This window comes from Lissotriton helveticus, chromosome 9 (genome assembly GCF_964261635.1).
Source record: "Lissotriton helveticus chromosome 9, aLisHel1.1, whole genome shotgun sequence".
NCBI lineage: Eukaryota > Metazoa > Chordata > Amphibia > Caudata > Salamandridae > Lissotriton > Lissotriton helveticus.
In genome coordinates this window covers 584,686,877-584,831,055 of record NC_136070.1, presented here as the reverse complement: position 1 = coordinate 584,831,055, position 144,179 = coordinate 584,686,877, and the positions used below count along the sequence as shown (strand labels likewise).

Below are 144,179 nucleotides of genomic sequence, written 5' to 3'. Positions count from 1 at the left end.
CACCTTATTTTAAAGGCAGTGTTAAGCCACTTAACGTGGCTTAATGCTGCCTTGTAAATAAGGCCCCCTTTCACGCTATACTTAGCATGAAAGGGGTGGGCAATGGGTGTTGCCATAGGCGTTCTGCCACAACACTCATTGATTTTGCCGCTGCCCTCTATTTACAAGGGTGGCGTAAATAGGAGGCAGCGCCAAAATTAAGACCCAGAAAATGGTGAAACGATGAGAAATGCTTTATTTCTCCTCATTTTTGATGTTTCTATGTGTGCTGTATTGTGCAGCACACGTAGAAACACCAAACCTCCATGCATGATTGTTTATGTGCAGGAAGGGGGATAAATCATTTAAAAAATGAAGAGTTGCAACATCTAAGTGTGCTGCACAAAGCAGCAAACATAGAAGTTACAAATCGCCATTTAAGGTTGTTTATTTGCAAGAATGGACACCTCCCTGCACATTAACAATCATTCCCCCCAACACTGGCACCCTTGCACTATGGTGCAATGGTGCCTGCGTTAGCGCTAGGCAGCTAAATTTAGCATCCGTGCAGGGGGAAACGCAGGGCTGCACCGTATCATTGTAAATAAGGTGAGCTCTGTCACTTCTTTGTAAATATGCCCCGAGGTGCCTACATTTCACCCACAAGAGAGTCACTCAGACCTCTAGGTTATGAGACTACTTTCTGGTATTCTTTGTCATCTGCTGTTGATATAATTTTTATATTTGCACCTTATAAAGAAACTGAAAAACCATTATTTTTCAATTGTAGCTGAATTAAGCCGGGTTTATACTGCTATCATCATTTGATAACAGTTCTGTTTTTTAGGGTCTCTTTTTCTGTGATTATATGGGTTCTGATGTTATTTATTGTTTAAAGCACCTCCATGCATAATAAATTTAAATAAATTATTAATGAAGCCTTTGGTCTTTTCGTTCAACTTGCGGTTGCCAACCTGCACATCCTTTCTGTCGCTGGCTTCTTACTGCATGCCAAGAGACCCAGATATTTAGGTAGGTTTCAGGGCTGAGCTCAATAGGCCCCAATATGACGATGTAAATAGTTCATGTGTGTTTGCCTGCTGTATATGTTCTTTTTAGGTCTCGGCTTAGAGACGCGCGAAGCGCGTTCTCGGCAGAGAATTATAGCAATCGTTTCAGCCGCCAAAGGGAGACAAGAGATGGGCACGCGCCCAGCATTCTGAATGGGAGAGGGAGCGACAAGAGCTGGCCATGCGCGGATTTGGTCGCGCGCACGCTCACGGCGTTTCGCCGCCGCCGCCGTGAAGATCCTCAGCCACTGCACACGCTCCCCATAGCTTCCTTGTCATCGCCGCCGCCATGAAGATCCTCAGCCACTGCACACGCTCCCCATGGCTTCCTCGTCATCGCCGCCGCCGTGAAGATCCTCAGCCACTGCACATACGGTCTGATATTTTTAGAAGTGCGTGTGCGCGTCTGCGTGCCGGAGCTTATGTGCTTGTCAGCGCGCGCCGCATGCAAATGCCCCCGCCTGCAACATGTCACTCATGTGCTCACCTTCCCCAGGATTTGTGTATTGCACTCATATCTCGCGGAAGTGCAGGATGCCTCGAGCTCGGCACTTGTTCATCCAGCACCTTTCGTTGCCTGTTTGCTTTGGCCACCGGCTCGAGGACGTGCTAAGTAAAACCGCAAAATAAATAAATAACACGCTGACCAGTGTCTAGCTCTGACATGCAAGGGGTGGTAAACAGCAGAAACTAGGGTGCCCTGCCTTGTGGAGGTGTTCAATGCATGGGCTGTGTGGTAGTGAAGTGATCCTAACAACCTTAACCTTAACCCACCGCGCTTTCAGTTTCGCCGCCGCCGTGAAGATCCTCAGCCACTGCACACGCTCCCCATGGCTTCCTCGTCATCGAGCCTCGCCACACTGCTCTCCGTCCTCACCCAGTCCCCCCCCAGCTGAAGAACGGGCTCCTGTATCCCCGAAAGGCTCCTTCGTCCAGTCCACACCCCAGCCTCGAGCCTGCTGCTCCCCCATGCAGAACCGACGACCTGTAGCAGCAGGACTCACATGACCCCCCCAACACACACATATCAACAACCCCCAGAGCCAAGAAACCACCGAGGCCCCTTCCCCTGGCAGAAACAAGAAAGGAACAGCCGAGGTGCCCCCCACACTTATAACAACACTGCCCCCCCCGCAGAACCAAGGAACAGCCGAGGTGCCCCCCACACTTATAACAGCACCCCCCTACACACATACTCACGCACACACACACATACAAATGCAAACATGCGCGCACACACACCCACACACAAACACCCAAGCATGAACACACACTCACGCAGGCACACACACGTGCGCACACGTGCATGCATATACTCATACACACACCTCCACAAATTAAGGCGGGAAGCTTCCAGCACGAATAGGCTGACAGCACTGCAGAAGGGTACGTTTTACCACCCGCGAGAGAGTATGTGTCTGTGTGCATACCCAGAGGCGCACACTGCACCAGTGCACGCGCCTCTCCTTTTATTTAAAAGCAGTCCCAGTTCGAGGCGCACATGCACTCCTGTGTTGTGAGTGCCTCCCGGGTTTTATGCGCTCTGACACTATGGAGTCTCAAGGCGAGAGCGGCATGTCCTGTGCCCTGCCCCAGCACAGTCAGTGTGTGTTTGTGTGTATGTGATGTGAGAGTGTGTGTGTATGGGTGTGTGAGAGAGCACGAGAGAGTATGTGTCTGTGTGCATACCCAGAGGCGCACACTGCACCAGTGAACGCGCCTCTCCTTTTAAATATCCCCGCACAGAGCGAGAGCAGAAACCACTGAACTGTATGCAAGTTTACTTCTATTCTGGTCATGCACTGACTGCTCCGTCAGCTTTGTTCTAAAAACGCATCTGTCAGAGCAAAAATGCTTACCTTAGCTTACAAGATCACGACCCGCGTTTGTTTTCGACATTTGCACATTTTAACGTGGTATTAAATTTAGAAGCAGATAGCTCCTTCCTTTCAACATACTGCTGCGTGATGCTGCTGGGTGCTAGGAGACGGCAGACAGGCGGTAAGTCTGAACAAATCATATGTAATTGCACACATCAATTGTTAACGCATCCACAAATAACTATTGTAGCAATCGCAGTATGGCGCACTTTACTTTTAAACATATTCATCTAAAGCGCAGCATGCCACCACTGAACATTTTTTTGGCCTACAATTTATGGACTTTTGGTGCAATTGGTGTTGCAATATTAAGCAATGCCAATAGCTCAAACTTAATTAACTCGAGACCTATTGCATTGTAATTGCTTGTTTAGATACAGGGAATAAAGAGATGTTTGTGTATAGTCCTTGATTCGCAGCAATATCATGATTCTACCAAGGGGCGGCTCATCCATTAGAGCGTGGGGGCATTGACTCCCTACTGCAAGCCGCTACGCCACAGACAGACTCCTTACACCCATTTGTTTGTTCCTTTAGGGTGGGGGCAGGGTTCATGAGCTCTCTCTCTCTCCTGGTAACGGATCACTGACAGAATATCACCATCAAAAATATCAAGCTACAAAAATATAGAAGCAAAAACATCGTTGTCCAGAATATCGAAGTCCTATCTACATAATGGTAAGTACTAAAATATCGAAAATGAAATATTGTTAACAATATCGTTTAAAAAAAAATCTTTTTATTAAACAATTCAAAGAAACGGTCATTGTCCACAAGAGGTCATTACCGATATCTACGTTACAGTCATGCATTCAGGCATAGATGTCATACATTGTAGTAGTGGGCAGTAATACGGCGGTCGTTTTGTATCTACATACATCAAGGCGTTAGTGGTTCGTCAAGGGAGGGGACATTTGGGGGGTCACACAAATTCCCACGATTAACGTTCCATTTTAGTCCAGAGCGCTATCCATTTCCGGGGACAGCCTTGGGCTACATACACTGTCCTCTCACGTATCATACACCAGTCCACATCTTCTTTCCAGGCGTTGAGTGTTGGTGGTGTCGCTGTTCCCCAGAGGCATGCGATATTTCGCTTAGCTACCATTTGCCCAAGCGTTACCAATGTTTTGCCCCTTGTGGTCAAATCCGTGGGTTCCCAAATGTTTAAAAGACATCTTTTGGCTTCAAGTCGAATTTCCACCCCCCCCATGCTATACTCATACATTCATGAACTTTTTTGCAGTAATTGTGGATTAGTGGACACTCCCAGAGTGTGTGTAGAAAGGACCCCTCCATGCACTCCTGCCCATCAACACCAATCTGTGTCCAGAGATATACACCCGATGTAGAATCTTTAATTGGATCAACCTTAGTTTCGCTGAGATGGAGACTTCCTAAGGGGAAGATAGTGCTTCCTGCCATTGCTCGTCACCTATTTCTAGACCATCCCTTCCCCATTTCTCCCTCAGTGACAGTAGGGGATCAGGAGTGTGGTTTACAAGCTTTTTATATGTGAGGGAGATAGATTTATCTGGTAGATAGCCATCCAGCAGTCTATCTTCGGGAGCGATGACCCTGCTGGGATGTTGGCCTGAAGGGAGTGTCTAACTTGTGCATATCTAAAGTATTCCGAGTCAGCAACCTCATGTGTCTGCTGCAGTGAGGCAAATGATGCCACTCTGTGTGGTCCCCAAAGGTCTACTATGCGGGACAGCCCTATTAGATCCCATTTATCAAACCCCTTAGTCTGACCCAGAGTACCCAGGCACTTGGAAAAAGGAGTAGCGAGCGTGAGTTTATTGGCCCACCCCAAGCTACGGTTTACCATGTGCCAGAGTTGGACCGAGTGTCTTGTAGGCCCTGTGAGAGGATACTTGTTTGATTTGGAATAAAGCGCCCTTGTGAAACTACCACCCGGGAGAATCCATCTGTCCATGCCATAGCCCTGATCGTCACCACTGCGATATGTGCATTGGTTGATGGCTGAAAGGTGTGCTGCCCAATAGTATTTTCTAATGTCAGGGAGTGATATACGTGGTTTCCCATCCCATAGTAGGTCTTTTTGGGTGGCTTCGATGTCTTTAAAAAATCCAGATGGGACTAGGTCCGGGGAATTCTGGAGGGCATTTAGGAAACGTGGCAGTGTCATCATTTTAAATAGTGCTGCCCATCCTAGTAGAGACAGCAGTGCCTTCCAGGTAGCGGTATCTCAATATTGTTTTTTTTTAATGTTTTAAAAATAATGTAAAATAAAGGAAATAATACATATAATTAAAAAAACATAGTTAGAATTATTAGAAAATGTTAAAAATTATAAGTACTACATATAATGTAAAAATAAATTAAACATACATATATATATAAAATATAATATATATTTAATTTATTATATTGATAAATAAAAATTTTAATAAATTATAATTTGTTAGAAAATTTTAAAAATTATAAATACATTATATACACATACACAAATGACATAAAAAATAAAAATAAAATATATATATAATAAATTAAAATATTAAAATATTTTAAATCTTTTTAAAATACATTTTACACTACATTAACTGAAACAGTAGACAAAATATTGGATAGCGGAGGAAATAAAATTACTATTCCCACTCCAGTGGGTGCAACAATAGGGAAAGTGTTGGATAGCGTAGGGGTAAAATTACTATTCCCACTCCAGAGAGTGCAACAGTAAGGAAAGTGCTGGATAGCGGAGGGGTAAAAAATACTATTCCCATTCCAGAGAGTGCAACAGTAGGGAAAGTGTTGGATAGCATAGGGAATAAAATTACTATTCCCACTCCAGTGAGTGCAACAGTAGGGAAAGTGTTGGATAGCGTAGGGGTAAAAATTACTATTCCCACTCCAGAGAGTGCATCAGTAGGGAAAGTGTTGGATAGTGGAGGGGTTAAAATTACCGTACTATTCCCACTCCAGTGAGTGCAACAGTAGGGAAAGTGTTGGATAGCGTAGGGGTAGAATGAATATTTCGCAAACATTTTAATAAAAAAAAGAAACAAAAAAAACCTACAATACAAGAATTGTTAATAACACAAAAATAAAAAACATATAAAAATATTAACAAATTCCAAAAGATAGAAAAATAATTTATTGTAAAAAAATACTTTAAATTAACTACAAACATACATTTATAAAGTTTAAAAACACATTTTACAAACAAATAACTATCTTTAAAATTAATTATATCAATAAAATATTTAATAATGATTTTTAAATAAATTACTTTACACCATATTCCCCTATAAACGCACAAACTCCTACAGATTAGATATAATTAACCTATTTACCAATTAAGTATTTATAAATTACAAACAATGAATAATTCATTATTAATAAATAAATTACCACAAACACTATAAAAACGAAATATAAATAATTACTAATAAATAACAAATGTTAATTACTTTATTTTAATTGAATTAACCCACAACCCACTCCTAAAACAAATAACACAATTCATGTAATGCTCAATTAATTTATAAAAGTTAATAACCAATTGATCATTAATAAATACATTAATTATAAATACTAATAAAACATTAATAATGACTTTATTATAATTAAATTACTTCCCACCCTATTCCCCTATAAACCCACAACCCACTCCTAAAAATAATTAACACAATTAATATAACTATCAATTAATTAATTACTATAAATTTAAAAACAATTAATTAATTCATGAGAAATTAATTATAAATACTAATAAACAAATATGATTAATTAATTTATTATAATTAAATTACTTCCCACCCTATTCCCCTATAAAACCACAACCTGCTACAGAACTAAAATACGCAAAAATTAATTCACATAAAATGAATTACTGCAAAAAATGTAACATATACATAAAAAATGATACTTATACAAAAAAAGTACATCACATACTTTTAACACCCATACTGAAATATACAACACTAATGTAAATATCAATATTAATAACAACAATATTTTTACAACCGATATTACTGTCTTTGATATTTAAAAAAACAATATTTCTTACCTTACTGTCGATATTCTGTACCACGATATTCTTGCAGTCGATATTCTTGTACCTCAATATTCAAAACTCGATATTATGGTACTTTGAAAAAAACAACTCGATATTCTGTCTGTTCGCCCCTGGTGACGATTAAATGGGAGGCTGTGTTAAGTGAACTGCGCATGTCAGATTGGCCGGCGTTTTTCATATGACCAATCCGACATTTGCAGTTCAGGCTCCCTTAATGAACATTACGTGGTAGCTGGAAGAGCAGAGACACAGCCCGATGGAGCATTGTCCCTCCCTGACCCAGCCAATCCTGGCACTAATTTAATACTGTTTGGTATTAAAAACAGCATGACAGCCGTGCTTGGATTGGCTGGGATGCCATTTCCCAGCATGCACATCTTTGCCAGGCTGTGCGAGGCGGGGGGATCATGTATACTGAAGGTAAGGTTACGTTTATTATGTTTATTTACTTTACAGCAATGTTTTCAATATGCCGCAATATTACATTTGTTTTGCAGAGATGATCGGGCACATTCTATTTGAATAGAATGCACCTTTAAATAGAATGTCCCCAATCACCTCTGCAATACAAATCTAATCATACCGTCGTTCATAAAACAGTTTTACGTGCCCCACCACTTTGGAAAGTCACCAACCACAGATGGATTCTGGGGTCTAGGTTTTGTAAAACTTTAAATGATGTAAATCCATTGACTCTCAAGACTTCAGGCACTATTTCTAAGTTTTTAGTGTGCTTAAACGTGACATGTCGTATGAAACAAAGAGTACCTGGTTTGTATATTTGACCGCTTTTTTATTTTTTGTGGAAAAAGTAACAATGACCATCAGGTTCATATGTTCAATGTCAACCATTTACATATTTTTCAAGACATATAGAAAGTACATTTGAAATTTTAGTCTGAGAATCAATACATCTAGCATCCACCAAAAGTGATTTTATGCAAATTACAATAACCTAAAAACTTTCCTCTACAGCTGCTAACTACCCCGATCCCAGCCTCCACTGCCCGAGCCCTAAAACTGCTCCCTGCCCTACAGACAACCCCGGCCCTCTTCTGAGTCCTAAAACCTCCCCCACCCTGGACAAATAAACCCCCAAGACCCGGCCTTAGCCCCACTTACCTCACCACGTCCTCTCCTGCTTCCCGATCAACCTTCCTCTTCCTTTCTTCTCTCCTGCCCATCCGCTCGGCAACAAGACCTCACATTCCCTTAACCATGCAAATGCTTTATTAAGGCATATGCGTGGTTACGGCACGCGTGGTTACGCTTGCGTATGTCGGACACGCGTGGCGGAGCCCATTTTGTTTTGACCGTTTCCCGCACATCATCTGCATACAGTGAGATTTTTTGGGGGTTCTCTCATCACCCCTCGGAACTCAGTGAACTTGACTCTGCACCGCACCCAGCTTACTAACGGCTCCAGGAACAACGTGAACAATAATAGGGACAGTGGACACCCCTGTCTTGCTCCCCTCCTCAGTTTGAACACAGTGGATGTTACCCTATTCACCCACACCACCGCCATGGGGGTTTTGTAAAGCAAGACCACACATTTGCAAAATGTAGGCCCAAGCCCAAACCTTCTCAGAGTCATATGGAAGTAGTTCTAATCTATTGAGTCAAATACCTTTTCAGCATCCGGTCCGAAAATTGCTCCGGGCGTCTCTATTCCATTTTGTCTTAACTAGCAGTACCTGCAGCCTTCAGAGGTTGAGGTGGTAGCACATTTGGGTATAAATCCCCTCTGATCTTCATGCACCAGAGAGGCAATTAGCCAGCCAACTTAGTGGCTAGTACCCTAGCTAGTATCTTGTTCTCTGTTTAAGCGGGCTTGTAAGAGGCACACCAATCCCTGGGTTTCCCAGGCTTGGGTATCCCCACTACATTTGCATGGTTCAAATCTGGTTGGAATTCCCCTCCTCTTTAGCCGCGTAGAATAATTTGTGTAGGTGCGACTTAACCACACCTCCCCTGGGTCTCGGCAGACGGAGGCCGACGTTTCCCTCAGAAAGGCAAGTCGGCTCTCTCTCTTGCAGCCAGATACACCTCATCTGCTCTAAGAGATTGCACTGACAACTCCCCTCCTTCTGAGCCACTTCTGAGGTCATGGTTTTGGGCCCAGTGCATCCTCAGTTACCTCTCCTAGTGCCACTTCCAATCTCGGCCACTCTTTGCTCTGCCACTATGTGCGGGCAATTCTCCATTTTAGAAGCTGGCCTGCTTGCTTCACAGTCTTCTACCAGAGGCTTTGCTCTCCTTTGGGGACACTACTCAGGCAGCAGGTGTCTCTTCCACCTCCTGGACATCCGTTCCACTACTTCCCAGGCTCGGGGCTCTCATTTCCCCACAGGATAATGTCAGATGTCGGATGCTGGTGCGGGGGGATGCTTAAGATTTGTGTCTGCCATATTGCGCTTCAACACCATGCACCCTTGCGCCCGGAGTCTTACCTCAGGCCAGTTCCTTGATGGCCCTCCAGATTTCAGATTCAGTGATAGGTGCCCCGAGTGCTTCCCGATCATCCTTAAATAGCTGCGGATTACACTGTCCTCCCCAGATGTATGGCCAAATATCCCATTGATTTCTTCATAGTGCCTTGTGAACACATCATATATGTTAGAATTGAAATGTTATTGTCCTATTGTTCATACTTCGTTCTGAATTAAGTTAGCATTCATGGCACCATTTTATTAGTTGCAAAAAACACAGTTGATGGACAGAATGTAGAGCAATGTCATACATTCACCCCAGTACAGAGATCTGGGCCTAAATCCATCGTTTTTTTGCACTCCACACCACCCTGGGTTAGACACTGGCTATATGCAAATCAGCTCTGACCCTGTGCCTCATGGGAACAGTCCAGTCCGAACTACCAAGCCATGTCTTTCCCAGACCGGAATCAAGCATCCAAGGACCGGTTTCTGGCTATCAGCCTTCATCAGCCTGGATAGCTTGACTCCAGTGGTGTGGAGAGCCTGGGACTCACGTCTGAGCATACCCAGCCCACTCGGGGTGAAAATTGCAAAAAACACAGTTGATGGACAGAATGTAGAACAATGTCATACATTCACCCCAGTAAAAGGATCTGGGCCTAAATCCATCGTTTTTTTGCACTCCACACCACCCTGGGTTAGTCACTGGCTATATGCAAATCACCTCTGACCCTGTGCCTCATGGGAACAGTCCAGTCCGAACTACCAAGCCATGTCTTTCCCAGACTGGAATCGAGCATCCAAGGACCGGTTTATGGCTATCAGCCTTCATCAGCCTGGATAGCTTGACTCCAGTGGTGTGGAGAGCCTGGGACTTACGTCTGAGCATACCCAGCCCACTCGGGGTGAAAATTGCAAAAAACACAGTTGATGGACAGAATGTAGATTAATGTCATACATTCACCCCAGTACAAGGATCTGGGCCTAAATCCATCGTTTTTTTGCACTCCACACCACCCTGGGTTAGACACTGGCTATATGCAAATCAGCTCTGACCCTGTGCCTCATGGGAACAGTCCAGTCCGAACTACCAAGCCATGTCTTTCCCAGACCGGAATCGAGCATCCAAGGACCGGTTTCTGGCTATCAGCCTTCATCAGCCTGGATAGCTTGACTCCAGTGGTGTGGAGAGCCTGGGACTTACGTCTGAGCATACCCAGCCCACTAGGGGTGAAAATTGCAAAAAACACAGTTGATGGACAGAATGTAGAACAATGTCATACATTCACCCCAGTACAAGGATCTGGGCCTAAATCCATCGTTTTTTTGCACTCCACACCACCCTGGGTTAGACACTGGCTATATGCAAATCAGCTCTGACCCTGTGCCTCATGGGAACAGTCCAGTCCGAACTACCAAGCCATGTCTTTCCCAGACCGGAATCGAGCATCCAAGGACCGGTTTCTGGCTATCAGCCTTCATCAGCCTGGATAGCTTGACTCCAGTGGTGTGGAGAGCCTGGGACTCACGTCTGAGCATACAGATAGCCAGAAACCGGTCCTTGGATGCTTGATGGAGGTAGGTGTCCAATTGCTAACAGATTTGTTACGAACCTGCTTAATTAGATCGTGCCTTGCATGCAGGCTTCGGAAAGCACTTGGACTACCTCCTCCCCATCAGTGATATTTAGTATGGCACAGTATTATGAGCATAGAGAACACGAAGAGGAGAAGGTGGAGAAGAAAAATAAGGAGTTGAAGACGAAGGTGTTGATGTAGCAGGTATCTCAAGGGAACAGGGGATGACGCGGCATTGGTCAGGCCCGACAGCTGCCCCACACTAGCAAAAATGCAGCGCCTGTGGGGCCGAATCAGTGTGCATATTGTAAGGAGGAGGGACACTGGTGCAGTGAGTGCCCAACGTTTTTGCAAAAGGTTGTGGCCCCTAGAGGAAGGGGTTCACATACGGGGTCGTGGAGCAGGTGGTCATGACGGAGGCCAGGAAAACGAGGAACAGCAGGGTCGCTCTGATTGGAACTATTTCGATGACCCTCGGGGGCGACAGTATGATCATGATGACTATGATTTGGATGAAGTGACTGGATTATCTCATGGTTAGGACAGCCAGGGACAGGGCGAGGGACCAGTTCAGATACCGGTAGATCAGCGCGGACGTTATGTTACTGCTGACTTGCAGGGCTCAGCTAAGCAATTCTTGGTGGATACAGGCGCAATGAACAGCTCTGTTTCTCATTCACTAGTCTCCCGAGCAGACCTGTCTGGCCATATTAATGTTTTTGTAGGCTTTTCTGGTGTACCGGTTGTGAGCCCCATATCCATGTGCCTTGCCCTGACCGTTGGTCCTTTTACTATTGATTTGCCATTTTTACTGACATCCAATTGCAGTGAAAATTGATGGGATTGGATTTGTTGCATTACTTGTACACCACGATTTATTGTTCCCCAACAGGTGTCTATATGACGATGGGTCCTAATGTGGTTAGTTCCAAGCAGTGTTTGTCCAAGGATGCGCCCCTCCCTGCTGAATTGAAAGATGTGCCGCTCACGTTGTGGGCTGCAGGCGATACAGACGTAGGGCTGTTACAGATACCCTCAGTCTCTATTAAGGTTAAGAACAACGCTGTTCTGCCTCGTATTCCCCAGTACAAAATACCGAAAGCAGGGGAGCGAGCTCTATTACAGATTATACAGGACTTGATCAAGTCTGGGGTTGTTGAGGAGACAACTGCGAACGTGTGTAACAGCCCCATTCTTCCCATTCATAAGGGGACACCCTTGGGTTCCTCTGCTGATCATCCTGATGTCTAGCGATTTGTGATTGATTTGCGTGAAGTTAATAAGATCATGGTCCCTCAGTTCCCAGTTGTCCTCAATATCACTACCCTTCTGACAATGATTCCTTCTGCTGTAAAGTTCTTTTCTGTGATTGATTTGAAAAATGTTTTCTTTAGTATTCCTATTCATCCAGAGAGCAGACACTTGTTCAGCTTCACCTTGGCCGACAGAAGCTTTAGATTCTGTTGAGCCCCTCAGGGCTATACTGAAAGTCCTAGTATATATAGTCAAGCTTTAAAAGGTCAATTAGATTCCCTCATACTTCCCCCAGATAATGTATTACTGCAGTATGTGGATGATCTCTTGAACGCTTCCGACACTGAAGACGGTTGCAAAGATGCAACAGTTAAATTGTTGCTACATTTGGCCCATCATGAACATAAAGGGGTCGATTCCGATTCGGGGAAAAAAACGTCCGTACGATTTGTTTCCGGAGCCCTCTCCGTACGAATCATACCCGTCCGTCCGAGTCGCGAAGTACGATCCCTATTCCGTGAATCCGTCAGAATCGTCGCGATCCGTACGTATTGCAAGGCTGAAACCGTGAACCGTACGACTCGTACACATACCGTACGACTCGTACACATGCCGTACGACCCGACGAGTACAATCCGGACCGGGGTATGAGGACGCGATTCGTACGGTCCACGTCAGGTAAGGGCGAGTCCTACGGAAAAGCACACAAACACATACACACCGTACGGTCCGTACCCCCCATAATCGCAAGGGTACGCACCGTACCCCTGCGATCATGGGGTGTACGAGCCGTACCCCCATTGTACGATCGGTGTACGAGCCGTACCCCCATTGTACGATCGGTGTACGAGCCATACCCCCATTGTACGATCGGTGTACGAGCCGTACCCCCATTGTACGATCGGTGTACGAGCTGTACCCCATGTACGATGGGTGTACGAGCCGTACCCCCATCGTACATGGGGTACGGCTCGTACACCGATCGTACATGGGGTACCGCTCGTACATCCCATGATCGCAGGGGTACGGTGTGTACCCCTGCGATCATGGGGGGTACGCACCATATCCGGGGGGGCCATTCCGTACCTGTTTTGGTACGAACTCTGCTTTTATGGCTGTTTTCAGCTCCTGTAGAAAAAGGGTTGTACGGTGCGTACCTGACACGTATCATACTTGCTGGGTCGTAAAAACCAGCCGCAAACTGTACAGATGTCGCATACAGCGGGTTCCGAGGGAGAATCGTACAGAGATTAGAGTCGTACGGTGTCTTGTACGACTCGTACGGAGTCCAGCTCCTGGTACGAATCGTACTTCGTCGTACGTACGGGGGACGTTGCAGGGTACGATTCGTACGGGAAAAACGCTCCGAACGGCTATTCGGAGCAGTTTTTCCCGATTCGGAATCGACCCCAAAGTGTCCCTTTCAAAATTCCAATATTGCTGACAGGAGGTCACCTGCTTAGGTCACCTACTGTCGAAGGAGGGTAGGAGACTAACGCCTGAACGCATTAGTGCTATTGTCAAAATTACCATCCCTAAGACTCAGCGGGATGTGCAAGCTTTCATAGGCATTACTTTGCATTGTCGGCACTGGATTTCTAACTTTTCTTTACTAACAAAGCTGTTGTTGCAACTAACAACTAAAGATGTGCATGAACCCTTGCTCTGGATGCCTGAATGTCAATATGCTTTTGAGCAATTAAAGGTTGCGCTTTGCTCTGCGCCTGTGCTTGGCACTCAAGATTACACTAAGCCGTTCATGTTGTACGTACACGAGACGGCTGGTTGTGCGCTTTCTGTCTTAACACAAGCCTTTGGAGGTCAGCAGAGGCTGTGTGCTTATTTTTCTGCCCTGCTTGACAACGTCGGGAGAGCCCTTCTCAGCTGTCTAAGAGCGATCGCGCGGGGCTGTCTTTATCCGACAATCGGCAGGGCTCGTCCTTGATACCGATCTCACAGTTATGGTACCTCATGCTGTAGCTACACTTTTGAATAGAACAAAGACACAGCACCTTGCCAGTGCACGTCTGACTGGTTACAAACTGACCCTTTTCGTGCCACACGTCACCATCAAAAGATGTACCACCCTCATTACTACCCCTCCCTTCTGAAAGTACGGAAATAGACGTACATGATTGTGTTTTTCGGACTGAGGAGGAGACGAAGGGACGGGTAGACCTGACTGATGTTCCCCTATCTGAACCCCAAGGGGAGCTATATGCCGATGGCTCTTGTTTTAAATTACCGGATGGCACAACAACTGCAGCATATGCCATAATTACCCTACACACAGTAGTCAAGACATCACAAGTTCCCCATCAATCGGCCCAAGCTGCAGAGTTAGTTGCCCTTCTTCGGGCTTGTAAATTGAGTGAGGGACTGACAGTCAGTACGCCTTTGGAGTTTCCCACAATTTTGGGTGGCTTTGGGCGGAGAGAGGATTCCTGACTTCACACGGGTTAAAGATCCAGAATGCCCATTGATACACATGCTTTTGTCAGCTGTGACACGCCCCAAGAAGGTAGCAATAGTGAAGTGCAGCGCCCAAATTGCAATTACTTTAGATGTGGGGAGGGGAAATACATTTGCAGATCAAACAGCTAAGGAGACAGCTCGAACAAAAAATGGAGAAAAAAAATTGTGGCAGGCCCTGCTAGATGGGTACCCGAAGTTACTATTGAGGAGTTATTCATGTGGCAGGAAAGCACAGCACGTTTAGATGAAAATGGGTGCTGGACGAATAAGTCAGGAAAGTGAAGGTGGATGTTGCCGGATGCCTATGTCCTCCCTATAGTCACTATGGCGCGCAGGCCAGCTCACATTAGCGCCAAGGGCATATGCAAGCTATTAGACCCCATGTGGCAGAATAATAACATCCCAAAAATGTCTGTTCATTTGGTTAAATATTGTATGGTGTGCATGATGTACAATCCTGGAAAAGGCACTCCTACACCCCATGGCAATTTTGCACCCCCTTCTTTCCCTTTTGAGGTCCTTCAGATGGACTATATTGAGATGGAGCGGGTCAACAATTTGAAATATGTGTTAGTGGTTGTTTGGGCATTCAGTAAATGGGTTGAGGCATACGCCACTAAGGAGAATACAGCCTTGGTGACGGCAAAGCCCTCCTGAAGGAGTTCTTTCCCCACTTCGGTTTGCCTCATTTGATTTGAAGTGACAATGGCAGTCACTTCAATCCAAAAGTCATCCAGTTGGTGTGTGATGGGTTACACATTTGGCAGCAGTTTCACGCTGCACACCACCCCCAGTCAGCAGGCTTGGTTGAGAAATACAATTGTACTCTCAAACTGAAACTGGCGAAAATTCAGGAAAGCACAGGATTGAAGTGGCCAGATGCTTTACTGTTTGTTGGCACTTCTGTCAAACAGAGCTATAGCTCACACTAGGACAGGATTGTCCCCATATGAGGCCGAGTTCGGCCGCCCAGCAAATGTTTGGGGCGTCTCGCGACCAAACACTTTTCAGACATTGAGTATCCTCTGTTAGTGGATTATCTTTATGAATTTACTAAAAATTTGCGTTTTATTCATCAACTGATACAAGAACGTTACCACCGCAAATTGAGAGGCCCGGGCATTACATCTGTCCTGGCGACTTTGTCCTTGTGCGGCACATCCAGAGACTGGGGAGCCTGGAGCCTCATTGGAAGGGGCCTCTGCAGATACTTCTTGCCCCCAGGAATGCTGTTAAAGTGACCGTCGGAAGAACTGGATCCACACCAATCATTGCCGCAAGGTGCCACTACCTCTCCCCTTTGACCAGTGGGTGATCAATGGCATAGGTGACCACGAGACAGAGAGAGTGCCACACTTCATCCCTTTTTTGGATGCCCGACTGACGTGGGTGCAAACAGAGGGGGAGAACGATGCAGTATTGAATGAGGCGGTCCCCCCAGAAGTAAGGGCCATCCAGGATCCTCCTCCACCTGATCCACAAGTGCTTGAGCCTAAGGCTCTTGGCCCCTGTTCACTGACCACTCTGTGCCCGGAGTGACTAGGTACAATTTGCACCCCAATGGAGGGACAGTGCACCAAAGGAAAAGTCAGATTAGTAGGGATGGACTGCATGGATGAAGAATAGGGTTATGTACCCTGTCCGCTGTATCAACGATAGCTTAGGGAAAGGGAGATTGGTGCATTGTCCAAGACACTGAACGGGATAAGCTGAGGGTTTCTTCTCGGAAGGGGGGGCCCTATCCTGGGCGACATGGGATTTCTTTCGCGGGCCACGATCGCGCTGCCCCATCGTAGATAAACAATAGGAGTCAGCCAGCGAGGCTCAGAAGGACGCTGGAAACTCTTTTCCCAGCCTACTATTTCCTTGTCATTGACACCATTGCATTGCGTGTTCCTCTTTTGTTCACTATGTATCGCTTTGACCGCCCAATTGTTGAGGAAGAACGGCCTTTTGCTGCACCACATTTGCAGAGGGATGGGAGTTGGTTGGCCCAGTTGGTCGAAAAAGGGTAAACTGGTTTTCCTGACAATTGTTCTGATTTCCCTGCTAGCAGTACTCGGAATAATGTGGTTTCTAGAAGAGAAATATCCTGTACACTCTTCAATTGGTACGACACCCGTTCCCCCCAAACACATATCTGTCACCCTGGCTCCTCACAAAGGTCACAGAAAGACATATGTGGATAATGTGTCCTCCAAATGTTACTCCAGGCCCATGGTACGTCCAACGTGACAAATTGTTGGATCTGCAGTCTGCTCCTTCTGGGACCCACAATTTGACGTGTTGTTGTCAATGCCTTTTTCTTACCTCAGATGTTGTGAAGGCTGATTTCAGATCTTCACTATGGTACATACTCATTATCACTCTGATACTTTGAATATGACGTTAGCTGACTATGAAACAGTCTTAGAGTATATACATGTACATCAAGGGTTTACACCAGGGGAACAAGGGACACCGGACACCTTGTCACCAACAGCTTGCATGAATGTTTACGAAAGAGAACAAAATGTACCATGGCATCAAAATGAAATGTCAGATTTTTGGGATTTTATTGTCACTGAATATTTTAGATCATTTCAGATGCGCAATATTACTCATGATGAGGCAATGCCAGTGCCGGTGGTTAATATGACAGCGAGTTTCTGTGTTAAGTGAAATGGGAAAATAGGGGTTGGGGTGAGTAATTGCAACTACAACTATGTTCTGAGCACTGCAAATAGCCCACATCTGCTGCCCCCTCACAATGTTTACTTTGTTTGTGGGTCCCAGGCCTATGTTTGGCTTCCTCAAGGATTGTCTGGAATATGCTATCTCTCCTTTCTCCTTCCCCCAGTGTATATAGCGCCATCCCACCGGGTACAACGCAAGGGTGTTCATCTGTCATGTGTTAGACGAGTTATTGACACTGCAGGCATATATCAGACAGATACCTCATTGCGGCAGGTCACAGATGCTATGAAAAGCAGTGTTCCCTTTTGGGGCCCAATATCCAATAGTCTCAATATTCAAAGACTCACCCTAGTGATAGAAGGAGTGATAAAGGCAACTGGTATTCTGACTAATATTATGGCTGAGCTCCAGGCTAAGAGACTTGTTGCCCTCCAGAACAGGATGGTGTTAGACTTCATCCTTGATGATCGGGGTGGGGCCTGTTGTGTCATCGAAAGTAGTTGCTGTGTATACATACCAGACCACGCTCTGTATGTATATGTTGCTATACAGAAGCTCCATAGGCTTGCCTCTGACATACATCAGGAGAATGGAATATGGTCTCTCACAGGGTGGTTTTGGGGCCTATTCGCATCATGGGGCTGGAAGATTATCATTTTCCTGGTTGCCATAGCTGGTATAATTTTAACATGTCTGTGCATATACTGCCTTCCTGCCTGTTGTGCCTGTTGTGTACAAATGTTGACACCTCGCCCCAAACACTTGGAACATGACTCTAAGGACAAGGCCATGATTATGCAAGATATCCAGGATACGATGTACATTGACAAGGGCATTTTTTAATATTAATGGTATGTCTAGCCTTGTAATATGTTTATTACATGTAGCAGAAGGTTTCAGCTTTCGTTGGTAGCCTAATGAGTTAGCAAATGCTGCCTGTGCTTGAGCATTTTCTTCTTCCTTTGGAATTGTAAGGTCCTTACCTGGTGGCAATAATACCATTTAGCAATGAATAAGGTATAATTGAAATGTTATTGTCCTATTGCTCATACTTCGTTCTGCATTAAGTTAGCATTCTTGGCACCATTTTATTAGTAGCAGCCATTTTATTCTATGATCGAAACTAAGCTTTTGCCTTATACTGCTGGCCTCAGCAGAAAGCTACCTCAACGCATCCTCAGTATGTATTTCTTGAAGGCCGAGTTTCGTAGCACTAATGAATGTACTTTATAATGGCATAACTTTGTTGTTAGATAGGCTCGTTCCCACCTTCCAGAATGGCGAGCACAGGCCGAGTTACCTTGGGGCAGTAATAGCCTGTACCCGGTCTCAGGACCGTATCTCATCCTTCCATGCCTCCTTTGTCTGCCAAGTGCCTGGACTGGAATTTTCCAGCCTGGGTGTGTTTTTAAGAGAATTGAAAATGTATAATATCTGATGTTATGTTGGGGGGAAGTTAGTCCCTCAGCAGCCATCTCAGGAGGCTGATCAGACTGGGCTCCGCTGCAGCGCAATACTAATAAATAATCTTGGTTTATATTCTATACTGTCTGACCGACTCTAAATTTGGTTTGGAAGGCCGAGAGGTGGTCACGAGCAACCTAGTGACCCTATTCGGGCACTTACTTCATATACGGCCTGTGTGAGTGGACCATCTTTTTCTTTTGCCCAGCTATCTGTGTAATGAGGCACCTCCTATCTTCTGGGCGAGTCAGCCACAGGAGCAGTCTGCCGGCCCTGCCCCCCTCTGCATATGCAGACATCAGGTATTCGTGTTTGTTTAGGGCCCAGAGGTTTTGGAGCTTGATCATATGTTTTTCCTGTTCCTTGCACAGGGCTGGCAAGATCTGGAAGCAGTCAGGGACTTCCCTCTCCAGGTGCCGGATGCTGTCCTCTATTGTAGAATGGTCTGACCGAAGTGCTCTCACAACCCCTACCAAATGGCTTAGTAAATGGCCTTGAGCCACTAACCTTAAAGGCATCCCATTCAATGTTGGTCTGTAATGCTCTTTTAGCGTTAGTACGGAAGTAGTCGCTATACATTCTGCTAAGAGATCTCTAAATGCGGATTCATGCAAATAATGTGTTGGAAGCCTCCAGGTGGGAATGGGCGACTCATGTCAGCCCCATCAAACTCCAATAATTAGTGGGTTATGGCCAAATAGCGTGCAGCTCAGGTACTTTTTTTTTACAGAGTTTTATATAGCACAAACTTGACCCAAAGGTATCAGAGCGCTTTACATGAGCACCAGTTGCTTACAGAAGGACACATCCATTTTTTTTGTTAGGCATGGGGAGATTCAGTGATTTGCCCAGAATCACAGAATATTGAGCGTCCCTGCTGAGACTCGAACCCGGTTCCTCAGTGCCGAGGTCGACCGCTCTAGCCGTAAGGCCACATCCTCTACCCCACTCTATGCACTCTATGTGTGCAATTAACATTGTGACAATCAAGGAACAGAGTAGTCTGTTCAAGCAAACAGGTAAATCATGAACTGGGCAGTAAAAAAGAATACTCCCTCCACCCCATATTCCACAGGTGCCACACGTCATTGAGGTCCCACTGTCCCAACCATTCCCTAAAGTCCTACTCCAGTCGAACCTTTGGAGACTGGCCAGACCTGTCGAGTGTAGTGTCAGCTTTTCAGATGTAGTCACCCTCTAAAACCAATGAGGCATAGGGGTAATGGGAGAGAATACGCATGAGAGTAAAGAAGAAATGTGCCTATCCCACGTCTGGGGCATAGATGCTCCTGATCATCATATGCAGCCCATTGATTCTCCCCCAAACTGCAACATAACGGCCTTCATTACCAACGCGCATCCTCTAAACCTCCCAGGGTATCCTGGGCCTCACCCATATTAGTGTCCCGCTGCAGTAGGACAAATATTCTGTAGCATAAATCTGTCCCTTCTCCCTGCCAGGTGCGTTTCTTGGAGGAGAGCAAAATCCACTCATGTCACCTCAAATATGTCTTTATTGTGTGTTGCTTACTAAGCGATCCCATCCCTTGAAAATTCCAGGTAAGGAAGGAGTATTTTGTCGCTCTCCCTCATAGCGGCTGTAGCCTCCATGTCTTCCCCCTACCCCCAGCTCTCATTAATAGCCCCGAGCACCGCCTCTCCAACTGTGGCCTAATCCATTGTGTCCCATCAGCCCCAGGGCATTCATGACAAAGCTTCAGGATGTTGTAGAGCCAAAACTAGTTGCTCATGAAGCAACTATCCCCAACTCCCCCACCCCGGGTCAGATAGGCAACTATACTGCATCAGGTTCAAGACTTTCAACTTCAAACATTAACTCAAACCACTCCCCTACTACCATACCCCAGGGAAGGGTAGGTTTGGAGGGTGGCCACTGAGACATAGCCCAAGCAAGAACTCCCACCTCCTGTCCCTCAGGATAGTGGTACAGCAAAATTGACCAACCTGATGTCCAAGCATGTCACAGAACTGTTACTAACCCCAGCCATCGATTGTGCTCTCCCTAGTCCAGGGAGTCTCTAGGGGGTCTCAAGGAAGGGTCTCTGTAGCTCCATTTACTTAGAAATGCCCTCCTCCCAAACCCCCACCTTACAAGTCATCAGCCATTCTGGGAGTTTTCTGTGGCCCCGAACCTTGTACCTCCCAGAGCACCTCAGAGTCTCTGCACCCTGAGGAAGACTTTGTAATGTGGTCACTGGAGGACGTGCACACCAGCACAGCAAAGGTGTTTGGTGTTTCGAGTGCAAAAGCTTGATCCCTCTCTACCTGGGTCTTAGAGGGGACTCTGGGACCAGCCATCATTGTGCTTATGTCTGCGGTGTCAGTGTGTGGGAGGGGGGTTGTTCCATTCCTGTGTCGGAGCCAACCTTGTAGTAACTTTGAAGCCAGTCCCAAGTGCTTGCACAATCATCAAAAAATAAAGCTTGGTCCTCAGTGATCACTTTCAATCAAGCGAGGAAAAGCAACATGTATTTCGATCTGGCTTCCTGGCGCTCCCTCATCGCGGCCTAGCACGATGCTCGCTGGTGCTGAACAGCGATGGTGTCATCAGGGAAGATTGCCACCGTGGCATTGTCCACCTGGAAACGGCCAGCTACGTGGGCACGTTGCAGAGTAAATTCCCTGTCTTGATGGTGGAGTAGTCTTGCCACCATGGGGCGAGTTGGGCCTCCCTGCTGGGGAGGCTACGCTGTTAATCTATGCACCCTTTTCTGTGTGAAGAATGGTGACCAGCACTGCGGGCCACTTCATTCAACAGCCAGTTCTCCATCTAGGCGACCATGGCCTTTCCTTTCAATTTTTGGGAAGACCCACAACTCTGATGTTGTTGCTGTAGCTACGTCCCTCCACGTCCTCTGCTGTTCGGGTTTGGGCCCAATTTCTCTGGTGAGCTCAGAGACCGGAGCCTGCAACACCTCCTGGGAAGACTTGACGGCAATGAGGATCTGATCTAGCTTACCGGCTGGGATCGCATCCTGTGTACATCTGGCAGGCGACCGAGCATCCCCGCAGCGTCCCCAGTTTGTGAGGGGGCACCATATGTGTGCGAATGTCCCCATGTCTGGGTGTCTTTCAAGGATCTTGTGTGTCCTACATACATTCCCATATGGCGTTTCAGCCAGGGGAGGGGGTTCAGGACCTCCAAGTGACCCCCAGTAGCTTCCATCCAGACCCCTCCTAACTAATGTCACTGCCGGTGATAGCAAAAGGGGGGAAGGGGCCTCCTGGGTGGTCATAAATTGTGGGGTGGGGAGGTCCACCTCTGTATGGCCGTTCTCAAAATGCCAGCCAGCTACCGAAGGCCATCCAGACATATTCGGCCATCTTTGGGTTCCCCTTCGGAGGTTACAACCCGCAAATATTCCAACCCTGCTCAGGGATCGCCAGGTGAAGGTCCGGGGTCCTTTCTCAAAAGGGCACCACCCTGAGCGCCTCTTGCCCTCTACTCCGTTGCTCCCATGGGCAAGGTCAGGGGGAGAGGACTTACTAAATGCAGGAGGGGAAGAGTCACTTGGGAGGTATGGCACTTGTCAACTTTCCGGCTGCTCCCCCGGCCTCAATAAGCATGGTGGCAGTGGGCTCTAGCCCCGCCTCCGAGTGGGAGGCTCGCAGCCTCTGTGATCATAATAACCCATCCTTCTGCCACTGGGCTTCTATGGTGCACCTCCCCTGGTCTCGGGTCTCATTCCTGGGTTCTGGAACCCTGGCAAAAGTCTTCAATCCCAGCAGGTAGCAAGCGCCATCTTGGATTCTGCAAGCAGAAAGCGGCATCGCTCATTGGTCCGCTGTTGTATTATCTGGCCCCTGATGCGCTCTCCCCAGTAGCTGCACACGCTCTGGAGATGCAGGGAGCCAAAGTGGAGCCGACTTAGGTTCCTGGGGAGGCTGCAGTATTTGCCGGATAGGGATGCAGTCAACAGAGCTGTTAGGGATGTGCAGCTATATCCTTGCCCAGCTAGCCATGCCCCCAAAGTGTCTAAAATAGTGGCAACACTCCCCTGCCTCCATTAGAGGAGCGAACCCAGGACATCTAATCAAATTCACAACTAAAATGCCTTGGTCAGCCAAGAAACTTCATATTCCCACAGCACTGAGAAATGAGTAAAAAACACTATTTACGATTTGCACACCATATCTACCAAGTGGATCCGTGTACGTGTGTGGCACCTCCAGCCAGTACTGACTTTTAGCTAATCCTTTCGTTCAGGGATTTTTAAGCCCATACATTAGTACGGTATAGACTGGGATGGTTCTTTCAACCCCAACTCACACTGTGTACATGATCTGTGTATAAGTGCATGTGAGGCGTCAGCATGCATTTACTTAGGAGTCTAGTAGGTACTGTCAGGTAGGAGCTGCGGGACACAAGTTATAAAGCATATCCCAGGCCCTACAATAACGGGCCATGGCCATCAGCTGAAGGAAAGTGTAGTGTGCATGTGGGTCAGGTCCGACAGAAGTCGTACAAGTGATGAAACCATTGAGCATCTGGAAGAAGCTGCCCACTGTAGCATTACTACAATGTATGCTCGATTAATAAAGTATGGATGTAAGAGTCAAGCTGTGGGTTTCACAGAGATATATCCGTAATCGCTCTAAGCACTCTGGGGCTGTTTTTACAAGCCCCCATGCGCCGCCAGAATATCACTTTTTTCCCATATTAAAAGAGACGCACTGGCGGCACAAGGGACTTGTGACTAAGCCCCTCTATTTCCAAAGAATTTACAACTGTGAGCCACTGCAGTACTTTACCTATCTGATTTGCTAACAACGGCCACTTTTATTTGAGTGCTCAGGCCTATTTTCTGTCCCAGTCCGACCTCGTCCTCAGCCAGTGTGGGCTCTTTCCATTCTGACTTCATCTCCCATCTTAGAATTCCAAGCTAGCCCTGTCTTCCAGATGAGAGGCCCCTCGTTACTTTTCCTTCCAGTGCTCTCTGCTGATTTGAACTAAATGGTTTATAATTCCTGCCTCAGACTTGAGGGAAGTGGGTAGGAAATGGGGGTCACAACAGTAGCTCTTATATGAGCTGTCCCCAAAAGCGGAAGGCCTCCCTAACGGCCGCCATGACACATTCCCCGGTACACCTCTGCCTCCCTGCGTGCAGCACGTGCACGCTGCCGCCCAGTCCATCACGCAGCACGCTCTGGGGGAGGACTTCCTTCACAACAAGCCATGTGGACAGCCTCATATTTGCTGCGAGGGGACAGTGGTCGAGTGCTTCTCCGGGGGAGGCTGGGTTCCTTCCAGAAGGGATGGAATGCAGGGCATGAGAGGGCAGCTCGGGCCCTGAAGGGTGAGGGCAGTGAGGTGACCTCAAGTTCCACCCCCAGGAAACAGAACATTTATTGAATATTTGCATATGCCTCGGGAGGCAATAAGCAGTAGTTCCTCTGGGTGTCCACCCACCTAGAAATGCCTATGCCATGCTCTGCAAGGGAGGAATGAACACCAGAGGCCTCAATGTACATCTCAAGCAGACCCCTATAACCTGCGCCAGCTGTACAATTTTGACTGCCCGCTCAACAGGGAATACACTGGAAATGCTTCCGCAGCACACACAATCAGTTCCTACCTCCTGCCATCCCCAAAACTGCGCGCGCTAGTGGCTACAGCAAGGCTGTCGATCAGGGCAGTACACAAATGCTTTCTTAAAACCTGCAGGGGTGCTTCTAAGTGTGTGCTATGTTATAAACATTTGTATAGCATACAACTACCATTTGCATGGCCCATAGCGCTTTCAAGCCCACATTTACTATAATTTTGCGCCAGGATTGCGTCACTTTTGTGGCGTGGCCCCAACGAAAAATCATTTTGCCATTTACTAAGTCATGCAAGTTTACATTGCGTGGTTTAGTAAATATAAGGTAATGCCACGCATTTCGCTCGTTTGCGTTACTCTACGTAGGGTAGGCATTACACAGGTGAAGTATGGGTGCTCCCATGCTTCCACCCATGTATTTTGATGCAAATCCAGATTTACAAAGACTTGAAAACCTGGGATTGCGCCAAAATGGTGCAACTACCTGACAGAGGCGTAACAATGAGGAATATCTTTATTTCTCCTCGTTACTTCCTCTTCCAATGAGTGCAGCATTCTGGAGCACACATTGATAAGGGGATATGCCTCTAGGAATTGTTTTTGGGCAGGAAGGTGTCCCTTAATGCAGGCACCCTTGAACTATGGTGAAACGGTACCTCCCTTGACACTAGGCAGCCCACAGTGCACCGCCACAAGGAGAGACCAGAAATGATCCAGGTCTTTGTAAATATGGAGCATTTCTAATGTCTCCCTTTCACGCAGCGCTGAAAGTTCCCTTGCTGCTCTGCATGAAATAATAGAACATGTGCCCCTCAGAGTCCTCCAAATTTCAGTTGCACCAGAATCATAAATACAATTAAGGGTCAAATTGTGCACACAGGGTTTCTTGCCCACGTGATTTTAACCACATAAAATCTTGCATTAACCATGCAGGCAAATAGTGCACATTTGTGCTGTTTATGAATCTCAGAATGAGCAATTACGGATGCTATTAGCGTGTTATTCCCCATTCCAAAGTGTCTAAATGAGAATGGAACACAAATAGTACACCAGGTAAATATCAGGAAGGTTTGGTAAAATTATTTAGTTAGTGAAGGTGGCTCTGTCACTCTTTTTTTGTGGTACTAATTGGTTACTGGCCACAATAAAGGATCTGATCCTATCAGGGATATCTAGGTATCGCCTCAGAGAGTTTTTAGCTTCCTGGTGTTGAAGACCTGTTGTGGTAAATTCCAACACTTACAGTGGGCTTTAGGTCTGCCCATTGCTTGGCTTTCTTGTCAATCTCACATGCTTGTTTCTTATTCGATGGCTTTCCTTCTGTAGGTCCGCCTGCAACAGCACATGTACTATCGCATGCTCTTTCGCTTGCAAAATATATTGTTTTCTACAAGGGACTTGGAGCCCACCCATTGATTACAATTTTCTGGGCTTCATTGTCATTCTTATTTGCTTCCTCCTAATTAGACAGCGCATGCGAGTCTCACTTCGTCTTCTTTTGTCTGGAGCATGGACCAAGTACTGATTGCTTCCTCTTGATTAGGGCCCTTTCACTGCTGGAGCTATGATTGAGGTTCTATTTTTCTTTCCAGCTGGCACATTCACCCATGTTGCTTCTTCTCTCCCATCCTACACCCCCTCTAGTCTGTGTTGCTTCTTCGACCCTACCTACTACCCCCCGTTCTTCCCTCCTATCCCCCACCTACCCCACTATCTGCATTGCTTACTCCCTACCACCTCAACCCTCGCTTCGTCCGTGTTTTTTCTTACCTCCCAATCCCCTCTCTCCCTCCTGTTGTCCATGGTACCTCTTCCCCCCAATCCCACCATCCCGATGTCTGTGTTGCCCCCCACCTGTCATAAGAAAAAAAGCACTATTATGTGGCCAGCGATGGCCGTGTCATAGCGCTTTCTTTTTAGCCGACCGGTCCCCCTTCATACCAATTTTCTAATAACTTTTAGCCACGCTGCTCTACTATATGGCTAAAAGATATTGGCAAGCCAGTGGCTCTCGCACAGAGACCTAATGTTTTTTTGTGTTTGTCCCACCCCTGGAGCAGAGCTTCTTTACCATCCATTTGATTGAATGACTTGCATTCTTCCACCACTTAAATTCGGAGACAACTTTTTTCTTTTAATTTCAGCACGACATGCCCTCTTCCTTGTGTGCTGCTTCCCTTCTCAAATCCATGCTGCCACAAAATGACCTTCTTTCTCCCCGCTTCCCCCCAACAAGCTCATCCATAGCTTCCCGTAGCCTTCCCTGGCTGGCTTTTTTTCCTTTTCCTTTTTATTGTTCTCCTGCTCCGAGCTCCTCTGTTGCTCCCTCACCTCTTAGCTCTTAGCTCCGCCATTGGCTTTCAGCCACCCCATGTGTTATCCATTGCTTGCCTGCCGCTCACCATTGCATCCTTTTTCAAAGTATATATATATTCATATTTCATTACTGTTGTGCCAGGGTGCTCCGGTCTTCGATTGAGCTACCCCTTTTGTTAATTAATGCACTTTCAGCCATTTTTAAGTTACCACTCTTAGGGCCAGATGTAGGAAGGCAAATACCGGTCGTTACCGACCGGTATTTGGAGTTTGGGATGTAGGGGCATGTCAAAATACAGATTCGGTAATTTACCGAATCGGTAAAATACCGAATTGGTATAATTACCGAATCTGTATTTTGACATGTAGGTAGCACTGTAATCAATGCTACAGGGGTTTAAGAATTCTTAATTTACCACCAACTAGAAGTTGGTGGTAAATTATGAAAACCCTTTAAAAAGCATTTCTTTTGCTTTTTAAACAGTGCCATGTTGCAGACATACATGCCCTAAGGGCATGTATTTCTGCAACATGTGCACCCATGCACAATTGAGGGGTGCAACAGGGTGTCAAAGTGACACCCTGCCACCCTTCAATGTTTCCCCCAATTACCGAATCGGTATTTACCGATTCGGTAATTGACATTCATTCCTATGGGCCTTCAGGCCCATAGGAATGAATGGCAAGGTAATTACCGAATCATACCGATTCGGTAATTAAATTGTTCAAATTACCTACATCCCGATTGCCAGTTCTTAAATACCGAATCGGTATGATTCGGTATTTAAGAATCGGTAATCTGGGATTACCTACATCTGGCCCTTAGACTGAAGTCCACCAACTTGGAAACTGCAAATTAAAAGCTAAAAAAAGGGGGGCAATGGTTGCAGAGTCATGACACCTATGTACGCATGCATGGAAATGCAGCACACACGTCATCAAGCTGCATCTGCTTGTTTTTAGTTTTGCTGATGCTGTTCCACATCAGCAAATCACTATTATTATTATTTTTTTGCCATTGTGGAAAGCATGGACAAAAACCACTGGCTGAGGTCAGGTAATGCTATTGATAGGCAAGTCCTTCTGACTTTGCTAATGTTTGTTTTAGTGAGCTATGCCTATTGGTGTGTTTGCTGACTTTTCCATATATTTTGCTTTACTGTGGTGCACTTTTGGCCCTTGCACAGTTGGATGAGACCATTCGGTTGAGCAGAAGTATATTGTTAGTCAAGTTTTTAACTTTGAACAATGGTGTGTTCGTCTGGATGGGGTTTGGTTAAAACATTGTGTTTCAAATGTTGTTGAGATGTGTATCTGTGTATGATAGGAACTTGTTGTTGAGGAAACTGCACTTTGTCACTTAAATGGCTCTACTGCTTCTTCTACTGTGGTTCCCTATGTGTCTGCATGAGGTTCCCTGAATGCCTACTGTGCTCTGTTGGGGTGACACAAATTATTGATATAGCTGGACAGAATGGAATGAGATACATTGTTGAATTGCAAAAGGTGAATGTTGAGTGTATCTGAGAGAGTGGTGCTAGCCGACCAAAGGGCAAGTGGAGCTGTGTTGAATGCATGTGAGATGGTGGCAGAACTACTTCCAGAGAGCCATGGGGCAAGCAGAAACTTCTGGGTCCAGCGGCAGGTTTGATGCCTTTTTGCTCATGAAGTCCCAGAGCCCGACCTACTATGGGTCCTGAGTAAGTAGTCTAAGTACTACCCCACCCCGCAGTTGGCTCTCAGTTGTAGAGCAGGTTGGTCAGTCAAAGGCTTTTCGGGGGGAGGTAGGTACTAGGCTCATAACTCAGCATACCAACAGTAGCAGCAATAAGATGATCGTTCAGTTAAATACTAACATTTATTAAAAAACGATTATTTAATGTAAACCAACAAAGCATGTACAACACATTCAGTAAGCCACACAGCCCTCCTAATGGTCAGCATGTTAGTGCTATCTGGGGCTGAGTCCCTCTGTTCCTTCTAGGGGGATGGTTATTCCCCATTCAAATAATGGATGCGATTCCCAGATGTGTCGCATACTAGACCCATGCACCCTAAAGTGTATACTTTGCCTTAAGAGTTCACAAGCGTATCAACGCTAAGTTCATGCAGAGACTCCAATTGTCCAGAACAGTCATATCTGACCCATTGGGAGTCAGCAGACCTGGGAGGATCAGGGCACTCATTTGTAAGCTCCAGTCTCCCTTCACTGAGGGCCTGAGACCTCTCACCAGGGGCGGCTCTAGGCTCATGCCGGCCCTGGGCAGGGAGCGTAGGTAGGGGGCCCCGGAACAGGGGTCCGGACGGGGACCCGGAAGAGGGGGGGTGGGGGTCAGGGTGTTTGGAAGTGGAACAGAGCCGGAGGCCGCCAAATCCCTGCCAGGGGCCGCCAGGCAAATATGTATCCATCCTCAGAGGATTATTATATTAAGGATATATATTATATTAAGGATATATATTGGCGTGGCGGCCCCTGGGGTTTGGCGGCCCTGTGCAGGTGCACAGCTTGCACATGCCTAAGGCCGCCCCTGCTCTCACTTTCTTTCCCCAATGATACGTCGTGCCTCCTCAGTCCCGGAAAGGCCCCCATTGTGTTTTTTCCTCATGGCTCCAGCAGCAATCTGTCATGCACGCACCTTCTTTGTCTCGGAAGTGTCCTGGATTCACGATGCTAAACACCCTGCCTCCCCCAGTCACCTTCCGGGGGTCAGGAATAGCACTAACACCCAAACGATAACCAGGGGGAAAACAGGGGAACAAAACAAGGGTAGGAAGGGGAAGAACAACAACACTCCACCGTCTTCTCCACCTCAGCGGATACTCGATCTTCTTTACATGTCACTGTAGTAAAATACAAGAAAAATAAGTGACAACAATCCCTCCCCTTAATGTTCCTAAATTAAGGATTGCGATGTGATGTACCTTTAGACAGTGGAGGGAGATGATACGGAAATAAAGCAGAATAACTTGAACTCCAATATCAGCCTTGATATGGTTCATCAAATTCAACAGAAATCTAAATGCAATGGGACACTATAAGTAAAGCGTAAGTCACAATTCAGCTAATGTATCTCTTCTATTCGTGAGACTCACCACAAATAATTGAGAATCCAATCTTGGAATAGCCTCAAAATACCGTAAACAAATACCTTCGTTAAGCTTACAAGGCACGGTAGGGCAATATACAAAAGAAACCCCACTCAGAACTGAGTGAATAGAAACGCGGTGTGCACACCTAGCAGTCTTTATACCAAAGTGGCTTGCAAAACCGCAATAGTCAAAAAGCGGTACAAACAATAAAGAATAATATCAAGGATAGAACAATATCTAAGAAGCAAGACGCTTCTTAGGACTCACGATACGATAAACAGGCTTAGAAACGCGGGAAGACACGAGCTCCTTCCATACTACGAACCACTAGCTCCTCAGACGCCGTCACCGTGACCCGGAACGAGATGAGTAACAGCTGGCTAAACGTGAAGCGTTTCCTGAGCGTTTGGGGCGGGTTTAAAACAGTAACACATTTCCCTAGCGCAAGCGCGGTAACTGCGCATGCTTCAACGCCCCTGTATGTAATTTCGCCAACCATTGCCAAGCACGTCTTTCTCTGCAGTTGGCCGGTAAGGACGCTAATAAAGAGCGGATTCATAAAATAGGATTAGCAAGTGTTACGCTTTCCGCTTACACGACAGGCATGACACAATCAGTAAGTGTTCTCTACCGCATTCTTGGCACGACTAATCAGAGCAAAGGCCCTGTCTCCACTGTGGCCCCCTTCAGGCACAAGAGAATCACCAACCCCCCTCCCTCATGGGTGGCGGCCTTGTGTTCATGATGGCGCTCTTTTGGCACCTAGGTTCACCACCTACTGTGCACATACAGGTGATGGCCTGCACTTCCTGGTGGCCCCTGCATGGCATACATGGTCACCGACTGCCACCCTCACAACGGCGAGAGCCCACGCTTTACAGTGGCTCTCTCCTTGCACATGGGTTCACTGACTACACTGCTCCCACAGGCGACGGCCCACTTTTCATGGGGACCCCCTTCTGGCACATCGGGTCACTGACTACAATGCACATATGGGCGGCACTTCATGGTGGTCCCCTTCCTTGCTCACTGTGCCACTGACTACAGCTCTCCCATGGGTGACAGTCCGCACTTCATGGCGGCCCCCTCCCAGCACACAGGGTAACAAACTACAGCGTCCACACACTCAGGTGAGGGCCCAAGCTTTCACAAGATCATGTGGATATCCGCGCTTCTGCAACGCTCCCTGTTAGACCAGGCATCACACATTTTCCTCACTGGAATCCACTCAACAGGTTTCCTGCTGGTCCTCACTCTAACCAAGCACTCTTCTTCTCACAGGGCTCTCTGGTCTTGGGAGGCAGACAGACGCTAGTTGCCCTCCTCCTCACAGGAGGCTATCGTCTTGGCAGACATGCAGAAGGCTGGTGCTGCAGGCTCAGAGCAAGTGGTCTTATCTTCCTGGGAGATGGCCCCTCACCCAGCAGAAAGACTGGCATATCTAGCCCCCCCCGGTGCTGGTTCCAACAGCAAGACATTTTAGTGATCTTCCTTCACCTGATGAGACAGTGCTGTTCAACAAAGCACGAGGCTCATGTTCCCACTTGTACAGTCCAAACTTCCACACATATGTGATTTAGTGTCTGGCCGTTGAAATTCTTGATGGGGGTCTCAGCTCCTCTGAAGTGCTCTCTCCTATGCACTGCCTTTTGTCAAAAGGACAGACTGCCACAGCAAGAATGGATCAAGTTCTGAGAGACCTGCAACACAAGCCAAGCAAGTAACCTGGGATCACACCTGGCTCTCAGCCTTCGCTGGAATATGCCCCATAAAGGTTCAAGGGAGTATGCCTTCCTCTCTAGCAAGATTCCCTAGAAGTGCCAACCTTGTCAGCTCCTACCATCTTCCTGGCAATTAGCCCAGGCCGCATTGACCAGTAACTCTTCCTGGAATCAAAGAACCCTTTCATGCACCCAGAAGATGCTCTGCCCATCTTTGTTCAGTGTGTGTGTTCCACCACAGCACTCAGGAATGTCAGCAACACATATCTCCTGTCCTGGCAATGCTGCCTGCACCTCTCCGGCCTCTCCAGGCCCTGGACTTCCAAAATGGAACCCACCGAGCTCCATGTGATGTACCATACAAAAGCACACACATGCGGTTCAGCACACACACACTAGCATCATATGCCATCTGGTGCTACATACAATTCATGCAGGCCAAGGGTGAGTTAAGTACACAGTCATGTAACTTCACATGGTTGGGCAGTAGGGTCCACTCCTGTGACAAAGGTAACAACCATTGGTAAACCCAATAAGTTTCACCTACGCTAGATCTATTGGCTTTGCCAATGTTTTTTTAACCATGTTGTACAGCAGCGTAGAGTGTCATGGTGTAGAGTGGAGTGGCGTAGAATGGAGTAGATTGGCCTGGAGAGGCGCAGAGTAGAGTAGCATACAATGGAGTGGCATACAGTGGAGTGGCATAGAGTGGACTGGACTGGCACAGAGCAGAGTGGCATAGAGTAGAGTGGCATAGAGTACAGTGGCATAGAGTGCAGTGTCATAGAGTGGTGTAGAGTAGAGAGATGTAGAGTGCAGTGGCGTAGAGTAGTACACAGTAGATTAGAGTGGCATAGACTGCAATGGCGGTGAGTGCAGGCAGAGTAGTAGAGTGGTGCAGAGTAGAGTGTTGTAGAGAGCAGTGACGAAGAGTAGAATGGCAGAGAGTGCAGTGTCATAGACTAGAGTGGTGCAGAACAGAGTGCAGTGGAGTAGAGTAGTGCAGGGTAGAGCAGAGTGGTGCAGAGTAGAGTGGCAAAGAGTGTAGTGGTATAAAGTAGAGTGGTGCAGAGAAGAGTGGTGTAGAGTGCAGTGGCAGGGAGTGCAGTGCTGCAGAGTAGACTAGAGTAGCTTAGAGTGCAGTGGCATAAAGTAGAGTGGTGCAGAGACGAGTTGCTTGGAGTGCAGTGGCATGGAGTGCAGTGGTGCAGAGTAGATTAAAGTGGCGTAGAGCTCAGTGGCATAAAGTATAGTGTGGCATAGAGTGGTCCAGTGTAGAGTGGCATAGAGTGCTGTAGAGCACAGTTGCGTAGAGTGCAGTGGCATAGAATATAGTGGCGTAGAGTGGAATGGTGTAGAGTAGAGTGACGTGACGTGACGTGGAGTGCAAAGTAGACTAGAGCACCATACAGTGCAGTGGCATGGAGTAGAGTAGTGCAGAGGAGAGTAGAGCGGCTTAGAGTGCACGGGAATGAGGTGCAGTGGCATAGATTGCTGCAGAGTAGAGTGGCATAGAGTGCTGTAGAGTGCAGTGGCGTAGAGTGAAGTGGCATAGAGTAACATGGTACAGAGTAGAGTGGCGTAGAGAGCAGGGGTGCAGAGTATAGTGCAGATGATTAGAGTAGAGTGTAGTGGCATAAAGTGCAGCAGCATAGAGCGTAGTGGTGTAGAGTAGAGTGGTGCAGAGTAGAGTGCGGTGGCATAGAGTAAAGTGGTGCAGAGTGGAGTAGAGTGCCATAGAGTGCAGTGGCATAGAGTACAGTGGGGTAGAGTAGAGTGGTGCAGAGTAGAGTAAGTAGGGTAGAGTGCAGTGGTGTAGAGTAGGGTGGTGCAGAGTACAGTAAAGTGGTGTAGAGTGCAGTGGCACAGAGTAGCATGTAGTGGTGTAGGGTAGAGGGATACAGAGTAGAGTGCAGTGGCGTAGACTGCAGTAGTGTAGAATACAGTGATGTAGAGTACAGTGGTGCAGAGTAAAGTGCAGTGGTGTAGAATATAGTGGCATAGACTAGAGTGCAGTGGCATAGAGTACTGGGTAGGGGGTGGGAGGGAAAAGAAGCAAAATGGAAGGGGGCAGTTGGGAGGGAATCCGTGCTTAATTTGAGTCAGTAGTTTCCAGTACTAGGCACTGGCAATTAATTGTCAACACCTGCACCTATAGAGCCAAATAAACCACCCAAAAGAGGGACATTTCCGCCTGCCTCAGATACAGTAAAGCGGAAATATCTTCTGTAGTTCCATGGACCACAGCAGTATTTGTCACAAGGATTACCCAAGTTTTCTCCTGAGTTCCAAGTCCCTGGAGAACAGGCTGAATCAAGCTTTAAAACAGCGAGTGTTTGGCCCTGAGCGAGGTTGAGGAGTCCTGATTAGCATTCTGCGATGCAGCAGGCGTGGCAACCTTCTGCTGTAATTTCAATACTAATCCTTCATAAACTGCACCCTGGTTCGAACATCCATCAGCAAAATTATTATGCAGGGTGCAGGAAGTGACATTCTCTTTAAATGCCATTGGCTGTTTGTGCAGGAGGGCAGGTCCGGACTGGCCGTAGCGGGCATTGGGTGTTTTCCCAGGAGGCTGGAAGAGTGGCGGCCGGTTTTGCAGTGGTGGAGGTCGGATTTGTTACTGGGGGCCGGTTTTGCAGAGGTCTTGCAATATTGCTCCCCACCCCTACCCACCACTACCGAAGACAGCAGTGCCTCACACTTGCACCACGGGGGCTGGCCTGACAAAATTGCCAGGGCTGCTGTGGGTTCCTAGTCCGGCCCTGCAGGATGGTGTAACAAAGGCCACCCCCGCCATAATACTATAGCAGTTCAAGGAGAGAATGAACATGTCTACTGTGCTAAAACGTATTCGATATTTTGTAAATCACGCCTAGTAAAGAGGAGGTGTTCGGAAATAAAAAATGCCTAATCTAGAGAAGCGAGAGAGGTGAAAAGACAGAGGTTTAAATTTACAGAATTGAGTCAATGCAGGACATCAAGAGAAGTTGCTGCGTTGCATTGCATGAACTGGAGAGAGCAGAACGACAGCAGATCTACAAATAAGTGGCACAGTACTGCTGTCTGCCTGTGCTGGTGCACGTTCAGCAGCCAAGTGCCAATGCAGACCCTCATGTGCCATAATGCAAAGGTGTCTGTGTTGTGGTCAGCATAGTTTTTGTGGAGGAAGGAGTCTCTTTTCTGCAAAAAACTATGCTTTATGGCTTTTTCCTCTTTACATGCGTGCTGCTGAATGAAGCACACATGAAAAGAGGAAAAAAACAGGAGGAATAAAAATATGTCTCTTTGTACACCAGCCTCAGGGGGTGCAGGATTTTTGCACAAATCCATGTTTATAAATTGTTATAGATTTGGATCTACATCAAAATTCATGTGTGGGTACATGGGAACGCCCATACACTGCCAATGGAACACCCCCTTGATACAAAGTAGTGCAAGGCAGCACATTGTGCTGTGATGCATCACTTTTTGTTACAGACCAATGGAAATCACCATTTGCGTTCGTTTGTAAATACAAACATGGATTTTGCATTGGGTCTCGGTTAAAAAAGTAATGCAAAATCTTTGTAAACCTTGGCCTGTATTTATGATCTCTTGCAATGTGCCAAGGCTGTGCCCGGAAGGATCTAGCAGTAAATTTAAATGTACAGAGCGAGGAGCACATTGGAGAAGTGGTGATAAAAGCAGGTAAACAGCAAAAAGGGAAAGAGAGAAATTAAAACAGAGAGAAACAAAGACAGAGAAAGATGAAGTGGCGATAAAAGCAGAGAAACAGACGAAAAGGGAAAGAGAGAAATAAAAACAGAGAGAGAACCAAAGACATAGAACGATGGCGAACACAAAGAAGACAGAACAAGAACGAGAGAGGAAGAGACCAGGTGTAGGGGATGGAGGTGGAGAGAGACAGAGAGGAAAATACGGAATGAGAGAAAGAAAAACACTGAGAGATACTGAGAGCAAATCAGACAGTCAGCGACTGAAAGAGAGAGATGAAAAAGGGGAGAAATAGATAAGGAAAGAGAATCGATAAAGAGAGAAAAACGAGAGTGAGAAAGACAGAAAAAGAGAGAGAGTGAAAGAGGGAGAGAAAGAAATAGATGGGGAGTTCAAGGTACATAGAGAAAGAACGACAGAGATGGGGAGAGACAGCAAAAGTGACAGAGAAAAAAGAGAGAGAATATCGGAGAAAGAGGGAGCGATATAGCCTCAGACACAGGAGAGAGAGAGAGAAACAGCAATTTAGAAGAAGGAGAGCGGGGAAGAGAGTGGATGGCGACTGCAGAGAGGGTAACAAGAGGCAGAAAGAGCGAGACAGGCAGAGAAAGAAGAAAGAGTTCACGAGGGAGAGAGAGGTGATGCAGAGAGGAAGGACGACATGAATGAGGAACATGAGGAAAAGTGGAAATTCAGACTATCCATTGTCATAAAATACAAATTATACACTGATCTTCTACACTTTTGTACAGAAATGGGTTTTACTGTAATTATATTCACTGGTGTATAATTACCGCAGGCCCCCATTCAACTTGCCTGACATTCTCAAGGCACCATTTCTTTCAAAACTCTGACACCTGCTGTATAATTTAATAAAACACACGTTCACATTGTATCATGGGTATAGAGTTATAGACGGTGTGTGGGTAGAGCCTAGTGATGGGAAGAGGAGAACAAGCAAGCGGCGGGGAGAAGAAGGTTGACTGGGAGCGAGAGACAAAAGGGAATTAGGAGAGTGAGGAAATAAGAATTGTAATGCAAGAGCGGGAAAGCACAGCACAAGGCTGCTGGGAGGAGAGAAGGCGACAAAGAGAAGGAGAGGAAAGGCTGGGGAGATGGAGAGACAATTACAAAAAAATTTGGCGAGAGTTGAAGGAAGAGAGCTAATGCGCGAGATAGGCCGTTTGAGAAATGAAGACGAATGGGAGAGAGATTGTAATAATGCTGGAGAGACAGATTGGGAGACAGGAGAAGATTGAAAGGATGCGAGAAAATGGTGGGACTGGGAGACGAGGAAGAAGAACGCCCTGCTGGGTCTGGTGAGAGTGCAGCTAGGTGCACAGGGAAGGCTCGGGTTGGTCGTGTAAGACATGGAGAGGGTGAGGGGCAGGTTCTGCTCCAGTCCGTGCATGCCTTCCCTGAAGGTGCTCCCTTGATGCGCAGTAGGATAACATTCGCAAGGCCGCCATGTTGCAATCACGGCCCCGTGCGATGAGCTCGCGATGCGGGTTGTTTGTCGGGACGGAATGCCACAGTCAGCAGCTGGGACAGGGCAGAGCGGAGGAGGGAGCAGTAGTGTGCCCAGAGAGTCGACGTGACGTCTAATGACCCCTCGTGACACCACCACCTACCTCTGCCCTTAAGAATGTACTGTGTAGTCTCAGCAGCATTTCTAGCCCCGACCAGCAGGTGTTACAGTGAGCAGTATCGTGGTTTTAAATTCTCCCTCCAGGGGCCTTGCTCCACAACTCTTTCGAAGAGAGTCTACTTATACTCTATCTCTATCTATAGTCTCTAGAGTTAGAAACACTGCAGCTGTAATACTGCAGCAGCAGTACCGCCTGTCGCCAGTAGATGTCACTATAAGAACAGTGTTTAGCTCACTCCGCCCGGGCTGTGATACTTCAACAGCACCGAGTCTTTGCCCCCACTAACCAGTTGGTATCTCGGCCAACGGCAGGGAAATTTAAGGATTTTGTGGGCCCTGGGCCAAATGTATTTTGGGGGCCCCTGTTCATAAGAGCTTTGAATTAATGATTTAATTTCAGCTCTTTAATCCCTCTTCGGCCAGGTCTCTGACAGTGCAGCAACACAGCCAAATCCTAAATGTGTTTTCATCATATTATTCAGGGATAGTGAGTGACATGTGATTTCATTATCATAAAACAGCAGCCGCTCACTAAAATGACTGCAAATAATCTATGTGACACCCACCTATTTCCTATATGTGATGTCTGGGGTTTGATCTAAAAAACCTCCGTTTTTATGGATGTTGCATGGTGTTGAAGACCAAACATTTATTTCTCTGACAAATGTCTCTAACAGACTCCAATGCATTACCCTAATTAAAAATACATTAAAGAAAAATGGTACTTAAAAAAGACCTGTTAAGAATTATTCAAGGCCATTCATGCAAGAACAGAGCTGGCTCTATAAGCCCTCCCCCTCATCCCCCCCGAAAAGGCTAGGGCCCACTTTGCCCATGCCTTAAAACATCTCTGGCCAGAGGATCCCTTACGTCACCTTCTCGATGAGCTTTGTTATGTAAAAAGCAGTCACAGACCCCACCCTATCGAGGGCACTAAAGTCCCTAGTAAGATAAAACAATGACTTAACACATGGACTACACACAAGGGAGTAGTCAGAAAATTAAAATACCCCCCTCTTGAAACATATCTCTGACCAGACCCAGCGTGCAATACGAGCAAATGAAACCCTGCTCAGAAGATTTTCTTTCACCATCCTTCCATCTAGCCATTCATTTACCCTTCCACAGTATTAGTGGTCACAAAAGGCATAACACAGCCACAGCTGAGGCCGTGGCAACCCCTAAATGATATCCATGGGGGTCAGGCCTGAAATGATTAGAGTAAATACATTTTGTAGACATGACACTACTTATAGGCTATTGATAATGATCAAGAAATAACACAACGATCACTTTGGGGCCCAGGGGAATTTTAAAGACCAAGCTTTGACATGTTCTCTACTAATACTTTCCAAAACACAGGTATCAAAGGGTCTACAGCACAATGATATATATACGCTAAAGTGAAGAGGACACCCAACACCCACACTATACCTATTCCGTGTGTCTAAACTAGACTTCAGATGTATAGCCTCAAACCCCCATGCCGGTCAGTTGAGGATACCCATCAGTCACCACTCGGAACCGCCCTTCATCATTTGGGATTCCTTCATGACCAGGATGAGATAGCTCCTCACAGATGAGGACAAAGCTGGAAAAAGCCCACACCTGCTCAGACGAGTCTCAATATGGTCTTACTACTCTGTTGCACCAGAATACATTTTCAGCACTCCCTCATCCAGTTTAACACACTTTTCTTTTTACACATACTTTTGCACTGCGACATCAGTCACTTTGTTGTATCAACATTCTCACAACAGAGTAGTAAGACCATATTGAGACTCGTCTGAGCAGGTGTGGGCTTTTTCCAGCTTTGTCCTCATCTGCGAGGAGCTATCTCATCCTGGTCATGAGGAATCCCAAATGATGAAGGGCGGTTCCGAGTGGTGACTGATGGGTATCCTCAACTGACCGGCATGGGGGTTTGAGGTTATACATCTGAAGTCTAGTTTAGACACACGGAATAGGTATAGTGTGGGTGTTGGTTGTCCTTTTCACTTTAGCGTATATATATCATTGTGCTGTAGACCCTTTGATGCCTGTGTTTTGGAAAGTATTGATAATGATCTACAGAAAGGGACTGAGTGTACTGGCAACTAAAAATCAGTTTGTACAGATTCAAAAGAAATAGCGTTACAGACAGCTTTTGCAGACTTTTTTCATCGCAATGATGTTTTTTACAGGTTTACCCATCACAGCTCCTTCTGTCGCAGGACAGTTGGCCCATGAAATGATTATCAATGCTAGTCCAGGAAGGCCCTCCTGCTCCATTGCAACCCAATGCTATGTTTTCAGTCTACCTATCTGGACATTGCAACTCATACGAACAGATGTATCCAAGGTTTTGCCTCCCCCTTGCACCATGCAAAGGGACATAGGACAACGCAAAACCGAGAATGAGTTTTACCAAGCCACACAAAGCCACCTTGTGTGGCCTGCCAAACCTGGAGTAACGCAAGGCAGAGCAAGTCGCTGCCTTTCGTTACTCTGCCCCAGGGAGGCGTTCCATGGATGAAGAGCAGGTGTTTTTTCAGGCATCCACCCATGGATTTTGGCACATTCCCAGATTTACCATGAGTGGCAGACCTGGAACTGCACCCAAATGCTACGCCTCCCCAAGAGAGGTGTAATGAGGAGAAATATGTTTATTTCTCCTCGTTTTTCCTCTTTCTAGATGTGCTGCATTCTGTAGCACATGTAAAAAGAGGAAAACACATCAGGGTATTGTTTTTGAGCAGGAAGATGTCCCTTCCTGAACAAAAACAATCCTGCCTGCAACGCTGGCACACCTTGCACCATGGTGCAAGGGTGCCTACATTGGCAATAGGCAGTGCATAGTGCGCCAGCCCAAGGAGACGGCAGGAATGCGCTACATAATGTTAAATATGCCACATTCCTGCCCTGTCGTACAGAGCAGCACAATGTCTTGCTGTGCTGCGTTGTGTTACATTTGGTACATATGCCCCTGCAACCTATGCATGTCTGAGGCTGTACACAGATCCAGGTCTAAAAATATTAAGCACCAGAGGATTTTACTACACATGTTGCTCGGATGCCTGCTAAGTCACTAGGTTCATTCTCAACAAACACAATATTAACTAAATATGAGTCAGTCCGCTGGCAATATTTCTGTAAATATTTCTGCCACAAATCAGTGGTATATTAGGGCCACTAGAATTGTGCAATTGTGCATCTTCTTAATTTTCCACATAAGTATGGATTTGTTGCACCTGCCACAAAATCCCCCCTCTTCTGCATACTTTGCAGATTTTCACGGGGAAGTAATTGTTTCTATCTCGGGCTGATCAATAGTTACCAAAACCGCTGCCACATATGTTGCTGTGCATTGACACACCATTTACCATGCAGTAGCAAGGCAACTTTCTTGTGCTCATTGCTGCATTTAGGCGTGAAGCTGGTACTATTGTGGTAAACTTGGTCCAGACATTACATCTCAGATGAAGAAACCTAGAATCTGGCAAAGAAATTTCAGAAATATTAACCTATATGATCTGTCCTTTAGCACAGAGACCATCCTGCCTCCTCCCCCGGACATGCTTGGTGCCAATGACCTCACAGATCACTACAATCCCTCAATGTCCAACATACTAGATGCTATGGCACCACTACAACTGAAAAGAATACCCTCCAAAATCTCCGGGAACCTCAATACTGAGAGACGAAATCTAAGACTAGCAGAACATACCTGGAGATCCTCGCCCTCCGTGGACCATCTTACTCAGCTGAGATCTCTCGGAAGCTTATATAACAAATGCATCAGAAGTTCTAAAGCTAGCTACTTCAGGGAACAACTAGACCATGCAAGAAATCGTCCAAAAAAGCTGTTTGAACTCATCATGCTTCAATCTAACAACCCACCTATTCCACCCTCCACAGGATAGTGTCAGCAGCCAAACTGTGAGGAGTTTGCTTCCTTCTTCCGTGATTAATCTACAAAGATTGAACGAGAACTCAGGGCAACACGTGAGAATCTACCTGTCACCTTTATATCGTCTGGGCTGGTTGTGCCCCTTCAAAGTCTGGTTCTCCAGCTGAAAAACAATGCCTCTTGGAGCCTATTCCAAACCGTTGATGAGAGCACCATTCGAAAAACTCTGTCTACTCTGAAACTTTACAACCATTGAGTGACACCATACTTCTGAACCTCTTCAAGTAGATCAGATCACTCATACTGCCTCTTTGGACTAAGATAGTTAATGCCTCTCTGCTTCAAGGGGCAATACTGGTCCGCCTAAAGACTAGGCAGGTCACCCCCATCCTATAAAAACAACAGCCGACCAGTCTAATCTTCACAATTTTTGTCCAATCTCCACCATTCCTACGCTGGCAAAACTCCTTGAGAAATGCGTTCACACCCTACTATGTAGACATATTGAACAATTCCAACTTCATGACATATTCCAATCTGACTTCAGGCAAGGTCGTAGCCAGGGATCTGCTCTTATTAACATTGTGGATAATGCACTACGTATGCTGGACCAAAATGAGTCATGCCTTTTGATCCTACTTGACCTTTCATCTGCGTTTGACACAGTCAATCATGATACCCTCATAGGTCTACTGGAGCACAGGATGGGGTAATCAGGGATGGTACTTAACTGGTTTTAATTTTTTCTACACAATAGATCCCAAAGGCTGAAGGTGAATCAGTCCCTGTCCAACCAATCTCCGCTCACTCTGGGGGTAGCGCAGGGGTACACTCTCTCAACCACTCTCTTCAACCTGTTCATGAACCTCTAGCAGAAATCCTGAAAGTGTCCAACATCCATTGTCACATGTATGCCGATGACATACAACTGTACCTGAAAGTCTCCTCCTCAGAGGATATCAGATCTCTCAACTCAGTTCTTCAGGAAACGCAAAGTTGGCTGAAACTCAATCATCTGAAATTGAATGCTCTCAAATCTGAATTACTCCTCATCGCCCCTGACAAACAGTCCCCAGTCATTGTAAAATTGGTGCACCAGCTGACAGCCCTCAACTGCACTCCAAACATCATTGACTCTATGAGCTCACTCTGATTAATACTTGATAGACATCTGAACGTGCAGAATCACATCAGTGCTCTCACCAAAGAAGCAAACTTCTATTTGAGTATCCTAAACAAATAAAACCGTTCCTTCCCCACAACAACCTCAAACCCACGGTGCAAGCATTAGTGATCTCTAAGCTGGATTATAGCAGTGCAACCCTTTGTGGACTTCCAAGAGCGAAGATGGCTCCACTCAAGGCCTATCTCAATTCCGCTCAAAGCTCATCACAGGCTCCAAACGTTATCATCACATCTCGCCTGAGCTAAAAGCTCTTAATTGGCTCCCGTATGAAACTAGGATACATCTAAAAAATTGCCTGCATTACTCAAAAAGCTTTATACTTCAACACCCCACTATATCTTGCACAAAAACTTGAGCTCTCAGGAGGCTCCAATTCATCCAGAGGCTCCAGTACCTTACTACTTAAACCACAGAAATTCCCAAAAAGAAAACTTACAATTGAGCATTCTCAGGTATTGCTCCTAGAATTTGGAACCAAGACTGAATAATTTCACAGCTTCCTTCAAAAGGGAAGTCACACTGATTCTGATGAAGAAATTGTTGGGCTAGTTCCCCGGCCCACCTGAGAACGCGCTACATTACCTGTGTCTCTAGGGAAGTGCAATGATTGTTATTGTTTTTTAGTTTAGTCCTGTCCTGTTCGGCTGTGATATTAACTATTGCTCCCTTATTTAGAAAGTCTAAGGGTTCTGCTGAAAGAATCTTTGGTCAGTCCTTCAGTCTCACCTTAGGGTTCGCTCTCTTACTCGTCCCTCCTCTTGAAATGTTTTGCTGTTGTGACCAATGTTGTCCTTTTCTGGGCCTTCCTGTACTAATTTCGTTTATTACTGGAGCTGGTGCCACGCTTGATGGAGGTCTATGCGGAGGCGTTGGAGACGGGCGTGCTCCCCCCCACCCTCCGTGAGGCAGTCATAGTTCTGCTTCCCAAGTCGGGCCGTGATCCCTCCCACTGTAGCTCTTACCGCCCCCTGTCCCTCCTCAACCTTGACTATAAAATCCTAGCGAAAGCCCTAGCTATCCGTTTGGCGCTTCTTGTAGATTCCCTGGTCGCGCCGGCTCAATCCGGCTTTGTCCCCCACAGGTCCACCTCCCTCAACCTCCGTACGCTGTTCTCGGTTCTACATAAAATTGACCCCTCCGTCCCGGCTGCTGCGGTCTTCCTAGACGCTGAGAAAGCGTTCGATACACTGGAATGGCCCTTTTTTTTATCCATCATGCGCAGAATGGGAATGCCTGCGATGTATGTGGCCACGGTAGAATTGCTATACACTGCTCCCACGGCACGTATCCGTTTAAACGGCACCATAACTAAAAACTTTGCGCTCTCCCGAGGTACCAGGCAGGGCTGCCCGCTGTCCCCACTCCTTTATATTCTGGCAATGGACCCTTTAGTCCGTCATTTTCAGGAGAAGCACCTCCACAGAGGTCTACAATTCCGCACGGGTCCTCTACTTGTCTCTTTATATGCGGACGACACAGTCCTGTATGTCCGCACCCCTAGTACGAACTTGGAACCCTTGATCCATGAGATCGCACGATTCGGCTCATACTCTGGCCTGAAGATTAATTGGCACAAGTCGCTCATTTTTCCCTTGACACCCTCCACGGCGCGATGGGATTGCCCCTTCCCTTTGGAGTGGTGCACCGATTCGGTCAAATACCTTGGAATACACATCCACCTGGATGCGGTATCCATTGTGAGACTGAATTATGGGCGCGCCCTGGATTTTTTGGAGGAGAGTACGGAGCGTTGGCTCCGTCTTCCGCTGTCCATGGCTGGAAGGATTGCCATTGTCAGGATGGTTGTCCTCCCTCGATTCTTATACTTGTTCACTAATATCCCGATCCCTCTGACCAAGGTTTTCTTTGCACAGCTTCGTTCTGCCCTGCTGCGCCTGGTATGGGGCGGCAAAAACCCTCGTGTGGCTTGGCGCACGTTAACCTTACCTTATGAACGAGGAGGGTTCGGGATGCCGGACTTTCACCTTTACTACCTGGTGGCACAATGCTCGTACGCGCACTCCTGGTTCCACCCGGATGCCAGGATCCCCTTCTTGCGACCTGAGGCCGATACGGCTCTTCCGGTGCCGCTTTGTTCCATACTCCCCAAGGGACTTCCCCGCGATCCACAGGACATTCAGCCGGTCTCCACGACTAGCTGGGCCTGGGATACGTTACGGAGACTACTCCGCTTGGACAAGTTGTACTCTCCCTCGCTCCCTCTCCCCAACCCTCACTGGCTCCCCATCACGGGTGAGGCGATAGTTGACCGCACACTGTCCAAGTTCCAACTGCACACTATTGGCGATCTGTTCCCTGAGGGACATGCCTTTTCGTTGACGGAGGACCCCCGCTTCGAGGACCGCTCGTTTATGGATGCGTTCACCCTGGCCAGGCTCCGCTCCATGCTGCGCGCTGAATTCCCAACGTTCCCTCTGTCACCGCCCGAGGACCCGGCACTCACGTTCATCATACAATCCCAAACGAGCGCTCACGTAGTGTCGCGACTATACAAGCTGTGTATGACATCTCTTCCCTCTTTTGACACCGCGGTGCGCGCTGCGTGGGAGAGGGACTTGGGCAACCAGATTACTGATGACCAGTGGGAGGCATGCTGCGCTGTTACCAAGACAGTGTCCATGAATAGTAGGCACAAGCTTCTTCATTTCAAGTTTCTACGAAGGATGTATCACACCCCCGCGCTTGCCCATAAAATAGACGCTGCCAGACCACACAGTTGCCCTAGGTGCGCCTCTCCTCATGCTGACTTTGCCCACCTGTCTTGGACGTGCCCGAAGATACACGCCTACTGGCTAGATGTCCACCGGGTCTTGGGTGAAATACTGGGCTTGACACTACATCCACCCCCGAAATTGCTTTATTGGGCTATGTGACTAACTTCCCACAACCTCTCCGTAGGCTTGCTTCCTTGTGCTTCCTTCTTGCCAAGAGGGAGGTTGCGCTGCTCTGGGGCGCGCGCCGCGCTCCGACGGTTGCCGCGTGGCTGAGGAGTGTGGCCCACTGCAATGTTAACAGCGTGGAGTTTTCGGCCTTGCTCCCCTCGGCCTCCCGTCCGACAGACATATGGGGGCCGTACCGCAGCTATGTCGGAAAATTGACCCAGAAGGCGCAGTCCCAATCCCTTCATTCCATTGTCCCGGAAGGGGTGGGTTAGGCTGTGAGCGGCCCCTCCGCCCGCCCGATGCCATCGGATGTCACACTCACCACTTTTGGCTCGGCACTGTGGTTTGACTTAGATGGGAGGGTGGGGTGTGGGCATGAGATCTGATGTGTTTCAATGTATGATGCTTGTCACCGGTGGAGTTTCGCTCCTTACTGAGGAGAGACCTGCGATGGTGGACCTGTAGCGAGATGCGTGAGCTATGTCCTAGGCCACCACGGCGTTCTCACTACTTACCTGTAATTGTGCTGCCCGACTTGCCTTCTTGACTCTCGCATGCTTGTTGATTTATTTTCCTTTGCTGTATTATGTATTTCTTGTTTTTATTGCACTTTGTTCATTTTTTTGGACTTTATAACTCTCCTATATTGGAAAATGGCACTCTGTATTTCTGATCAACCATGCCTGAACTATCCCGCTCCTGCATTGCCCTTCTTCAATTGACGTGTATGGCATCGTCCAATAATTCGCATCTATTGTTCTGGTTTGTTGTAACCTGCTGTGCATTCTATTTGGTGCCGAATAAAAGTCTTAAAAAAAAAAAAAAAATTCGTTTATTACTTGTTGTCAGGAATCATGCCACTACTAACATAGCTTCCGTGATTTGCCATCATTCATATGGTACTACCCTTAATCAGGTGTCTATACGTTCCCCTGTTCTCACCCTATAATCATGTTGCAGCCTCGTTATTCTTGTATTTGCCAATGCTTCGTACTATTCTATTTACATTCTTGTATTTGCCAATCCTTGGCATTATTCCACTTAGGAATGCTAGGTGACTTGAGCCAACACAAAGTTCTTTTAATGTTTGGTTTGTGTACATACTGTTTATTTGAAATGTAACCCGATGCAGACTTTTCCATGCGCATGCAAAGGAGCATTCCAATGCTGTATGTTCCGTGCGCATGCAAATGAGCCTTCGCGTACATTGACAAGGGGGTGACGCCGCCTTGCTGCCTTGATGTCACCCTATAAATAGCCACACCCTCGTGCCAACGACGCTTGGCTTTGTTCTCCGTACCCGTTCTCCTCGCGCATGCAGCAACCGGATTCCTCTCATGCACGTCGGTCTGAACTTCCGATTCAGCGCCCTTCAATCAAGTGTTGAGCCGGCTCTGACGAAAGGAATGTTCGCCTGAGGACATGCCTTTGGACATGCTTAGCGTTATGGCAGCTAAGTGAACTTTAGTTTTAAATGCTTTGGAAGCCCATTTGTCTGGGTTTAATCAGGAGCGGCTCTTGGCTCCTGGCGGCCCTGGGCAGGGAGCGTAGGTAGGGGGCCCCGGAAGAGGGGTTCCGGGCAGGGCGGAGCCCTCCCCCGGAGCTCAGGAAGGTGTTTAGAAGTGGAACCGAGCCGGAGGCCAAATCCCTGCCAGGGGCCGCCACACAAATATGTATCCATCCTCAGAGGATTATTATATTAAGGATATATATTGGCGTTGTGGCCCCTGGGGTTTGGTGGCCCTGTGCAGGCGCACAGCTTGCACATGCCTAAGGCTGCCCCTGGTTTAATATTGAAGACTGTTTAATCCTTTTTATTGTTTAAGACTGAGCACGTTGTACAGTGCAGTGAAATCATGTGCATGAGAGTAAAGTGCAATTTGTGGTGAATCCATAAATGCGTGAGAAGCATCAATGTATACTATGCAATTCCAGTACTTGATTTGGTTTATTAACCGCATGCGCGCTAGCGGTTTTCCCGCTGCGTGCTGCGATTCGCAAAAACCCGCGTTACATGACGAGCTCAGCTCGTTATCAGCGTAGGGCAGGTTAGGCTCATGACGAGCTGAGCTCGTCATGAGTGCCGAAGGGGTTTAAGGTAGGCTTCAAGCATAATAGCAGGATATGTATGACAATACCCCTATTCAGATAATGGGCTAATCTTTTCCTATTTCATTAGTACAGTGCTTGGTAAGAAAGAGTCCTGAGACAGCACATTCAATCAACAAGGTGTCAACAGGTGTTGGCTCCTAGGTATTGAAGGTACTTATATGTGTAGTTTACTGTGAGACTTTGTGAGTAGGTTTGAGAGAGAGAACAATTACACCTATTCCTTGTGGTTGTTTTTTATAGGCAATAGAAGATAAGTCTCTTCTCACAAGTTCAGAACAAACCACGGCTGGTCCAGGTGAAGGAGCTATGCAGAGTCTTCTGTTTCTTGTTTCTGTCTCAGTCCAATCCCCTTCCCCCTCGGGACACCTGCCAGGGCTTCTGTTGCACCAGCAGCACCGAAAGGTGTTCTGATAGGGTTGGAGACCTACCAACGCCCCTGAAGATGTTCTTGGTTTTCAGGAGAGTGCTTGGTCATTCTCTAACATAAAGCCAAGCCCAACACTTAAGGGCGATGGATCCCACTGGTACTGCTACTGTTTCCATGCAAGATCTTACAAAGTCTCTAAAAGCCTTACTACAAGAAGTTATGACCCTTAAACAGAAAAATCATTCACTTCAATGCGAATTAGAACTATCTAAACCTCGAGAGAATCCTTGGGATAGCCCTACTGTGAAACCCAAAACCATACTTCATCCTCCCCGTTTTCAATTCGGGAACACCGCTGAGAGTGATGGAGCACAACCTATCAATGTTACTGGAACGTCCCCTACTCCTGTCCCTTTGGCTCCCAAAGACGATTTTTTGGCGATCACGCTAAATATTAAATGTTTATGAACCAGTGTCACCTGCATTTCCTCTGTCGCCCCTCTGTCTTTCCTGACAATGCCACAAAAATTGCTTTTATTTTGTCTTACCTTGGAGGAACTGCAGCTGCTTGGTCCATTCCATACGTAGCGAGAAATTACCCCATCTTACAAGATTTTGATAGGTTTAAGGACACGATGCGGAAGTTATTCGCCAAACATCAGTTTGTTCAGGCAAGCGACAACGAGCTCCTGAATTTACGACAAGGGATCAAAGATTTGATAACCTATATTAGCTCGTTTAATAGATTAATTGCTGAGATAGAATGGCCAGTGGAGAAACGTACATCTTTATTTTATCGTGGGCTCCGGGATGAGCTCAAAGATGTTTTGGTGCAAATAGTTGACCTTCCGCATGATTGTGCTGATTTTATTGACCTGGTGGTGCAATTGGACCATCGTCTTGGTGAACGACAATGGGAGAAAGGTCGAGGAGACACCACCTGCGTGCTTGTTATGAGACAAGAAAATAAAGAACCTGTTTCTTCTAGTGCATCCCCTGATACTTCAGAACCCATGCATATTTGGCAGTGTGCGTGGCCCGCTTTCTAAGGAAGAAAAAGATAGGAGACGTTGCATGCAATTATGTTTATATTGTGGTTGTTCTGGGCACTTCGCACGAGATTGCACCCTGAAAGACAATAGGACTGACAGATGTTCCAACTGATACTACAAATCAGTCGGAAAACTTTGCCGCTCGATAAGGACTGAGGTCACCATATCGGGCGACTCTTAACAAATGACCTCTATCATTGTTTGGCAAACACAATTAACCCAACTCCACGTCATCTAACTCTCATTGTAACAGTACTCCTTGCGTTACAAATACGGAAAGTCATTCCAATACTATTGGATTCAGGTGATACGCGAAATTTCATGGACATTACTTTAGCCAACACCCTGAACATTTCTACAATAAAAAAAGAAACCCCGGAACCTGTCAGGTCCGTGGATCGATCAGAATTATCTTCTGGTCTCATCCTACATCCAACCACCCTATTAACCATGATTTGTGCAGACGGTCACTCAGAACAAATCCAGTTTGACCTTATCGAAACGCCTGTGTTCAGAGCCATTTTAGGTATACCATGGTTGCAGTTACACAACCTGAAAATTGATTGGGTTAAGCGTACACTTAACTTAGATTCTAGACACTGTTAGGACAATTGTTATGAAGACAAACAAAAACTGTTTATACCTGTACATTGTGTATCACTTCTCGAACCTCCAAAGGAAGAGGTTAATAAGACCCCTTTACCAAAAACATATGAAGATTTTCAGGACGTATTCTCAGAGCAACAGGCTACTCAGTTACCACCGCATTGGTCCTATGACTGTAGGATAGACCTGGTACCCAGTGCCTCCTTGCCTTGCAGCAGTGTATACGCCCTATCTGAACCTGAGACGCGTTACCCGCGGAAATATTTAGATGACCTCTTATTGAAGGGATTCATCCATCATTCCACCTCTCCTGTGAGTTCTCCTCTTTTCTTTGTCCCAAAGAAGAATCATGAGTTTAGAGCCTGCATAGACTATGTTAATGAGGTTACGATAAAGAATAGGTATCCACTCCCCCTTATCCCAGTCCTTCTTGATCAGGTGCGCCATTCCACCATCTTCACAAAGTTAGATCTTTGATGAGCCTACCACTTGATCAGGGTTAAAGAGGGGGATTAGTGGAAAACAGTGTTCAGAAGGAAGTTTGACTTGTACAAATATACGGTCATGCCCTTTGGACTGTACAACGCTCCTGCAGGGTTTCAATTTTTTATCAACGATGTGCTGCAGGAGTTCCTAGACATCTGTGTTATTGTGTAAATAGATGATATCCTCATCTTGTCATCTTCCACTGTGGAACATGTGGGGCACGTGTGGATCATGTTGTAATGCCTATGTCAACATCATCTCTTTGCCAAACTAGAGAAGTGTGTTTTTCATACCTCAAGAATTGAGTTTTTAGGTTATGCCATCTCTCCTGATGGAATCTCCATGGATCAAACAAAAGTTCAGGCAATTCTTCGGTGGGAGGTTCCACAGTCTGTGAAAGATATTCAGACATTTTTAGGATTCACCAACTTTTATCGGCTATTCATTCCACAATTCTCCACTCTCGTAGCTCCAATTACTCATCTGTTAAAAAAGGGGTAAACTTTCTCTGGTCAACAACAGCAGATGAGGCATTTCAGCAACTAAAAAGGGCCTTTACTAAAGCACTTGTTTTACACCACCCTGATCCTAGCCAACCTTTCTTTGTTGAGGCAGATGCCTCTCAAATAGCAGTAAGTGGTATTCTGTCAAAGAGAGACCCGGACTCCGGTCATATGCACCCTGTAGCATACTTTTCAAAGAAACTTCTGCCTGCGGAACAGAATTACACCGTGGCTGAACGCGAGCTGTTAGCTATTAAACTTGTCTTTCAAGAGTGGCAGCATTACCTATTATGAGCCCGCCATACAATTACCATTTACTCTGACCATCGCAATCTGCATTATTTTCAGAGTGTAAAAGCGCTCACACCACGCCAACTTTGTTGGTTATTGTTTTTTGATGAGTTTGATTTTGTTATCACTTATAGGCCTGGAAAAGAGCAACAAAAGGCTGACACTTTATCGCGATTGTCTTTCCCGGATTCAGACATAAATGCCAATCAAGTTCAATCCATCATTTCAATTAATAGGATTATAGCTCTTATAAGCCCTGATGACTTTTTATCACAAGTACAAGAGGCACAGAAGAAAGAGACAATACCTCCGAACACAATTGACAAAGGAGGATTGCTTTATCTGGATGGCCGTTTATTTATCCCCACGCAGTCGTTACGAGATACTGTTTTGTATTGGATTCATGATTTACCTTTAGCAGGTCACCCTGGATTTAAGAAAACATTAAACTTATGTCAAAGTTTTTTTTTTGGTTGCCTACACTAAACATAGACGTCAAAAACTACGTCCAAACTTGTTCCACATGTGTACAGACTAAACTATCCCATGTCGTTTCCCCTGGCCTCCTACAATTGTTACATATCCTACCAGCCCCATGGCATACATTAAGTATGGATTTCATTACAAATTTACCGAAGTCCGATGGGTATTCCATAATTTGGGTGGTGGTCGACTACTTAACAAAAATGGCCCATTTCGTTCCTCTTAAACATATGCCATCCGCCAAAGAACTGACTGACCTGTTTATACAGCATATAGTCAGAAGTCATGGCCTTCCTACTGCTGTTGTTTCCGATCGGGTCCACAATTTATCTCCAAGTTTTGGCGTAGTTTTTGCTCCTCCATGGGTATTGATGTCCGTCTGTCATCCGCCTACCATCCTCAAACTGATGGGGAGACGGAACGTGTGATAACCATCGCAAAAGTAACTTAATGAAACTTCCAACATCGCAGTCTATCGCGGCAAAATTACGCAGTGTTAACGAAGCATCCTCAACACGGCGGTACCATGCAATAGTCACCAGATAACTCGTCAAATGACCGCATTAAAATCAACGTCATGCTACAAAAATGCAAAACGCGATCACAAAAAATCTTGCGATGAGGCCAATTGCGGTACAAAAAGCCGCAAAAACCAGTGACAGACCTGCATATCCCACACGTCTGGCGGGAAAATGCACTATAAAAGCTACAGAAACAACACACCAGAAACAATCCAAGTGTATAGCAACATGGATGCACCCTGACCGAGCACAGAGGCCAACGCAAACCCCACAGACCACTAGCAAGGAACAAGGGGGTCGGGGAAGGCCAAGGAGAAGAGGGAGAGAAGACGGGGTGCAGTCCGCAGCAAAACCAGATCTGCGTCACCGAGGTGACAGAACACTACCATCAACTGACCCACAAGTGCACTGAGTCAATGGCACCTGGAGTGCTGAGCATGGGATCAGGCAGATGATGGCATCCACAACAGGTCTGAGCAACTCCGTTAGTCTGCCAGTACCACTGTTTGGACTCTGGCAGATGGTGGTTGGAGTTGGTCCTGGTGATGGTGGCGTGTGCCTCTTGCGGTGATGCGACGTCTAGGCTGGTCAGGACTTGATTTGATGTGTAAGCCCTGGTGGTCTGCAGTTGAGGCTGGAGGCAGCGGACAGCGCAGGGCCACATACACATGATGTCGATGACCCCAAGACCACCGTCACAGAGGTCATCCAATATTCATTCAGACAGGGTCCCTGACTTGAGCTGCACAGAGCTAGTGGCCCCGGATGCATAGCGGACGGCACAGGCACACCGTCACGGGATGGTGACTTACGGCCCACTGAGGTAGGGCCATGCAGACTGAGCTGGTCCTCGTCGATGTCGAAGGTGAATGCGGCGGAGGGTTTTGGGGAACAGTGGAAGGTGTCCTCCAGGGCATGATGCAGAGGGCAGAAGCTATACGGAAGCAGTAAATGGAGGAGTGGAGTGCCACAGCCTCGTTGCTGCCACCAATTCAGTATCAGGTACATGAGGATGAAGACTACCCCCTAGCCCATAGACTCAGACGCCACCAATGTTCGACCAGAGAGTGTTCATGAATGTCGGGTAACAGACTTAGTGGCACCGGGGCTGGGAGGGGATACAGTCTGCGATGATGCCGGTACACTGAAATGAACTCCGCAATGGCTAAATCAAGACTCTGTGACCTACTGAACCGATGTGTAGGCCGGAGGCAGCAGTCAGCAGTGGCCCACAGTCATGTGTCGTAGGCTTGCGATGCACAGAGTTAGTGACACCAGGGCAGTTGTCGGTAGTGTTCGATCACCTCCGTAACGATGATCCTTTTTTCCCCCCAAATGCAACGTGTTATCCTCTTCCGCCAGGGTCGTGGGCCTCGGGCTCATAGCGTGCACCGGCACGTGGTAGGCCCTCTTCGACACACGCTAGTGTCGGCAGGTGGGCATTGAGGCCAGGGTGCGCAGGGGCAGGTAAGACAGGTTCGGGGACCAGCGTCCCGGGGTGCAGCAGGCGCACAGGATCGCAGGCAATCCCGCTCACGGCGACAGCGTGGCGGGGTGAGAGGCGCCGCCCTGGCAGAGACATTGGGCATTCCGGAAGAGGACTATGCCCAGAGTTACATGCCTTTTATTCACACCACTACGCTGGCCTGGCGTATGCCGGGCCAGCCCACTCCGCTCACGCTTACGGGGGGGGGGGACATAACAAGCTACATTTCCGCAATCTTCCCCACTGGCTGGGGATCACATGGTTGGGAACACTGTCCACTACACTCCAAACACCAGCGGTGTGTGTCGACATGGATATGTGTGTGGTCTGCATACTGCAGTCTGGCCTTCACATCCACGCCACACTTGGCATTGTGTACATTCTCATTCATCTGTCACTTACCTCCTTCGCACATGCCTGGTCCTGACCTCTTTCAACATTCTGCTATTGTGTGGCTGAGGTGCCATGCCGTGATGGCTTATGTGCATGGCTGGCCCAGGTTCCCACAGTGAGATGTGCTGTCATGTCTGGTGGGTGTGCATGTTGTATCTGAGCTTGTGACGTGTGCATTTCCTGCGTAGTGCTTTGCATGATTGTGGAGTTGAGGTGTGTGGTGTGTGCACTTGGTATTGGCCAACAAGCAGTTCATTTCCATGGGTGCCATCCTGGTAGCGCAGGTTGATGATGGACTGTCGGAGGTGTAGGAATCAAGCACACTGCCTGGGTGGTTGGCGGCAACTTTCCGGTGGTCCACTATTGCCTGCACATTGGTGGGATTTGTGCGCTTTCTGTTGTGCTTATTGTGTGCAGTGTTGCCAGGGGCTTCCTGACACGTGCGGGAAGCCAGCTGTGGCGTAGACGCCTTGCTTGGTCCCTAACTGTTCCTGCGCACTGTGTGGGAAGTATAGATAATGGAATACCAAGCTGATGGTCTCACCCATGACCGTTGTGAGGGACTTGGATTGGGCTGGCTGTGAGACTCCTCCGCCTCAGGCGGATGTTGATTGGAGGGTACCAGAGGCCAACACATGCAGCACGGCCAGCAGCTTTGTCTAAGGTGGGATGTTGGTTGTCCGCTGTGTTGGCACCATCAGCCTGTTGAAAATGGTGGTCAGGAAGTGGAGGAGGGTGGTTCCTTTGAGCATTTAGTGGCAATGACATTTACTGGTGTTGGGTCTGTGAGGGTGGTGCGTTTTCTGAGGGTCGCTGTCTTTGTCTGCGCTGCCTCAGTGTTGGTCCGGTGGGGGGCGGTGGGTGTCCGGGGGGGTCAGGGGGTCAGGCTGGGGAGAGTGGGGGGTTGCGGCCCTCTTGGGTGTCCAGCCCGCATATTCAGTGGCTCCATGGCATCTGTTGTTCTTCAGCTGGGGCTGTGGGCTAGGCACCCTGTTCTGGTACAGGCTGCCGTCTGACTTTACACCAGGTCAAAGCAGGTGTTCATTTCCTGCTGCTAGCGCGCCTTATCGTATGTTTCGTGGTCTTTTCGCCGATCTGGCTGGTCGTTGAGAATGTTGCTGAGTGGTGTTGTCACGGCTTTTGGCACGGGAATACCTGCTCTGCATCTCACTAGCGATAGTTGCCGGGGTCATCTGTGGCGATGTTTTTTGCGGCTGATATCACGGGTAAACTCGTGCTATGGGCTGTTAGCGCCAGCTTGTGAATGGGGTGATACATTTATCGTGACTCGGCGATAACTCCTTGAGAATATGCCCCTTAGTATTATCTCGGTTGCAGCTTTTCCCTTCCTCTCCCTTCCCTGGAGCCCAGGTGAGTCTCTACCAGCGCCAGGATAGCAGTATGGTCACAGTGCGCTTTATAAATGTTTAAAATGTAAATAAATGCTGTAATTATCAGTGTTCAAGGGGCCTTCAGGGCTCTCGACCCCAGTGCCACTGCACATGCTGCACCAATGATAGATATGTTCCTCGTCGCATGTGGGTGGTGACAAATAGTTTTTGGGTTCTGTCCCAAACGGCATTTTTTTCGATTTATAAGGTGAAAGGCAGTGTGGTCCCTTTGACCCACAAAATGATCTGACAGGCCATGAAAGATGTCACAAACAGGGGTGTCTAATAGGAGAACAATATTTCATTTTATGAATGGATTTCCTTTTTTAGGCGATTAAAAATTCAAGTATGTTCTTTAATTAGGCCTAGCAGTTATGTTTTCCCTTAATAAAAATCGTAAACCTTCATATAATCAGTTTGGACAATCATATGAATAATTGTAAACAAAAAAATCTGCGACGCTTACTTTTTCTTTCGTACCTACAAACCGAACCCATGCAGTGCAAATATTGCTAGTACAATCACGAGTTCCTGCGACGTTTTGTAGGATGTTACTCCAATAAATGTATTTTAAAAATATATATTTCTCGAAATAACGAACAAAGAACAATTACATTCGTTGATCAATACACAAATACATCTTCCAACGTGGAGGTGCAAAAAAATAAATAAATATGAGGGTCAAACCCAAATGCAATTTGAATTTTATTCGGTAGATGGCAATATTGTATAAGGGAAAAAATACAGTCTTGGTTAGATTTAGGTCAACACGAAGCGTTTGAAAAAAAAAATAACTTTTTCAACATTTAACTCCAAACACATTCCAGCATATGGTACCATCTTCACCGATTACCTACCTAACTGCCTTCAACTGGGTCGCCATAAAGGACCTTAAAGCCGCTAATGCCACATTATATCCGATAATTTTCAAAAGGTTTGATATATTTAGCCGTTATGAACGTCTGCTCAGAGTGATAACAGCTGTTAATAACAGTGTGGTTAGTCAGCATTGTGATTGGTTGAGCCGATTGGCATTCTGTGGAGGGCGCTAATAATCATGTGACATTTTCCAGCACATTTTTAACTGTAAAATACCAAGCACCACTCTACATCCTATGTAAAATGCCACGTCTTCTTGTTTTGGTTAAATGTAAATAACCTCGCCCAGCTATTGCGGTCTGTATATTCCCCACTCTCCGACGTGCTAGTCCTGTGGTACGTGACTGTCCTTGCGATTGAATATTAAAATTAACCCTGGGCGAAGTACTACGCTACGCTTGCGTAGTTTGTAAACTTTGCGCTACTTCGCACTACGCAAATTGCACGTAGCACAGTGCAAACAGGCGTAGCGTGGCGATAATTTTTTGCTTGTCGACAACGTCAAGTTGGCGACCGCGAGCGAGCAAAATGACACCCCGGCGAGACTTTTTCCTCGTTCGCGATCAGCAACATCAAGTTGCGGATCGCGAGCGTGGAAAATAAACCTCCCGGCGAGATTCTCAACGCGGGGAGGTCAGGTTTTTCATTGCGAGTGGTTGCGTATGCTTGCGACGGCTCGCGATGAGAAATTATCAGTCCATGTTGAGAAAGCTGCTGCTCGAGTAGAAATCTACTTGAGAGGCAGAAAACGACCGCTTGCACGGTGCAAGATGCGGTTTGCACTGATTGCACAGTGCGGACAAGCATCCACACTGTGCAATCAGTGCGAACAGCATTTTGCACAGTGCACTACGCAGTTAGCGTAGTGCGAAGTGCACTTCGCGCAGCTACGTGTAGCGCTACTACGTGAACTACGTCCAGGGTTAATTAAAATATGTTCACCTTCCTCTTAAATCCTCTAGGGTCTACTATTTCTTTTCCAAAACGTAGTTCTATTCCACCAAGAACTAACATAGTAATTTCCAGCCTTTAACCTATTATTAGGAGTTCCTCATAGAATGAATCTGCAGTTGTGATTGGCCAGTCGAATTCTAATATCGAGGTTGTGAAGTGCCTCATTGGTCTTCTCAAGTTTGAGCTGGTTTCTGCGAGGTTTTTTTCAGTTATCTGAAGCGTGGCCATAATTTCATTTTCCATAGGAAAAGTGTCCTGGTAGATCTGGCTTTCCAGGGTGAGGTTCCTACTTGACATCGGCTGACCGGATTAAAATTAGTCACGTCTGTACAAATCCCTGTTATATTTTTTGGCCACAGGGGTATATTATGGCATTTCTTCTCTAATCACCTGCATGTTGTTTGCCTTTATGTTTTGTTTCTTTAGAGAAATCCTCCAGATCCCACACCAATATGGCTGACTGCCTTTCTATTCCGCTGGGAGAAACAGGCCACTCCTCCAAGTGCCTCCGGGTGGAGGTCACACTGCCAGAAAAACTTCTGATGTCCCGGTCACTTTGTGTCTCCTATATCAACCGTCTCAGTATTATATTTGGTGGACCAGGACCGCAGCGTCAAGGGGTTAGTTATGGTGGCTCTCAGAGTGATGGAATGGGGGGTCTGAGGGGTCCAGACTGGGGTACTGACGGGATGGAAATCTGCCTTGTGGGGCTTGTTGGACTATGTGGAGATCTGGTGCTTGATTCCTTGTAGCGGAGGGCACAGCTGTTGATGTCATAGGGACAAGGAGGGGCATATTGAACTTTTGGTAATGGGGCGTGTCCACAGCCTCTTCTGGCCCAGTTGCAGCTATGTAGCTGGCGAGAAGAGGCGAGGGCCGGGGAGGCAGAGTCAGACCAGATAGAAGCATGCAGGGAATGCTTACAGACGGCAGGAAAACCAGGAAGTGCGAGGCAAAAGCCAGCGAAAGTTACACGCAGCGATTGGAGCGCATGTTTTGAACTGCCCAATTGAAAGAAGGGCGGGCGAGTAAGAAGTCAAAAAGAAGGGCACGGACGCCGTAAAACAATTGACCATCACTGTTGAGCCTGCCCACCCACACCAAAATTGCGGACGTCGCAGCCTCAAGGACGGTAGGGAGGGGGCATGGCTGAACAGCACAGATAGATATCCAGAGAAAAGAGTAACTGTAGTGTCGTAGACCAGTAAGGACAGACACTATGTAGGTTACTGAAGAGCTTTATTGCATGCTTCTTATTTGGTCCCTGTCCCTACACTATCTGCCCTCGTCCTGTCCCTGCTCCTCCTCTTCCTCCCTCTGCCCTCCTAGCTCCACCCACCCAACTACTAGACCGTCACCATACAACATCTCTCCCTTTCTTAACAAAATACAAAACGATGTGTGAACTTATATTTCTTCAATGAGTCTCTTTGGTCGCTGGATGTTTCGGCGCGGTACTGGAGGCACCTGTGGAGGGCACGAACTGTGCGAAGGGAAAACGAGAATACTCGTCGATTATGGCTATCACATACTTGCCAGAAAGTAGTGGTCCGTAGAAATCCACAGCAATTTCTTGCCATACTCCATCTGGTAAGGTGGTCATTTGTAGTGGGGCCGGGGGGTCGCCTTTGCTTGTCAGCTGACACGGGTGACAGTCTTTCAGGGTGGACTCTACCATTTGGTCGAGGAGGGGGAACCACACACGTTCCCTGAGTGCTCGCTTTGTCGACACAACTCCCCTGTGGCCTTCATGAGCCAGGTCGACAACGCCCTGCCGCAGTCGACCGGGGATCACAATTCGCTGTCCCCGCAGTATGATTCCATCTGTGGTCACCGATAGCTCCTCGTGAACGTGCCGGAACGCTTGGAGCTCTTGCTTGGTGGCCAGGTCGTTGTCTTCGTCATGAGGGTCATGCCTCCACCTGTTGGTTTGGATTTTGCGGAGTACCTTCTGCAAGACGGCGTCCTGCGCGGTGGTGTCTCTGATGGCATCCATGGGAATGGCAGGTGGCAGTGCCTGATCAGCCACAAAGTGGATATATTCCTCGGCAATTGAAGGACTGGAGCAGGTCAATGCGGGGGGATGCCAAGACATGTAGTCTGCCGGGTTTTCAGACTTTCCCGGCTTGTGTATGATCGTAAAGGTATATTCCTGAAGTCTCAGGCCCCACCTCTCAATCCTGGGGGGCATTTTGGATCGGGGTTGCCGTAGATGGTGACTAGCGCCTGGTGATCAGTGATCAGGGTAAAGTGCTTGCCGTAGAGGAAGACATGAAAGTGTTCACATGCCCAGACCACCGCAAGACTCTCCTTTTCAGGTTGCGAATATGCCCTCTCAGGATCGGACAGACTGCGGCTAGCGTAAGCAACTATACGTCTCTGGTCAGAGTCATTGTCGTATTGTGCCAGAATGGCCCCCAACCCGACGGGGCTAGCATCTACAGTGACTTCAGTCTTTCGTCTGAGGTTGAAATAAGAAAGGTTGTCAGCAGATTCCACTGCCCGCTTGATCTCAGTGAATGCTTGCTCACACTGGGGAGTCCATTCAAAAGGCTGGCCTTGTTTGGTTAAGGTGCGGAGCGGGTGGCTGATGGTCGCGTAGTCTCGGATGTAGCGGGCGCAGTAGCTGGCCATCCCCAGGAAAGACCTTAGCTCGCTGACGTCCTGAGGGCACTTGGCGTTGTTCAAGGTTGCCACCTTGTCCGGATCGGTTTTCATTCCCGCTCCCGAGAAAATATGGCCAAAGAATTTTAGTGTGGACTGGTGAAACTCGCACTTGTCCTTGTTTAATGTCAGGTTCGCATCTAGCAGGGCATGGCAGACACGATTGAGCGCAATGTCATGCTCACGGGTGTCGGAGCCATACACGAGGATGTCGTCGCTATAGTTGAGCGTGTTGGGGATGTGTTGGATGATTTGCCGAATGGCTTCTTGGAAGATTTCGGCGGCTGATGATACGCCGAAGCTCAACCTCTTATACCGGAACAGTCCCAAATGGGTGGCGAAGGTTGTGATGGAGCGGGAGTGGACATCCAGCTCCAGCTGGTGATAGCCCTTATTTAAGTCCAGCTTAGAAAATACCTTTGCTCCGTTTAAGGCAGAGATCATGTCACATAGAAGTGGCCCTGGATGGCGCTCACGTTCTATCGCAGTGTTGGGTACTCACATGTCAACGCACAGTCTTACTTTGCTGGTGGTGCCCTTCTTCGGTACGATGACTACTGGCGACACCCACGGGGTTGGGCCATCCGTGCGTTCAATGATGTCGGCCGACAGAAGGTCCTGGATCTCGTCCTCGACAGCTTTTTGAAGGTGGAAGGGTACACGCCGAGGGTGCTGAGCGACGGGCCTGATCTGGTCATTGATATGCAGATGTATCTGGCGTCCCTTCAACTTCCCCAGCCCCAGGAAAAGGCGGGGAAACCGTTTGACGATGTCTTGGTCATCACAGACTTTGAAGAGAATTTCAACGAGACGGAGACGTTCTGCTGTCGGCAGGCTGAGCAGGCAGTCAGCTTCGGGGCCCTTGATGACGTGAATGACTGCCTCTATGGGGATGTTGTCATGTTCAAGCGTTGTCGGGAATTTGCCCAGACATTGAAGCGGCTTCTTGGACATCCAAGTGAAAACTCGGACGGGCGCATATGTGAGTGGAGGCTTGGGCCGCATCCTCTCATATTCAGTGACAGGGATGTAGTTCAGCGAGGCTCCGCTGTCCATCACAAATCTGGTGTCATGATTCCCTATTTTTATGTGTAAACGCGGATACTTCTTGAGTTGGTCCGGGTCTGCGATCATGTTTGCGTAGTGGGTCGTGCGTTCAGAGTCTCTAGATGATGACCTGGAATCCTGGGACGGGGATCGGCGCTCCCACCGAGACCTGCGCGACTCTCTGCTGGAGTGTGACGAGCGGGAGGACCCTGTGTTCCTTTCCTGGACGGCTCTTATGTGGTGTTTTCTGGTGTCTGAACGAGATGATCTCCCAGTTCCACTTCGCCTCTCCTTGTGGTAGTCTCCACACATTGCTTCGAAGTGGTTTGTCCGACCACACTTTCTACATCTCTGACCCATGGTTGGGCAGGCGTCCACATGAGGATAATCATATCCTCATCTGTAGCATCTCTTCGCTCTCTCTGGTCTTCTTTCTCTCCGACCGGGTTCTCGCCTTTTGTGCTCTGAGTGTCTCGAACGAGACGACGGTCGTGTGCTCCATTGCTTGTCTCTCGAGTTTCTTCGACCGCCGCCATGGTCTTGAACGCGATGTGCCTGCTCGTGACTCGCCTTGCACCCAGACTCAATGGTGGCGGCATGCTCTTCGGCCTGGTCGTAGACACGAGTCATTTCTTCAAAGTCATCTAGCTCGTGAGGCTTCCTCAGTAACCGCCTCCTGAGCGATTCAGAGTGGCATCCATCTATAATTTGAGATTTGATGGCGGCGTCAGTTGAAAAGTTGTCGAACTCACAGTGTCTTGACAGTCGCCGCAGGCGGGTGATGAACACGCTCATTGTCTCGTCTTTCCCTTGACGTGCCCGACGAAACGCGTGACGCTCATAGTCCACGTTTCTTTTATGGAGAAACTTCTTGTTCAGCGCTTTGCGTACTTTGTCGTATGTCCCTGTATCTGCGGGTGGGAGATCTTTGATTATTTTGCTTATTTCTCGCCCCGCTAGATTGCGGAGTGCGATTAGCTTTTCCTTATCCCCAGTCACTTTGGACCCCTCGATGTAGTCTTCGAAGTCTTCGAGCCACTCCTGCCATTTGGGGCCCATGCTCCCCCCTGTCGTTAGGGTGACTGGCTCCGGAGCCCTCAAATGCGACCCTCCTGCGATGATGGGTTTGACTTCCTCTCGTTGTGGCGATGTCGCCATCTTGGCACCGCAGAATCCTGCCTAATGGGCTTCTGGGTCACTTGGTACTGCTTGTTTTCAGGCGCCTGCGTAGCTTGGTCTTGAACGTCCCTTGTCACCGTTCGTTTGGCTTGGCTTGTGCTTGTTTGCGTGTGTCTCGCACTCTCTGTGCTTTGCTGTGGCTTATTATTGCTTGTTAATCTGCTGTTTGTCACACTGCCTGACTCTAAGATGGCCGCCGTCACTGGCTGCACCCACGAGGCTGTCTTCTTGGCCCATTCAGCTCCAGTCAGCTCATTTAGGACTCATCGGCCGCCGACTTCATGGGGATCAGCACTCCTCTTTGCGCCCATGCTCAGGGCCTCGGCTGCTGGGCTCACTCGGCGCTGCCGTGCCAACTCTCACGCATCCGGCGTGAGGCGCGATTTCAGCGCGAAAGGATTCCTCACTCCACAAGCGTGTCGGCGCTTGCTTCTTCGGCCCCTCTCAACTCCCGCTCAGTGGCTAGACTGGGGGTAGGGTCACCTGCTGCTGGTCCCTCACTTTAGGCGGCAGCTCTAACTTCGGCGGCAGCGCTTCACTTCTCGAGCGCTACTCGGGACAGGGCACCTCGTCAGGGTTTTGCTGACGGTGGGGAATGTCGCATCCCACCCTCGTCGCCAGTTGTAGTGTCGTAGACCAGTAAGGACAGACACTATTTAGGTTACTGAAGAGCTTTATTGCATGCTTCTTATTTGGTCCCTGTCCCTACACTATCTGCCCTCGTCCTGTCCCTGCTCCTCCTCTTCCTCCCTCTGCCCTCCTAGCTCCACCCACCCAACTACTAGACCGTCACCATACAACAGTAACCTAGGATGAAGAGCTGCTAAAACAGTGTCCTTGGGATGCCTCATGGCAGGGGTACTGGGGAGCAGGCGAGTGGTCAGCAAGGGTCCAGGGCAGGCGGACACAGCACTTGTAGCCAGGGCTGGGACTGGTGGCCGCCCACTAAGTTCGGTACCAAGGGAAGCCTAGAATCTGCAAAGGGGCCATCGCTCAAGGTTAGTGCTATCAACCAGAGATAGGGGTCAACAAAATGGGACAACGTTTTGATATTGACAAATGTGATGTTTATCAAGTAAGCATGGGGAATGCGAATGCCCAACCAATAAGTTGCGAAATGTATGAGCCACGTATTGATATAATGTGTAGTAAACTGCGGCCTTTATGCACCATAAAGTGTTCCCCGTGTGATTAAAGAGAAGGGGAGAGGGTGCACTGTGTGGCCGAGAAGGAGGGTGTTAACTCTGGGAGGCGGTCGCCTCTGGCTCAGAATCTATCATTGACCAGAAATCTAATTTTAGGGAGTGATATTCAGTGAACTGCCTGTACACAACCAGGAACTGTTTTAAGCCAAAATAGGAAATGCCATTGAAACCTCCATAGACGTAAAGCCTTACAAGCAGGTAAGCTGCAATCTTCTGGGAATGCATCCATTATTTGGAACGTAATGTTTCTCAGCAGATAAACACCAGAGACAGCGTGAGGTCTTCTCTCTGGGTTCTAGGGTTGTCACTCGACACAGTTAAATATCATTGGTGTCTCTACACATTCCCTGGGGGTAGTAATGAATGTATATTGGCTTTCAGTCCTGTTTCCCATCACAAACTCACTGTCAATGTGAAATAAATAAGTCCCAAGCTTAGAGGTGATGAAGTAGACATAGCAGAGTAGTGCCTTTGTAAGTTATAAATTAAGTCCATAACATCAGTGGTAGCAGCCCCACCAGGAGCAGCCTGCCTGCTGCTCAGCCCATCATCCAACTGTCAACACTCACACCAGGTACCCAAGCATTCCACTCATGTCCAGCACACCAACATTCCATACAGAATACTCACACCTGCTGAGCAGCTAGGAACCAGGTAACAGGGAACATTATAAACACAACAGGAAGATACTACACAGTGTTTAGCCACATTCTAAGTACACCAACCCCCAACATACATGCGAGGAGAGGAACAGATTCCTTTTCCTAGTTTACCCATGGTGAGAGTTCCACCCAGGGTTAGTTATGCCACGTATTTATCTTTTGCTCGGTAACTACGGCTAAAATCGAGTCTCTGGACATGATTTTCTCTTTAGAAGGTTTCTGTAGTATTCTTCCATTCCCCTACCCCTCCGAAAAGTCTACCCTTTCTTTACCTTCTTCTACCCTCTACACACTCCTCTCTACAGTTTTCCTTACAATAATGCAAGACATTAGAAACACGACTTAAGCATTCTTCCAGTTGATATGCTGCTGAATGTCAATCAGTGCTTAATTTGTAAAAAAAATGAAGTAAATAAGTGTCAGGGCAATTGTCAGAAGGCCACTGCAGCTTTTACCACCCATTGCCACTGTCAGCGCTGCCATAACAGTACCAACACAAATACTAACCATCACACTCCTACAAGCGTGACAATTCATACTATTTCAGGTCCATAACTCTATAAGAATCGCTTGGTGGCAAACATTAGTCATTTTGAAAGAATATTGAATGAATAACCAGCTGTTGTTTTGCTCATCTCTAAATTAGGTAGACCGTTCCACCATGCGGTAGACTATCATAAGTGCTGAAGTGCCGGTGTTGAAAATTAAGTGTTGGACACGGGAAACCACCGGCTCAAATTAAGCACTGATGACAATCTACCTGAATGCTTGCCCACACTGTGCTGGAGAAGATGAGACAGAGATGGGAGTCTGCAGAGTGTGTATGTTTCTGTAGAGGCAGAGTTATTGGGCAACCAAGACCATGAGTGGTGGAAAGTAGAGGGATCCCTCCCGATTCCGGCAGCTATTATGGGGTCGCATCCAGCCGAACTAAGGAAGCATGCTTAATTTGTCCTGGTACAACCTAAAAGGTCAACCCAATCATCCCCCGGAAGACTGGGTATGGGAAATATATGCCAAATTTGTCTCGGTGTCATTTTCTGACACCCGGCATAATTCAGCAGCACCCACGCATTGTCTGTATTCCATTTGGAGCAGCAAGCAGAGAGGGTGATTTCTTATTTTAACATCCAACTGGGACCACAACAAAAGCCTGATTTAAAAGGGCCTCAGCCCTCCTTTTGTTCAAATGTCATCCTGGCTGGGAGCCATCTGGAGCCTAACACCTAGACATCAATGAAACAGAAGGACCAAATGCACACATCTTGTGATCACTTCACTAGTACTTATAAGAAACTATTAGAGGCAGGTTTTTAACTTTGTTCAACTCCCTATGTTAGGTATGTGCTAACACTAGAAGAATGCAAGATTTACTTGTCTATATGAGTAATTGCACAAATATTGATTTAAATGGAACCTACTATTTTTTTTTAATTTAATTCTTTGATAGAGCTACTCATCCCAGTGTAGGGTGTCAGAGTGCTTCAGATCACAAACAGAGGCACAACCACTCATACACATGTGTAAATCAATGTACAGGAAATGTTACATAGGACCATGCGGGTTATAAGGCATAGGAATTGCATGTCATCCATAGTTGTAGACATCGTGGGACAGATTTACTAAAATCTCATGCAACACAGCGCATCTGGCAAAAAAGCTGCGCTGCATTGTGTGAGAAGAAGAAAGCAGGAACCTGCCATATTTACAGAAATATGGCACTCTCCTCTCTCTAGTGCCAGCGCTGAAATTAGCTGTTGTGCGCCATGCACACACCTTTGCACCATAGTTCAAGAGTGTCTGCATGAGTCTAGCATAGGTTTTGTACTGGAAGGAGTCCCTTCCAGTACAAAATACTACGGTCAGACTAACTTTAAACCCTTTCTGACTTTGTATGTGTGTTGTACAATGCAACACACATACAAAGTAGGAAAAGGAAGGCGAAATGAAAGCATTTCTCCTTCTTAGCCCCTACTTAAAATGGGCGCTGTTTTCTGACATTAAACCCGGTCTACATATTTTAGTAAATAGGGCTTAGAGTCAGACATTTTAGGTAGCTGCATGGAACGCCCCTGCACCACCCATGGTACACCCCATTGGTGCTAAGTAATGCATTACTTTCAAGTTATTTTTCAGCGTAAAGCAGGTTTTATGGCTGGAAAGTAAATAGGTAACAAAAGATTTAGTGTAGTTTTGCGTCACTTTTGTGATGCAAACACGATGTTACATCTTAGTAAATAGACCCCTAAATGTTAAGAGTGAATGGTCGAGAAAAACACAAAGTCAGGATATAAAATTAAACACAGTGATTGTGGTTGTTTGTACTAACAAGGCTTTATTACTTCCCAAAGGAACCCTTATTTGCAGTCTTAGAATAACAACAGAATGAGCGGAAACAATAAGGATCTAATCTCATAACTTACAGTTTGCATGCAACTCCTTGATGCCAGTAAGTAGATCAATGTGCTAAATTAGAAGGTTTGCAATTTATGAACTGGAAGTTATACAATGACCTCAGTGTCAAAAGCAATAGCCCACCTACCTATTTAAAAATACAAATCTGTGATCTGAATGTTACACGATGTGCTTTGTAGCAGGTACAGCCGTGACTGGACTAAACAGAAGTTTACCAGTACTGTGTAAACTATTAGAGTAATCTTACTGATATCATAATCCCCTCAAAGTTAGTGACACACACTGATCTTTGCAGCAGCTGTTTAAACTATGTAAGATATTTTAAAATGTGGCTTCTTTGTGACCAATTAAGTAATCTAGAACAGATTGACTGTCGCATATGCCCTTGTTGCCAATTTCTTTGCAGAAGATTAAAAAATATATATATACAAGATGATGGTCAGATTCCAGTGGCGTAGCAAGGAGGGAGAGGTGGGCAGCACAAGTTTTGGTGGTGCCGCTCCCATACCTGCGGCCGTCACAGGGCAGCAAAGGAACGCAAGAATTGGCAACATCCCCCCATCCCTCCTGCTCTTTACCCACAGACACCGGGCGACAAAAACAGGGGCTGCCACAGGCGGCAAAGGGTCTAGCTACGTGACTCTCAGATTCTGCTTTTAAAGCTCCATCCCTCATTACTCTTCCCTTTTCTCTGCCACACTTTGACCCCAATGTATAGCTTTCCAGAGTAAATTTTTCCAATTCTAGTACTAATGAATTTATTTTCAGAACCAAAAGCTGAGACAACCACAGACATAGAAAGAGGTCTAAATGTTGGCACTGATCACGAACGCAGGAGGGCTAAAATGCAGCAAGCACCAGTATACAACTAGACTGCCACACCTCACAAACCAATAAAAGGACTACAAATAAGGATAACACAGGCAAGTGTTTCAGGGGTTGTACACGTTGTTCTATTTCAACATGCTTTGGCTAGCAAAAGAAACAAGGATTTGCAATGCAAGTCTCGCAGTTACGACAGTTTAAGCTATTGGCATTGTAAATAACAATGCCTTTTATTTATGTTTTTAAAAAAAACAAAAATAAAAGTTATTTGCAATGTCAATAGCTCAAACTCGGGTCAATGCGAGACCTATTGGATTGCAAATGCTTGTTAATACTTCTTGTAGTTTTTCTCGTGTGTGCGTTCCACTTTTGGTCCCTCAGACCAGCTGGGGGTCTCATCTAGGAATGTTCGGTGTCCTTCTGGATAGTACTGACAGTAACCACAAAGTGTTTCACACCATTGACTAGAAAGGTTACATCTCCTGTTCCACTCAAGAAAGGACTGTCCGTAAATCAGCCCCCAAAATTGATTTTGTTCTGGCCATGAGTGATCCAAGCTGTCTCAAGAGAACCCTTATGTGGCAAACAGCTGTGCATCGTGCGACATCCGCACCAAGATGGAGTGATGGGCATGCATAAGACTTTTCTTCAGTGCACATCAACGAACAGCGCCAAAAAAAAAAAGTCACAACATTTCATGGGTTCATCTTCAGAACAACCTGTAAAACCTTTGGCTTTTAAGGATGCATTTGGAAAATATTGCTGTACACTTTCTGCTGGGGTGTTTGGACTTACACTGTGCCCGGGAACTAGCTGCAAACACTTTCTCAAGCTTGAACACCCAGTCGGGGGCAGTTGTCCAGCCTGCTGACTCCCCAGCACACACAGGCACTCAAATAACAAGTTAAATTCTCAGGAGCAAGCACCAGAGCTATCGGACCAGATGAAGTGGGGCCCCGGAAACAGCAAAAATAATTAAATAAATAAACAAGCGTGGCCGAGTAAAAGAGAATAATGTTCAGTCTACCCCCCCGGACGCTGCTCCACAGTCTACTCCGGCCTCCCGTTCAGCATAAGGCCCCATCTGCCCCGTCTCTTGCCACAGACGCAGTAGGCCGCACGCATCCTACCTGGTCAGTGATGCCGAGGATACCAATTTACCAGGGTGAGTCAGCATGAGGTGCGCGGCATGGGGGCAGCAAGCCCGGGGGAGGGAGGGACACAGGCTAGCTCCGAGGTCTGCGGGGAATTGCGGGTGCTGTGGGGGGAGGAATGGGAGCACCCCCAACAGAAGGGGCCTGATGAAGACAAGGAGGGAGCGAGCAAGAGGGAAAGCGAAAGCACACCATGCGTGCATTGTGCTATCGCTGCAAGCCCTACGCGTGCACATCTGCTGTCCACCCGTGCACATCCTGATGGAGACAGGGAGGGAGGGAGCACGAGCGTAACGCTGCAAGCCGTACCCGTGCACATCTTCTGTACACGCGTGCACATCTCCTGTCCCCCTTCTGCCGAAAAATCAACGACAATAGATCTCGCAGAGGTGGGCAGCGCATGCGCTACATCGCTAGGCAAGACCTAAAAAGGAGATTTTAAATTGCCTCACACCTCACAAATAAGCAACTCATTCAGCTAGTTTTCCTTTACTTTGGAGACAAGTAGTCCTGTATTATAATGTTAAAACAAAAATTGTACAAAAAAGCTCATTGTAAAGAGGACTGGAAAAGATTCAATATGTGTTTTTATGAAGAGCAGAGGGTTGAGGGGTGGAGAGATGCCCAGGGACCAATGATGGAATTATTTTCAATTTGCAATGGGATTAAAAAAGAATGCGGCAATGAGCACCAGGCTTAACCTTGGTTGATGTACTCCTGTGATACCAGTTCACCTGACATTGAACCTGCTTTGCTGTGTGAATGAGGTGTAAAAGGAACAAATAATGGACGCAAAGATCTGGGTTTAATGGATCGTTCTTTTGCTCACCACTCCAGTTTGGACCCAGCCATATGCAAATCAGTCTTGACCCTGTCCCTTGTGGGAACAGTCCAGCCTGAACTGCCAAGCCAGATCCTCCCTGGACCAGAAACAAGCATCCTGGGACCTGTTTCGGGGCATCACCCCTCATCAGCCAGGCTAGCTTGAATCCAGAGGTGCAGTGAGCAAGGGACCCATGCCTGGGCATACCTTTCCCACTTAGGGCAACAAATGCAAAAGGAACAAATGATAGACGGAAAGCTGAACAACGCTAACATTCACCCCCAGTCACAAAGATCTGGGTTTAATCCATTATTCTTTTGCTCACCGCACCTCCCCAGATTGGTCCCAGCCATATGCAAATCGGTCTTGGCCCTGTTTCTCATGGTAACAGTCCAGCCCGAACTGCCAAGCCAGGTCCTCCCAAGACCGTAAACAAGCATGCTGCTACCGGTTTCGTGGCGTCACCCCATATCAGCCAGGCTAGCTTGAATCCAGTGGTGCTGTGAGGCATGCCAGTAGTAGCCCTACCAAGTATCATTCATCAGGCCGTAGACTAACGCATTTCAGTGTAGTGGTCTGCATATCACCACACTGAAATGCGAAGTCATGCATATAAACACCTGTGCCTGACAAGTGCTGCCGCCCGAGTGCTGGCTGTTATTATAATAACACTAGTGAAGGTGGCACAGGCAGACAGCACATGCTACTTGGCAGACTTCTTGGGGGCTGGGCTTTGAACTGCCTGCTTACTACAATGTAATGACTGGATTGAATCACTGCGCGGCCGTGCAGTCTACTTTCACTGAGGTCAGGTCTGTGCCCACAAATGGGTACTATCAAGGCATTTAGGTGAGGTCAGGATTCAGTGTGAGTTCTGTCAGGCTCACAGTTATAGGGCGCGTCATGGGTCGAGGCTGCCTCCCTTGGCGAGAGCGTAGTAATGAATCCTGCAGCACAGCATGTCGCGACCAACTGACCCCAACCCATCCGGGCCCACCGCGGCCGAGTTACTTCGAATCCCTGGACTCACTGCAGCGGCCGGGATGGTACCTCTATAGCCCCAGAGCACCGGGACAGCTGACTGTGCCAAAGAGCCGGCCCGAGCAAGCCTGATGCGGGAGGCCGGTCACCACAGAGAGGCAAGCCAGGCAGCTGGCATAGATAGGCTGTATGGAAATGCAGCTGCTCCCAAGATGGCTGCAGCTGCAAATTTATTTCAAGTAAGTGTATGCCTAGCCCTGGAGACAGTGAGGGGCATAAAATCAGAGTTGCAGGCAATAGTAAAAGTTTCAAATCTTTGCTGGCTTGCCTTCATCCTTCAGGTTACACTCACACACGAGTCACACCCGCACTCGAAGCCACACACAGACTTGCACATAGCTGCCAGTCAGTGACACTCACACACAACATGCACTGCACAACACCTTTCTCAGGCCCACTGATGTATCATGATTTTTCTGTGTTGGCCTAAACAATACTATTCTACTACTGCCACTACACATGGTCTACCACATAATCAGCCGCGGCCTGTGCAGGTAAGAGCGGTCGGGTGGTGGGGAAATTTCGACAGATGATGAGGTAAAATTAAATAAATAATTAATTTTCCCTCAGCACTGTCTGTCGAAATCCCCACCCACCCGGTCCCTCAGCCCTTATCTACACTAGCTGCGGCTGCACATAATTGCCCACTGGTCTCACAGGGCCTGAGGCTGCCTACCCAAAGTGCCCGGGGGTGCGTGCTGCAGTCTGCCGCCGTTAGTTTTCATTTCACCCTCGGCCAGCCAACAGCTCCAACTGCCCTTTACTTTGGCGATGATAGGCAATTAAATCTGGCACGCAAGAGAGGTTGGTGGGTGTCTCTCGAAAGTGGTGCCCGTGTTTGTGAGGCGGCTGGTAGTCTGACCTATACAGTTGGTAAATGAATGCTAATTAAACTGTAGTTGAAGCGCATCAAAAATACACTAATCATTGGAGCATGTGGATGGGAAATGGAGCAAGACGTTTATTCTGTATATTAACTAATTCATGCTGGTCGGCCTCAAGTTGAATGGGCCGTTCCTTGAAGAACTTTGACTCAACTGTGTAAGGGTTGACAGAGACTGTGTGGCAATTACTAGTGCATGGCAGGGGTGTGAGTTATAGTTACCTTAGGGCACACGTTACAGTTAGCCTTTAGGGCCCCAGGGACCCCGTTCTCGAGGCTGTTTGCTTCAATAAAGGGAAGGGGGAGCGTGGAAGGGATACCTTCCTTCACAAAAACAATCACGAGAAGTGTTTTCTACTTTCTGTGTGTGCTGCAGAATGCAACACACATAGAAAAAGGAAAAACAAGGAGATATAAAGATATTTCTCGTCATAGCGCCTCCCTTATACCTCCTTCGTGGAGGCATCCTTATGCCTCTTCAGGGCAGACCTAGGAATTTGCACCAAAATGTTTTGAAAAACAAAAAATGCTTTTCCTATGGAAACTTGGTGCCAACTATAACTACCCTGTGACGACCGCCACAGGGTAGTATATAAAACTCTAAAATTCACAGAAAAAACAAAGGTTAAGGTGACATTATATTTAGGTGTTGAAAAAAACTTGACATTTGGAGCAGTGATCCTCCCAATTAAACCTGATCTGGATAATCTGAATTTGAGCAGTCCCACGTGGGGAATCCAGACGAAGTCTCATGAAAGAACAGGATTAATAAGGAGGGAGCTATCACGCTGTAAGGACACTAGGACTCTGCAGTAGTTGATCACTCTATGTCCATAGTATAGGAAACTGGGCTTTTGTTGCAGTTGGCCCCCCACTTTTTGCCTAGTATTTGATGCAACTTTGACTGAAATGCACTGGGTTCCTGCTAACCCGGTCTCCAGTGCCAGTGTTCTTTCCCCCAAAACAGGTTACCTGGTCAATTGAATCCCAATTGACCAGGCCTTTAGTATGGCTGTAAGTTCCTAGTAAGTTGTACCCCGGTATCTATGGCATATGTACTAAAGAGGGTGCCTAGGAGCTGCAGCATAGATTGTGCCACTCTAAGGGACCCAGCACCAAACACATGCAGACTTGCACTGCAGGCTGCACGACATGGTGCTCTAAAATGTGAATACACGACATGGCACACACCCTGTGTACAATGTCTCCCAACACTGCATGCAATATTTGTAAGTCACCCCTACAGCAGGCCTTATAGCCCTAAGGCAGGGTGCATTATATTATATGTGAGGACATATCTGCATGAGCAGATATGCCCCTATGCTTGCAAGTTCAATTACTGACAGTACAAGTGAACAGAGAAGCCATCTTAAGATATGTATTGGGCGGGCACTGGTCAAAACAATTTTCCCAGATACATAATAGCTTCACTGAAACCTATGGTGTTTCGTATCAAACACCTTGTATTAATAAACCCACAGTGATTCCAGTGATGGGTTTATTAATACCAGTGATGAGGTACCTCTGAAGACCTACCGACCTCTATTGTGTTGGATGATTGGTCCTGTCCAGTCTGCCACCACAGACGCATTTCTGATCCACTGGAGGTGAGAACCCCGCTCTCTGTAGTCAGAAACAATGCCTGCTCTGGCAGGAGGTGTTGTCACCTCCTACAAGTAAGATGATTGATGATATGCATATCAAGGAAGGAGGCTTCATTGGTATCCACTGCATTTGATATGTGACCCTGGCTTCCACCAGACAAGGAAATGCCACCCCCTGCCCTGGGCCCATCTGACACCAGGAAAGGTGGGAAAATTAGCCAGTCAGGAGGCATGTTCACTCTCAGGCTAGTACCACCCCCTAAGGGGGGCTGCCTGAAGTGAACATGACTAAGAAAATTCCACCATCTTGGTTTTTCATGGAATTAGGTTCTCTAGGTTAGGGTTATGCTCACTTCCCACAGGAAGTGGTCATATCGAGGGTGTAGTCACCCTAAATGTAGATAGCCCATTTGCTACTATCTGACACTCCCTGTAAAGCCCCTAAATGCACTTTTTAGGTGGCACCCCTGATGCCAGGACCTCTTATTTTGTGACACAAAAAAGGAGTAGACAAAGAAGTTTGCTGCCCTTAGAAAAGTAGAGCACGACTGACTTGGCAGCAACCCTGCCAGCTGCACCCGACCCTCGCAGAGCAAACAACTCGCCCTGCCGCAGTCCAGACTTCAAGAAACCCAGACGGATACCAGTACTTTTGCCAATCACCAGAAAACTCCCTTGGAGATGCAGGCAATAAAGAAACAAGGTCTGGCTTATCGTCCTACCACCTACAGGGACTACTGTCGCTTCAGCAACCCAGGAAGGGGTCACTGTGCTCCTACGGGTGAGATTCGTACTCCCTTGAAGTGTGGGGATGCCAGGGCCGTGGGTACCTGGGGTACAGGACCCCTTGCAGCAGCTAAAGCTTCTTGTGTCCAGTCCGGACACCAATGCCGAAGAAAAACAAACTGCACATCAAGGGACCTCAGGGACAGTGAGACCTACCCCTAGAGTGGCCCAACTGTCCTGTTTGCCCCTCCAGCAGAACCAAACACAAAGGGTGAGCCTCCAACAGCTGCCACCCGACACCTAACTGCCTCTGCATCCGCGCCCCACAGTCTGAGTTCGAGGGAGGTGACTGTGCCCATGTGGTCCTGACACCCACAAGAGCTGAGCCCATCCTTGAGTCTGGCCAGACTGGACTTCCAGTCGCTGCTTGCAGCCTCTTTCTGCATGCCCTATCCAACCACGAGTGACTCCAGCTTGGGAACCCTATGCCTAAAGACACCACTGCACCCGAGCCCCCCGGCTAGAGAAGAAGTGGACCAACAGTGTTCCTACATGTCCAAGCATCTCCAGGGTCGAGCCCCACTGTGGGTTCCCCCAGACTGGCCCCCAGTCCCAACTTGCAGCCTCTTACTGATTGTACCATTCCCCATTGAATTGAATGGGGTACCACACACTGTACACACCTCTGCACCTGGACGCCCCAGAGCTTCCCAAAGTGACCTGCCTTTGTGTGTGCAATAAATGCTTAGCACTACCCTCTGATATGCCTTACTGCTCACCCACACTACCACAAAAGAGAGCATTTGGAGTGTCATTTGTGCCTCTGTAAACCAGTTGGGGTTTGCTTGGACTCTTTACATAGTGTACCTCATTATGGTCCACTATATAAAAAGCCAGCTTCCCACACATGACCACAATACTGGACATGAGTTTCTGCCCAAGGGACGTCACAGAAAGTGTGAGACTGATCGAGGCACTCAAGGTTGGAATTGTAGAGGAACAACTCCAAGCTTCATATACATCATGGCAAGGAGAAAGGAACAAATCATCAATCGGCCTCCCCGCTGATAAAATATCACACTCAAGGATGGATGTAGTATTAAGAGGTGCTCCCAGCTGGTTTTGAAGTTATGCCCACACCCCCTCATTGCGGCATGCTTCATCTTTTGGCATGCTTCAAGATCTTTTTTCATTTGTCATCCGTTAGGAGCTCTAAATTATTCTTAGAATATGGGTCAACAACAATAAACTATTTAAAAAGGATACTCATTCACATTGAATATATTTTTGGGTTCCAATCGCAGGATTAAAATCATAATAGGTTGGAGGGTCTCAGTGCACTTATCACTCTACCATCCCTTGGATCTTAATGGACGCACAAGCTCCTCCTGTGTACATACAAACGACAAAAGGTCAGTGATGAAGCATGCCACGATGAGGGGGTGGGGGCATTACTTCAAAAACAGTGGGACCTTGCTTATAGATGGGAACACCTCTTAATACTACATCAATCCTTGAGTGTGCTGTGGAGGCAAGCTTCCCCAGAAGTCAAAGAACAAATGCATTAGAGAAGGATATTCTACAAATAAAGAATAGCTTAGAACATTATCTATGCCTGTGTGATATGTACACAATATACCCCTAGGCACAACAATCTGCTAGAAAATATCCATAATTTAGATGGTAAAAGGTCGAAATCCCGGTGCCTAGAGACTGGGGGGCTTATTTACAAGCCCATTGCGCTGCTGGTGCCTCACTTTTGCTGATGCAGTGCAAAGGGCTTGACCATATTTACAAGGCTACTTAAAGTCACACACACAAAAAGAAAGGTCAAGGCACCCTAGACCTGCACTGGTCTTATTAATGTTCTAGGTTGTATATGATAGGAAGTGGTAGTGCACGAACTGGGAACCTGACCTCCCTAGTTCCCTCAGAGCTTTGGGATGTCTCCATTGTTTTACGTTTCTTAGATTCTTGGCCTGTAAATCAATGTTTGTCTCGTAAACAACTTTCTGCCAAGCTCGCTATGCTGCTCTGTCTAGTATCATGTAAACAGGTTTCTGATATTCGCACTCTTGATCTAGCGGGCCGCAGATTCTCTCCAGAAGGTGATACTTTTTTGATCACAAGACGTACTAAATGTAACACCTCTTCCGTCACTTATCCTGCTTTTCCTGATAATCCAAAGTTGTGTGTGTTACAATGTATCCGAGATCATGAGGTGAGTACTGCAGGTTTTCGTCAAGATATGATGGGTCAATTGTTGATTGCTTCGCAGAAACCTTTTTGCCCAGTGACCCCAGCCACACTAGCAAGATGGGTGCATTGGCTCATGGGCGAAGCAGGTATTGATGTGTCTAGATTTGGTGCTCATTCTGCTTGTGGTGCTATGGCATCCAAGGCCTTTCCTGTGGGAGTCAGTTTATTGGACATTATGAAGGCAGCTGATTGGTCCTCCGACTCTACATTTAAGGACACGGAGGTGAGGATTATCCCACCCATAATTCAGTACTGTGATGTCTGATTTGATTTGATTTATATACTGCAATGTTTCCTTATGCTGTTTTCTTACCCTTCCTTTATCTTATTTTCTTCCTGGGAATGTGGTGTTACGGCTCTGTCTTTACATTTCAGGTTCTGATCTCAAGTAGAGTTGGATGACGTTCACAGTGGACATGGATATTCGTGGTCCCTTTGAGGATGCTGTTCCGTTGAAGCTGGCTTCCACTTTTTCATTGTTGCCCGTTGGCCCGTGGATTTTTTCTTTCCAGTTGTTACCAGATATCACACTGTGTTGTTCTTGGACTTACCTGTTATTTCACACAAAGAAAAAGGATATGGTATTCTCTTATGCCCCTTTTATAGGCTTCTACACTATGGTTACCATGTGATACCCACTAGGGTGTATGGGTATTGTAGTGTGTATTTTGTTTTCTACTTTCTGATTGGCTGCTGAGAATTTTCAGTAAAGAAAATTGAGAAGCATAATCCTTGCCTCAGTGTCCTTAATAGAAATGAAAATTCTTGTCACGAATGTTCGCAAATTTTGAAGTCTCCTGCCGAGACTTGAGCTCAGTTCCCCAGCTTCAGAAGCAGTCGCTCTAGCCGTTGTGCCACATCCTCATGTCCACCTATGTCGTCAATTCCCTCCTGCCCGCTTCATTATAAATGTAGAGCTGTTGAGTTTCTCAGATACAGGCACGAGTCCTTGTCCAGTCCAGGGTTTTCTTTCATTCTAGTATCTGCGACTCTTTTCAATCCCTTCATAAATTCCGGACTACAGCTCGCAGATTGCAAGAACATAAACTTGGACTAGATAAACTGCAAACTCACAAACCTGAGAAACCTGATATCTGTTGTAATGCGAAAACTCCACGGCTTCGGTTGTAGTAGCATGAACGCTGCTTCATTAGGTCTCGACTATTATATCCCGCAGGGATAGATAGACGAGATTATAGTAGGCAGTTCAAAAACTCTACCAAACTTGCGGATCACGCACAGTTCATGTGAGCTATGCGCGTGCACGCCATTGCCAGCCACGTCACACCACCATTTGTCTGTGCCTCCCATCAGACTTCAAAGGCTGCCGCTCCCCCCAACCCCCTGCCACAGGAATGCCGAGAGCTTGGTTTGCTATTTTGATTTACCAGCCTAGCCCCGAAGGCTCGTCCCCTCCACTGAGACCCCGCCCACTGTTACCTGCTTCTTCCACCCCTACGTGCTCCCGACCCCCCCCAGCATTCCTATACCGCCGTTGAACCTCCCGCCGTCCGGGACACAATCCCCTTACAGGCGCCCCCCCTGCTCCCGAACTATGCGACCCTCCCTCAATCATCCAAATTGGAGCTCCAAACCCCTCCGCCCTGTGAAACCGCACACCCTCTGCCCGGCTAACCCAGGTCACTCCATCCATGCCACCTCTGCAGGTGACAATCTGCTCGGCACAATCTGCACCCATCACCCTCAGCCCTCCCCGCATCCTCCCTTGCAATACCCCCTTCACCCCTCCCAGACAGTGCCTGCCATGTCTCCTTTGCACCCGCAGACACTACCCAACCGGCCTCTGATGGATAAAGGCATTGGCATGATGACTACCCCCCCCCTGCCCCGGCCACAACGGTCCCCTCTGGCTACGGCATCGCCTCCCCATCCGTCCTGCCGCCAGACCCCTCGCTATCTCCTCCCCAGCTGCCCAACTTACTGCCCCTCCCCCACCGCACACCCAGGTGCGCCTCAGTCCCAACCCCCAATCCATCTCCTCCATCCTGACCACGAACCTCCAGTGGCCAAAACAGCAGAAATGCAGCTCTCCCAGCGCTCCCCCTAACTCAGCAATGAAAACTCCTCGCTGTCTCCTCCCCAGGCTGCCTAAACATGGTGCCCCTCCCTTGCACCCTTCCACATGAGCCCCCCCGAGGAGACCAATCACCATGCACAGGATCCCCAGGACGATAAACCACGCCTAGACCCAAACCCAACCTCACCCCCTCCAAAGACGACAGCTCCGAACCTAAGCCTCACACCCCCAACCCCTCCCACCCGCCCCGGAAACCCCACCATCCCCCCACTGTCCTGTTACGCCACACCCTATGCTCCCGAGCCCCATCTCAGTAGCTGCAACACCGTCCTGTCCGTCTGTACTTTTTACACCCCCACTTCCTCCCTGACACTTTCCTTTCACTGCTCAGCTCTTTCATACTTCAATCCTTAAACCCTTCCTATATATCCTTTTTTTCTTTGCCCATCTAGCCATAATAATGTCTTTCCCCCGTTCTTACCTCTTTATTACTTTCTCTCCCCCACTCACTTTCTCTGTTTCTTACTCTCTTTCATCCCTCATTTTCATAAAATCTGTTAATTCTCACTCATTTGTCAGCCCTAGGTCCACACCCCTCGTCTCAGACACGGGGTTCCCCGACTGTGTCATTTGTTAACATTGGTTTGCAGACCCAAGAAGCCTGTTGAGAACTAGTCAACAGTTTACCAGGACAGAGCTTACCAGCCTGTGAAGCCCCGGACTAGTCCCTTCACCCCGCTCGAGCTGCTGAGCAGGGGTTCCTGTCTCCACAACCTTCCTGGTAGCAGGCAACCGGTCCGCCGAGTCACTTCTGGGTGGAACGAGGCGCTAGATGACACTGCGGCTGCACAACTATACAGTGGGCACAACCCTGTCCCTCATAAGTCAGCCGAGATGGGCCTTGCAAAGGATGCCCCCTGGAGCTGGCATGTTTTCCTAGCCCCCCTCAAGATACAAGGCTGTGCGTGCCATGCGGTGGACTCTGTCCCAGCCCTAATGTCCTTTCAGATGCACCTGTGGGCATTCTTTCATTTACTTGAAGTGCCAGCTAAGAAATATGGATTACATGAAATGGAGAGTCATGGTTGATCAATTAAATTCACATTTGTCAATTTTACTCACTTAACCACTTCCATGCTAATGACAAGGCCAGCTCATCATGCAGTACACTGGAGCTGTGCTTATGACGAGCTGACCTTGTCATGAACAATGGGAAAAGTCAAAGCTCAGCACCCAGCGGGAATTGCCTTAGCATTGAAGGTGTAAAAAAAGCTCCCCTTTGGAATGAGGTTTGTGGTATTTAATCCTTAAGAAAACATCTGCAGCCTTGCACAGAGGTCTTTAATTCTAGTGTTTAGCTTGGGACAGCATGCGGCGGGAAGGGTGCTTGAAAGCATGGACTCGAGGCGCTGGACACGGGCCTTTCCCCCTCTTCCCCCCTCCCCACACCCCGTGAGTGCATTTCTTCCGGGGTTGATGGGGGGCTCCCAGAGTGTTTATTTTTTCTAACGTGCGCCCAAGGGTTTCTTGGCACAGTAGAACTTATGTTTATTACACCACCATCACTAATTGCTGGTGTGTGCCTACATTGGCTAAATATTACAATCATGACATGATCTATCTCTCCCAAACCACCATTAGAGTGCCTGAAAGAGTCCAGTTTGAAAACAAACTTGGTACTGTTTCAGCACTTCCAAAACCCCTGTGCAGCTGCAGGAATTTACCGAAGCATCTCTGCTGTGAAAGGTCATTCAGGGGTCCTTAAAGCAGTGGTTAACTTGTAAAAGACTATGTGCCGGTGCCCAAATGTTTACACTACACAATGTTGGGGATTAAAAATAGCAAAGATCTGTCGTCTTGATTTTGCCTCATGGTTCTCCCATCCACCATCCAAAACTCCCTGTCCCTTTTTTTTCTGTTTTGCGGAATCCCATGTTATTATGTGTGCAGCATTGGCTTCCGGTTGTTTATGTCACTGCATCTTCTCAGCTGACATGGACACCACTTTTATACCAGATTATAGAATGGGTTTAGCATGCTCAGCCCTCTCTCTCTTTGTCGGTGACTCTATGCTTCTCATCGGAACTGCGATGTTGATACTTATTTTAAGAAGTGCTAAGGGAGAGTTAGATCCGATTATTAGATGACCTTTCCATATCGTGGTATATTGGTACTTAAATGCTCATAAGAGTTTTGTGCACGCCGATTAAAGTCACTGTCTCACAAAGCGCCCCTGCTGTAGGTACTAATGCTTAGTGTACTTCATCCCTCGATTTCTTTTCTTTGTTCTCTTTTATTGTTACCATCTGTTTCTGCAGTATGATTAACTCTCATTGTAGTTCAAGTTAAGTGTCATTTGTAATACTTCAAATGAGGCAATTACAACCCCTCCACTGCTATTATTGAGTTTGTGTCTATGCGACCTTGCTGTAACCTCGCAGCTTGACAGGTAGTAGGATTTTTCCTCAGCTCTTGGTACGTGTAAATAATCAAATCTGGGAAGGTCAAGAGCTTCAGGTTTTACCAAAGTTACAGTAAATTGCTATTTATATAGAATAATAACATTTCTTAAGAATATATCTTCCCAGGCGTGGGAAGAACATCCTTTTAGGAACAACTTTTTAAGTCCCAGAATGGTCCTGAAAACGTTTGCCCAGCACCTATCCAGCATCGCCAAGTGGTGACATTAGCACCCCGACTCGGTCCCTCGCACATGAAGAAAAAGCTTTTCCCACCAAGACAATAAAGTACCCAGAAGTCTTCTTCATCGAGGAAACTGTCCTAGGAGAGTTTCAGTGTCGGACCTTTTAATGGAAAAAGCTCTGGCATTTTAAAGGTGATCCTAGAGTTTCAGCGTCCATCGGCTAAACCTGTGCAGTTTGATGGCTTCAGCTGGGGATGCTGAATCTATTCAGAATGTCTTCTGTACCCTTTGGGCACCTCCCCAGGCTCTGACCCCCAAAACAGCTCCTGCACTTGCTCCAGCACACAAGTAAGACATAGTCAAAGCCTACCTTAGTGCCAAAAGATGGCAGCCATATGCTTGCAATAAAAAAATGAATTTAAAAATAAATTAGCCATTGTACACAATTTAAACACACTAGTACAAGTGATAATTAGCTGAGAGGCATACCTATAGGAGGATTAGAAACCCTTTTTAGTTCTTAAGGCACTTCCTAGGAACATATTCTGCTTATTGCTACAAAGAAAATGTACTATTGGCTTTGAATGACTGAAGACATAGTTTCATCACAAGGATGACAAAAAAAAATCAAAGTTTAAAAAAAGAAGCATAAAGAATGGAAAGACCAACCCTTTTACTGAAGTGCACTTTGATTGAGGCGGATGTGCACCTAAAGTTGTATGTCCTGTACCACTATTTTAGATTCCATAATTTTGGATTAGCACAGTTTTGCCTAATATGCATCTGTACCAATATTTCAGATTAAAAAATGTTTAATAAATATTCTTTTACATTTTTATAGTTTGAAGTTAGTTTTTCCATTGGCTCACCAATAATTTCATTGCAACTCCCTATTCTCTTCTCCTGTGCTAATCGCCTGCTCTCTTCCACCCTACCTCCTTCTCTAACTCCCTGTTCTCTTCTCTTCTCCTGTGCTGATCTGCTGCGCTCATCCACCCCGCCTCCTTCTTTAACTCCCTGTTTTCTTCTCCTGTGCTAATCTGCTGTTCTCTTCCACCCGCCTCCTGCTGCTCTCTTCCACCCGGCTCCTTCTTAAACTCCATTTTCTCTTCTGCTGTGCTGTTATGCTGCTCTCTTACACCCACCTCCTTCTCCAACTCCCTGTTCTCTTCTCTTCTCCCAAGCTGATCTGCTGCTCTCTTCCACCCGCCTTCTCTCCAACTCCCTGTTCTCTTCTCTTCTCTTGTGCTGATCTGCTGCTCTCTTCCACCCGCCTCCTTCTTTAACTCCCTCTTTTGCTTAGCTGATCTACTGCTCTCTTCTACGCCACCTCCTTCTTTAACTCCCTGTTCTATTCTCTTCTCCTATGCTGATCTGCTGCTCTCATCCACCCCACCTCCTTCTTTAACTCCCTGATCTCTTCTCTTCTCCTGTGCTGAACTGCTGTTCTCTTCCACCGACCTCCTTCTTTAATTCCCTGTTTTCTTCTCCTGTGTTGATCTGCTGCTCTCGTCCACCCCAACTCCTTCTTTAACTCCCTGTTTGCTTCTCTTCTCCTGTGCTGATCTGCTGTTCTCTTTCACCCTGCCTCCTTCTCTAACTCTCTGTTCTCTTCTCCTGTGATAATATGTTGCTCTCTTCCACCCGCTTCCTTCCTTAACTCCCTGTTCTCTTCTCCTGTGCTGATCTGCTGCTCTCTTCCACCCCACCTCCTTCTTTACCTCCATGTTCTCTTCACCTGTGCTGATCTGCGGCTCTCTTCCACCCCACCTCCTTCTCAAACTCCCTGTTCTCTTCTCCTGTGCTGATCTGCTCTTCTCTTCCACCCGCCTCATTCTCTAACTCCTTGTTGCCTTCTCCTGTGATGATCTTTTTTTTCTCTTCCATCCGTCTCCTTCTCTATCTCCCTTTTCTCTTCTCTGGTGCTGATCTGCTGTTCGTTTCACCACGCCTCCTTCTCTAACTCCCTGTTCGCTTCTCCTGTACTGATCTGCTGTTCTTTTCCACCGCCTCCTTCTGTAACTCCAGGTTCTCTTCTCCTGTGTCGATCTGCTGTTCTCTTCCACTCTGCCTCATTCTTTAACTCCCAGTTCTCTTCTCCTGTGCTGATCTGCTGCTCTCATCCACCCATCTTCTTCTTTAACTTCCTGTTCTCTTCTCTCCTGCTGATCTGCTGTTTTCTTCCACCCCACCTCTTTTTCTACCTTCCTTTTCTCTTCTTCCATGCTGTTCTGCTGCTCTCTTCCACCCCACCTCCTTCTTTCTCCCTGGTCTCTTCTGCTGTGCTAATCTGCTGTTCTCTTCCACCTCACCTCCTTCTCTAACTCCCTGTTCTCTTCTCTTCTCCTGTGCTGATCGGCTGCTCTCGTCTACCCCACCTCCATCTTTAACTCCCTGTTCTCTTCTCCTGTGCTGATCTGCTGCTCTCTTCCACCCGCCTCCTTCTCTAACTCCCTGTTCTGTTCTCTTCTCCTGTGCTGATCTGTTGCTCTCTTCCACCCGCCTCCTTCTTTAACTCCCTGTTAACTTCTGCTGATCTGCTGCTCTCCTCCACCTCACCTCCTTCTCTAACTCCCTGTTCTATTCTCTTCTCCTGTGCTGATCTGCAGCTCTCTTCCACCCCACCTCCTTCTTTAACTCCCTGATCTCTTCTGCTGTGCTCATCTGTTCCTCTCTTCCACCCACCTCCTTCTCTAACTCCCTGTTCTCTTCTCTTCTCTCGTGCTGATCTGCTGCTCTCTTCCACCCTGCCTCCTTCTCTAATTCCTTGTTCTCTTCTCTTCTCCTGTGGTGATCTGCTGCTCGCTTCCACTCCACCTCCTTCTTTAACTCCCTGTTCTCTTTTGCTGTGCTGATCTGCTGCTCTCTTCCACCCGCCTCCTTCTCTAACTCCCTGTTCTCTTCTCCTGTGCCGATCTGCTGTTCTCTTCCACCAGCCTCCTTCTTTAACTCCCTGTTCTCTTCTCCTGTGCTGATCTGCTGCTCTCTTCCACCCCGCATCCTTCTTTAGCTCCCTGTTCGCATCTCCTGTGCTGATCTGCTGCTCTCTTCCACCCACCTCCTTCTTTAACTCCCTGTTCTCTTTGGCTGTGCTGATCTGCTGCTGTCTTCCACCCGCCTCCTTCTTTAACTCCCTGTTCACTTCTCCTGTGCTAATCTGCTGTTCTCTTCCACCGCCTCCTTCTTTAACTCCCTGTTCTCTTCTCCTGTGCTGATCTGCTGCTCTCTTCCACCGCCTCTTTCTTTAACTCCCTGTTCTCCTCTCCTGTACTGATCTGCTGCTCTCTTCCACCGCCCCCTTCTCTAGCTCCCTGTTCCCTTGTCTTCTCCTGTGCCCATCTGCTGTTCTCTTCCACCGCCTCCTTCTTTAACTCCCTGTTCTCTTCTCCTGTGCTGATCTGCTGCTCTCTACCACCCCACCTCCTTCTTTAACTCCCTGTTCTCTTCTCCCGTACTGATCTGCTGCTCTCTTCCACCACCCCCTTCTCTAGCTCCCTGTTCTCTTTTCTTCTTCTGTGCCCATCTGCTGTTCTCTTCCACCGCCTCCTTCTTTAACTCCATGTTCTCTTCTCTTCTCCTGTGCTGATCTGCTGCTCCCTTCCACCGCCTCCTTCTTTAACTCCCTGTTCTGTTCTCCCATGCTGATCTGCTGCTCTCTTCCACTCCGCCCCTTCTCCAACTCCCTGCTCTCTTCTCCTGTGCTGATCTGCTGGTCCCTTCCATCGCCTCCTTCTCTAACTCCCTGTTCTCTTCTCCTGTGCTGATCTGCTGCTCTCTTCCACCTGCCTCCTTCTTTAACTCCCTGTTCTGCTCTGCTGTGCTGATCTGCTGCTCTCTTCCACATACATCCTTCTCTAACTGCACACACACATACATACAACCATGCACACACACACACATACAACCACACAAACACACACAACCACACACACTACCACACACACACAACCACACACACAACCACACGCACAATCACACCCAACCACACATACAACCACACACACAACCCCACACACAAACACACACTCACCCCCACACACACACACACACAACCACACACACAACCACACACAAAACCACACACAACCACACACACAACCACACATACAAACTCAAACACAACACACACACAACCAAACACAGCCAAACGCAACCACACACACACACAACCACACCCACCCACACACACCCACAAACAACCACACACACAACCACACACACAACCACACATACAACCACAAACACAATCACAACCACACACCCAACCACACCCAACCACACCCAACCACACACACAACCACACACACAACCACACACACAGCCACACACAACCACAACCACAACCACATACAGCCACACATACAACCACACACACAACCATACACACACACACACACAACCACACCCAACCGCACACACAACCACACACACAACCACACACACACAATCACACACACAACCACACACACCTATCTATCGCCCTTACTCTATCTAGCTATCTATCGCCCTTACTCTATCTAGCTATCTATCGCCCTTACTCTATCTATCTATCTGTCGCCCTCACTCTATCTATCTATCGCCCTCACTCTATCTATCTATCGCCCTCACTCTATCTATCTATTGCCCTCACTCTATCTATCTATCGTCCTCACTCTATCTATCTTTTGCCCTCTCTCTAGCTATCTATCGTCCTCACTCTATCTATCTATTGCACCACCACAGCATCACTCAGGGGCACCACAGCATCACTCAGGGGCACCTCAACATCACTATGCGCTACCACAGCATCACTGAAGGCCACAGCATCACTTGTCGCCACCACATCACTCAGCGCCACCACACTATCAATCTGTGCAACCATTCAACAACTGGTTCAAATATGTTCTCTCAATGTTTCAAGCTTTATTACAAATGTCACAAAAAGATGTTAATATTTCACTTCTGTTCTTGGATTTTCGTCACAATAAAATACACTGAACATAATCTTCACAAAAGTTATTTAGAAAAGTTTAAGCTATTGCCATTATAAATTACAATAACTTTTATTTAAGTATTAATTATTTTAAAAAAATTAAAAGCCATTGTTATTTGTAATATCGATACATCTAAGTCACGTAAATACAAAACATGTTGCATTACAAATGCTATAAGTGTCACATTTGCAAATGTTAAAAGTATTGGCATTGTAAATGACAAAGCTATTAATTTAGCTATTTTCAAAACCAACACATAAATAAAAAATTTGTCATTTACAAGACCAATAGCTCAAACTTTCCTAATGCGAGACCTCATTGCAAAGGCTTGTTTTTGCTCTGTTATTCAGAGAGAAGACACCTCCTAAATATAAATCGGAAAGTGTTTACATTTTCCCAATCCAAAATGGACGCTACGTTTAGCATTGGCTTCAGGGGGTGTTGCCGTGAAGTCCTTTCTCTAGTTCGCCTAATCGCCTATGTTACCGTGTTTGTGTCATGGAGCAAGTAGTTACATAGCGCTCACTACCTGAAACGAGACTTAAAAGTGAGAGAAGGGCAGAACACCGGACAGGTCAGTGCTGTCCTAGCATGTTTGTTGGCGGTATTTTTTTAATATGATCTCCTCGGCGCACCCAATGTACGAGGCGAGCTGTCCGAGAATGTCATGTCATGTCATACAGGGTGTGCCCAGGAACTTTACAAATAGCACATGTCCCACAATGCACTTTAGAAGAATAAACACATCTTACAGTCGAAATTTCAGGCGAGCTGAAAAAATCTGTGCCAGGTAATATATTTAACAGACAGCTACTATTCGCTCTGGTGCCGGTTAAATAAGTGTAGTCGCCCGATTGTGAAGGCGGTGTAATAATCATAATAATGGCATTTGTAGAACCCAATAGCTACCTCAGCTATAGGGTTGTGGGCACTACGGGGGTCAAGGCGTGGAAACTGAGCCCTCCATTTAAATGACTAGTTTGACCCAAAAACACATCACATAATATGACAATAATATCATGGCATGTTCTAGTTTCAAGATCACCAGTTTCGTGCAGTTAATAAAGTGAATTCCATTACTTGCGACCAAACCTGCCTTCAAACTAAGAAATTAAAAAAAAGACATTAGATTTGCTTTACCCTTTAATAGTGCAAATTCAGATTAAGAAGAAATTACAGCATTTCAAAATCCTTCACCAAAGTCATGAATTTCTGGTTTGCAATTTATCAATTCTGTAATATTTTACAAATGTATCAGAGGATGCCCATGTAGCCACATTACAAATATTTCATGAAGGAAACTCCCAGATGCTTAGCCCAAGAGGTAGCAACCCCTTGAGCCCATCTTTACTGTATTCCCACTGGAAAAGGAATGTTTCAAAAAATGCTAGTGTCAGAATTCATTAAAATCTTATTGGACCAGTCTTAGGATGGCGCCTTAATTCTTTTAGACTTATTGGCTACAATTGATACGGTATCTCACACTACACTCCTACATCGGCTGGTGGATGTGGGTATTTGTGGCTCAGCATTATGGTAGTTACAGTCCTTTCTTTGCAACATAGCAATCACTTTCGGCCTCCACCTTTTCTTCTGGAAGCAAGTTGCTTAACTATTGGGTGCCGCAGGGATCCCCACTTCAGCTTTACATTGTTTAACGTGTACATTGTCCTTTGGCCATACTGATTCAGTCTTCTGGCATTAGTTTCATCTCCTATGTGGATGACACACAGCAGTTTTTTTTTCGATAGGTGAATACCTTGCTTTCAGACAGAAACCCTTTAAAGCATGTCTTGTCAGTGTTATAGACTGGATGAAACAGAGTCACCCTAAATGTAATTCGGAAAAGACTGAAGTCTTTATCTTCGGAAGTGCACAGGAGGTCTGGTTCAATGAATGGTGGCCAGCTGATATGGCCACTCCCCTTGGAACATCAACAGACATGAGAAACATGGGCATGAAGTTGCATAAAGATCTACCTTTCTCCTCACAGATCGTATAAGCCCCTGGCTCATGTGTCACCCTACTACTTTCACTTAAGAAATTCTTGGACCTATTACCTTTTGAAACTTGCAAAAACATAGTTCGTGCTCTGATCATGGCTAAGCTGGACTATGGTAATAGTCTGTTCTTCGGCCTATCAGTCTCTCTACCCTGTCGGTTGCAGATTGCACAGAATGTCGCTGTCTGGTTAATTCTTAAGATACCTTGCTCGTGTCTCAATATCTCACCATCTAAAACAACTTGTAAAATAGTTTCTTGGGGCGAGGGGGAGAGCCAAAACGAAAAACGTAAACTATCACAATTCTGGACAATGGTAAATGCAGTAATCAAGTTAAATACCTTTAGGGAGCATGAGAGAACTCTTTTTACAAATATGGATGAAACTGATTTGATGGAGTTTTCATTATCCCTAAGTCTCTTGTCTCAGTCAGTACTTTTTAGGTGAGCCCCTCCTCTGAATAGGAGAGAAAACAGGCCATTCCCGGGACGTCTGTGACAACCCAGGATCTTCATGTGTCTGCCACAGGGGGAGATTGCTGTGTCACATGTAGTCGAGGAATGGAGTTGATGAATATTCCCATTCTCTCTTAGATCTCCTGCCTTACTGAAGAAGTCGAACTCGTCAAGTGAGGAGGCATTGGTGAGTATTGGAATTCATTTACGTCAGTGAAAGTAAATTATTCTGATGTTTGAGTCTTTGTTAATGGAGAGGCACAGGGCAGCTATTAAGTCTGGTGCCGTTGATTTTGATCGCATGCTTGCTCAAGGAGCGAGAATTTAGTGGCTCCTGCATTTGCGCCTGCTTTCAGTTTCTCTCACTTCACTCAGCGTACGTATTTCGGGTATTTATAGAGGTGCATTGGCCAGGTAATTGTATGATTTAGTTGATGAGCTGTTCATTACTGAATGATGAGGAAACTTGGAAAGAGTTGGCACTATGTGGAAGATTCTTCATCTTTTGTCTCTCTCTCTCGCCTCCTAAGAAACAGCACTGGAGGCAGGCAGGCTATTCAGAGGAGAGCCCTGATGACAGGATTAGGAAGATAGTGCTGGAGGTTGTCTTCCCCATGGTCTCCTGCTTCCTCTGTCTCTCATCCATACCATCATGATGACCTCTCCTCTGATTCAGAAATTGGGGAGTAAGATGTTGAGCTTTCTCCCTTGGAGCCGAAGAAGAAATACATTGACAAGGACATTTTGCGTGAAAAACTGTGCAGAGTATGGGTTTTCAGTTGATGAGCAGCCTAGTACTTGATGTGAACTGGTTTTAAGGCAAGTTCCCTCCTTGAGTCTTCGTCTTCGCCAACATGCTTTGAATGTAGTTATGCGGGAGTGGAAAGACCTTGATAAGATTATTGTTCCTAGGTGCTTGTCTAAAACGTCCTCTGATGGAAGAAATGCATAAGAACATCCCAGAGACAGTGGTAGTGGATTCTTTGTTAGCGAGTGTGGTGGGTGGAACCTCCGGGGCAGAGGGAAGTATTCTCAAGCATCATTCTGATAAGAAGATTGAGTAGCCCTTAAAGAAGAGTCATGCTGGCACTCATTTGGCAAAAGGAGCAAGTTGAGTTTCTTTCTGACTTAACTTTCAATGTGGTATCAGCTTTGTCTTTGGCTGAAGGTGCTACCATTGGCTCTAGAAGGAAATTGTATTTAAAAGAGTGGTATAGTGACTCCTTCCAGAAGTCTGCAGCTCTTTGTATTCAGTTTGAAGGAGTTAAATTGTTTGATGCAGAACTTGAGAAGAAACTACAGCCCCTTATTAAGGTGAAGAAGCACTTTTCGACAGCTGACAGGTCCCTACGGTTCATGGGTCAAATATTCTTTGATTCCTTATTTCAACAACCCTCAAGAAGATACTTACAATAACAACAGTCTTTGTTTCCTGGGCAACAGCGAAGTAGGAATTATAAGAACCAATAAGAACACAAAGGAAAGCTTCCTATCCTGTGAAAACTGAGCAATTCTAACTATTTCAAAGAAGGCCTAGAGTTTCTAGAAGGAGGTCAGATATAACGCTTCATTATAGGCGGAGAGGATGCTGTGGTGCTGAAGAATATCATTGAAGGCTATCATGAAAAGGTCTTATTTGTACCCCCAGAAATGGGACCATAACTACCCCAATTCCATACTATACTGTCAAGAGGAAGGCCATGCTCTCAGCAATTCATTAATGTGGCGAAGATTGTCATTATGCCAGTTTATTAGGGGAAAAAGGACAGGGGAAGTTACTAGATATTTTTAGGTTTTGCCTGCAAGTGCGCACGTAGTGCGCATGTGCTAGCAAAACCTCTTGAGTTCTATGTCGGGTGATGACCCGCCTCTGTCTATCATTGGCTAGCTCCATAAATGGAGGCTAGCCATTGGGAGACAGAGGCTGTCAATCGCGCTTTCTCTTGAAAACGCGATTCGGGGGCGTTTCGCGGTGTTTTTTTAAGCCCTGCCCCTTTGTCCCGGGCCGCGCTGCGATTGGCTGCCGGCCCGGGACACTCCAGTGACGTCATTTCCCGGGCCGCGCTGTGATTGGCTGCCGGCCCGGGACACCCCCGTGACGTCAGTCAATCACAGCACGGCCCGGGACCTGACTTGTTTTCATTATTCAAGCACGACAACGCTCCCTGCCATGTCATTAAAAATGCTAATTACTTGCCACATACAGAAGATAAACTGGCGGGGTGAAATCAGACTATGTAGGCTTCCTTTAGAAGAAATCCATAATAATGTAAATGTTTATAGCGCTTCCTATACATAGGCGAGGCATTGAAGGACTTTACGGCGTGCACCACGATACCCCAGAAGCTCTGAAATACTAGATCTGAAACCACTGCTACTTGTGCGATAAAGCAACTAAAAACGTTATAATACATATATTATAATACATATACCTAATTTCTTAGCTTGACGCGCACTATTTACAATAAAAGCGGAAAACCTGGAGACTTTGAAACAAAGTCACGCTGCACCAAAAGGCTATCCGTGTGCAGTCCACAGCGTTTCTAGTGAACTCGCTGCCAACAACTGTTCTTAAAGGCAGGTGCGTAGGGCCGTCCTGCTTTTAAAGGATCCGCGCACCAGTCTTGGCAAGCCCGATTCTACTTTGAAAGCACCATTGCCGAGCAGTCGGACCTCTCCTGACTAGAGATATTCGTATTTTAAATAAACACTGAAAAAGCCTTTTCTCGTTTCCAAGTACGATTTAAACTGCAGCAGGGCAGAAACAAAAAACTCCTCCCCCTCAGGCAGGCCTGCTGTTCTCTCCCTCAGCCAGGACTCAGGCGGCGCCAGGGGAGCCCTGCTCGCGGTGCCTGCTGGGAAGCTGGGAGCCCCGTTTTCCGGAGGTGATGCAGGTAAGAGGCTGCTGGGGGCCTCATTTAAAGGGGAACTAGGTTTTGTAGTTTTATTTTTTTATTGTATGTAACGTTTTGAGTTTTCGCTTTTTGTTAAACAGCGATTGGGTTAGTTTCTTATAAAACATTGCTTGCCGTGTCTTAATCCATCGTGATACGTCGGCGTCCTGGTCGTAGGGGAGGCCGGGCCGCTTTAAGAAAGCCGTGGCAGCTCCGGCCTCTCATGGGTTAATTTTTTCAACCGCCGACATATTTGTCCCCCTCCACCCTTTTTTAGCTGCTTAATGGGACTTGGCCCGTTTAAATGTCGCGTCTATGGGATATGTCTCTGCCGTCTCCCTCCCGCGCTGGTGGGTTCGGGGCCCTTGAGGGGATGCTGTTGGGGGTAGGGAAACCGGTGATTCTTTTGTTTACTTTTGTATTTTTCGCGAACTGGTGGATATATGTTCATGCCGATTAAAGGCCTTCACTGTATGCGTTGACTTCACATGCACTAGTCATTGTGTGCATGTGAAGCTCTGGTCTTCCAGTAGAGCTGAGCACTGGGCCGGTGGCGGTGCTCGCGCGTTAAAGGTGACGGCACATGTATTTTGAGTTCCACTGTATAAAGAGGTCCACTGAAAGCTTGCTGTTGTGCAAGAGAAATTCTCACTCACAGGGGTGCAAGTGAGCTTTAGTGTGCCCATACATCACTTGCATCTGTACAACTGAACCCCCCTCAAAGACCACTACTTTCTCTACCGTGAAACCTGCCAACCTTTTCAGACTGCAGAAGTGCAAGGGGTTATGCTCTGCATGTTCCATGCCAAAGGCTCTTGCGCTTATGTAGCTTTCGTTCTTCGCCGTCGTTTTTTTTGTTTCCACTTTTACTTTTCTGTGCAAAATTAATTTTCCGCATGGAAGAACATCAGTAGTCGCAAACGACGCATATGTGGGAAGAGCCATTGTGGCTTGGTGTATCACTCCCTGGGCCATGCGTTGATACTAATATGATTAAAATAACAGAATAGCTGTTGCTTTAATGTAAATCCGTTCTGGCATGGAGGACCTATGGCATTGTAGCAATTTACGCACATGGCTACACCAGCGCCTTTAAAGCAGCAGCAATCCTTGTCTAATGCGCCGCGAGTTTAAACGTGCTTCCAACACAATATATTTGTTCCATGGACATGCCATCTTTACATGTACGTGCAGGATACTTGATAATAGTCTCAGCATCTCCGATGAGTAAAGCATCCAGGAGTCTGATTTTCAGAACTGCGCTTCACTCGCATTGATTTAGCAGGGCTTTTCAGCATCTGCCTGTTTCATTGTTGCGTTTGCAAGTTAACATGTTATAGATGCATTTGGCCGTACGGTTTAATTTTGCAGCGGGAACAATTTCTACCCCTCCTAGTTACAGCATATTTGGTTCGAGTTCAGAAACTTGTTGCGGCTCATGACAGTATTGCCATTTTGACAGGTTCCGTATTTAAATACCCTGAGTTATCTCTGACAGACATTTACAGTTTACCATAACTTGCATTGCAGCCGCATTTATTGCCCACACATATTTGTTAGCGAAAGGAAGTCACAAATCACGTTTATATAATTTTAAGACGCGGTATTTAAAAATGATAAAGCAATAAAACAATGCTCTTCATTCACAAGTGTATTCCATATGGAATGACTTTGCAGTCCATAATTCCGAAAAATAGCATTTTAATCGGGAACTGTATGTAATTTCTTTATATACTGCTTTTTTCTAGTTTAGCGTGTTTTTTCGCATTATTTTATGTTGTCAGACAAATGAATGTTGGGACAGAGGATTTCTGATACAAAATTCAAACATGCATGTTTGAACTCGTACATTGTCAAAACCTTCATAGGCACTTCAATGCTCTTTTGGTCTGTAGTGCTCTGTAATTGTTACTGAACACATTTTTTGCATATGTGGAAGTCAGGGTTAAAGTTCGCTGGTCCATATTCTACCATAGTTAGAGTCGCTGCTACTGTTTAATATGTAATACATTATGATGTGAGCAATTGGTGCTTGATCCCCATAGTCTTTAATGTTATCTTAATCGAAACTTAACAGAAACGACTGAAGAAGTAATTTGGCGGCATTTGCTGGATGGGGGAAAGCTTTGCGAGAGATTAAGCTAATGGCATTGTAAATGACAATGCCATTTATTTATCTGTTTTCAAAACCAACACATAAATACAAATGTTGTCATTTACAATGCCAATAGCTCTAACTTTTCCAAAGGCGAAACCGTTGCATTGTAAATGCTTGTTTTTCTTTTCCAAAGCCCATGTAAATTTCAGTCTGGTCATAAACCGTTGGAATGTCACCAAGTGGATCAAGGATATTGCATTCAAAATAGACACTGCTAAAGATAATTCCTTTGATTCCAGAGGGTGCGTTCATGATTAAACTAGGTGCCTAGTTACAAGTTTTGATGGTATTTATCGCACATGATAAATAATGATTCCACTGGGTACATTATTTATCAAGTGTGATAAATACCACCTATCATAAGTTGTTGAGGAATAACATGTCGATGTTGGTGTTTAACACATCAAAATCCGCATGATACGGTAAATATTGTATGGTATTCCCTTGTTAAATTTCAGTAGGTTTGACCTGCCGAAAGGCGGAGTCTAACAAATGTTAAGTTGTTTAACACATCCGATAATTATCGAATGCGTTAAATAACCTATCCACTGGTAATTCCAACCAGTGCGTAACCAGGGGCTGAATTTTAACAAGCTGCTCGGAATCAGGCCCTTACTCTCATGGATGTATATTGCTACATTCCTATAGCAAGAGACCATCAAAGGATTCTGATATTCTGTCTCCCGATAAGTCATTACCAGTTCCAGGTGCTATCTTTTGGCATTGGTCTGCCTCAAGAGTATTCACAAAAATGTTGGTGCCACGATGGCCTCTCTACATATTTAGGGTTGGAACATTTTCCTCTGTCTAGGCGACTGGCTGTTCCATGCTCCTTCATTGGATGAAACTTTGGGTGGGTTGCAAGCTGTTCAGGAATGTCTTCAGTAACACGGTTTGCTCAGAAATCATCCAAATTGCAAATTGGAGTTTAATTCGGACCGGGTCTTCATAGATGCACACTTCTGAACAGATATGAGAATGGTTTTTTCCTCCAGTCAAAAAAGGCAGAAATTAGTGCTTTCTCATTTGTTGTCACACCATCAACCTCCAGCTCAATTTTGGCTAAGGGTACAAACACATATGGCATTTTGTGTGTCCCCAGTACCTTGGGAAAGGCTTGATATCAGACTTATCCTGATACACTTTCTTAAGTTTGTGAATCCTGCCTCCTAATACTTTGAGAAAGAAACGCCTTTAACCCCTATATTTTACTGCTACTTCAGTGATGGCAGAATCCGAAAACTGGACAGAGGATTCCTACTTCATTCGGGTCCATCGAGAGTTCTAACAACGTACACCGCTGCAATGGACTGGGGTGCAATCTTGATGGATGTCAGTCTGGGGGAAATGGACAGATAAGGAGAAGGAGACAAATTATTTAAGTGGGTAATAATTATCTGTAGTACATTGAGCCTTGATCCAGTTTCAGTAATCTCTACTACAACAACATGTTTTAGTTCGAACATACAACGCGGTGGTATTGTTGTACCTAAACAGGCAGTTAAACCAGATCAATGCCATTCAGTTTGGTAGCCTCGAAGATTAGAGCAGGGACTGAATCTCATATAGTCCCATTAAAGGATGTTAACATGAGAGGAAAGTACAATGTGGCAGCAGACATTTTGAGAAGATTCTTTTCTCTCCTCTCAAGATCGGTCTGTCTCAAAGAGTGTTCAGAATCTTATGTCAGAGATCCAGAATCCTTTTGTAGCCTTTTTGCCTGTCATGAGAACACTCTGCTTCTCAGGTTTTGTTCTTGGTTTCCTGTTCCAGGAGCTTTGGGGTGGATGTCATCCCTAAACATTTGCCTCCACAGCTCCTTTTGCCTTTCCTGATATACCTATTATTCCTTGGGTGCTTCTAAGGATTCAGGTGGAAAAACAGACGTGATAGTGGTTCTTCCCTTCTGGCCTGACAGATCATGCTTTCCACTCCATAAATCGATGGCTGTTTCTCCACCCTGGAGGATTCCTTTGTCACTTTCCCCTTTTGCGTACCGGGGTGTCTGCTTCTTTTACGGCTACCTTTGTCAGCTTGCAGGTTGAAAGGGTTGAGCTTCAGAGCATAGGTATTCAAAGATTAAGGCATCCTTCATGTTATATATCTTATTCTATACATTGAAGATACTTTGAGCATGGCATTCTCTGAAGTCCCAGTCTCCTTTTGACAGTGATATCTATTTCATTCTTCATTTTTTGTGTAAAGATTTTCAGAATACTTTGTCAGTGACTATTCATAAGGCTCAATGGTCAGCTGTCAGAGAACCCTTTGGTGGTATATGCCAGAATGAAAATCTTGACTTTAGAGTTCCTATGGAATTCTCTATTTGTAGTCCTGTGTTGTGGCATTCTTTGCCTCCTTGGGATTTGCCTTTGTTTTTGGATCTGTTGAGGGACTCCCATTTGAACCTTTGAGCTCCGTTAAGTTAAACTATTCAACTATGAAGGTGGCATTTCATGTTGGAGTCATTTTTGCTTGGACGCTTGGTGAACTTGGAGCACTGTTGTTCAAATCTTCCTTTCTCAGGATTTTGGATGATGGAATTGTGTTGAAACCTAATCCTGCTTTTAGTCCCAAGGTGGCTCCTGTAGCTTGCAGGGATCAGAAAATTATGCACCCTGTGTTTTTGCTCTTGCTCTTTAGTCTAAAGAAGATGAGGTGTCACTTACTGAATGTTGAAAGGCAGTGCTAATTTGCTTAAATTGCTCTAAACCTTTTAGGAACTCTGACCATTTGTAACTTTTGGAGGTGAGCCCATATTTGAGTTAGTACGGATGTAGTGTCAACTCCCTGGAAGCACATAATATGCATTAGAATAACAGAGACCATAACTTTTTGTCATCGACTGAATAAATTGTGATTCTTTATTATCCATTAAGTAGTTAAGTATATAAGAACAGTTACTATTTGACTTGTAGCTTAGCAGATAGAACTGAGACTTCACTCAGCTAGACTAACGTGAATTGTAAATATTTAGTACTATTTGATTGCAGAGGATGATATAATAGAGAAATGTGACTGTAGCCACCGGCCCACAAAATAGATTTCTGCACTATAAGGAAAGCAGTATACATACAGTGGAGAAAATTTGACATTTAGGTGACAGGTAGGTTTCCAGTCATAACTAGACAAAGGCTATCCTGTCCTTGTTAATTATAGAGTAAGGACCGCTTGGTACTTCTCACTGTAAGTAAGATTACTTTGTTGTTTCTAATGAATGATTGGAGGAGAGCAAGGGAGCTTCTTACAAAGAGAATTTGATGCTAAAGCACGAGTTGAATCACTTAATTTTAAGTAGATGTCTCACATCCGTCTCTAGATTTAAGGAAGCAGTCATGGACCGCTTATTTTTTCTTTGGAAAATTACTCAACGTAATGTATGTACTATGTATGACTGTTGGACATTTTATACCACTAAATAATACAGTGACACCATTGCAGGGTAGAAGCAAGCCAGATTGGCCCTCTTATGTCAGTTACCCAGAAAGGATTCTACCCATCCATATTCTTTCCTGGATACATGTACGATGACACATAGCCTCTTCAAGAAATGGAATAGTCTACCATGATGAGCCCTGTCCAGAAGTTTAGAAGCCGCATGATCAAGGTGTGACTGTCATCTTCAAAGGAAAGGATGTACTGTGGTTGGAACGAAGAGTGGATTGAATGCAGGAGATTGCACTTGACTATGATTAACATAATTTCATTAGCAAACACTTGGACAATTTCATAGAATCCAATAATATTTGCTGTGATAGTATTATCCTTTTCAAGCTGACCCAAATCATTTGAGCAAAATTTAATTTACTAGCGAACTAAGCAGGTGAAAATGTTGAGTGAGGGTTCCACTTAAACACCAAAGTTGTAAGCGTAGCAAGAAAGTATAAAGTCATGCGAGTGAGCATAGAATGTGAGCTCAAGAATAGTGAATAAGTGTAACAATCAAATTAAAAGAAACGGCAAAAGTAAAACAATTTAATTTCCAGGTCATAGGAGGGTGGAGGAGCAGACTCCAGGTAGAATTGTCACTTTTCAAAAGCTCTAGGAGGGATTGTGTGTCTGTCTTTGTGTCTATGTCTATCCAAGTATTACTCAACGAAGTCGGGTATCTGTGCAATTGTATACTATGGGGGTACATAATTTTAATACACAGGTCCCCGGTGTCATTGAAGACCTAGGACCTGTAGGGTTCTCCCAGATGATGGAATGCCTTTCTATCTAGCAGAGCACACACAGGACCTGAGTGTCACTTGGAGCTTCAACCGATCAGATATTATCAATTATTAATTGTGGCCAGATCACTCTGTGGTCATTCTACCTGCGAACTATGACGCAAACCATTCTAGATTTGAAGATGCTAGGTCTCCGACTGAATGTAGATGCTTTCGAAAAGTATCTTCAACCAAGTTCTAAAAAGCTTTGTCTTCCTTCTACTTATGCTGACCCTAAAGTCATCCTGGAATCTTCCACCTTAATATCACCTTAGTCTTGGACTAAATAGCAGTACTACAATTTCAGAAATCCAAGACAGCTGACAAGTATTCCATCAAGTGTTTCAGTACAAATCTAGCAACCACAAAAGGATTAAGTCGGAAATTGAAAAGCCATTACCGAAAAATACGTGCAGCTGCCAACAAAATCTGTGCAAAGCCTATATTATGGAATACCACAAGGCATTTCAGAAGAAGAAGAAAGCTTATTATGTGACAGAAGCAACAAGACAATCAGACATGAACTGATCTGATAAGCAACATAGAATATTTTTAAGGAGGCACATGGCCTGGGCTCAACATTATTTATTTATTTAAGAGTTTTATATAGCGCTAGCCAGACCTGAAGGTATCCAAGCACTTTACAACCGTAAATGTTCACATCAATGATAACTAGTATATACGGAGCAGCGGAGTCACTTCACTCGCTGGATGGCATACACTGTGTAAGTTACACATCTCACCTTGTAGCCCCCCGTGAGATCCCACCTCTGCAATGAGGGACATTAATATCATTTGCTTACATTCTTTGAGGATAATATTCTGAAGACCTGGTACAAATGCCAAGAGAAGTCAGAAAAATCTATTTTCACCCAGATTACACTGTCCAACATTCAGATATCTTCCGTGTATTTTATGGGAGTGATTCTCGAAGCAGGAATGATAAAAGCCTGTGGCGTCTCACCTGAGTTTTGACTGGCATCCACTAAGCAAGCCTATGCTTGGTTTGGATATCACAAGAAGTATGGATTCTTCACTCCAGCAAGGCACAGTACCCAGTGCTCAAAAGCACAATATAACCACTCTGTTAAGTTTCCTTAAGTTCTAAATCTCTGAAGCAGGCACAGTAGACCCGTTTCAGGTCCCTCTTTCGTAGCATAATCATTAAGGGTGGGGTACTTTGACCGGTTTAGGAGATTGTGGAGCCAAACCGCATCCAGCTATTAGAAATGAAACCCGGGAGAGCCACCGAAACGGTACAAGCTAATAATAAGAGTTACCTGGTTTCCTCTCAAAGCTTGTGAGCCAGAAATTCTAATCTTACTAGATCTTCCTGTGGCTTAGACCACAAAGGACTCTAAATTGATGCTGGAACACCTTGAAATATGGGCCTTGGACACCAGTATGGTTCAGCAAGGGACCGGTCGTTCCTCTCAAATTGTAGTCAGTGTAGGAAAATGGATCCTTTTCTACATCAGTGAAACATAGCATTCTGGTGTCCCACAGGAATCAACACGGACTCGCCTCTTTTTCCCATTTTACATGGGGCAATTTGCCCAGCTTATTTTTGCAGTTTTCCAAAAGTATGCAGATGGAGATCTGTAGTTGGGGTGGAGTTCTGCAGTTCAGTGCGTTCCTGAGAATTGACAATAGTGCTGTTCTCCTGTCCACAAGAATAGTTGTAAGTATATAAAAGTCAACTAGAAGTAAAAAAGATTTTAAGGTTAACACGATGTCAATAGTTGTCACTGCACAGTGCCTAAAAAGACATGATGTGGGACATCACAAGTGCTCCAATACTGCCTTACTAACTTAACCCTAACATATAGAGTGGTTAGAGCACCTCGTAATTTATGGTTAGATTGACAAACCTATAGAAAAAACATGTGCTACTATGTTTTGCACCATTTGTTGAACACGCAAAAGCTTTATGAGAATAGAAAAGTAATTTGCTTTTGTTTGAACCTGTAGGTCTTTATTACAAGTTGGGCACAATACGGTGGGATATTTACCACATGCATTAAATACCGTTACCCAGGGTAGGGCATTAAAATGTCTGGCGAGTACCTTTTATTCTGAGTTTCCCACTTTCAAAAGAATCAATCAATTCAAAAGAATCAGTATTTAGCCCTGAATTATACATGATTTGGGTTTTTTATTGGCATTTCCCACAAGATCTTCTGGCACCCTGACCTAGTGGATTCTACCTTGAGAAAACTGAAAGGGTTTGAAAATTACAACACAGCTTCTAATTTAAATCCCTGTGCAAACACATCCATTTGCATAGGGATCACAGTTTAGTTCTTATCTTTAATGAGAGCTTTACAGTTCTGTGTATATCACTCAAGTGTTTCAAAACTTATGAACGGCAGTGTGCACTTTTCGAAGAGTTTATAAATTAAATTTAGATTTAAATAATGTTTGCTGGCATCATTTCAAACTCAAAAAAATTATCCAACCAATTTTTCCAGTCACGAATTACATGATTTAGCCTGAAGGAGAACGAGTAACCGCTACACAGCTGTCTGGTTTGCTAAAGACATCTTGAGGACTTAACGAAAGTTAATCTACTAATGCTTTCCACCCGTTGCTTACCATTGGCGTTGTGGTTTGTAACTCACATTTTCTGTCTTTCTATTTGCTGGCTTTATTTGCTTTAGGCTTTCCAGATTTAGTTTGTCCCTCCTGTTGCTTAAACCGTGTTTATCGTATTCTTCCACAAACTCGCTTTCTGTAAACAGGCCTTTAAATCTTGTTCTTATCTTGTCACATTTGCTGTGAATTCAAAGACAGAGGTCAAGTGTCAAGCTGTGTCTTCCAGGGAGCTTGGCGTTTATTTTTCTTTCTCTGACTTCAAAGTGGGAGGATTTATGTGACAATCATGCTGGCTCTGGAGAAGTGCCTGAGGAAGACTTTACAATGTTATTATTTTTTGTATTTTTTATGAACACACATCAAAATGTAAATGTATGTAAATGAACTGTGCTGACGAGCCAAATCAATACAGTAGATTTTGAAATTTACAAACATTGTGTGCTGTCTACGTTTTAGCAGTAAAACTGTATGTGAGTGCAAATTTATTGGTCATTTCAATTGAAGATGTGTTGTCTGTAATGGCAGTACACTACCATACCTTCCATACAGCACTCTACTTTGCACCAATCCATGCCACTGCACTGTACTCTTCACCACTCCACACTACGCCGCTCCAGACTGCCACTGCACTCTTCTCTGCACCACTCCACTCTAACCTCTCTACTTTACAACACTGCACTCTACTCCATGCCGCAGTACTCTACTATACACCACTGCACTCTTCATCACAGTACTCTACACCACAATGTGCCACTTCCCTCTATGCCACCCTACTCTGCAACACTACACTCTATGCCACTGCACTCTACGTCAATAAAATCTACTCTGTACCACTGCACTGTACGCCAGTGCAGTCTATGCCAATCTCCTCCAAGCCATTCTGCACCACTGCACTCTGCAATGAAACATCTACTCTATGCCACTGCACTTAGCACCACTGCACTCAGCGCCACTCCACTCTACACTGCACCACTCTACCCCACTGCACTCTATGCCACTGCACACTATGCCAATGTACTTTACACCATTTTGCTCAAAACCAATGCACTCTGTGCCAGTTTACTCTGCACCACTGCACTGTACACCTCTATACTCTACACCACTGCTCTCGACGCCATTGTACTCTGTCACTGTAATCTATGCCACCCTGTTCTACTCTGCACCACTGCTCTCTATGCCAGTGCACTCCACGCTACTCTACTTAACACTACCGTACACTACGACAGTATACTCTGCAACACTGTACTTTGCCATTCTACTTTATACCACTCTACTTTGTGCCTTTCGACGTCAAGGAACTCTGCATCGCTGCATTCTAAACCAATCCATCCTAATCTGCTCTGCACCACTGCACTCTACGACACTCTATACCACTGCACTCTATGCCACTTCACTCTACTCTGAAACAATCTACTCTATGCCACTGCAGTCTATGCCACCCTATTCTTCTCTGCTCCACTCCACACAATTGCTCTATACGCAAATATACTCTGTGCCAGTCTACTCTACACCACTGCACGCCATTATATTCTACACCATTGCACTCTACGTCGCTTTATTCTGCACCACTGTATGCCACTTCATTCTACACCTATGCACTCTTCACCACTACTCTACAGCACTGCACGGTACGACACTCTGACCCTACACCACTTTACTCTCTGCTACTGAACTCTATGCCACTCTACTCTGGGCCACTCTACTCTGTCACTGCACTCTATGGCACTGCATTCTGACACTGCACTCTACGCCTCTCTACTTTGCACCACCCTACGCTATGCCAGGGTACTCTATCCCACTTTACTATGAACCACTGCATTCTTTGCCACTCCACTCTGCGCCACTCCACTCTTTCACTTCACTCTACTCTGAAACAATCTCCTCTACGCCTCTGAACTCTAATCCACTGCACTTTGTGCCACTCTAATCTGCGCCACTCTACGTCACTCCCCTCTACACCACTGCATTCAATGTTGTGCCACTCTACGCCACTGCGCTCTACGCCACTACTCTATGCCTCTGCACTCTACCCTGCACCGCTATACTCTACCCTGCACCACTCCACTTCACTCTATGGTGAAACAATCTACTCTACACCACTGCACTCTACGTCACTGCACTCTATGCCACTCTATTCAATGCCACTGCACTCTACGCTACGCCACTACACTCTATGCTACGCCACTCTACTCTAAACCACTGCAGTCAATGCCAATTCACTCTGTACCACTTTACTCAAAACCAATGCACCCTATGCCGCTGTACCTACGCCAATTACTTTGCGCAACTACAATTTACGTCGCTTTACTCTACAATATTCAACTCTGTCACTCCACACTACATCACTCTACACAGTTGCGCTCTACGTTACTGCACTCTTCGCCACTCTATTCAACTCTGCACTACTGTACTCTATGACACTGCTCTCTACACCACTTTACTCTACTGCACTCTTCTGTCTCTATGTCGCTGCGCTCCACGCCACTGCACAACTCTACTCTATGCCAATGCACTCTACGGTACTCTGCTCTGCATCACTTCACTCTAATCCACTTTACTCTATGTCAAACCACCCTAAGCCACTCTAATCTTCTCTGCACTCTGCAACACTCTGTTCCACTGCACTCTACGTCACTCCACTCTACTCTGAAACGATCTACTCTATGCCAATGCAGTCAGCACCACTCTTTTCCACTCTGCGCCACTCTACGCTCCCCACTCTACGCCACTCTATTCTACACCGCTGCACTCTTTGCTACTGCACTCTAAACAATGCTCTCTACACCACTTTACTAAATACCAATACACTGTACACCACTGCACTCTATGCCAATCTACTCTGCACCACCGCACTGTACACCACTATACATTACGTCATTGTACTCTACGCCACTCTACACATTGCACTCTGTCACTTTACTCTGCACCACTCCATGCCACTGCATTCTACACCAATGCACTCTGCTCTACACCATTGCACTCTACGACACTCTGCTCTGCAGCACTTCACTCTCTACCCCTGAACTCCATGCTACTGAACTCTATGTGAATCTACTCTGCGCCACTACACACTACTCTGCACCACTCTACGCCACTCTACTGCACCCTACACCAATGCACTATACGCCACTCTAATCTACCGTGCACCACTCTATCCCAGTGCACTCTACCCCACTCTAATATCCACCTCGGCACTCTTAACCACTGCACTCTACACCACTGCACTCTACACCACTCCACTCTTCAGCACAGTGCTCTACACCAATACACTCTATGGCACTCTGTGGCACTACTCCATACCACTCCACTTTACCCTGCACCACTCCACATCACTTAACTTTACTTTGAAACAATCTACTCGATACCACTCTACTCTGTGCCACTGCGCTCTATCCTGCACCACTATATTCTACCCTGCACCACTCCACTCTACTCTGAAACAATCTATTCTCTGCTACTGCACTCTATGCCAGTCTACGCCACTGCATTATATGCTGCGTCACTCTAAAACCTCTGCAGTCTACACTATGCCACTGCACTCCAAACAACGGCACTCTACACCAATTTTCTCAAAACCAATGCACCCTGCGCAACTGCACCTACGCCAACTACTTTGCACAACTCCACTTTGTCTCTATACTCTACAACATTCTACTTTGTGCCACTGCACGCTGTCACTCTACACCATTCCACCATATGTAACTCAGTTCTACTGTACTCTACTTCACTGCTCTCTACACAGCTCGACTCTGCACCACTCTGACTCTGCACTCTGACACCCTAGTCTGCATGACTGCATTCCACTCTACTCCGCTCTATGCCACTCTACACCACCACTGCACTGTACGCCACTGCACTGTACGCCACTGCACTGTACGCCACTGCACTGTACGCCACTGCACTGTACGCCACTGCACTCTACGCCACTGCACTCTACGCCACTGCACTCTACGCCAATGCACTCTACGCCAATACACTCTACACCACTGCACTCTATGCCATTGCATTCTACTCCACTCTTCTCCTCTGAGCTCTTCCCTGCAGTACTCCACTCTACTTTGCACCACTCAACTGTACACTACTTCACTTTACTCTAAACCACTCTGCTCAATGCCACTGCTCTCTACCCTGCACCACTCCACTCTACTCTGAAACAATCTATTCCACACCACTGTACTCTATGCCACTCTACACCTCTGTAGTTTACACTATGCCACTGCACTCTAAACCACTGCACTCTACACTACTTTACTCAAAACCAGTGCACCCTACACAACTGCACCTACGCCAACTACTTTGCACCACGGCACTTTGTCTCTATATGCTACAACATTCTACTCTATGCACGCTATGTCACTCTACATCATTGCACTCTGTCACTGCACTCTACGTAACTCTACTCTAACCTGCACTACTGTACAATAAATCAGTGCTCTCTGCACCACTCTACTTTGCAACACTCTGCACTCTGGCAGTCTAGTCTGCATATCTGCACTCTATGTCACTGCACTCTACTCTGCACCTCTCAACTCAGTGCCACAGCACTGCACTCTACGCCTCTACACTCAAAGCCACTCTACAGCTCTGCCCTTTTTCCTGCACTATTCCACTCTACCCTGCACCACTCCACTCTATGCCACTTCCCTCTACTCCACTTTGCGCCAATCCACTCTATGCCATTGCACTCTGTCACTACAATCTACTATGTACTGTTCTACGCCACTGCACTCTGTTACTCTACGACACTGCACTCTACATCATTTTACTCAAAACCAATGCACTCTACGCCACTGCACTTTATGCCACTTTACACTGCTCCAGTATACTTTGCACCACTTCACTCTTGGCCACTCAACTGCACTTCACTCCACAACAGTCCACTCCACGATACTCTACTCTGTGATGCCACTACTCCATTAACGTGTGCTTCACTGGCACTTTATTCCACTCTATGCCACTCCACTCTCTGCCACTCCGCAGCACTCTACTCCACTCTGTGCTATTCTACTACACTACTCCACTCTGATGCTCTACGCAACTCCCTCTATGCCACTCCATGGCACTTTTCTCTACTCTGTTCTATGACTTAGTACTCCACGACAATCTACTCCACTCTATTTTACAACACTCTACTCTATGCTATCACACTCTGCTCTGCACCACTCCACTCTGTGGCACTCTACTGAACTGTAAATGTGTGAATACTTGTAAGCGCACTGTCGCCCCATCTCTGGGAATCCTGGCGCTGTATACTGCTGTGGAACCCTTCCTGGCTTTCCCTGTGAGATGCCCCCTCCTGGGCACCCCCAAGGTGAAGCCAGGCATCCCAGCGCTGTTGGGGACGTTGTGGAGATTAAGCAAGCTATTGCCCAGAGTTGCAGAGTGTGACTCATGATTAGAGTAGGCACCGAGGCGAGAATTATCGAGTCCGCGACATTGAGCCCAAGACCCTGCCGCGTCGGGAATTGAACCCTGGTCCCGGGCCTGACCTCTGCTTCAGGGTCTGCCGCTTCTAACCAGTGAGCCACACTTCTCCACTAAACTCTGGCACTGTACTCCACTCTACGCTACTCTACTGTATGCCTTTCCACTCAACTACACTCTACTCCCTCCATGACTCTCTATAACACTGTATGCTACTCCATGACACTCCACTTCACTCCTTTCCCTGCCACTCTGGTCTGCTGTGTGCTACTCCATAACACTCCACTGTACTCCACTTTATGACACACTACTTCACGCCACTCTTCATTCCCCTCTAACTTTTAGCCGTGCTGAAGAGTAGCTATTCGGGTGTACAACATTGCTTAAACATATTGGCAAAGCCAATAGCTCTTGCATAGATGGGACCTATTGGCTTCACCAATGCTTGTTATTGTTTGGTATATAAAGTTATATTCACATCAGTATTTTGTGGCATAGGTTTAAAATGCTATTGAAATGAAATGAAAGGAATGAGATGTAAAATATTTCAGAACCAGGAAAACCATGTCTTTTTTTTTCTCCAGAAAATAGAAATTGTCCCTCGAAAATTAGACCAGTGGTGCCCCTTACTCCAGGACCAGAGCGGGGCCTTTCTTTATATGTGATTTACAGGCATATAATAGCTTCACCTCCTTACCCAGAGTTTCAACCCCTCACTGACTTTTAATCAATATCAGAAGGCCACTGAAAGTGGCCAAAGACCCAACACATGGTAACCAGCAGACGAAAGGAGGTTTTTTTCGCTACTCCAATGGGTTTCACATATTTGTCACTGCAAACCACGACAGTTCCAGGTAAACCGGATCAGATGCTAACCATAGACATATAAAGGTGTTGTGAACAAATGGATCTAGTGTTGGACGGCCCTGTGTATGTAGGATATTGGTCGGCTTCAGTTGAACAGATAAGTTCTTAGGTGTGTTTTTGCAGGTCCTTCTAACCCCATCTTCAGGGGAATTCTTAGGTCTATTGCCTGGCATTTTGAACACTGTTGCATTGTTAGCATTGTTGTAGCCTAAGAGACAGGCACTCCTCAGGTGGCATAATTCAAACCTCAGGGAACTGTTACTTTCATCTTTCAGCAAGTCCCTGTTTGAGCACTGGTCGAAAGGAGGGATGGACCATTTACGAGATGGTGCCAGAAGACAAGCAAGGGGTGGTCGTGAAAGGCGACACGATGAGGTAACATCTTAGATGGGAGCTTTGACCTGTTGTTTAAGCCTAGCTCTGGGTTTAACATAATCCTTTTTCCATATTATTTAAGCTCAATGTCAGTGTCTTAAAAGTTTCAGTGCTCCGTCCATCATTTCCTTGTATTTGCTTTGTTCGCCCTAAGTTGGAAAGGTATGTACAGACATGGGTCCCTTGCTCACTTTGCCACGGGATTCAAGCCACCCTTACTGATGAGGAGTGTTACCCAGAAACCAGTCCCAGGATGCTTGTTTCTGGTCCAGTGAGGACTTGGCCTGGCAGTTCGGGCTCAACTGTTACCATAAGGGACAGGGTCAAGACTGATTTGCATATGGCTAGGTCTGAACTGGGGTGGCGAAGTGAGCTAAAGAACGATGATGGATTCAACCCAGATCTGTGACTGGGGGTAAGTGTCTGAAAAGTTTCAGAGCTCCGTCCATCATCTCCTTGTTTTTGGGACAGATTAGGTAACATCTTAGATAGCTGCTTTGACCTGTTCACTTAGATTCCACTTCCAACACTAATTTGTGTTGAGAGGTTGTCTCCTGCAAACAGTGTCATGTCTACCTCCAAAGGGACATGCACTTGTTGTCTTCTCAACTCTCAGATCAAAGCTGCTATGCATGAGCCTAACTCTGGAGTTCACATGGTCCTTTATCCATATCACTTAAGCTTAATGTCTGGAACAGGTGTGGAACCGTCCCCTGTTGTCACGCTTCTTGCTCATGAATGACTTTAAAGAAAATCAACTTTAATAATTGCTTTCCAATGTCTTCCTCAGAATCCAGACGTGCGTCTGTCCAAAGCTCTGTCCTTCGTCCTGCGCCATGGAGCCGACAAAGTGGGTTTGCAGCTGGGATCCGGTGAGCCCTTGACCTTACGCATCCCCTTTTAACCCTGCGTCGGCATGGTGTGAGGGGGTGGAGCGCTCATCTACAGGAATGTGTGTGCACATAATTAAGCGGCCATTTCTTCCCTTGTTTTTCTTCACTCCCATCCCTCTCTACTTTCCCTATTGTTTATCTCTGAATGTCATCCCTGTTCTCCTCATCTCTGCAGATGGGTTCCTGTATGTGGACGAGATTCTTGGTTTGCCCCAGTTCCATGCCTACACAGAGGGAGATGTGCTTCGGGTGGTAGAGAACAACAATAAGCAGCGCTTCGCCACCCGCTCGCATCCGGCTGACAGCAGGCTGCAGATTCGGGCTAACCAAGGCCACTCTTTGCAGGTGTGTAAGACCACTGGGTAGCCAGGAGCCCCAAATCATGAGCTAGGTACTCAGAAGGCTGTAGGAGGTATCATATTCAGTTGCGACTGGCATCTACGGAGAGGGGCTGGTGTGCGTGCGCTAAATACACCCAAAAAATAATAAAAACTTACATTAAAGCACTCAACGCCCTCTGCTCCAACCCTCTTCTCACCACTGGATCTGGAAGCAGAAACTCTCTTGACCAATCGGGGCGCTGCTCTCGGCACTCCACAGCACTCTGGAGGCTTTGGCTTGCTCTAACCCAGCTGTTATTAGACCGCTAGATTAGAGCTGTTTAAAGTGTCTAACTATCCATTGCAAGACGGCCGGCCAAAAAGATATGCACACTTTAAACAGTGCTTTGCCAGCTCACTATGCTGATGAACAAAGTATATGGTTGTATGTCTATCCTGTCTATCACCTGCACCGGGATAAGTCTTTACCCACATACCCAGCTGCTAATATGCCAAGGCAATGTGTAGCTGCTGCCTAGTGCATCATCAAGTAGGGGGTTTAATATTGCCCCAGAAGCATCAGATATGGACCAATTGTCAGGGTTTTGGCGATGACAAATGCACTCTCTCCTAAGTGGCCAGACATCCCGGCATCAGGTTCTGTATTGAATGTTGTGGTAAAAGAGGTATTTTTGTTTTCTGTACAATCACTCTTTTCTTATTTGGTTCTCAAAGGTAGAGGAGTTGGAGCTGATCCCGATCACCAAGGACTCCCAGTTACCGGACAGCGTTGTCCACGGTACCTACTTACGGTTCTGGCCATCCATTAAGAGCCGGGGACTCTCACGTATGTCTCGGATGCACATCCACCTAGCTCCCGGACTACCTGGTGCAGAAGATGTGATTAGCGGTCAGTGCCCCTTGTACATCTGTTCTGCTTTGTTTCTAGCTGTCAAAAGATGCTGTGAAAATTATTGATAAACATAAATGGGGTAACCCTGTGTCCCTCAGAACCTGGGTGAGTGTGGTTAAGAACAAAGTGGTTCTGTTGGGCATCGAACAATTGCTTTAAAAATGGCTGCATTAGCTCTTTACACACTAAAATTAATAAACCTCTCTGAAAACAACTGAAATTCAAGTTTTTTTATATCAGTAAAAAGTGAGAAACAATCACGATATACAGGAATTACTTAATTCCATGATGACACAAGTTTCAATACGTGAGGAACCATTACGAAAACATGTGATAAACGTGACTGTTGGTGAACAAAGTGATCAGTGCATTGAGTTCAGTGACACATATATACAATTTATACAAGGGGATTGTTAAAAAGGCCAGAGTGTTGAGTTAATACTCCAAGGAGACAAGAGGCAGCTTTGCAGGTGCCTGGAGTTATCTTGGTCAATATTGAGCGTCGACGTTTCGACCCTAAGGCGCCCCAGTTGGTGGTCGCGGCGGGTCTTTATCAAGACAAGGGAAGGTATTGGGAATCGGTCGAACAGGTGGGAATTGTCACAGCCTGGGGGGCAGCCAAAAGGTCAACCCAGAGTAAATCAAGTAGGCAGTCCGTCCGGTCACGATCGCTGCCAAGGGAGCAATCCCCTTGTATAAATTGTATATATGTGTCACTGAACTCAATGCACTGATCACTTTGTTCACCAACAGTCACGTTTATCACATGTTTTCGTAACGGTTCCTCACGTATTGAAACTTGTGTCATCATGGAATGAATTAATTCCTGTATATTGTGATTGTTTCTCACTTTTTACTGATATAAAAAAACTTGAATTTCAGTTGTTTTCAGAGAGGTTTATTAATTTTAGTGTGTAATGATCTAATGCAGCCATTTTTAAAGCAATTGTTCGATGCCCAACAGAACCACTTTGTGAAAATTATTGAGGTTGATTACAGCCAGTCATGTACTCCTGTGTGTCCCCATCTTTATGACCATCTGCAGCTATTGCATTGATCCAAGAAGCCTTGGATGAAATGGGCAATCATGCTAGAAGTAAGTTTGGTGTAGTTGGAGACATGCAGATTGGAGGAGGAGACAGGAGGTCATAAACGTTTGTGCTGTGCATGAAGGAGATAATGATAGAGAAGTAGGAGGCACATGTGCTTACTTATTGAATGAATTGAGTTGGATGTTGTTCAAGGGTGTATTAAGAGGGAGTTTAGTATGAAAGATAGATGCAGGTGGCTTAAGTGATGTGGCACTGGCACTATTAAAACTGAGCCTAGATAAGAGCATTTGAAAAGTCATTTAGGCCTTACCTGCTGGTTTCCAAGAGTGTGTGACATCCTGCACTTATGGCACTGAATGCCTAACAGGGATCGAACAGTGTGGATGGTGGGAGTAAACCAAGATTGCTGATATGGTCAGAAAGAGAGAACATGCAGTGAAGGTAGTAAGAGTAGAGGATAGACTGAAATATGGCATTGAAGGTATCATACGAGGTAGCTTTGTGAAGAGGAGTGAATTTGTGTTGAATGTGATTGAGGTAATGGAATATCGAATTACGTAGGAATTCATCACAATAGTCCACCCACTCCTGCTAGTCACACTTGCCCAGAGAAATGTTTGATCCTTCTCTGACACCTTGTTCGCTTCATTCTCCCCACCCACAATCCTTATTGAGGTAATTCCTCATGGGCTTAGTCTTTGACTCTCTCTCCTGTTCCATTACACCATATTCTTAAGTGACATCTTCACCTCACTTAGCTTCTCCTATCACCTTATGCAGATAAAATGCAGATCATCTTCTTTCCATCTTTCCCCTTCTATCTTTAAGGCCGAATCCTTTGGCGTGGGCAGGAAATGATGACTTCAGTGATGGCACTAAGCCTAGTGTTTGTGACTGATATGCTTATTATATCATGGCACTGCTGTGATTCCCCTAGTATAATTACTTTTGTATTTCGTTGTTGCTTTTTCAGCCTGTCTCAATGGATGGTTCCTCTGTTCTCTGTCTGCACCCTCCCCTCTTAAGACCCACATTCACTACCATGTCGGCTTACTTTCCATGAGCCTATTTTCTCCACTACCCTTTTATTGTGTCTTCTGTGAGGCTCTTCCTTTTTTGAAAGATAAAAAGTCTTCATGACCTCATATGCACCTGTATGTATCTCCAGGCTGGCTGGCTGTATCCTTCTCACCATGCTTCTTAACTTGCATCAGGCTTGCTTGTCTTGTCATCTAAAAAAGAGAGAATCACCTATCTTGCCAGGTCTGACCCAACGCATGCACCAGTTACGCCATATCTTGGTGAAGTGCTGTCCTCACGAGTCCCTTTCACGGTAGCCTTTTTAGGTCTCACTTATAGACCGCTTTAGCTGCCTGTTGTTGAAGGCCTATAGTCTAAAATACAATAGATGGAGTGGGCTTTGGGTCAGCCACATTCTCATGACTGGATTGCTTTGTCGTCTTTCTCAATGTATTTCTTATTCATTGGTTTTCAACCCTGTTCTTGTGTCTGTCCCTCTCCTGGAGCCTAACTTACTTACATTGCTTCTTAATGGATGGTTTTATTATTGACTTTTCTTTCAGCACTCTGCATTCTCCCCGTCTGTTTATTCTTACTGTCATCCCCACCCCCATCTGTCTCCTTCTGCTTTCAACCCCATTTATATGTTGCATCTCTATCCTGCTGCCTACTTTTATTTTTATAATGTTTAGTTACACACTTTTCTCCTGAGTGTCCCCACATCTGCAGTGTGTTTCCCATTCATCTGGTGCTTCCCCTAACCTCCTTGTCGTGCTCTCTGTTTTGATATTTTTTTATTCCTCTTTTTTGGTGGACTCAATGACTTTATTTTTCATTTTTAATTTACTGTCTTAAAGTGAATGTCGGCCATGTTGTTAAAGGTTAATTAAAAATGCCAAAATATGTGTAGGTGCCTCACTGTGTTTGCGAACGCATGTGCCCTCAAGGTGATGGTCTTAAAATCTTCCTTTTTGAGGAAATAACATTCCAAGGTGGCCAGTGCTTAATGACACATGTGAGTATAAGGCAAGTTCTTGGACTGTTTCTTTCTCAATAAGAAATGTCATTCCCAATATGACGCAAACACAAGTAGATGACGGGCGAATCGCTGAACATTTTCAGACACTCACCCCCAGTCACAGATCTGGGTTGAATCCATCATCATTCTTTAGCTCACTTCTCCAACCCTGTTCAGACCCAGCCATATGCAAATCAGTCTTTAGCCTGTTCCTCATGGGAACTGTCCAGCCAGAACTGCCAAGCCAGGCCTTACGTGGACCGGAAACAAGCGTCTTGCGACTGGTTTCGGGGTAACACCACACATCAGCCAGACTAGCTTGAATCCAGTGGCAAAGTGAGGAAGGGACCCATGTCTGAGCATAACCTGCCAATTTAGGACGGAAAAAGCAAACACAAGGAGATGATGGACGGTGCGCTGAAACTTTTCAGACACTCACCCCCAGTCACAGATCTGGGTTGAATCCTTCATCATTCTTTAGCTCACTTTGCCACCCCAGTTCAGACCCAGCCATATGCAAATCAGTCTTGACCCTGTTCTTCATGGTAACAGTCCAGCCCGAACTGCCAAGCCAGGTCTTCCCCGGACCGGAAAGAAGCATCCTAGGTCCGGTTTCGAGGTAACACCCATCAGCCAGGCTAGCTTGAATCCAGTGACAAAGTGAGCAAGGGATCCACGTCTGGGCATACTTTATATGACTCTTCAAGTTTCCAACTCCTCAGTATGGCCCCTAGGTTTAATCCAAACAGTGGATTGTATCAACGCCACATACACGCTAAATTGCGATTTGATACAGTAATCAGGTTTAGACCAGAAAGTGATGGTATTCATTGTCCGTATTGTGTCCCTGTACAATCACTTACAACCCGGCATATCCATTTGACTTAGGTCTCACACGACTATCCATGTTAAGATATTCAGTAACAAAACTCAAAAGTGACGCAAGCCAATGCAAAATGTTTTTTTAAATTTACTTTCCAGGACGAAACCTTTTGCCATGCAACCACCCATGATTTTTTATGTAAAACCTTATCTACTAACAGTTGTAGACCGTGTTTTGCGTAAAAAAAAAAAAACTCTTGATAGCAGTCATTAAAAAGCTTTTATTTCTCCTACCTTTTTCCACTTTGCATGTGTTCTGGGCTGTACAGCACAAATCCGAAGTAGAACAAGTTTTAAAGTTAGTCAGAGCATTGTTTTTTATACTAGAAGGACACTTCCAGTGTAAAACCTATGCTAGTCTCACAGAGACACCTTTGCACTATGGTGCACAGTTGTGTGTGGCGCTCTGTAGCCTAATTGTGTGCCAGCGCTAGGGAGAGTGCAGGAAGGTGCCCTATCTTTATAGATGTGGTGTTTTCGTGCTCCCCCTCACGCAACGCAGCAACTTTGGGTGCTGCTCTGCGTTTTGATAATGTGGGCCATAGTCTTTTTACCTCTCTCTCTAACTCACATTCTCAGTGATAGTCACTCCAACTCACTGTTATTCACACACAAACATATTCACTGATTCTCATTCCATAACACACACTCAATAGCACAGGGCCCTGGTTAAAAGGCACCTGCTGCACCATTGGTAGCTACACCCACGATTCACTTAACGTGTATTGATAAGCACACGTTCTCCCAAGGGTATCTTGGCGCTGAATAACAGATGTTTATTGTTGCCCAACTCAATGGTACTCATTTTATCGACCTCAGAAGGATGAAAGGCTGAGTTGACCCGCCGAGATTGGAACATGTGACCATGAGGTCGAACACAGGCTCCTACAGTGGATACATTAGTCCACTAAGCCACCAGACCCACTTCTTACTTTAACTCCCTCCAATCAATTACGCGTTCTAACACACTCCTACTCCTCCACTCATTCCCTCGTAGTCACTTTCATTTTTTCATGTACACTCCCAAACCCTAATTCTCACTTTCACTCACATTGACACTCCCAAACACACACACTCTCACCGAATCCCATTCACTCTCAATCACTCACAAACACATACACTAACGCATAGATAAATACATTTTTTGTTTAACTTACCTGGTTTACTTAGCTGGCAATTTGGTGGCTCCATGACAGAAGCAAAGCAGGAATCTGGTGCTGAGCGTAGGAACCAGCAAGCCATGATTCCCAACGAGGAGCCAGATGAACCAGCAATGGCAGGATTGAAAAGGGGAAGCCCCACCTCAATACCCCTCTCAGCTTCTTGATATGCAAGATCACTGGAATTATGCATCCGGGCAGGGCTAAATTATGCAGCAGGGTTGACTAAATTATACGACAAGAAAAGGCAAATTATGCTGCGTAATGCAGCATATTTTGTGATTGTATCATTTCGTTATCTTGTAATTTTTTACTCTTGTTAATACCAGTCAACCTTTGCAAAGGGATTTCTGATATGCGGCAACACGTCACTGGGTTTCTAGTAACTTTTGAACCATTTGAGCTAGCAACAATTATTTTTGTTTCAATCTGGCAATTAAGCATGATTATGTGGCAAATGCGGCAAAACCATAATTATGCGGAAAAAATGCAGCCGCACAATCACAAATTTCCAATCGCTTTGTTGATAGGACTAGAAGCACAGGCCTGTAAGAAGCTGGGATAGTACTGGGAATCCTGGCCCTGATGCACTTTGCAGCTTTTCATTGACTTCAGGGATGCACTGATGTGTGCCTTGACAGCCCCATTTTAGAAGGTATACTGTGCTGCCTGAGGCATGTGTAGTATGTCTGCTAAATAACATGGATTGCGTCTGCATTAGGGGATCATAGTCAAACTACACCCCTCCGACATCTCACAGTCTACCTCCCAGAAGGCCTTGTATGCCTCTTGCTCTTTTTTGTTTGGTGGACAGACATATAATAGATGGAAGAGGTGGATCAGAATGATACTGTGGACAGACAGCACCTGGCACTTCTACCACCAAAGCTTTCTGCCGTAGCAGGATGGGGGTCCCCAGTCTGCTCTGCTCTCATGTGTTCTACCTCTTGATCATCCTTACCGTCCCTGCCAGTGGCAGTTTGTGGTTGGAAAACCTTGAGCTAAAGGGAAATTAGTGCCTGCTCCAAATCCAAGACACATTCATGTTTCAAAGGTTCCAAACCAGTAAGTGTAGTGCCGTGGGTTAACACACCTACTTCAGAGACATGGTTCCACTGAGTCCATCTGTTTTAAAGCTAAACCTTGGTGCTCTGAGAAAATAGTTCACATTTTAGTTTTTTTCTTTAACTTTATGGTTCTGCACAGGCCCACTCTTTCCTTCCCATGTGCTACAGTGTAGTTTAACTTCTATTCCATTGTCCTCAGGTAGTCACCTGAACCTAAGCACTGTTCATCCTGCCCTAGATCCCTCTTGTGAATCTCTCCACATGTTGCTGCCTTCTCTCATGTTCTCTGTCATCCTCCCTTTTCATTTTTCTCAACCTGCCCCTTTCCACCCCATACATTTCACCTTTGTCTTGTCTCATAACAAACATTGTCTCCTTGTCTCAGCTTGCTCTTCCTCGCTCTTTCTAAATTTCCTCACTACAAATGTAGATCAAAAGGACATACCAAAATGATATAAAAGCAAAGCACATCAAGAAGATGTTCACAACAAATCGCACTCAGGGAAGGAAGCGTGTGTGCCATTAAGAGGGGATAAGAGATTAGCACCATGTGTTCAAACACTTGCAGCACAAAGTCAATTAAAAAAATCACCATTCAAAAGGGTTAAGTCTGCTCGATATCAGGAAGCTCATTTCAGGGCCTTTTTTAACCTGTTTGCTGCGCCGCCGATTTTGCGGAAGTGCGGCACTTCCTGCAAAACGGGCGGGGCCGTGTCGGCCATTGGCCGACAGCAGCACCAGCGAGGTAGTGCTGCCGTCGGCCAATGGCCGACGGCAGCATCGAAGGGGTTAAGGAAAGGAAGTTTGTTGTTCTTCTGGAGATAGACAGTTTGGAGACATAAATTCCACATAGAAAAGTAGGTTATTGTGCGTACAGAGAGTGGAGCACTGCCACAAACATATCCTTATCATCTTGTAGAGCTGAGCTCACTCCTCTGGAGATGGAGCTGAGCTTCAGCACAGAGGCAGCCAAGTCCCTGCATACATAGTACTGACTCCATGCATGGAGCAGAGACAGTGTACCCATAGGTAATATCATTTATTGAGTTGGAGCTGAGTTCCTGCAAACATAGCACTGCGACCCTGGGCTGGCAGAACAGAGCTCTTCCAAGTTTGCAGCTGTGCTCCATTGCAGACAGTGGTAGACATAGATATGGAGGGGAGCCAGTTCACAGCCAGAGTTGAGCTCTTTCAGCATTTATTCATTTATTGTAAAACCAGAGGTTCTGTGGGAACTAAAAAACCAGGACCAGCTAATATTCTGTGAGAGTATCACACATCTCTCACCCAGGTTAATCACCTGATAGGGAACGAGGAGGAGTAGGTGGGAGGGAAAATGACAGTGAGAGAGAAGAGACTGAGAGAAGCGATTGAAGAGAGAGAGAGAGAGAGAGAGAGAGATAGAGAAGGTAGATCATAATGAAAGAGAATTAAGCATGTATGCTAATATGGACAGAAAGGTGAGAAAGAAATGAGGAGAGTGTGACTGAGAGGAAAACGAACAGAGACAGAGTGTGGCACAGGAGACACCAGAGTAAGAGCTATACGAGCAACACCACAGCAATAATGCTAAGGCGAACTTTATGTTAAGGGTATTTGTGAAGTGCACAGCTCACCCTAGAAAGTATCCTGATGCTGAGAAAGCAGGGGTTATGTCAGTTTTGATTGTGACTTGTCCAGGTGAAGAGCTATGTTTCCACTTTCTTGCGGTGCTCAAGTACTTAAGAGGCAGCTCAAATATGTAGGGGAAGGTTGTTCCAGGCTTTGGGCACAAGGTAGGGAAAAGCTGGTTCTTTGTATGTGGGGGACATGTGCAAGCAGGATTGTGGCTGAGCAGAAGTACCCGGTGAGTGTGTTGCATTTGGGTTAGTGAATTGGGGGGCAGTGGAGGTCTATGTAGGGCGGGGTGATGTGAACATGGTGGGGAGTCCGGCTCCTGGGTTTTGTATGGTCTGAAGTCTTCTAGCAGATAGACTGTGATTCCGACAGAGTACGTTGCCTTAGTCCAGCTTGCTGGTGATGAGGGCCTGGGTGACCATTCTGCATGATGTGTCTGAGAGACATTTGAAGACTACATTGAGCATTTTGAAGGTGTGGCAGTAGGAGGCAGTGACTACAACGTTGACTAAAAGAAACTTTGCAGCATATTTCACCCATTCCTTTTACTCCCTTCATAAGAAGTCTGCCTTTCACTGAGTCACTGGGCAGTGCTGTTTGTGGATGGTGCCAATACCAATGTCAGAAAAAAATGTTTGGTCACTAGCACATATTTTTGTTTTAAGCCAGTTAAACACTGGGTTGGAGTGAAGGTGTTGCACATGTGACGGATAGATTTATTCAAGAGTTTCATATAGCGGTAGCTAGACTCACTTGACAGCTATGTTTTACAGTTGTATAATATGGTCTAGTCAATTTTGAAATTGTGTTTCAATAGGATCATCAAACGTAAACCCTTCACAAACTGTAGGAACTTTACATTTTATATATTCACTTCCCTGACGTGGTTGAAGGAGGGCAAACCCTGTGAAGTGAATTGAATGGATGGAGGAGTAAAGCATAAAGCTTGTGAGTGCAGGTCAACTTCAAGGGTACAACAAGAGGGATTTCTTGCAGGAGCCTCTGTTAGTGCATGTGCGATAATCGTTAATGTATTGTTTGGTGTCACCACAAACAAAGGGAAGGGTTCAAATCAAGGTGCCCTAAAATCATGGTGCCCTAAGTCGACAAAAGCTCTGCATACTCCCTTATACGGCTAGCTGCACCTTCCATCTTCCTGTGAGAGAGCACTAGACATCTATACAGGTGAAGGAACATGAGCTACGCGCTGGCTGAGGGTGCAGGCGTTGCGCACCAGCAGGAGTTACAGGAACCCTTTGAGAGCGGTGCAGCAGGGTTATGGGCATGCACACACTTTTTCACATGCATGGATCTACTCACAGGCTTACTTCTGGTTATATCAATAGAATCCTGCAGAAGTGTCTTATGCTATAGATGCATAAGACAAGAATAAATATCATTTTTACATGGCTTCAGCTCCTTCACTAATATAGCTGCCAACACTACTGCCCATGATTAATTTCTATTGCAGCATGCACGCATTTAAATCTGTGTGACACATATACCTACGGGCACCAGGCTCCCTGGGTTCAGTCTCCTTGAAGCTACGGTACTTATGGGGGAGTTGGGTTAAGGAGGAGTCTCTTGGATTTACATAATCCCTCATCATAAAGGCCCCCACCTCGCTTGATCGCTTACGAACCAACGGGAAGGTTGGTTGGGTACTACAGAAGATGAGGATTGGAGGGATGCTTTCATGGCCCCACGAGTGATTACCATTTCGGCCAGGTTGAGACTTTTCCAACTCTACTACCTTCATTGTGCCTATCTCACCCTCGTCAGGTTACACTGAGCCGGATGTTTGCCAGCCCGATGTGGCCCCGCTGTGCAGATGAGCTTGCAGATTTTTATCATATGACCTGGCCCTGCCCCCCTCTAGCTAACTATTGGGCGGCAGTGGTCGGGGAGCTGACTATCACATAGGGTTGGGCGGTCCCCTGTACTCCCCGGGTGGTGCTTTTGGGGATCCTGGAAGGTGTAGGGGGTTCAAGGGCAGATCGGACTTTCTTGGGTACTCCCCTGGTGGTGACCAAAAGAGACATTGCAGCGAGATGGAAGAACTCTGCCCCCCCTCGCTGGCCTAATGGAGGAAGGGCGTAGATTGGCGTGCCTCATAGGAATAACCGGTATACCTGGCTCGGGGATGTCCAAAGAAATACAAACAAGTGTGGGGCAAATGGCTGGGACTGCTGGGTTGATTGGAGGGGTGGAATTGGGGAGATCTTTGATTGTGTATCTTCATCAGGCTACACAAATGCAAACTGATGACCTGTATGCGAGTGCACAGGGGCAGTGGAACTGGGATCTGTACTATCTGTCAGTAATTATGGTACTTACGTGGTCATGTCTGTATAATGTTCATATAGAACCAATAAAATGTGAGTATTAAAAAAAAATCTGTGTATCTTTGTCTAACCTTTCATTTGGAGAGGAAGAAACAGTGACTGAGTGCGTTTGGCTCAGGAGTAAGTGTGTATTTTTATATGAAAATTAAAATGGGAACCGGCTTTATAGTTGTAATTTACAATAGAGCCTCATTGCTCTCACAGCAGTGTTAAGCCATTTTAAGGAAGTATTGCAGGAACAGAAACTTCCTCAATCGTTTGAACACTACCTTAGATGACAGAAAATACCACATTAAAAAAGATACTCATCCCCACCAAAATGTCTGCTCCACACTGATGGGTACAGTGGAGATTAGTGAGAAGGCATATTCAAGTAAAAATGCATGTATTACATGTTTTGGTGCTTTTATTGCACAAAAAGAAGTGGTAATAAACCCACATATTTTTAAGAAGCCGTGAAATATGGAAAGTATTTCCCGGTTAGGTGTGAAATACAGATTTTTTCCGCCCCCGTGCATAGGTTTTATATTCCAGACTACTAGGATTATGTAGCTTGGAGGACCAAGGTTATCAAAATTATGCGGCAAAAAATGCAAATGATGTGGCACTTTGTCTGGGGGTATTATTTTCATCCTTTTGAGCTTGAAAAAAACATTTTGCTGAAATCTGCGTATTCTGGAAATTCTGTGGCAAATTCAGTAAATCCATAATAATGCTGTAAACTTTGCAGCCACCTAATCATATAAATCCACTAATCTTACATTGCCTATTGTGTTATTAATAATTTATTTTGTGACTGGTAAATAAACCTAGACATTTTAATTCTAATCTATGTCCACTGTTAGCTGCACTTTGAATAACACAGATTGCATTATAAAAACATGCATAATGGGTACCATGTCCTTGCCTTCTCGGGCTTCTTGTGTCCTTTACAAACTACAAGGCCAAAGACATCACCAGAACCCCTCAATGATAATGCAGGACCAGATTACAAAGTTACCCATTATGCATGCTCTGTATTTACTTAGCTTTAAACCATTGCACATAGATAAACCTCAACCTTAAACTACAGTCAACTCATTTGTGCTACCCATGTATAAAACATAAATACCAAAATAATTTGCATTCAGTCCACTCACTAGACAGCATGAGGAATGAAGCCTAATTTGCTATGTTACACCCTCAACAGAACAGGAGTGTTCACAAAGAGTGGTGCAATTGAATGGTTGAAGCCTTTTTTAAAGTTCTGTTACATGAACTAAGGAAGGAGATGTTGTCTAGTGGCTAATTTGTCGATATGAGGACCTTGACTTGAAACCAACTTGGCTTTGACTGAAAATGTATCAAAATGTGCTTATAATTTAAATGTGTGAGATACTAGTTTAAGTGTGTGTAACAAGAAGATATAAGGCACCACTTAATGAATACAATCTTGTATCCTTTTCCATCACCTCCCATGCTTGTCAATGCTCTGTTGCTCTCGGGTTAGGTCCATGCTATAGCAATACTAACATGTGCATACTTTTATATTGTCAATAGGCACTCAGTTTATTATTTTCTGTGGATACCCCTTCCTTTCGAGCTGCTGGTGAGCCCACTTCATTTTGTGACAACCAGATAGAAGCTCCCACGATTTTTCTTATCCCGGTTTATTCTTCACACCTCAAGTCTACTTTTCAATTTTTGTGGGAGCTCTATATTGGACACATTGGGAGATTCCCCCACACACATCTTATTGTTCCCTCGAAGCAAATTACCACTATGCAGTTCATGCTACTTTTAATCAGAAAATACACTTTTCTAGTAAGTCTTCAGTGCTTTCATTTCTGACATGCACCAACCATCTTGCAGACATCTGATACTCGCAGGTCTGGTGGATAGTCTGTGAACTGCAGCAGCGTTTGGTGTCTTGGGGGAATGCATTGGCGAAGACAAAAAGATCTGGCTATAATGTGCTACTGCAGGTAAGAACCGTCCTGGAAATATGACTTTTCCATGCATTTGCACATTAAACCTGGAACTATTGGCCTTCCAAACATATACCAGTGTGTTAAGTGGTAGCCCCACCAACACTGTTAGAACTAGCCCCCACTCACCCCTCCAATTCGGGTCTAGTTGCGCCCCTGGTCTACCTCAATCTCTTTTTCAAGTATCATATTCTAATCTTTCCCTAGTTTACTGCCAGAAATCTCAATCTGACCAAGCTTGAGGCTGGCATTCCCTGTCATATCCATCACCACCAGGTTCCAACTACAGAACATTTGTAACATTCCCTCTCACTTATTTTCGACACTGCCAACTTTTTTATCAACTCCACGGTCATTAGTAAGCTCGACTGTTGGAGTAGCCGCATAGCCAGTGTGAGAAATTGCGGTTTTGATTGAGGGAGCTGAAAACACTTCTCAAGCAACACCCATAGTCCTTGTTAGGGTGAACTACAAAACTCAGTAAATTAACCTGTGCTTAACCCTCTGACACGTTGGCACCTAAGCAGTCAGGCTTAACTTAGGGACACTTTGTTAAGTATTTATGCAGCACACAAACAGTAATAAAGTGAAAATGCAACACAATAAAATCTCAAACCAATTTAGAACAATAGTGTACAATTTAATAAATACAATAAGACCAAAGCAACAAGAATCCAATGAGTAGAACCAAAGATATGCTATTTTTAAGTAAAAATATTGCCAAGCAGCAGAAAGTGCTAACTGTGGGTAGCTGATCTTACTAGACTGGGACAGAGTCACAAGTATACGCCGGCCATGATGTAGTGCAAGTTTAATAAAGGGACCAGATTAGTCCAGCTGAAAAGGTTACCCTCTCAATATCTGGCACGCAGAGTTTAAAACTTCAGGATTTCACAGGAAGAGCTCAACTGATGCCAGCCAGGAGTCTAAGACCTGCGGAAGCACCACTTAGAGATCAGGATCTCTCTCCAACAGAGGCCAGCAGGGCTCAGGTAGGTCCAGTTGGCAAGCCCAGTTAAAGCAGGTCAGCTGGGAAGTTGCAGGGAGGCCTCTGGAGCTTGTTGTGTCCCTTTAGCTCAGAACAACAGATCAGCTAACTGTTCTGTGTTCTCATTGATCCATTCCATATCAAGGATACATGTGAGAATGGCTGACTAGGTCTATATGAACACTAGCGTCAGGTCTTCGGACAAAGGTAAATACATGAGATCATCCTGTTAATGTTCAGTGACTTTCCTCTCATAAAACTGATGGTCCATCACAACCAGTGCACCCCCCTTGTCTGCTGATGCAAATGAAAATGACTGATTATTTCTTAGAGCCTTCAGAGCTGCTTTCTCCTGTTTGGACATGTAGTGATGTTTAGTTTTAAAAGTGGATATTTTCTATAAATCTTTCTTACCCAGTGTCTCAAAAGTGTCAATTACCTTGTGCGAAATAGGAGACATGAAAGTACGTTTAGGTTTAAATTTGCAAAATCTAGGTTCTTCCCATATATCTTGAGTCAGTTTCAAATTCTCAAAAGAATATCGAAGTTGCCGTTTTCTGGTGAATTTGTATAATGCAATCTCCGTGTCAAGAGGTCTAGTGTGAAATGTGGGGACAAATGAAGTTCCTTTGCCAAGCACCGCTATCTGTGATGGTGTCAATGTTGTGGCAGAAATGTTAATCACTAGTTTTGTTTTTTCGGTTGTCGTCTTGGTTTTGTTGTTTCTGTGCCCTCTACTGGTTTTGCTGCTTCCAACAGTGGTGCTGGAGGCTGCTGGGAGTATTGTTGACTGCCAGACTTGCCTCCAAAAAAGACACCTTGGATGTGGATTGGTCACTGGTAGCATGAGTTCCAGTTGAGGGTAAAGAGTCGACCACCGATGGAAGATTAAACCGGATGTCACTGATAAATGCTATACGCTCCTTAGAGGATGTGGTGTTCTGTTTGTTCCAGTTCCTCTTTTGTGCGTAAACCTCCGCCCGTGTATAAAGTTTGAGTTTATAGACGATTGTGTCCCTCTTGAATTTACGTATTTTCAGATTGTGTATTTCCTTTCCATATGTGTCCAGTTTGTTATTGATGTCGGCCAATGTACAGACCCCCCAGGATATAGCGGCATGGAGTAGCAAATTTAGCAGCACAAAAATGGAAATTTAGCGGCACAAATGTGGAAATTTAGCAGCAATTTTGCGGCATTTTATTTGGCCATTTTCCCTACAACAAACACAGATATCTTATTTTTTTTAGTTATTTAACAACATGAAGCAATGTATATTTGGTTTATTTACAATGTAGACACTTTGTTTGGCTTCAAGGCTACATATAGGACATAAACATGTTGATTAATAAATGCCCCAAAAGCAGTGCCCCCCTTGTAATACCTTTATTACTGGGACATTGGTTGAGAGGAGAGTTGCAATGTTCCATTGAGCAACTGATCTTTTTTCGATGAAGAAGGTTGGTCAGAGGCTCCTCCTCCTCATCATCAAAAAAGGCCACTGTTGGACTTGGGCCTTGTGGCAGGTTCACCCCTGAACTTTTTGCCTTAAATTATAGTGATTTCTGGTCTTTGCGCACTTTGACACTGGCGCAGTGTAAAGTGCGTGCACACTTGGAGTGCATGTGGTGAGATAGGCCTGCCCTCCCATAGGAATGCATGGGGAATGTATGTGTCCCTGGTAGTTCCTGATGCGTGGGGAGTGCAGGCTCGAGTTTGGTATGTGTGAACTCGTGGGAGTGAATGCTGCGCAACGGTATGTGCGGCTTGTATGTGTCTAGTGGGGAAGGGCCACTTCTAGACATGGCTATGTGTGTGCTGTGAGGGTGCTGGCGTGTGATTGGCTGGAGCTGGCTGGCATGCCAGGCTCCAGGAAGTCTGGATGGGTCTGCCCGGTGGTGAGTGGGAGATTAGCATGCTGATGGCTGGGAAGGAGTGTACCTGTGTCTTGAATGAGGCTGGGTTTTCCCCAGACAATGCTGGCTCCGCCCCCCTGTGGTTCGTCTAATGACCCAAGCCCTGCCGGTGAATAGAGAGGGTGGTTGAGCCCATCAACAGTGCTCACAGACCAGCTGCGACTGGTTCTGCCCCCACCCTGCCCAAAGACAAAGGATTTGTCTGTATAAAAAGAGGCTGTGACCTCTTGAAAAATGTTCTTGTTCCCAACTTGAATCTTGCCCGGGGCGTGCTGCTGCTTGGGCTCAGGGGAAGGCTTGCCTCCCTGAGCACTGCCCAGCCCCTGGACTGCTGAGATGCTGGAATACTGAAGGACTTGGTGCTTTTTGTGCCTTCATAGCGCTGGGAGCGCTGTATTTCTTTCCTAGCGCTTGGGAGCGCTTTATCCTGCATATAGCGCTGGAAGCGCTGTATTTCTGCCCACAGTGCTTGGGAGCGCTGTTCATTCGAGCCGGTGCCCACCCGGCATTGGCCCGTTCTGTGAGGGGTCCCTGACCCCCAGCGAGTGCCTACCTCGCTTGATTCCTTATTATTTTATCTCGAGGGTGCCACCCCTCTGAAATGCCCCCGAGATTCATCGCCGCGGCCCGAGCACCGCAAAACAGGAAGTCAGGCACTACGGTGCCTGACGCGGGGTGGGACTTTCCGGTTTGCCGGAGGAAGTCCCGCCGCGCCCCGATTGGCTGCTCGCTGCACCGGAGAAAAAGGAAGGAGAAAGCCGGCCGAATCCCTGCAGCCCGGGGCTCCCAGGAGTGAGGGAGAGCCCCGGGGCCGCCCCGGAAAGCAAGGAGAGAAGCGGCAGGTGAGGCTCCGTGTCCAAAGGAGAGCCCCACCGCCGAGCACCGCCACGACCCGGTGAGTGTATTACAGGAGAGGAGGGTGCCCGCCCCTCCCCTCCAGAGCGAGTCACTTGTGCTGAGAGGCCCATGGGGCCTCAAGTGATGCCGAGTCCCCCGAGAGGGACTCCGCCTACCCCCACCCTTGTGTCACGAGCCCGAGAGGCTCCCCTGGGCACCACTTGTTTTCGAGTCCCCAGGAGGGGGGCTCCAACGAAGGGGCAGTCATTTGTTTTAGAGCCCCGAGGCTCTTGAGTGCCTTTCTATTTGTGGTAGAGCCCTGAGAGAGGCTCAAGGCGCCCCAGTGTTCCCGGGTCCCCCGTGAGGAACATCGACAGCCCAGTGAGGCTGCAACTTTGTTCTTAGAGAGTCCAGAGAGGCTCAGGTGCCCAGTTATTTCGAGAGCCAGATGGCTCAAGGTGGCGCATTGTCCCTGTGGGGCTAGTGAGAGCCCCAGGCGAGAGTTGTTCCACAGCTGCCCAGCAATTAGTGGGCAGCTGCACCATTTTAGGTTTTGCTTTTCTAGGGACATGTACTGTGAACTTAGGAGTGAGATGCACTCCTTGATCCCTGGCCTTTTCCCAGCTGCGCAGCACTTAGTGCCAGCTGCAGCGTTTAGGCCCCCCTGTTCTGTCCCCCAGCTGCCCAGCAAGTAGTGGGCAGCTGCTACGTTTAGGTTCTGGCGCAGTGGCGCAACCTGGACTTTGTGAGTTCTGCGCTAAAGGTGATTTATGCGCTAAGTGAGGTTTAGATGCTGTTATGATCTATGTCCTATTGCTTTTGGGTGTTAGGAAATGTACAATGTGTAGTATGTTTTGCGCACCCTGTGTTCTGCACCTCTGAATGTGTTGTGGATGCATCATGTGCCTTGTTCCTTACACCGCTGAACGTGTGTTGATGCGTCATGTGTTTCTCTTACACCTCTGAATGGGTAGATTATTCATCATGTGTTCTCCTGCGCTGCACCTCTGAATGTGTTGATAATGCGTCATGTGCCTCCTTCCTTACACCTCTGAATGTATGTATTGCATCATGTGTTATGTTCTTACACCCCTACAGGTATTGTGATACTTAGGTGGTTGTTTTCTTCCTAGTACAGGTGGTGCTAGTGAGGTCCTGGTTACCAGTAGTTACTGGTTGTGTGCTCTATTTTTATATTGTGCTACAGTGATTTTCTGTTATAGTCTAAGTGATATTCCAAGGGCTTGATACTGAGCTCGCCCCCTGACCAGAGTCCCAGGACCAGTGGACTCTATTGTGCCTTCCCTGACAAATTGCTGGGACTTGCCTGATCTCCCTGGGCCCCTGGGGCCTCGCTGAAGTATGCCTCGCTCACTCCCCTCGGCAGCTCATGCCCGGCCGCCCGTCCAAGCCTCGAGCTGCGCCGCTCTCCCCTGAGCCGCGCCGCTTCGCTGGGCCGCCCGCATCCTGCCTCCCCCTCCTCTTCTGAGCCGCACACATTGGTCGCCCCAGAGAAACGCTTGTAGCTAGCTGGTCGCCCGCTAAAGCCTACTAAGGAGATCACTCGCATTATCCTGCGCAACCAGGACGGAAGGTACTGTCCGATAGGCTCTATGTTCTAAGTTCTAGGCCTACAAGAAAACAAGTTACTTACCTGTAACTTTGGTTCCCCAGTATTGGTAACTTTCATAGATTCCCATGCTTTGTATCATTCCCCGTCGTCGGAATGGGAGCCTCGGTAGTATAAAAAACCATAGAAACAAAAGAGAAACCTAGGCCTAGGCCTCATCTCATTTTGTATTCTATCCACCTCTTTTTGTGAAAAAGAGACCAAACTTTTGCCAGGACCAATCAGAGCAGCCTCACCCTCTAGAACCTTCCTGAGAGAGCTCAGAGCCTCAGATTTTCGTAGCCGTTGTGCAAACAGCCACTAACTCTGTAAAAGGATGAGCTTTCCCAGGGGAGGTGGGCGGGCGCATGGGAATCTATGAAAGTTACCAATACTGGGGAACCAAAGTTACAGGTAAGTAACTTGTTTTCTTGCCCCAGTATTGGAACTTTCATAGATTCCCATGCTTTGTATCAGAATAGCTAGCAGTACAGCACCATGAACACATTTTGTAAATACATGGCATCACATAACCATAGAAAAATACATAAAGTACAGTAAAAACAAACAAAATGTGCTCACCAGGATGGAGGGATCGTAGGGAAAGCTCACCTCTCCATGAAACAGATTACGCAGGACTGCCTGGCCAACAGCCGCATCATCTCGTCCTGCAGAATCCAGGCAGTAGTGTTTCGTGAAGGTATGAGTACTGCTCCACGTTGCTGCCCTGCAGATGTCTTTAATGGCAACTCCCGAAAAGAGAGCCACAGATGAAGCCACCGACCTCGTGGAATGTGCACGGACTCTGCCGTCCAGCGGCTTGCCCGCTTCCTGATGACAGAATTGAATCGCACTGGAGATCCAGCGGGAAATGCCAGTCTTTGCCAAAGGCAACCCCTTACGAGGTGCACTGTAGGACACAAACAACTGAGTAGACTTCCGAAAGGGACGTGTGCGCTCCAAGTAAAACTTTAAGCACCGTTGAATGTCCAAAGAATGGAGCGTACGCTCCGCAGGTGTAGAAGGATGTGGAAAGAAGGTTTTCAGAATCACCGGTTCATTCAAGTGGAACTCAGATGGCACTTTCGGGATGAATTTGGGATTAGTCCGAAGAACCAGACCTTGTTTAGTAAATTGCAGGAATGGATGCACTATGGAGAGTGCCTGAAGCTCACTCACTCGTCTAGCCGATGTTAGAGCTAAGAGGAGTGCTAGTTTCCAGGAGAGGAACTTTAAGTCTGCCTTGTGAACCGGCTCGAACGGAGCTTTCATGAGTTGAGCCAAGACAAGGTTGAGCTGCCACACTGGTGGAGGAGGACGAACTGGCGGATACATCCGGAATAGGCCCTTCAAGAATTGTTTAACCACCCTAGAGGACCATAAGGAAGGACCTGCCGAACTGCGTCGAAACCTTGATATGGCCGCTAGATGCACCTTTACTGATGAATGTGCCAAACCAGACTTAGCCAGAGATAGCAAATACGGCAGCAACTGATGAGGTTGGGAAGTGTAAGGATGGAGACCTTCCCGTTGACACCACAAGCAGAATCTCTTCCATTTTGCCGTGTACGTCTTGTTGGTACTTGGTGCTCTGGCATGAGCCAAGACCTCTCTGCATTCTTGAGACAAAGCTAGATGACTGAATTCTCTGTGTTCAGGAGCCACGCCGTCAAGTGGAGGGATCTCGGATCCGGGTGGAAAACTTGTCCCTGACTCCTGGACAAGAGGGACGGAATGGGCCTCAAGTGAAGTGGAGGAGCTTGGGAGAGCCGCAGCAGTTCTGTGTACCAGAATTGTCTGGGCCACGCTGGAGCAATTAGAATCATCCTGCAGGGTTCCGCCTTCATTTTCTTGAGAACTCGAGGAATGAGGGGAATGGGAGGAAAAGCGTAAAAGAACGCGCTGTACCAGGCCATCGAAAGAGCGTTCCCTAGGGACCCCCGATGGTGAACCTTGCTTGCGTAGAACCGGCATTTGGCGTTCTCCGGCGAAGCAAAGAGGTCGATGGTCGGCGTCCCCCAAACTGAGAACACTCCGTCGAGAATGGATTGATTCAACTCCCACTCGTGAGTCACTTCCGTCTGGCGACTCAAGGCGTCCGCCTTGACATTGAGAGTTCCCGCCAAGTGCTCGGCTCTCAGAGTGATGTTGTTGTGAATTGCGAAATCCCAAATCCGTTGAGCTTCTGCGGACAGAGTCTGCGATTTGGTGCCTCCTTGTTTGTTTACATAGTGCATGGCCGTCGTATTGTCCGTCCGGACCAGCACTGAGCGATTGCCCACTCTGGGTAGAAAAGCTTGCAAGGCCAACCGAATGGCTGTCAGCTCCAGGAAATTGATATGGCACTGCCGCTGTCCTGGACTCCAATGGCCACTGACTTGAAGCTCTCGGAGCACTGCACCCCAGCCTTCCAACGAGGCGTCCGTGGTCATCACTATGGGTGAAGGAGAAATCCTGAACGTTAGGCCTTGGGCGAGATTGCTTTTCTGAAGCCACCATTCGCTCGCTGTTCTCATTGCTGATGTTACGACAACCCTGTCGTCGAACGACCCCTCTGCTTGACGCCATTGCTTGTCCAGCTCCTCCTGTAGAGGACGCATCCTTAGCCTGCAATGCGGTACTAATGGTATGCAGGAGGACATCGATCCGAGAAGGGATTTGTATTGGCGGACCGATAGGACCTTGCTGCGGCAGAGTAGTTGAGCCGAAACCATCAATTTTTGTTGTCGCTCTTCTGAGGGACGAGCCGTACAATGCGTGGTGTCCAGCACGGACCCCAGGAATCTTGCAGATTTGGAAGGCAGGAGGACTGACTTGTGTTCGTTCAACTGAAGGCCCAGGCAGCGGAACAAATGGAGGCAAGTAGACACGGCTTGCGAAGCGTCCTGGAAAGATGGTGCCCTGACGAGCCAGTCGTCCAAGTAAGGGAAAACTTCGAGAGATTTTCGTCGAAGGAAAGCTGCCACCGGTGCCAATACTTTGGTGAACACTCTCGGTGCCGATCGAAGGCCGAATGGAAGCACTTTGAACTGGAAATGGCTCTTTCCCACTGTAAAGCGAAGGTATTGTCTGTGAGCTGGGTGTATTGGAATATGGAAATATGCGTCTTCTAAATCCAGCTACGCCAAGTAGTCGCCTGGATTTAAGAGAGGAAGAATTTCCTGGAGAGTGACCTCCTGAAGGAGAGCTTTACGAGATAGGTGTTGAGCTCCCGAAGATCGAGGATGGGACGCCAAGTGTCTTTCGTCTTCCGCACTAGGAAGAATCTTGAATAGAACCCCCGGCCCCTCTGAGAGAGCGGGACCGGTTCTATTGCTCCTTTGAGGAACAACTGGTGGGCTTCTAGATGTAGTAATCCTAGATGTCCTGAGCGGATGGCGCCCGGAGCTCGTGTTGGAGGAAAGTCGTGAAACTCCAACGTATGGCCACTCTTCACGATGTTGAGGACCCATTGGTCCGATGTTATTGACATCCAACTGTCCAGACAAAGGGATATCCTGCCCCCCACTGATGTGATCGGGAGGGGAGGAACAGCAGGTAGAGCCGGGAGGCCGCTATTGTCGTTTGGTGTTGTCACGGCCTTGTCGCTGTTGACGGCCTCGCGGAGGGTTGCGAGAGAAAGATGCTGATTGCCCTTGTCGCTGATTCGAGTAATGGGGTTTATATGACTGGGACGACTGCGAGGAAAAACGTTGTTGGTTTCCTCTGTAAGATGTAAATCCTCTCCCTCGTGCGCCCCTAAAGGGGACCTTGCGATAGGTGAGAGAGCCCAAGGACTTTGCTGTGTCTGTGTCCTTCTTGATATTCTGTAGGGTATCATCCACATGCTTCCCGAACAGCATCTCCCCATCAAAAGGGAGGTCTAGGACTCTGTTCTGGACCTCCTGACGAAACCAGGTGGCCTTCAGCCAACCCTGACGCCGTAAGACGGCGGAGCCGGCCAAGGCCCGGAAGGCCGTGGAAGCAATGTCCATTGCGCAGTCAATCACTTCTGCAGACGATTTCTCTCCTTCCGCCAGCACCTTCTTGGCGTCCTCCTTAGTGGGCTCAGGTAATAGGTCCACGAAGGGTTCCATGTCGCACCACATCTGGCGGTCGTAACGGCCTAAGATGGCAAGGGCATTCGCCGCTCTAACCAGTAAGCTGGCCATAGAGGAAAATCGTTTTCCAACATTATCCAGACGTCTGCCGTCTTTGTCCGGAGGAGTGGTCAACGATGTGGACGGATTCTTTGACTTGCTTTGTGCCGCCTGAGAAATCACCGAGTCAGGCTTTGGCTGACCAATAAGGCAAGCTGGACTGCCTTCAGGAGCTTTATATTTCTTCTCCAGCCTGGGGAGGACTGGAATCACCGTGGCAGGACTCTGCATGATCTTCATGCCCTCCTCCCATACATGCTCTATAATGGGAATAGATTTGACAGAGCGTTGGTGTTGTTCCTTAAAGTCATAAAGGAAACATTCCGATTCCTCTCTTGAAATAGGTAGGCCAAACCTCTTAGCAGCCCGTTCCATCAGATGATGAAAACCCCCTATATCCACCGGATGGGAGATGGAAGTGTCACGACCAGCAGCATTTGGGTCTTGCGGGTCATTGTCCCCCTGATCCGGGTCAGGGTCCTGTAAAGGATCCATCAAGGGATCCACTGGAACAACCTCCTCATCCGAAGAGGTATCCTGATGGGCATCGGGCAGTGGTACGGGATCTGGTGTGGGAACCCGGGCCAAAGGTGTCACTGGCGGTGGTGTGGAGGGTACCACCGGAACACTAGTAGCCGGCTGCACTTGCGGCTGTGGTGGAAGTGGAAAAAACGTAGTCTGTCCAGAAGGGTCTGACGGAAACCTTTTACGATAATCCTGAAGCATGTCCTGAAGATCCGAAATGAGAGAGGAGGGCATGGCTACCATGCCTTGTCCCAAACTCGGCGGATGTCGCTCTTCCACAACATAAGGATGTAGTTGTTGGCCACCTGCCTGGTCGAAATACTCCTCCGTGTCCGTCTCCTGCAACTTTACGTTCAAGTCCGAGGGACTATAGGCAGGTCCATAATTGTCCTGAAACTCATCCTCGTCAGACTCATCATCTAACAGCATTGTCGGTAGATGGGAAGAGACTCGTCGCGGAGACGTCATCTCCGGCGTGATTTTCATTCTCTGAACTGGAAAATGCACTTTTTGGACCGTCGACGGTCTCGTCGACGACGCCGTCGTCGTCGGAGCATCAGTTACTGTAACCGTCGACTGCACCACAGCCTTCGTCGACACAATCCTCGTCGTCGATGGGACCACCGTCGACGGTCTCGTCGACGAACTCGTCGTCATTATCATCGTCGTCGACGTGGAAGCCGTCGTCGTCGACGTCGTCGACGTAGTCTTCGTCGTCGTTGCGGCCGTCGACAGCGGCCTGCTAGTCGTCGTCGACGACGTGGAAGCCATCATCGTCGACGAGCTCGGAACCTTGAACGTCGACGAAGTCGTCGTCGTGGACACCGCTACCGTCGACGAGCCCGTCGACGGAGCCACAGAAACAGCGGGAACTTTAGCCAAAGTCACAGTCGTCGACGTACCTGGTGTTCTCGTCGTCGACGGACGCTGTTTTTTCTCCGGCCCAGATCCTGAAGTGCCAGTAGAGTGTTTATCACTGGGCTTGATCTTTTTGGACGGAGGAGAAAGGATCACCACCTCCTTTTTGTCCTTTAAGGCTGGCACCACTGCTGTAGCCTGTCCCTGCCTCTCCTTTACACTTTCGTGAGGAGATTGAAGGGGACCAGCCCTCTCAGACCTGTCAGAGATCTTGTGAGGGGCTTTAAGAGGGGGCTCAGATGTGGAAGAACCAGGGGGAGACCTACCCCTCTTCTTTGATCTTTGCGAAGAAGCAGCAGACACGGAATCCTCCTCATCCGAAGAGAGCACCTCCTTGCGTGTCTTCATCTTCTGAAGCCAGGTAAGTAGCCGGCCTTCTCTGTCCCGAAGAGTCTTGTTCGAGAAAGTCCTGCAGATCTTGCAGTCTGTGGCCTTGTGGTCAGGATATAAGCAATAAATGCAATTATCGTGCTTATCCTCCACAAAAAGACGTTTTTTGCCACAAGAGGCACAGGACCTGAATAAGGCCTTCTTCTCCTTGTCAGACATGACGATTTGAAGCAGAAACTTGAAGAAATAAGTAGAAAAACAGTGAAAACTGAGCAGAGCTCAGTGGAGACTCCCTAGCACAACGTGCGGTAGAAAAATCTGAGGCTCTGAGCTCTCTCAGGAAGGTTCTAGAGGGTGAGGCTGCTCTGATTGGTCCTGGCAAAAGTTTGGTCTCTTTTTCACAAAAAGAGGTGGATAGAATACAAAATGAGATGAGGCCTAGGCCTAGGTTTCTCTTTTGTTTCTATGGTTTTTTTATACTACCGAGGCTCCCATTCCGACGACGGGGAATGATACAAAGCATGGGAATCTATGAAAGTTCCAATACTGGGGCAAGTATTGTATTGTAAGTTCTAAAAATGCTGATTCCTGACAGTGGTCCAGGTGGCCCTGTCTTGTACATATCCCCTGTAAATTCTGCCCGTGCCTCTGGCACATTGTAAAGTGTGTGTTTTATCTAATGTGTTTTGGTGTAATACAAAGGCTATTTTTATATACCTTGTGTGGAGTTTCCTTTGTGGTGGGTCCTGGGTGTTGTTGCTGCGGTGCGTGCGCAAATACTTAACTTACATCGCCTCCAAGTTTAGCCTTGCTGCTCGCGCCACGTTACCTAGAGGGTGAGTAGGGGTTATCTTGGCGTGTAACTCCCTTGCCCTGACTTGGCAGTGGTGGTCTCTGACTGACTTTGGCGAAAGCCCTGGCCAGCCAGGGATCCCATTTCCAACAGCCACATAAAGGATAGCCACCTTCATCAGCAGTGGTACAGCCTGGTGGCTTCCCTAGTGGTTCCCCTGTCAATGAAGTAACTGACCTCCCTGATATTTCACAAGGCTGTGTATAGGCCAGTACATTTGTTTTCCAAAGTCCTTAAACTTGCAGACTCTTTTATCAACACCCCCTACCTTTGACACCCTGGGTTGGTCTTCTAAAATACCATTCTTTGGTCAGCTCCCATATATTTATGTGTTAGACTTTGCTTTCATCCTGAGAAGGATCATCTTATACATTAGAGGCATAAGTGTATTCCATCACATCAAGAGTGGTGGGCCTTAAAATTCTGATCAACAAGACTGTGATGCTACTGATGGAACTGGCTTTATGATACCTCATATTGTGGCCTGGCACAACTTGGTCACTGAGGATACTGGTGGGTCTAAGGGCCCAACAATTTTCATCTTTACCTTTTCAAAGGCTACCTCTACCACAGTCATCATTATTTTTTAAAGAAATTATTTGTCTTAGGTTTCTTGATCAGTTATCCATTCAATACAAATATATGATTTCAGCATTTACATAACTCAGAAAAGCTGCTTTCGCCTGAAAATTAGAAAATTCATAACAACTGTAATAAATTATCTTGTCATCTCCATCACATGTTCGAGTTCATTTATTTCTCCCATGCGTAGTGTTTTATACAGAACAAAGCAGATAAATTAATTTCAGTATATTTCTCGAACCAGACCCATATCTCATTAAATGTCTTGCAAGCACCTGTGCGTTTTGCATAAATTCTTTCCCTGTTGTGCGTTTTATTTATTTCATCAAACCGTGCATTAATATGCAGTGGTACTTTGGTTTTCCAGTGAGTGGTGATTACAGACCCTGCTACTAAAGTTGCAATGAACAACCAGCACCTTGCTGATTTAGATGTCATTTCCAAGTATCCAGAACAGCCAAACATTATTGAGATTGGGTCTGAATTTATCTGACTTTCTAAGCAATTCATTATTAATCTAAAGATTTTACTTCAGAAATATTTTACACATGAACACGTCCAGATCATATGTACCCAATTCACATGCTCAATGCACCGTAGAAACTTTTCTGGTACATTTGCATTATGTCTAGATTTCGCGGGTACTTTTGTAAAAATCCCGCCATTTTTACAAAAGTGCCGATTTCGCGGGCACTTTTGTAAAAATCGCAGCATTTTTACAAAAGTGCCGATTTTGCGGCAAACCGCGAAATCGCGAAATCCTGGAGGGTCTGAATGTAGAGTCCCAAGCACTGTATTCCATGCGCTGTTTCAAATCATCCTTGAGATCTCTGATTTCCTCTTCAAGACTCAAGAGTACTTGTGAGAGCTCTTCTACTATTAGTAATACTATGTCAAGCAAGCATTTATTCAAAATGGCATACCACTTATCCATGAATTTCTTGTTCAGTTTAAACATCATGGGTTTTATGGCTAAACGGAGACCCTTGGGGATTCTACTGGATTTAAGGTACTGAACTAAAGTAGCCACGTGTAGCCTCTGGTTAATTTCTCTTCGCATTAAATATTCAAGTTGATGGATCTGTTGGGTGATTGGACCGGTAGATGGATTAAAGGTCCTGACTTCACGTATGAGGTTGTAAATGTCATTAGCTTCAGTAGCACTATATACCTTGGTCTCTGCCTTGTTGTCAGTCAATTGTGCTATGTCACTGAACGACATGTTGTGGTGCAACTACAACGACGATGGATAGAAAATAAGAAGAAATAAGCAAGTTGTTGTATTGCACTCCCTATGTAATCAGAGTACAAAAGCTTAAACTTCCATGAACAAAGTTATCAAGCTTAGTTTGCTCTCTGTGAGGGGAACCACCCTCACCCCGTATGAAAATCAAAAAATTATCTAGAACTAATGCCCCACACACCGTTTGCCCTACAGTGGTCCTCGAGGGGGTTTAAACAAATGTAAACACTGATAAATACATTTCAACAAATGATCAAAACATTAATCAAACAAGCCCAAACTGAAAGAATCACATATATCATGCAGTACTCGAAACCACAATGTGAATCAAGTCAATTTAATTCAGTGTGCCACACTGTTTGTGCCACACTGTGTGCAGACTGCATGAGCTGTGCAAACTGCTCAAACATGACTTTGTCTTCACCAAGCATGGAAGGTCAAAGCACTATTTTTAATACATCCGAGTCACTCCTATGATAGACCTCCTGAGCCCAGGAGCCAGGGTACAATATGTTAAAGGCAAGGACATATAAGTGCAAGCTTATATGTCCCTATAGAAGCCTCTTTGAATTAAGTACTACTACAAGTGATCAGGGGACCCTTGGATAACATGGGCTGGCACCTGGGCACTTCCAAGGTAGCCAGCTCCATTATGGTGCAGCTGTAAATAGTCCTGTTTAGTATCAAACAACTTGTCTTATCACACCTGACATGATTCCCATGTTGAGAGTGATAGGACATGCACCCAGGTGGCTACCTTAGAGGTTGCCTATCAAAGGGAGGGACAGAAAGGGCTGTTTAACGGGGTCCAGCGTACGTGCCTTGAAGACAGTAGACCAAAAAAGAGGGTACGCAGTTCCCCAGGTTAAAAAGGGAAAAAAAGGAGAGACGGATGAACCAAAGTGAGTGGAAGGCAAACAGGAGGGGAGTCCTCCTTGTTGGAACTAGAGTCCTCACACACCCAGCAAGCTAGGTGTCATGCTTCATCATATGGGGTCGCTCCTCGTCGTGTCGGCGGTGCAATACCCGACGGGCACCCATAAAGGGGTTCTTTAGCGGAGATCTTTTGTTCCTGCCGTATGATGCCGTGGGTGTGAGAGCCCTAAGGGAGAGGTGGGAGTTTGTGTGTGTAGATGTGCGTAAGTGGTTAAAGCATGCACCGCCTCTGATATGCAAGCAATCTGCCTTCCAAATGAGTAAACAACCCTTCTCTGCCATCAGCCACATTTGCACCCGCCCAAGCAGGTGAGAAAATTACATAGTCAGGAGGTGTACACCAGCAGAAGGCTAGACACCCCTAGGGTGAGCTACCTGGTCTGTACAGCCAAGGATGTTTTCTGCCATTTTTCAAAGTGTCAGAATAGAGGGTTCTGAGTACCAAAGGTGACACCCTCCCACGGATGTGGTCACCTCGGGCAGATTATCTGCTGGGGCCAGTAGCCCATTGGCTACTTGCACCCATACCCATAACACCCCATAATCTAGGATTTAAGGGACACCCCTGGCACTAGAACCTCAGACCTGAGATGATTTGCAGCAAAGGACAAAGAAAAGACCTGAGTGTGCAACTTCAGGACCTGCTCAAAGCAAAGGCGCGATAATCTGCACCTGTGGCAGCCATCCTGCAACTTCGCTGCTGTTCCTGGACCAAAGACTGGGTCCCCCAGAGAGAGTAATCCATTTGAAAGTCAAAGGCAACTACAGACTCCCTTGGACTAATGCACTAGTCTCCTGCAGCCCGCAGGTAAAGGCACACTCCTGGAACCAAACAATCACTGGCCATCGGGCCCACTGAGGGATGGCCCGGAGGTAAAAGGTTCAGTGCATTTTGGGAAATGTAGTCTAGACCTCCAGAAAGTTTCAGGGTGCTACAGTTTTCTTTTGGACCTGCAGACGTCTAAATAGCTTCAAGCTGACCTTACAGCTGCCAAGGCTTATTGGTGGCTAGTCCGGCTCCCACTACTTTTGCTCAACGCTGCAAGTAGATTGAAGTCCACAGCACCTTCAACTGGCCTTTGCAGTGGTCCCATTGTCGACTTTTGGCATCCATTTCCTCACCAGCATCATCTAAATGGTTAAACTAGCACCACTGCAGCTCCAGCTTATGCACCAAGGACATCCAGAACACCTATGCCCCCCGGCTTAGAGAGCCAGGTAAATTTGAACTGACTGTCGTGGCTAGTCCTGGGGCGCTCATCACTGTACCCCCCAGTGGGTTCCATGCAACGTGACCTGCAAGTGACCGATTGTCATTAGTGCGTTTTTCCCATTGACTGCAACATTAAAGTTTTGCAATAGCTAAATGCACTGATTTATTTTTTCTTCTAAAATCCATAACTCTGGTTATATTATCCAATTGCGCACATTTAAGTGTCTAAATTTGTTTAGAAATCTGCTTTATTTATATAAATTGGTGGTGGATTTCTTTTGAGCCGTGTCAGTTATTTGTCGTCCTTGTTGCTATTCTGAAATGCTTGGGACATGTTCCTCTAGTAAAGCCTGACTGCTCTTTGCCACACTATCAGGACTGAGCTAAGGACTTATTAGTGTGAATCCAAAGGACCTTTTTTGGGGTATTGTGAGAGTATTGCATAATGAAGCCTAACCAGCCTCGATGCATAAACTTTCCTACAGCACCCCGCTACGGGAACACCTTCTAAAATGATCTTCAAGCAAAATCCTTCCTCACTACCTTAAAGTCTGCCCTCAAACATACCGCTCCAGGCTTGTGGAACAACACATTTTATAGAATGTGCCATCATTTTATAAACCTGCAATTGGTGTAATGTACTATTTCTTATCTGATGTGTGAGCCATACATTTCCACAAGCATTCGATGTAACTATATGCAATTTTTGTGGCAGTAACGCTTTTTAAGTACATGAATAAAAAAAGGGGCTGGTCCAAGCTCATTCTGTGTTCTGCTTGAGTCAGATGGATATTGCATATTCATCTCTTCAGCAATCCATTACTGAAAGAAAGGCCCTTCTGACTGGTACTTTGTTTTCTGAGATGGGGGGTGGCTTTGGTGAGCACAGGGGCTGTCACATATCGTTTGGCAGACCTATACTAATTTTTCTGTTTTCTCTTTTGTTATTTAGGCATGCGCAACAGTTGCGACCTGGCTGTCTTTATCGATCTCCCGAAAGCTTTATCTGGTGAGTCAAACAGATCGAAGGCAGTCTGCATGAAAGGCACAGTATTGGTGCCTAAGTGTTGGAAACCCATTTGCATGAAAGATGCGGTTGTCCGTAGACTGTGGAAACACTTTGGGCCAGATGTAGGTAATCTAAATTTACCTATTCTTAAATACCGAATTTTACTGATTCGGTATTTAAGAATAGGTAAATGGAATGTAGATAATTTTTTGGTAAAAATTACCGAATCAGTAACATTTGGTAATTAAGAATCGGTATTTACCGATTCGGTAAATTCCGATTCAGTAATTCCCATTCATTCCTATGGGCCTGGAGGCCTATAGGAATGAATGGGAATTACTGATTCGGTAAATACCGATTCTTTAAATACCGAATCGGTAAATACCAAATCGGTAATAGGGGGAACCCTTTCAAGGGTGGCAGGGTGTCACATTGACAGCCTGTTGCACCCCTGAATAGTGCATGGGAGCACATGTGGCACACATACATGCCCTAAGGGCATGTATGTCTGCCACATGGCACTGAATAAAAAGCAAAAAATTGCTTTTTAAAAGGTATTCGTTATTTACCACCAACTAATAGTTGGTGGTAAATAACGAATCCTTAAATGTAAGAAGCACTCACTTGAATGCTCCCTACATTAAAGATTCGGTAATTTACCGAATTGGTATTTTAAGAATTCGGTAATTTATCGATTTCTTAAATTACCGATTCGGTAAATTACCGAATCCTGAAATGTGGCCTCCTACATCTGAAAAGCCTAATACCGGTCGGTAACGGCTGAAATTCGGTAATTTCGGCCATTACCGACCGGTATTAGGCTTCCTACATCTGGCTCCATGTACGGTATTTTTTTTTTCTTCCTATTCAATTGCTGGGAGGGACTGCAAAGTCTCCTTCAATCAAAGCTGAAACCCAGATTCTGGTTCTGATATGTCTCACCTACAGCAGCAACTTCTTAAATTTCCAGGATTTATTTTAGTAGGGAGCGTAATGGGTCTTAAATTTGATTTCTACAAGTTAGGTATACTTTCCAAAATTTACTTTCAAATAATCAAATCATACTTCTTGACTAAGGGTCTGATTTAGAATTTGGCAGATGGGTCATCCTGTCTGCTGTGTTACAGGTGCTATAGGATACAATGCATTTCTAATGTGGCAATTGGGACATCCGTTTGCAATGGAGTATTCCATCCACCAGACTCTCTAAATCAGGTATTAAGTATTCTTTTTTTCTAATGATGCACAATAAACTAAATATTTTTCTTCTATGGTGCGACCTAATTGTGAAGTATTTTAACCTGAATAAGTACGCCCTTGTTTTATGATCATAGCAGTTCTCTAATAAATATATTTTTTATATAAGAAACTAGATTATGTGTTGTGGTTGTTGTCAAAAGATATAAGCACATTTATTTCTGTAGATGATTTTGTTCAATGCTAAGTTACCCGCTTGGCATGCCTTTCATTAACTTTGAAATCATCATAGTGTGGGGAACTGTACGAAAAGAGTTGAGGTTTATAGTGGATGATGTCTTTGCGCTGCACAGCGGCCCATAAAGACTAACACAAACCTATATAACATGCTAATCTCCAAACTAATAGTAATCCACAACCCTCTTCTTGCCTTTCAAAGAGGTCTCTTGTGCGTTGTGTAAAACAACAACTGGGTCCTTTAACCCCTTGCATGCTGATGACGGCCCCCAACCGTCATGCACTACCGCGCTTGTGTGCTGATGACGGCTGGGGGCCGTCATAAACCCTCCCACTCGCGATTTTGCCGCACAGGCGCAGAATCGCAGCAGCATGCAAGGGGTTAAGAGACACTGTCATCAGAGTCAGAAACAAACCCAAGTAGTGCTGGGAAATGGATTTCTCGTTCACACATAAAACATGCTTTGTTGACCTCAGTTATAGAATACCTCTGTCTTTCCTCGCAGATGGACTAAAGTTTTACTGGTCGCTCAACAGAGCCATTCTGACCCCGGGGGACAGTGACGGCTTCCTCCATCCTAGGTACTTCCAGAGGGTTCTGCAGCTGAAACCTGAATGTAAGTGCCCTAGCCATATGATATAGTTAAAACCAAGCAACATTAGCCCTCACTGATTTGCATTTCAATAGGTTGATGTTCCAGCAGGTCAGTAGCGACTATAGAGGGAGCTCCCTGGCATATCCTACATCGCGTCCCGGTATCACCGATTCAAATTCCACACTCTTTGGTCACTAGTGAGCCGGCAGTTGTGTAGAACCGCCCAATTTTGTGTATGCATTGCAATACATACAGGATATGATGGAGGACCCTGGGCTCAGAGGTTTGCTGGTTTTACTCCAGAATTTATGAAAGAAGACTGATGCCAGTAGCAAGAGGCTGCCAGGCTCAAATGCTAGGGCCACACACAGACCTGCACTCTGGCATATACACAAACATATCTTATCTCATTTACAAATAAATGGAGGTTATACACTCAATGGCGATATGTAATCCTATGGGGCCCAATGTTAGTCAAAAGCACAGTGTACTCATACGGCCAAGGGAGCACCCAGAAAATTAAAATACCCCCACTTCCAACCAAAGCTCTTATGCACCAGGCAAACGAAGCAAGTCATCAAGGCCTTCAACAGAAGAGAACTTGTCTCTTCTGTCCAAGCATCTATCCATCCTTTCATCCACCCATTGATATCCTCCATTTCACCTTTACATTCTGTTATTCATTCAATTTTTCATCCATCATTCAGTCAGTCACTATTCCGTCAGGCTATCTGTCTGCCCGTCTATCCGCCCGCCCGCCCGCCCATCCATATCAAACCTATCCATCCATCTTCAAACCAATCCATTAAACCTACCCATCCATCCATCCTTCCAATCATCCATCCATACATCCTTTCTCTCCATCAATCCATCCTCCCTTTTACTCATCCGTACATCCTTTCACTCATCCACCCACCCTTCGACCCATCCATCCACCTATTTACATTTTCACTCATCCATTCTTTTACTCACTCATCCATCCTTTCCCTCATCCATTCAGCCTTTCACCCATCCATCCACCCCTTCATTCAGCCATTCTTTTACTTATCCATCTTCACAGCCATCCTTTCACTCATCCATCCACCCTTTCACTCCATCCATCATCCAGCCTTTCACTCACCCATCCATTCACTCTTCCACCCATCCGTTTACCCTTTGACTCATTCATCCTTTTACTCCCTCATCCATTCATCCCTCCTCTCATCAACCCTTTCATTCATCCATCCACCCTCCTTTTTACTCATCCATCCTATCACTCGCTCATTCATCCACTCTCTGACCCTCCCACCCTTTAACGTTAATTATGAGCCTTTGTCTGCCGACCTTTAGTCAGCCGGGTATGGTGGCTTAGTGAACTAATGCGTCCACTGTAGGTACCTGTGTTTCACCTCTTGGTCACTGGTTGAAATCCCGGAGGGTCCACCCAGCCTTTCATCCTTCGGAGGTTGATAAAATGAGTACCACTGAGTTGGGTCACAATAAACATCTGTTATTCAGCACCAAGATACCCTTTTGGGTGAACGTGCATGTTACAAATACACATTACGTTAGAAGAGGCCCCTCAAGAACAGTGACATAGCTAGACCTTTTGCCGCCTGTGGTGGTCCCTGAGCGGGGCAGAGGGTGCAGGCGATCCCTGCATTTACTGCCCCACGATCCACTATCGCTGTAAGTAAGAGCGGGGGGAGGCGTTGCTGCCCCCAAAACTCGTGTCACCCGGGGCGGACCGCCCCTCCTTGCTATGCCACTATTCAAGAACCCCCCACTGTAGCTGCTAACGCGGGGCATTGATGATGCCCCTGCACAGCAGTCAATATTAGTTAAGGGCACAATATTTTAATATGGCAGTCATGGGTACAGTGTTATCCTGGATGCGAGTATATACAACAGGTGGGTGGTTTGAAACTTAGTAGTCCCTTGACAGATCCCAGGAGCACAAGCAATTGGAGCCTTGTAGGGTGGCATTAAATGGCTGACAGTAAAGCATCCTGACTCTTGGGCTTCCAAGCACCAGTGTTACAATCCTGATCATGTGCACTTAAAACTGCTTTACCTGATCACTGGCTGGAGGGAGCATTGAGGCAACTTCCGCCCTTAAAGAAACCAGGAGCTGCATCTACCATAATCACCCTTTCTTTCCTCTCCCTTCTTTTTGAGCAGTGCTGCCCAGGGCTTCGAAGGAGGTTGCTAGACGAGGTCTGAATGAAGAGCCAGGCAGATGGTTTAAGGAATGGGAACTGGGAGCAAGTGGAGTGTAAGGTGATTGGAGCCTCTGAGGGTTCTCTTCAGAAGCACCTACCTCCAGGGTGCCATTGATACCTCTCCTGGTAATGATGCGAACTCTATTCCTCCTACGAGTTCTCAAATACTTCATCCCTTGGTGAACGTGCAACACCCACCTCCACATGAACACCCCCTTCACACATACTGCAATCCACAGATAAGCAGAGAAAACAGCCAGTAAATTACCAGCCCCATCAGAACAGCTTTGTTTACTGTTGTAACGGTAAGGAGGGTAGGTTACACGAGTAAGATTTATTAAGTCTTAATTACAGGATATTGAGATAGTAAATAGTAGATAGGAAGCGTAGGCCCACCAGAAGTAGCCTCCTAGATGCTCAACCCACACACTCCAACTGACACACACTCAATCACACCAGGCAATCCAGCATTCTACTTCATCACATTCATACTGGCTGAGCAACAGAGAGCAGGTAAGTAAGGGAAAGGATTCATAGTAACAATTCAATTCACAATATTTACCAGAGGACCATATGCAATTTGCTACTGCACGGCACTAATTGCTGTTTTATAGACATTGCTTGTGAGATATCTTGTGACTCTTTGACTTTAGCCTGTGAGCTTGTACTCCCTAACTGCTCAGGTGTGCTTCCATCTTACGTCGTTTGCCTCACACCAGTTCTGAAAATGATATCCTCATCTGTTTGCCCACAGCTTCTCCATTTCTTTGTACCCAATCTCAAGATTGAGCCTTTATCTGCACATTTGAAGTGCATCTGTCCCCTTCTGGTCGTTTGTCTGCTACTCTGTTTCTAACAGTTACAAGAAATACAACATAAAAATTAAACTTGGAAAGCCATTTGTGTTCTTCTCTATTTGCATCTTCTGATAAGGCTCAATGTAACGCATTCTGGGTTTTACCACCTATCGATTAACCCGTTTTGTCGTTTCATCTATCAATTCCTGAAAACTGTTGGCCCAAATATTGACCCAAAAATGTTTTTATTACATGTTTATAAGGCTTTGTCAATTTCTCTGTTGCATTTCTTGTCCTTCCTCGTGCCTTTACATATGCACTGCATTCTACACAGCACTTTCCGCTTTCTGTTTGTGAACGGCACTAGGGGCAAGAAGCAATGCTTGATCTGAACTGATGGCCATCGTTCTCAAGTGGTTAAAAGGAGGATCATTTAGTTGGTTAGTAATACATATTAGAACATTGGAATGTTGTGAGCTCCATTGAAAACCATGGAATGCTCCAGGCTTCTAATTGCTGGTAGAAGCCCGGAGCTCTATCATTCCAATGTTGTCGTTCACAGCTGTTGCTATGAACAAAGGCCTCAGGGAGCCCGAGGTGGTGTAAATCCCCTCGGACTCCGTGAGGCCCTTGTTTTATTTGTTGCCTCTAGTGGTGGAATGTTGTAATATAGCCTTAGAGCCCGCCTTTGGCTCCGGCATATAACGCTGGCCTTTAATATAGCCTTATAGGCCGCCGTAGCGGGCTATACGTCCATTAAAGTATAGCCCGCTCCATCTTTAAAGGCCTGAGCCGAATGCGAGAGCCTTTTAACACGTAAGCGGGCCTTTAATGGCCGGTATAGCCCAGCTACGAAGGGCTATAAGGCTATTAGAACATTCTGCCAGTAGAGGGCAGTATGTTCTAACAAATAAAACAAAGGCCTCTCGGAGCCAGAGGGGGTTCAAATCCCCTCGTGCTCCGAGAGGCTTTTGTTCACAGTAACAGCTGTATATTCAATAGTGTGCTCCACATTCCCATGTTCTAATAGCCAGTAGAGCCCACGACGGCGGGCTGAAAGAGTAAAATAATAGAGTGTAAGTGTAATGCAGGCATGGTAAATGGCCAATATTCATATTGGCATGATCAGCCACCCATTTAAGTTAATTGAAGGTGTAACTTTTACCCTTTTCAGGTTGCCTGCTTCCCCTGGAATGAAGTGGCCTTCACTTACATAGACGAGGATGGACCGTGAAACGAAACACGCTAGTGGAAGCATGCAGGAGTTCTTGCCTACTACAAAGTGTACTCAAAGGAAGTCAGGCACAATATCACAAAGGCTTAGTAAACTGTCCTTACGAGGAGGGCCTGTGCACTGTGCCGGAGGTGGCCTTGTGCACTGTGGGTGTGAGGAGGCCTTGGGTACTATCTGTGTGGAGAGGACTCATGCAGCCTCCATGTGAGCAGCCTTGTACACCATCCTTATGTGGAGGCTTGCACACTGTGCTTGGAGGAATCCTCTTGCATTGTCACTGACATGAGGGTCTTGCAATGGAAGGAGGCACAAGAAGGTCAATATAAATATGTTTTGATCAGCTTTCCTGTTTCTCAGCTCTGTGACTTACATTAAAAAGAAACTAGAGAACACTTTGACATTTCGTGGTTTTTTTAAGAAAAAAAGTTCAGATTTACAAAGGGCAGCATTTATAGCCCAGGGCATTTCCACACCTGATCATTCTGCAAGATTTGTGGCTGAAGGTGACTAATCTATTGCTCTGATGTGGTGTTTTCATTTCACTTCATTATAACAAAGTATGGGAATATGAGTCTGGGAAAACTCCCAGAGGTGAACACACCAGTAGGATACATGGGTTGGTGTGCGGAAGGGGGGTGGATGTAAGAGAGAGCCAGCTTCAAAGTGAGGGCTGAAAGTGAAGAGACATGCTCAGGACTAACGACAGAGTGTGACAACTAAACTGTAGAGTTTGGTATAAGTAAGGAAAATTGTCCAGATCTATGAAAAGAGTGGTAGATTTGGAGCATAATGTTTGTTAGTAATGATGGAGCTGCATAGAGGTAAGGAGCTCTTCGTTGGAATGGTCAGAAGTGTGGAATAGTCCATCACATTGAGTCAGAGGAGAGTGGTGGAAGGGTGGGACAAGCACAGTGGGATGAGCGGTGGAAGTGGAGGAATGTGCCGATTACTCTGCAAAGAGACATCATCAGTTTGAGGAATCTGCCCAGGTCTCAGTAGAATGTGGTGGCAAGATGCATCAAGTATCGCAGGCT

The 144,179-nt window shown here is 46.4% G+C and overlaps 1 protein-coding gene across 1 annotated transcript; it reads left to right on the top strand.

The window, feature by feature from the left end:
* The first annotated feature begins 84,998 nt into the window (after positions 1–84,998).
* TRPT1 (tRNA phosphotransferase 1) lies at positions 84,999–143,543 on the top strand. Its single transcript, XM_078660552.1, has 9 exons — positions 84,999–85,126; positions 87,148–87,196; positions 105,434–105,533; positions 106,324–106,405; positions 106,602–106,771; positions 107,482–107,656; positions 136,827–136,883; positions 138,824–138,934; positions 143,086–143,543. The coding sequence occupies exons 3-9, from the start codon at positions 105,468–105,470 to the stop codon at positions 143,106–143,108; spliced, it is 684 nt and encodes a 227-aa protein (XP_078516678.1). The 5' UTR covers positions 84,999–85,126; positions 87,148–87,196; positions 105,434–105,467; the 3' UTR covers positions 143,109–143,543.
* Positions 143,544–144,179: the final 636 nt, after the last annotated feature.

What these genes read in the sequence shown, in the direction of transcription:
- TRPT1 (XM_078660552.1), top strand. Translation starts at nt 105,468, where the DNA reads ATGGACCATTTACGAGATGGTGCCAGAAGACAAGCAAGGGGTGGTCGT. An exon ending in TCTCCCGAAAGCTTTATCTG is followed by an intron (nt 136,884 to 138,823) that starts GTGAGTCAAACA and finishes CTTTCCTCGCAG; the next exon opens with ATGGACTAAAGTTTTACTGG. An exon ending in TCTGCAGCTGAAACCTGAAT is followed by an intron (nt 138,935 to 143,085) that starts GTAAGTGCCCTA and finishes TACCCTTTTCAG; the next exon opens with GTTGCCTGCTTCCCCTGGAA.